The 142,544-nt window shown below is 50.7% G+C and overlaps 1 protein-coding gene across 1 annotated transcript; it reads left to right on the top strand.

The window, feature by feature from the left end:
• Window positions 1-71,826: 71,826 nt before the first annotated feature.
• Window positions 71,827-135,278, top strand: COL3A1 (collagen type III alpha 1 chain). Its single transcript, XM_029069102.2, has 51 exons — window positions 71,827-72,041; window positions 94,680-94,882; window positions 98,389-98,439; window positions 98,939-99,046; window positions 100,261-100,344; window positions 101,402-101,455; window positions 101,974-102,027; window positions 102,962-103,015; window positions 103,404-103,457; window positions 103,566-103,619; window positions 104,016-104,069; window positions 104,684-104,728; window positions 104,891-104,944; window positions 105,474-105,518; window positions 106,677-106,730; window positions 107,243-107,341; window positions 109,061-109,105; window positions 109,200-109,298; window positions 109,853-109,906; window positions 110,037-110,144; window positions 110,346-110,399; window positions 110,517-110,615; window positions 111,220-111,273; window positions 112,004-112,102; window positions 112,731-112,784; window positions 113,212-113,265; window positions 113,911-113,964; window positions 114,553-114,606; window positions 116,026-116,070; window positions 116,445-116,543; window positions 117,145-117,252; window positions 117,424-117,477; window positions 119,196-119,249; window positions 119,764-119,817; window positions 121,088-121,141; window positions 121,520-121,627; window positions 121,822-121,875; window positions 122,813-122,866; window positions 123,078-123,239; window positions 124,590-124,697; window positions 125,912-126,019; window positions 126,490-126,543; window positions 126,660-126,767; window positions 128,670-128,723; window positions 128,943-129,050; window positions 130,469-130,522; window positions 130,720-130,827; window positions 131,396-131,684; window positions 132,390-132,577; window positions 133,110-133,346; window positions 134,297-135,278. The coding sequence occupies exons 1-51, from the start codon at window positions 71,957-71,959 to the stop codon at window positions 134,441-134,443; spliced, it is 4,389 nt and encodes a 1,462-aa protein (XP_028924935.1). The 5' UTR covers window positions 71,827-71,956; the 3' UTR covers window positions 134,444-135,278.
• Window positions 135,279-142,544: the final 7,266 nt, after the last annotated feature.

The following is a 142,544-nucleotide window of genomic DNA, read 5'->3' as shown; positions in this document are numbered from 1 at the left end:
ATGAAAACAGAAGGTGGTGAACATATGGAATTTGTTCATAGGGTAGCTGTATAGCCAAAAATGGTCAGCAGGCTCGAGAAGATTTTGGATAGATTCACGGATGACTGGTCAGTCCTCCATGACTTAGTTGAGGAAAAGGTAAAGGGTGTGAGATGGTCCAGGGTGGGGTCATCCGGGAGAGCCAGGGAAAGAGAGGGGAAAGGTCAAGGATTGGGGATAATCCATGCTGGTCACTGGGGAGAGTAAGAGATGGAGAGAGGAGAGTCGGGGGGCAGGGGTGGGATATGTGCTGGGTCACTGTGAAGAGTCTGGGATGGAGAGGGGACAATCAGAGATGTAGTATGGTTTGTACTGGGTCATTAGAGGAGAGTCAGGGATGGAGAAGGGAGAGTCAGGGATATAGGATGGTCTGGGGTAGGGTCACCAGGGAGAGTCAGAAATAGAGAAGGAAGTGTTGGGTATGGTATGGTTCATGCACGTCACTGAGGAGAGTCAGGGATGGAGAGGAAAGCATCAGAGGGGTGGGATGGTCCATCCTGGTCACGGGGGAGAGTCAGAGATGGAGAGAGGGGGATCGGGGTGGAGGGAGTAGTGGTCTGTGCTGGGTCACTGGGAGAGCATTAGAGATGGAGAGGGGAGCAACAGAGATGTGGAATTGTCCATGCTGGGTCAATGGGAGAGTCAGCGATTGCGAGGGGGGGAGTCAGGTGTATTCGATGGTACGTGCTGGTTAACTGGTGGGGTTTGGGTTGGTCTGTGTTGCATCAGGGGTTTGGGATGGTCTGCACTGGCTCACTGGAGGAGAGTCAGGGATGGAGATGAAAGAGTCAGAGGTGTTGGGTGGTTCAGGCTGGGTCACTGGGGGGAGTCAGGGATCAAGAAGGGAGAGTAATGGGGGGGAGTCAGAAGTATTGGACAGTCTGTGCTGGGGCACTGGGAGGAAGAAAGTCCTTGTTGGATCACTCTGGGGAGGGTCCACCCCTAACCTTGAGGGTAGGTGTCCAAAAGGGTAACCAGCACATGGTTGCTCCCAGTGTCTTGTAAGCTCTTTGTATGAGGGGAACATGCCTACCAACTCTGTTGTATTGAACTCTCCCAAAGGCTTAATACAGTGGTCTGCATACAGTAAACTTCATTCATTCATTCAATAGTATTTATTGAGCACTTACTATGTGCAGAGCACTGTACTAAGCGCTTGGAATGAACAAGTCGGCAACAGATAGAGACAGTCCCTGCCGTTTGACGGGCTTACAGTCTAATCGGGGGAGACGGACAGACAAGAACAATGGCAATAAATAGAGTCAAGGGGAAGAACATCTCGTAAAAACAATGGCAACTAAATAGAATCAAGGCGATGTACATTTCATTAACAAAATAAATAGGGTAATGGAAATATATACAGTTGAGCGGACGAGTACAGTGCCGAGGGGATGGGAAGGGAGAGGGGGAGGAGCAGAGGGAAAGGGGGAAAAGAGGGTTTAGCTGCGGAGAGGTGAAGGGGGGGTGGTAGAGGGAGTATAGGAAGAAGAGGAGCTCAGTCTGGGAAGGCCTCTTGGAGGAGGTGAGTTTTAAGTAGGGTTTTGAAGAGGGGAAGAGAATCAGTTTGGCGGAGGTGAGGAGGGAGGGCGTTCCAGGACCGCGGGAGGACGTGGCCCAGGGATCGACGGCGGGATAGGCGAGACCGACGGATGGTGAGGAGGTGGGCGGCAGAGGAGCGGAGCGTGTGGGGTGGGTGGTAGAAAGAGAGAAGGGAGGAGAGGTAGGAAGGGGCAAGGTGATGTAGAGCCTTCACTCTGCTGCCCAGATCACTTTTCTAGAAAATCGTTCAGGCCATGTTTTCCCACTTCTCAAGAACTTCCAGAGGTTGCTCTTCTACTTCCATAACAAACAAAAACTCCTCAGCATTGGCTCTAAAGCACTCAGTCACCTTGCCCCTCCTACCTCACCTTACTATTCTCCCACTCCAACTCAGCCTGCACACTTCACTCTTCTAATGCTAACCTTCTCACTGTACCTTGATCTCATCTATTTCACCACTGACCTCTCGCCCATGTCCTCCCTCTGTCCCGGAACATCCTCCCTCCTCATATCGATAAACAATTTCCTTCCCCACCCTTCAAAGCCTTGCTAAAGGCACATCTCCTCCAAGAGGCCTTCTCTGACTAAGCCCTTTTTTCTTCTTCTCCTACTCCCTTCGGCATTGCCCTGACTTGCTCCCTTTGTTCATCCCTGCTCCCAGCCCCACAGCATTTACGTGCATTTATGTGCATATCCATCATTTATTTATTTCTATTAATGTCTGTCTCCCCCCCTAGACTGTATACTTACGGTGGGCATAGAAAGTGTCTATTATTACACTGTACTCTTCCAAGCGCTTAGTACGGTACTCTGTCAGTAAATATGATTGGCTGACTCAAAGCTCCAATAAATACCACTGATTGATTGACTGATTGATCCTAGGGCCCCTGTCAGAGTTCTGGGGGGGGGGTAGTGCCAAGGAGATGGTGCTTGGGGGTGGAGGAACTTAGTTTGGGAATGTCAGCCTGCCCTTCCCCTCCATTGCTTCTTTCCGAAGGACTGACACTCCCAGATGTTCCTTCTCTCCCTTTCTCTCCACACCCACACATACAATCACACATGCACACCCACACATGCACGCGTGCGCACACATATACACACACACACACGCAAACACACACAGCACTTGGGAAACCACCTTTCTATGGGGGAGGAAACCCCTGCTTAACCCTCCAGGACCATTTCCTCTGTCCTTTTCTGACATTTCTCCTCAAGGATTACTTCTACATAAATAAATGGTGGTATTTATTAAGCGTTTACTATGTGCAAAGCACTGTTCTAAGCACTGGGGGCTACAAGGTGATCAGGTTGTCCCACGTGGGGCTCACAGTTTTAATCTCCATTTTACAGATGAGGGAACTGAGGCACCGAGAAGTGACTTGCGCAAAGTCACACAGCTGGCAAGTGGCTGAGGCGGAATTAGAACCCGTGACCTCTGACTCCCAAGCCTGCGCTCTTTCCAATGAGCCACTCTGCTTCTCTAATTCAAGAAATTTGGGAATCCTGTTATTTGCTGATGCTTCCTCTAAATATCAACCCTAATATTTTAAATGCAACTTTCTTACAGACATTACTGTGATAAAATCCACGGGGAGCAGAGCTGGGGTCTGAGTCAGGCAGAAATCTTGTGTCAGAGATCCCACAGTCCAACAGAGGCAGCCCAGGGTGCGATGTCACAGAGAGGAATTCCAGACAGGCTGGAGGCGGGGCTGGTGGTGGTGGTGGATGGAGCCAGGCAACCAGGGCCCCCCTGGGAGTGAGGTTGTGCTCTGGTTGCTATGTGAGACCTGTATGGGACAGGGACTGTGTCTGTTTTGAGTGTACTGTGCCTCAGTGCTCAGCATAGCATTTGGCACTTAGAAAGAACTTAACACACCATTATTATTAATATTATCAAGAGCTGGGTTTGGATGAAGGCCAATTGTTTATCCTGCTGGGAACTGTCTGATCTAATAGACTGCAAATTCCTCATGGAATTTACTTCTCTGATGTGTTCCCCCACGCCTGTTTGAAGGCTCCCTTTATTCCTCTGTACCCAGAGATTGTCCAGTACAGCACGCTACACACAGATAACGGTGATGGTGTTGGCTGATGATGAAAAGAGGAAGCTCATGGTGACCTTATCACCACCGAACAAGGATGGAGCTCAGGAATCCACAAGGAATGGTTTCCTTCAGGTGCCGGTGTGAAAAGAACCTCATATTTCCAGGCCCAGGCCTTTTTTTTAATGGTATTTGTTTAGCACTTACTATATGCCAAACTGTACTAAGCGTTGGGGTAGCTACAAGCTAATAAGGTTGGACGCAGTCCCTGTCCTACACAGCGCTCACCATATTATTCCCCATTTTACAGATAAGGTAACTGAGGCAGAGAATTGAAGTGACTTGCCCAAGGTCATACAATAGACAACGTGTAGAGCTGGGATTAGAACTCAGGTCCTCTGACTCCCAGGCCCATGCTCTATCCACTAGGTCACACTGCTTGAAGAGTGTATTTGGATGCCACTCTGGGAAGCGGCAAGGCCTAGTGGCCTAGATGAAAGAGCATGGGCCTGGGAGTCAGAGGACCTGGCTTCTAAATCCTTGCTCCACCGCTTTCTTGCTGGGTGACCTTGGGCAAGTCACTTAACTTATCTGTAACCGTTTCCTCAACTGTAAAATGGGTAGTCAAGAACTGTTCTCCCTCCTACTTAGACTATGTGTCCTATGTCAGAGAGAGATTGTGTCCAATCTGATTAATTTGCATCTACCCCAGCACTTAGAACAGTTCTTGGACAGAAAGAAATCAATAAATACCATTTAAAAAAAGAAGGGTGCAGAATGGCTAAGCTCCTAGCACTGAACAGAGCTCAGAGGAAAATCTAGTTGTCTTAGAGAATAACTCAGTTACCAGTCATCTCATACTAGGAACTGAGAGTCTGTGGGGAGCAAGACACTGTATCAAGTGCTGGGGAGGGTACAGCAGACATAATCTTTGCTCTCTAGGAGCATACAATAGAATGGGGGAGATAGATGCAAAGTTATCTATTTATCTATTGTTCTATTTTTCAGATAAGAGGTAAAAGAGAACAGAGAGATGGATTGGTGAGTGAATAACTATATAAAAAGATATGGACAGATATGGTCCTAGGAGCCTTGAAGGGAAGTGATGACCAAGGCGGGCTGGGAGAACTGGAAGCTCCAAACTGTAAGTTTGTTGAGGGCAGAGAACGTCTACCAATTTTGTTATATTGGACCCTCCCATGTGCTTAGTCCAGTGTTCTGCACACAGTAAGTGCTCAGTAAATACTATTGATTGACTAGAAGAAATCCGGGGAGGAGGAACTGAGACAGGGAAGCTTACTGTGCTTACTGTGTACAGAACACTGTGCAGAACACTTGGGAGAGGACAATTAACCAGAGTTGATAGACACATTCCTTGACCACAAGGAGCTTCCAGTCTAGATGGGGAGACAGACATTAAAATGAATCAGTGCTGTGGGGCTGAGCGTGGGGTGAATATCAAGTGCTTAAAGGGAACAAATCTAACGTCACAATTATAGAATAACTAATGCAACTCCACGGAAACCCTGCGTAAGTTGGGCACACACTCTGCTCACATCACTGGTCAAGGAAACTCCAAACAAGGGCAAGTCAGTCAGTTGAGTGCTTACTGTGTGTAAAATACTATACTAAGCGCTTGAGAGAGTAGAAAAGAACATAAACAGATGCATCCCCTGCCCATAGTGAGCTTACAGTCTAGAGGGAGAGTCAGACATTAATATAAATAAATTACAGATATGAACATAGGTGCTGTGGGGCTGGGAGTGGTGGATGAATAAAAGGGCCAAGTCTGGGTGACACAGATGGGAGTGGGAGAATAGGGAAAGAGGGCTTAGTCAGGCAAGTCCCAGCCAGGGCAGGGGATTCTCTGAGTGTGGCCAGGGGGACGTTGAGAGGTGCCGTGACCACACGTGGCAGATGGGTGATATGTCTCTCAGTGTCTCCTCACTGTGGTCTTGGCCTCGGATCCCGACAGGTCACAGTGGGCATTTTACCAGGGTGTTCCCTCCCACCCCCACCCCAGCCAGCCCTACCGCCCGTGGTCTATTGCTTCCTGGAAAGTCCCTCTCCCTTGATCCCAGCTGTTTTTGTGCTGCACATTCCTTATCCAGAGTCTATCCCGCACACACCTGCTGACGCAAATACATCACTTTCCATGGAAAGCCTAGTGCGGCAGGGTCAAGGGGGACTTCAGGGGGCCAGAGGGGGTCGGACAGTGCCGGACTGGGCCGAGAGGGCCTACAGGGTCCGGGCAGGGCTGAGGGGGCCAGACAGAACCAGGCAGATCGGGTGGACCGGAGCAGGGCTCTCCCTGCCACGCACATGCTCCCATCGGCAGGATGTTTGCTTACCCCCAGAGACCAATTAAGGCCAGAATGATTCCGTCCATCTGGCTCCCTGAGTCCTCCAGAAGCAGAGAGCCGTGAGGGGCCAGCTGGATGCTGCAGGCAGCAGCTGGCCTGCCCTCCGGCAATCCAGGCCCGGCCTGGGGGAACGGCCCGCGGGAGCTGCGGCCAGCGTGTCAGTCCGTAGACCCACCCTTGCAGGGTCATGATTAGGTCGGGACCATCCGCCTTGTTCGGAGCCTTGGTCAATGCCGTCCGGGGGCGGGCCGACACCAAGGGCCCGGGGACCCACCTCTGAAGGACCGTTGGCCGGGAGCCCTGGAACCGTGGGGCCAGAAATGCCTGCGAGCTCATTCCTGTCTTCCCCAGGAGACCTTCCCCGACTAAGCCCTCATTTCTACTTCCCACCCTCTCCTCTGTGCCACCTAGTACATGGCTCTGTTCCCTTTAAGCACCACCCATTCTCAGCTCCACAGCACTTATGCCCACATCTGTAGTTTATTTGAATGTATGTCTCCCCCACTAGACTGTAAGTTCCTTGTGGGCAGGGGTCATATTTTATCAACTGTGGCATTGCACTCTTCCTAGGTCTTAGTCCACTGCTCTGCACACAGTAAGTGGCTCAATAAATACCTTTGAGTGATTGAGTAGCCTGGTCTCAAGAGGTACTTCTCTCACTTCTCTGGGCCTCTGTTCCCTCAGCTGTGAAATGGGGATTAAGACTGAGAGCTCCATATGGGATAGGGACTGTGGAGCTCCTCTCCTTTGCAGCCGAGCCTTGGACCGCCCGACCCCTATTCCTGGCAAGCCCTTCGCCTGCCGATCACCGACTCATCCACGCTGCCATCGCCTCTCCGGGGAAGCTGTGCCTTGGACCTCCCGGACCCGTGCCCGCCTCATCCTTTTGCACCCTGGACCTCCGCACCCCTGCTCAAGGACTCCGACACTAAGGATCTCCCCCCCAGCCCCTCCCCGCCCCCACAGACCTCCCCCAGCCACCAGCTACCATTCTGCTCCCCTGCTCGACCCTGGGGACATTGTGCTCCCCTGCTCGGCCCTGGGGACATTGTGCTCCCCTGCTCGGCCCTGGGGACATTGTGTCCCCCTGCTCGGGCCCGGGGACATTGTGCTCCCCAACCGCCCCCCCCCACTCCGCCTGAAGTGGCCATTTTGGGAAGCCCTCACCCCCTCTTCCCCCATGAGGTGATTCATCTCTCTCGCCCCAGGTGACGATGTCCTTGTTCTCACCAAGTTACCTTACCTTAGCCATCACCTATGCCGGCAACCCACCCCAGACAACCTCAGGGCCCCCGCCGCCGCCTCAGAGACATTTGGTCATGAGCTCCGGGACTTTCCTTGCCGCTAGCCTTTTGACTTTGAGTTTGATCAGGTTGACCCTTAGTCAAGTCGACCCCCGACCCTGGTCATCGCCCGCTTATTAACACTATTTTATTGTATCATACTGTATCATGTTACTATATTACCAATTTCGCTTGTTATTGTTTATTGTTGTCAGTGCTGCCACCTAACTCTCTGGCCTCACCATGTCCCTCCACCCCCCCTCCTCCCTCTCGCCCTTTCCAATCCTCCCCTTCCCCTTCCCCTCTCTTGCCCAGCTCTTTCCCACTCTCTCCTCTGCCTCCTTCCCCCCACCTCCCCGGCCTTGGAACCCCAATTTACCAGCGCCACCCCTCTTCCCCCTCCCCCTACTCTTCCCCCCACCAAACCCCCTCCTCACACCCTCCCCGCTTCCCTCTTCCCCACCCACGCCCTATCCCAGTCCTGTCCCACTGCCACCCCTCCTCCCCCTCTCCCCGTCCAAGGCCCCGCCACCTTGTTCCCATCCAAACCCTCCCCTCCCCCACCTCCTCCCTCTCCCCCCCTTACACCCACAGCTACTACTTTGGCCTCTGGAACCCCCACTCCATTACAGGTAAACTACCTTTCATCCATGACCTTTTCCTTTCCCGCTCTCTCCTCCTCCTCACCCTTTTGGAAACTTGGCTCACTCCCGAAGACACGGTCTCCGCCGCTGCTCTCTCCAGCAGTGGCCTCTTCTTCTCCCACTCCCCCAGACTCACCGGAAAGGGAGGAGGCGGCGGCTTCCTCCTCTCACCCCACTGCCACTTCCGCACTATCCCTCCTCCCCCTTCCCTCTCCTTCCCCTCCTTGGAAGCCCATATCATGCGCCTCTACCACCCCCTTCAGATAATTGTAGCTTTCATCTACCGCTTTCCTGGTCCCACTTCTGACTTCTTCAACCACCTAGACCCCTTTCTCACCTTCCTCCTCTCCTCTCTGCCCACTCTGATCCTCGGAGACTTCAACATCCACATGGATGTACCTGATGACTCCTCTGCCGCCCGCCTGCTATCCCTCCTCGACTCTGCCAACCTCCTGCTCCACCATACCTCGCCCACTCACCAATTCGGTCACACCCTCGATCTCGTCATCTCCTACCACTGCACTACCTCCTCCCTCACCAACTCTGAAATCCCTCTCTCTGACTATAACCTTCTCACCTGCCTCATCTCTCACACTCCCTCCCCCTGCAAATCTTTGCTACTCCCCCACAGAGACCTCCGCTCTCTTGATCCCATCCATCTTTCCAAAAGCATCTCTCCCCACCTTGCCCCCTGTCCTCTCTTCCCACTTTCGATGAACAGGTCACCTCTCTCAACTCCACCGTCTCTACTCATCTCAACTCTCTCGCCCCCCTTTCTCTCCGCCGCTCTCGCTCCACTAACCCACAGCCCTGGGTCACTGCCTCTGTCGCCTCCTACGCTCCTATGCTCGAGCTGCCAAACGCCGCTGGCGAAAGTCCAAGCACCAAGCCGACCTAATACATTTCAAATTTATCCTTTCCTGCCTTGACTCTGCCCTCTCCTCCACCAGGCAAAACTTCTTCTCCTCCCGCATCGACATCCATGCCCGTCACCCCTGCCAATTGTTCCGGACCTTTAACTCTCTCCTTAGGCCCCCTGTTCCTTCCCCTCTCCCATCCCTCACCCCCAATGATCTGGCCACCTACTTCATCACAAAAATTAACACAATCAGGTCTGACCTCCCCAAAGTCACCCCTCCCCCTTCTGCTTCCCCCCCAACCCTCTCCCCTACTTTCCCATCCTTCCCTGCAGTATCTTCAGAGGAGATCTCCTCCCTCCTTGCAAGTGCCACACCCTCCCCCTGTGCCTCGGACCCCAATCCAGCTCACCTTATAAAAACCATCACCCCTGCCCTCCTCCCCTCCTTAACTTCTATCTTTAACCACTCTCTCTCCAATGGCTTCTTCCCCTCTGCCTTCAAACATGCCCACGTCTCCCCCATCCTAAAAAAACTCTCGACCCCACTTCCCCTTCCAGTTATCGCCCTATCTCCCTACTACCCTTCCTTTCCAAGATCCTAGAACAAATCGTCTACACTCGCTGCTTAGACTTCCTTAACTCCCATTCTCTCCTGGACCCCCTCCAATCTGACTTCCGTCCCCTCCACTCTACCAAGGCTGCTCTCTCTAAGGTCACCCATGACCTCCTTCTTGCCAAATCCAAGGACTCCTACTCCATTCTAATCCTCCTTGACCTCTCTGCTGCCTTTGACACTGTCGACCATCCCCTTCTCCTCCACACCTTATCTCACTTTGGCTTCACGGACTCTGGCCTCTCCTAGTTCTCCTCTTATCTCTCTGGCCGGTCATTCTCGGTCTCTTTCGCAGGCTCCTCCCCCCCCCCCCCCCATCCTTTAACTGCTGGAGTTCCTCAAGGGTCAGTTCTTGGCCCTCTTCTGTTCTCCATTTATACTCACTCCCTTGATGAACTCATCCATTCTCACGGCTTCAACTACCATCTCTACGCAGATGACACACAGATCTACATCTCTGCCCCTGTCCTCTCCCCCTCCCTTCAGGCTCGTATCTCCTCCTGCCTCCAGGATGTCTTCACCTGGATGTCTGCCCACCACCTAAAACTCAACATGACCTAAACTGAGCTCCTCATCTTCCCTCCCAAGCCCAGTCCTCTCCCAGACTTCCCTATCATCGTGGATGGTACGACCATCCTTCCTGTCTCTCAGGCCCGCAACCTCGGTGTTATCTTTGACTCGGCTCTCTCGTTCACCCCACACATCCGATCCGTTACCAAGACCTGCCGGTCTCACCTTTATAATATCACCAAGATCCGCCCTTTCCTCTCCACCCAAACGGCTACCTTACTGCTACAGGCTCTCATAATATCCCGGCTAGACTACTGTGTCAGCCTTCTCTCTGATCTCCCTTCCTCCTCTCTCTCCCCGCTCCGGTCTATTCTTCACTCCGCTACCCGGCTCATCTTCCTGCAGAAATGCTCTGGGCCTGTCACTCCCCTTCTTAAAAACCTCCAGTGGTTGCATATCAACCTCCGCGCAAAACAAAAACTTCTCACTCTAGGCTTCAAGGCTCTCCATCACCTCGCCCCTTCCTACCTCTCCTCCCTTCTCTCTTTCTACTGCCCACCCCGCACGCTCTGCTCCTCTGTCGCCCACCTCCTCGCCGTCCCCTGTTCTCACCTATCCTGCCATCGACCCCCGGGCCATGTCCTCCCACAGTCCTGGAATGCCCTCCCTCCTCACCTCCACAAAACTAATTCTCTTCCCCTCTTCAAAACCTTACTTAGAGCTCACCTCCTCCAAGAGGCCTTCCCAGACTGAGCTCCCCTTTTCCCTCTGCTCCCTCTACCCACCCCCAACCTCTCTGAAGCTAAACCCTCTTCTCCCCCCTTTCCCTCTGCTCCTCCCCCTCTCCCGTCCCATCCCCTCAGCACTGTACTCATCCACTCAACTGTATATATCTTCATCACCCTATTCATTTTGTTTAATGAGATGTACATCACCTTGATTCTATTTATTTGCTATTGTTTTAATGAGATGTTCTTCCCCTTGACTCTATTTATTGCCATTGTTCTTGTCTGTCTCCCCCGATTAGACTGTAAGCCCGTCAAAGGGCAGGGACTGTCTCTATCTGTTGCCGATTTGTACATTCCAAGCACTAGAACAGTGCTCTGCACATAGTACTATTGTATGACTGAATACTATTGAATGAATGAATTAATTAATTAACTGTATCTACCCAGTGCTTAGTACGTAGTGCCTGGTACACAGAAAGCACTTAACAAATACCATCTAGAAGCAGTGCTAGGCAGAGCCCATTCCAATCTCAGCCAGTGCCCTGAAAGGGGCAGTGCCCAGTGTGTGGGGAGGGTCTAGACACCACCCCTCACTCACCTCAGAGCCCAACCAAGGCCTGGAACACCATGCTTCTACCCTGATGAACTGACTGGGCTTGACCTGTTCCTACCCACAGGTGGTCCCATCGCAGGGGTCCAGAGGACCTGTCGACCCGGTCCCCTGGTCTGTGGAGGGGGACATCCTCGATGAGGATCGAGCCACTGCTCACAGTAGAAGCTCAGGAAATATTACTGATTGGCTGTTCTCCCTCCTACTTAGACTGAGATCCCCAAATGGGACTGGGACTGTGTCCACCCTGATGAATCTCTATCTACCCCCAGTGCTCAGTTCAGTGCTTGTCACATAATAAGTGCTTACCATATACCACAGTGATGATGAGAAGCAGTGGAAAGAGTACAGGTCTGTGAATTGGAGGACCTAGATTCCAATTCCAGATCTGCCACTTGCCTGCTGTGTGACCTTGGGCAAGTTACTTCACTTCTCCCTTTCCTTTCTGCATTTCCTATGCACTTGAATGTATATCCTTTAAGTACATGATAGTCACCCCACCCTCAGGTCCACAGCAGCTATGTCAGTGCTTAGAACATTGCTTGGCACATAGTAAGTGCTTAACAAATACCGCCTTTGTTATTATTATTATTACATATCCATAATTAACTTCAATATGTGTCTCCCCCACTAGATTGTCATGGTCTAGTGGAAAGAGTTTAGGCCTGGGATCAAAGGACCCGAGTTCTAATCCCATTTCTCCTCTTGTCTGCTCTGTGACCTTGGGCAAGTCACTTCACTTCCCTGGGTCTCAGTTACCTCATCTATAAAATGGGAATCAAGACTGTGAGCCTCAAATGGGACATGGATTGTATCCAATCTGATTAGCTTGCATCTACCCCAGTGCCCAACTCATAGAAGGTGCTTACCAAATAGCATAAAAAAATAGTCCTTGTGGCCAGGGAATGTGTATACCAATTCTGTGGCACTGCAACCCTCCCAAGTGCTTAGTACGGTGACATGCTTAAAGCAAGCACTAAATAATTACTATGGATTGATTGATTCTCTGTGCCTCAGTTCCCTCAATGGTAAAATAGGAATTACATACCTGTTCTCCCTCCATCTTAGACTGTGAGACCCATGTGGGATCCGATTATCTTATAATAATAATAATGTTGGTATTTGTTAAGCGCTTACTGTGTGCCAAGCACTACTGTACCCTAGATCTTAGTACAGTTCTTGGCACATAGCAAGTGCTTAACAATTAACACAATTATTGTTATTATTAACAATAATGACAAAACAGTCTTGAAACCAAATTTCAAATGTAATTATCTCTCCAATATGAACTATGCATGCAGCATTGGTTATGGATAAATGTCCTTAGTGATGCATTTAAAACTGGCTCAATTTTCTTCTTATTCTGCCACTTAGACATGACTGAATGGCATAGCGGATAGAGCACAGGCCTGGCAGTCAGAAGGTGATGGGTTCTAATCCTAGCTCTGCCACTTTGTCTGTTGTATGACCCTGGGCAAGTCACTTCACATCTCTGTGACTCAGCTACCTCATCTATAAAATGGGGATTGAGACTGTGATCCCCACATGGGACAGGGACTGTGTCCAATTAGATTCGCTTGTATCCACCCCAGTGCTTAGTACAGTGTCTGGCACATAGTAAGCTCTTAACAAATACCATAATTATTACTATTATTATTACAGAGAAAATAATTCAGTTAATTCCTCTTTCTCTTTCTCTCTCTAGATGATATAAAGTGTTGTAAGCACAAGTGTTCCTGGATTTCCCCACAAATAGAGCTGGCATTCTCTGTAGCCCATTCCATATGTGGGGATACGTTCCAGGGACCTGTGTGGCCAACTTTTAACTTTGACACGAATGACCAAGCCTGGAGATCTGAAACTCCTCGTGACTTCACCATCCATATGGGCAGTAGAAAGCCTGGAGCAGAAGGAAGAGCTGGGACAGCAGGGATGGTGGATGGCCCCAAGGAGAGATCACACTGCAATCACATGTGTCCCATTATCACGTTGAAGCCAGAGGCCTGAGCTGGACAGAATTTGGGGCTGACTGCAGGAATGCGAACCGGGCAGAACTTGGGGCTGACCAGAGGGGTGAAAGTCCTGGGCTTGCTGGACTTGAGGGTGACCTGGGGGAGATAGGGTCCTGGGCTGAGTGGATTGGAGGGGCTGATTGAGGAAAGCAGGGTCTTTGGGTGGGCTGGGGCTGACCAGAGGGAAATGGAGTCCTGGGCTGGGTGGATTGGGAGACTGAACAGGGGTTGACAAAGCCCTGGGCTCAGTGGACTTGGGAGCTGACTGAAGTAGACAGAGGCCTGGGCTGGGTTGGACTAGGGCTGACCAGAGAATTAACTGATGCTCTTAGGCCCTAAAATGGATGACAGAGAGAGTGAAAACTAGGTAAGGATCCTGCTGCCTCAATCTCTCCATCCAGGCACTTATCTTCAAAGAGATATCTCTTCTCTTACTGCCCCTCCCCAACCCCTCTCTCTCTCTCTCTTTTTCTCTCCCTCTCTCTCCCCTGCAACTCTTTTCTCTGTCCCCCCTCTCTCTTATCTTCTCATTTCTCTCCTGTCTACCCATTTTATGTGAAGATACACTAAGGGGAAAATATGTCCATACATTTTCTATGGATTGGAAACGACAGGATTATATATGTGTATATATATATGGATAATTGTGTATATATATATACACCAAAGTCAGAAACAGGCCACCGAGAGAATACACATATTCTCGATCTACAACGTGGCCATAGATGTTGTAATTCAAATTCTGTTGGCTTTTCTCCTTCCCCTTGTTCCAATTAGCACCGCTCTCTAACCCCTAGAGCCTTACTACTTTCATTTCAATCCAGATAATGGCTTTATGGAGTCAGAATTCGTTTATTCAATCGTATTTATTGAGCACTTACTCTGTGCAAAGCACTGCATTCATCCCTGACCTTTGTCCTTTTCCACATCCCAATGATGTCTTTCCCAGATGGAATCCAGTAATGCTCACAGTTTCATATGTGGACTTCTGTGACTTCCAAAGTGGCTCTGAAAGAAGTTCCTCTCTAGTCTTATAAAATGAAGATGCCGTTTCATTTATAACATAATAATAATAATGTTGGTATTTGTTAAGTGCTTACTATGTGCAGAGCACTGTTCTAAGCGCTGGGGTAGACACAGGGGAATCAGGTTGTCCCACGTGGGGCTCACAGTCCTAATCCCCATTTTACAGATGAGGGAACTGAGGCACAGAGAAGTTAAGTGACTTGCCCACAGTCACACAGCTGACGAGTGGCAGAGCTGGGATTCGAACTCATGACCTCTGACTCCAAAGCCCGTGCTCTTTCCACTGCGCCATGCTGCTTCTTGTATGGGTTCATGCAAATGCTGTTCTTGTACGGGTTCATTATTGGGCTTTGAATCTCATTTTCTGCACTGCCTACCTCATATTGGATCCCCTTGGATAGTGAGTCTCATGTGAAACAGGGTCTGTGTCTGACTTGATTGTCTTGCATCTAATCCAGTGCTTAATAGAGTGCTTGGCACATAGTAAGCACTTAACAAATACCAGAATTCTTCTGCCATCAGCTCTAAAGCTCAACCCCTCCAACCTCACCTCGTTCCTTTCCTACTACAACCCGTCCTGCATACTTGGCTCCTCTAATGTCAATCTCCTTACTGTATGGTGATCTCGTCTCTCTCACAACTGACACCTTGCCAAGTCTTCCCTCTGGCCTGGATCTCCCCGCCACCCCCCTTATATCCGACAGATCACCACCCTCCCCACCTTCAAAGCCTAATTAAAGTCACATTTTCTCCAAAAGACCTTCTGCGATTAATTCCTCTTTACCCTCTACTTCCTCTCCCTACTGGGTCATCTCTTCACTTGGCTCTCTACCCTTTAAGCACTTGATATTCACCACTCCCTCAGTCCCACAGCACTTATGTCCATATCCATCATTTATTTATTCACATTACTGTCTGTCTACCCTTCTAGGGTGTGAGCTCCTTGTGGGCCGGGAACATGTCTACCAACTCCAAAGTGCTTAGTACAATGCTCTGCACTCAGTAAATACCACTGAGTGATTGATTATTATCCTCATGGAATTTTTCTGAGCAAGAAAGAAACTCGAGCTTTGAGGGAGATAGCCAGCAAGGGACTTTTCCCTGTTCTGTGTATTCCTGAGTTGGGGTAGTTAAGCTTGGGCCCCAAGAACTCAGGCTGTGCCTCCCTAAGCACACTGAGGAATTGGAAAGCAGGGTCCTGCAGACTAGCTGATCCTGTCTCCCTGCAGCCTGGAAGAACAGGCACAAATGCATTGGGAAATTGGAGACCCGGGACCCTGCAGACCAGCCAATCTTGTCTCTCCCTAGAAGGGGGGGACAAGCCGAGGGGCAGCGCTGGAGTGGGCAAGGAGAAAGAACTTTCTGAGCATATGTGATGTGGCTGCCAGAGTCGGGTAGGGGAGGACATTTCAGGAACTGGAGGGAGGACACTTGAGGGACTGGAGGAAGACCTCTTGCCTGGAGGCCTCCGTCAACAGAGCGAATCTCCTGTGGTCTGGCTGGGCTGGGGGTGTCCTGCCTCAGAGGAAACCAGCTAAGGGGAGCAGGAGGGACACCACCCCACACCCCAAGATGCCATGATTGGGGATTGGTGGCCCCAAACAGGGTTGTTTATACACACAGAACAGTTAGGGATCCAGAATAAAACTGATGTTTTTATTTTTACTGAAGTGATTTACCATCACAGTAAATATTTAGCAGATGTGAATGGAGAGCCATGCGATTCTAGGGGCAATAAAGGTCTTTATGAGTGATGAAGGTCCCGGTCACCTGGAGGCTGCGGGCATTTTTGTCTTTTTAGGGCACTCGATAAGTGCTTACTATGGGCCAAGCACTGTACTAAACAATGGGGTATTTATAAAACAGCCACTTTTGACACAGCCCCTGCCCCACAAGAGGCTCCCAGCCTAAGTAGGGGGGAGAAGTGTTTAATCCTCCTTGGACAGGTGTGGTAATTAAGGCACAGAGAAGTTAAATGACTCGCCCAAGGCCACAAAGCGAACAAGTGACATTGTCTCCTGGGAGCAGGAAAGGATACATCATAGGGAAGAGCCCTTATTTAGCTCCCCCAGGTGGGAAGGAAGTGAGAGGAAGACTTTTAGAAATCAGGCAGTGAGCCTAGACTGTAAGCTTGCTGTGGGCAGGGAACGTGCCTGCCAACTTTGTTGTATTGTACCCTCCAAATCGCTTAGTACAGTGCTCTGCATATAGTAAGTGCTCATGAAATACCACTGAATGAATGAATGAATGTTTGGAGAAGAGAGAGCAGCCAGTCTGACCTGTGTCAGCCAACTCCAGCTAAGCTCTGCCCAGAGAGCATGGGTGCCCCTTCCCTGGGCCACGGGCACTGCCTTCATCAGGGAGGGGTGGAACAGCTGGTGAAGGGGAGGGCCTGATGGTGGGTGTGGAGGCTGCTGGGCTTAGGGAGGAAAAGGGAAGCCCCTATCTCGGGGACCATGGGTCATGCCTGAAGCCAGTTGGGAAGTCTTGCCTAGATTCTTGCTATTGCCAGGAGCACCAGTGAGCATCATTCATTCATTCATTCATTCATTCAGTCGTATATATTGAGCGCTTACTGTGTGCAGAGCACTGTACTAAGAGCTTGGGAAGTACAATTCAGCAACAAATAGAGACAATCCCTTCCCACAACAGGCTCACAGTCTAGAAGGGGGGAGAAAGACATCAAAACAAGTAAACAAGTAGCATCATTATAAACAAATAGAATTATATTAAAAATAAATAGAATTCAGTCATATTTATTGAGTGCTAACTGTACGTAGTGCACTATACTAAGATCTTGAGAGAGTACAATATAACAATAAACAGACACATTCCCTGCCCACAGTGAGTTTACAGTCTAAAGGGGGAGATAGTCATTAATATGAAGAAATACATTACAGACATGTACATAAGTGCTCTGGGGCTTGGGTGTGGTGGGGGGGTGGGGATGAATAAAGGGAGCAAGTCAGGGTGATGCAGAAGGGAATAGGAGAAGAGGAAAGAAGGGCTTACTCAGAGACAGTCTCTTGGAGGAGATGTGCCTTCAATAAGACTTTGAAGGGTTGGAAAAGTAATTATCGGATATGAGGAAGGAGGCCTCTGGAAGGAGATGTGCCTTCAATATGACTTTGAAGGGGAGAGTTATTGACTATTGGAATGCATAGCTCACCCTTCCTTCTCCCTTTAGGTGCCTAGTTAACCTCTGAGGAGGTTTCACTGAGGAGTAGTGAAACAGAGCCATGTTAATCAATCAATCCATGGTATTTATTGAATGCTTACTGTGTGTGAAGGACCATATTAAGCACTTGGGAGAATACAATACAAACTCACTGTGGGCAGGGAAAATGTCTGTCAACTCTGTTACATTTTATTCAGTGTACAGTGTTCTATGCACAATAAGCACTCAATAAATATGATTAATTGAATAAAAACAGAGTTGAGAGACTGGAGGAGAATTTCCCTCTGTTGCACTCTGCACCTGCCCCTTCTCATGGAGGACTTTGTTCAGCTGTTGCAGACCGAGAAATCCCAGAGGGTTGGAGACTCGACTCCACTGACACCCAACAGCAGAGCTGGGAACCGGATGGCCCACGGTCAACCTCTTCCCTGACCTCCTCCTCCTCCTCCTCATAGCCCACTATATCCCAGGCCCAGAGACCCACTTTTCCAGCTTGCTAAACCTGCCTTCTCCAGACTGGCAAGATCCACTGTCCCCCCAGACTCACCTTTCCCTGGCCCATAACTGGGGGTGTTTAAATGGAAATCGTCTCCCTGGTTAGAGTTGAATCACCTGGTACGACCATCCTTCCCGTCTCTCAGGCCCACAACCTCGGTGTCATCTTTGACACGGCTCTCTCATTCACCCCACACATCCAATCCGTCACCAAAATCTGCCGGTCTTACCTTTATAATATCGCCAAGATCCGCCCTTTCCTCTCCACCCAAACGGCTACCTTACTGCTACAGGCTCTCGTAATATCCCGGCTAGACTACTGTGTCAGCCTTCTCTCTGATCTCCCTTCCTCCTCTCTCTCCCCGCTCCAGTCTATTCTTCACTCCGCTGCCCGGCTCATCTTCCTGCAGACACGCTCTAGGCCTGTCACTCCCCTTAGCATGGTTCAGTGGAAAGAGCACGGGCTTAGGAGTCAGAAGTCATGGGTTCTAATCCCTGCTCCGCCGCTTATCAGCTGTGTGACTTTGGGCAAGTCACTTAACTTCTCTGTGCCTCACTTACCTCATCTGGAAAATGGGGATTAAGACTGTGAGCCCCGCATGGGACCTGATTACCCTGTATCTACCCCAGTGCTTAGAAAGGTGCTCGGCACATAGTAAGTGCTTAACAAATACCAACATTATTATTATTATTATTATTGTTAATAAAAACCTCCAGTGGTTGCCTATCAACCTCCACATGAAACTAAAACTTCTCACTCTAGGCTTCAAGGCTCTCCATCACCTTGCCCCCTCCTACCTCTCCTCCCTTCTCTCTTTCTACTGCCCACCCCGCATGCTCCGCTCCTCTGCCGCCCACCTCATCGCCATCCCCCGTTCTCACCTATCCCGCCGTCGACCCCCGGGCCACGTCCTCCCACGGTCCTGGAATGCCCTCCCTCCTCACCTCCGTCAAACTAATTCTCTTCCCCTCTTCAAAACCCCACTTAGAACTCACCTCCTTCAAGAGGCCTTCCCAGACTGAGCTTCCCCTTTTCCCTCTGCTCCCTCTGCTCCCCTGCTACCCTCCCCCCTTCACCTCCCCTCAGCTAAGTCCTCTTTTCCCCTCTTTCCCTCTGCTCCTCCCCCTCTCCCCCTCCCCTCAGCACTGTACTCGTCCGCTCAACTGTATATATTTTCATTACCCTATTTATTTTGTTAATGAGATGTACATCAGCTTGATTCTATTTATTTGCTATTGTTTTAATGAGATGTTCATCCCCTTGATTCTATTTATTGCTATTGTTTTTGTCTGTCTCCCCCGATTAGACTGTTAAGCCCATCAAAGGGCAGGGACTGTCTCTATCTGTTACCGATTTGTACATTTCAAGCGCTTAGTACAGTGCTCTGCACATAGTAAGTGCTCAATAAATACTATTGAATGAATGAATGAATGAATAGTGATCAGGGAATCTGTCTCTTGTTATTCTGTATTTCCCAAGAAACTCATACAGTGCGCTGGACCCAGTGGGCTCTTAATAATGGGGTGATCCATTATGGGAACAGTCAGGATAACCTGCAGGTGGTTTAGATAGGCTGCAGAGAGCCTCTGAGTATTCTGGATAGCCTGAGAGTGTTCTGGAAAGGTGGTGGGTGTTCTGGATAGCCCATGAGTGTCCTGGATAGGCTGTGGGTGTTCTGGAGAGGTTATGGGTGTTCCACATAGCCTATTGGTACTCTGGGGTAGGCTATGGATATTTCACATAAGTTAAAGTTATTCTAGGTAGGCTGTGCGTGTTCCAGAGAGACTGCAGGTGTACCCGAGGGGCTGTGAATGTTCTAGATAGGCTGTGGATGCCTGGATAGGCTGTGGGTGATCTGGGTTGCCTTTTGTCCATCTATCCACTGCCAGCTAATAATAATAATAATTGTGGTATTTGTTAAGCACTTCCTATGTGCCAGGCACTGCATTAAGCGCTGGGATGGATACACGCAAATCAGGTTGGACACAGGTCCTGTCCCTCATGGGGCTCATAGTCTCAATTCCCATTTTACAGATGAGGTAACTGAGGCCCAAAGAAGTGAAGTGACTTGCACAAGGTCATTCAGCAGTCAGACAAGTGGCGGAGCTGGGACTAGATCTCAGGTCCTTCTGACTCCCAGGCCCATACTCTATCCACTAGACCATGCTGCTTCTCAAGCTAGCTTGACCCTGAGGCCCCTTACTCCTTGGCTTCTGCTGCTCTCTGCCCCCTACCCACCTGCCCCTCAAACCCCCTCCCACAAAACCTCCCTCCCACAACCAACCCCCGAGCCCCCAGCCCCTGCAGCCTGTGCTGCCCAGAGAGCTGCTAAATAGCATTTTGATGGGGACAGATGGAAAAGTTTCCTTATGTTGGAGGAGCAGCCTTAATCACCATGGCCCAACCTTGGGTTTGAGTCTGAACAGCCACAGTCGCCCTGCTTCCTAATTAATAATAATAATGGTATTTGTTAAGTGCTTACTATGCTTACCATATGCCAAGCACTGTACTAAACATTCATTCATTCAGTCAAACATATTTATTGAGTGCTTACTCTAGGCAGAGCACTGTGCTAAGCTCTTGGAAAGTACAATTCAGCACTAACAAGAGACAATCTCTGCCCACACTGTGCTTACAGAATGGAAGATAATAATAGTGGTATTTCCTAAGCCCTTACTATGTGCCAGGCACTCTACTAAGAGCTGGAGTAGATGCAAAGTAATTGGGTTGGACACAATGGGGTGGATACAAGCAAATCAGGTTGGGCATAGTCCCTGACCACTGTGGGGCTCACAGTCTCTATCCCCATTTTACAGATAAGGGAACTGAGGCCCAAAGAAGTGAAGTGACTTGCCCAAGGTCACACAGCAGACAGGTGGTGGAGTCGGGATTAGAACCCATGACCTTCTGACGCCCAGGCCGGTGCTTGATCCACTACACCATGCTGCTGCTTAAGTACCTTCACTGTCAGTAGTGCTGGTGGCATTTACTGAGCATCCTCTGGAGCAGTGCACTGCACTGTACTGGGCACTTAGGAGGAAAGAACAACCCTGAGAAGGAGCATGGCCCCTGCCTTCAAGGAGCTCACTGTACTGGGCCCTCAATGGATACATAGCACTGAACTGTTCACAACACTATACTGAGCACCTTCTGTGTACAGAGCACTGTACGGGGTGATGGTTGTTTGCAGAGTACTGTAGTAGGTGTGTGTTTAGAGCAGAGCACTGTACTGGGTGCCTAGAGCAGGCAGAACACTGAACTGGGTGCTGGCTGAATGCAAGGCACTGAGTGGCAGGCCTACCGTGGCCAAGAATTGGATCATGTGCCGGCTGTGTGCACAGTGTTGCAGTAGGTGCTTGGGAGTGTACAATAAAAGTAGATAGCACAGTCACTGCCCCTCAAGGAGTTTACAGGCAGGCACATGAAATGAGAACCAGAGGGAAGACAGATAGGTACAACGGGTGAGAACAAATGGAAGTTCAGTGACGTCTACTTAAGTGATTCCATCTGCTCGTTCTGTGAACGACCTCTCTATCTCCCTCCTTCCCTCCTTCTTCCCCTCCCTCCCACTCACTCTCCCCTCTTCTCTTGCCCGTCAGGCTGCCGGCCCAGCCGGGACAGAAGAAGGCCCGAAGAGCCAAAAATTGTGCAAAGACTCCAGGATGCCTGCAGTTGAGGAGACTGAAGAAGGAACACTCCCCTTCCAACTCTTTCCTTAGCAAGTTTGCAGGTTCGTGGGCCTTGCTGGGGCTGACTGGGGCCCAGAGGAGTTGGGTCAGAGCCGGACTGAGTGGGCCTTAGGGAGCTGAGTCAGTGCCACTGCACATCTCCTGCAAGAGGCATTCCCAGAGTAAGCCCCACTTTTCCTCATCTCCCTCTCGGTTCTGCGTCACCCTGACTTGCTCCCTTGGCTCTTCCTCCCCCAAACCCTCACCAGCCCCACAGCACTTATGTAGATATCTGTAATTTTATTTATTTGTATTGATGTTGTCTGTCTCCCCACCCCACTCCCCACCCCAGACCGTGAGCTCATTGTGGGCAGGTATTGTCTCTCTTTATTGCTGTACTCTAATTTCTCAAGTGCTTAGTTCAGTGCTCTGCACACAGTAAGCACTTAATAAATATGATTGAATGAATGAATGAATGATTGATTTACTTTTACGGTAGGCTCCCAAGTGCCTACTGCATACAGCTGACTTCCAGCACAGCACTCTGCACACAGGAAGCACCTGGCACAGTATTCTGCACACAGTAGGCACCCAATACAGAGCTCTTCACAGAGTAGGGACCCAATAAAGCACTCAGCACATGGTAAGCACCCAGCTCAGCACTCTGCACACAATATGCAGCCAATACAAAGCTCTACACATAGTAGGGCCCCAGGAAAGCACTCTGTACACAGTAAGCATCCAGCACAGAACTCTATACACATTAGACCCCCAGAATAGCTTTATGCACACAGAAGACATCCAGCAGAGTCCTCTGCACTTAGGAGGCAGCCAGAACAGTGCCTGGTGCCCACATCTCCTTGAGTTTAATTTTCACTATCTCTTTGGGTTTCCATTGTCAGAACCACAACCGGTTTAGGGTGGAAAATGGGCCCCATTGAGGTTGTGTTTTGTTTTTTTAAGAGCCTACTCTCAGTCAATCAATCAATGGTATTTATTGAGTGCTACTCTGTACAGAGCACTATTCTAAGCGCTTGGAAGAGTACAATACAAGAGAATTAGCAGAAACGCTCCCTGCCCATAATGAGTTTACAGTATAAAGGGAGAGCTTACTTTGTGTCAAACACTGTTCTAAACACTCAAATAGATTCAAGTTATTTAGGTCAGACACAGTTCCTATCCCACAAGAGTTCACAGTCTAAGTAGGAGGAGAAACAGGCATTTAATCCCCATTTTAGCGTCGAGGAAATTGAGGCACCGAGAAGAGAGGTGACTTGCCCAAGGTCACACAGCAAGCAATTGACAGAACCGAGATGAGAACCCAGGTCCTCTGACTCCCAGGCCTGGGCTCTTTCCACTAGGCCAAGCTGCTCCTCTGCAGGTTGCATATGAATCCTCTGGCCATCTTCAAACAGTGCCCATGGGCTGGGTTCCCAGGAGCAACAGAGTCTGCTCGGGCCCCAAAATGTTTGCCATTCCAGGGAGGCAAGCGTCCAGCCACAGCACCTCCACTGGGAGTGGCTATGGAATGGAGGCTGGGGGCAAAGTCAGGGACATTTCTCAGACCCATGTTTGTTGGGCTTCCGGTGCGGCAGAGAGGAGGGGCAGCCTGAGACTCACAGGGTCCGCCATGAGAGAGAGAGAAAGAGATAGCGATCCCCTCCCCAGATTTCCAGGCTGTGCCAACCCCAGCCCCAGCCCCAACTCCAGCCCCAGGCCCAGCCAAGATCCAGCCCCAGCCCCAGCTCCAGCTTCGGCTTCAGCTTCAGCCCCTATCCCCGCTCCAGCCCTAGCCCCAGATCCAGCCCCAGTTCCAGCTCCAACCCCAGGTTCCTCTGCCAAGAGGCTCCCAGAATGCTTTGTTCTGGGAGAGCGCTAACATTATGTCCGGGAGGGGACAGGCTCGGGAAACTTCCAGGTCCAGGAACAGGTCCAGAGGGCGGGGGCGGCTTTCCAGATGCCTCGGCCCTGCTCCCCATCCAACCCTCCCGCCCCCCATCCTGGCCCCTCCCCCTGATAGCTCTGTAGACGTGGCCTGTGAGCGTGTAGGCTGATTAACGATGCTTGGCTCTAGAGCTGACATTCCTCCCGGGGACGGCCAGGCTGTCAGAGAGAGGCTGGAACGCATGTCCGGTTCCAGGAAGGGTCTGCGAAGAAGACCTGGCCCATTCCCTGCAGGGCTGGACCACCGAGCAGGGCTCTACGAGAGCAGACGTAATGGGGCAGGGGGAGAATGGGAAATCTGCAGCCTGTTCTTCTAGGTACAAGTGTGTTCTGAGACTCTCAGGCAGTGGTCTGCGGTCCACCCTGGGAAAGAGCCAACAGACATATCGGGTGGTCTGCCCGCTTTGAGCTTGGCTTCCTCTGCCATCAGCCTAGCACAGTCCTGCTCTCTCCTGGTGGACACCATGAGTCTGGCACTGAACCCTGGCTTGGGCCACCCCTCCCCAGTTGGGGAAGGAGCACTATGGTAAAGGGAAACGAAGTTTGGTTGGGGAAGGAGAATTGTGGTATAGGGAAATGAAGCCAGGTTAAGCAAGGAGCACTGTGGTAATGGGAAATAAAGTTAGGATGGGGAAGAAGCACTATAATATAGGAAAATGATGCCTCATTGAGGAAGGAGCACTGTGTAATGGAAAAGAAAGATTGCTTGGGGAAGGAGCACTGGAATATAGGGAAATGAAAGCTGGTTAGGGAAGGAGCAGGGTAGCATGGGGAAATGAAGCTTGGTTGAGGAAGGAGCACTGTGGTAAAGGGAAATGAACCTAGTTGAGAAGCAGAATGGTGTTATGGATAGAGGCCGGGCCTGGGAATCAGTAGGACCTGGGTTCTAATCCAGGCTCCTCCACTTGTCTGCTGTGTGACAGTGGGCAGCTCACTTCACTTCTCTGTTCTCTCATCTGTAAAATGGGTATTAAGACTGTGAGTCCCATGTGGGACATGGACTGTGTCCATCCTAATTAGCTTGCACCTATCCCATTGTTTAGTATTAGTGCCTGGCACATAGTAAGCTCTAGACAAATAACATTAAAAAAAGAGCAATGTGGGACTGGGAAATGATGTTCGGTTGAGAAAGATGCACTGTGACAAAAGGAAATGAAGGCTTATCAAACCTCTCCCAAAGACTTTCTGGCTCCACAGCACCCAGGGCCCTGGAGATTTCAATACTTGGCTCTTTAACATTCACAGAGTCCCCAGGTCCCCACACACCTTCCATTGTCCACACCCAAGGCTGGAGTGGCTGGGGTGAGTGCCATAGCAGGGAGGAGGGAAGAAGGAGGAGGGACTCTGGTCTCCCCAAGTTGGAGGCAGAAGCTTTGATGGGCCCCAACAGTCAGTGCTGGGAGCCAAACATTTCTGGGACAAGATGTGAGAGAATGAAGTTTATTTCTCTCTCCTTATTGTTTCCCATGCCCATAGTCCTGATCAGTTGTTTGAGACATTTAACTCCCTCCTAAACCCTCTGCCCCTCTGCCCCCAACATCTCTTGCCCCTAATGACCTGGCCACATACTTAATAAAATTGAAACCAGCAGAAGTGATGTCCCTAAAAATCTCCCCTCCTCTTCTCCAGTCCCACCTTCCCCCTGTACTTTCTTCAACTCTCCCATCATTCCCAGCAGTATCTCAAGGGAAGATTCATTCAATTGTATTTATTGAGCACTTACTATGTGCAGAGCCCTGAAATGTACAAGATCTCCTACCTTCTCTCAAAACCCACTCCCTCCACCTGTGCCTCCAAACCCATTCCTTCACACTTTATCAAAATGCTTACCTTCTCCCTTCTTCCCTCCCTGACCACCATCTTGAATTGTTCACTCTCCACTGGCATCTTCCCCACTGCTTTCGAACATGCTCAGTCTCCCTATTCTAAAAAAACCCTGCCTTGACCCCACAGCTCCCTCCAGTTACTGCCCCATCCCCTTCCTGCCTGGGAGTCAATAGGTCATGAGTTCTCATCTTGGCTCCACCACTTGTCTGCTCTGTGACCTTGGGCTAATTGCTTCATTTCTCTGTGCTTTAGTTATCTCATCTGTAAAATGGGGATTGAGACTATGAGTCCCACATGGGACAGGGACTGTGTCCAACCTGATTTGTCTGACACATAGTAAGTGCTTAACAAACAACACAAGTATTATTAGTGTTATTATTCCTCTCCAAACCCCTTAGTGAGTTGTCTATACCTTCTGCTTCCACTTCTTCTCCTCCAGTTCTCTTCTTGACCCCCTCCAATCTGGCTTCACCCGTTTCACTCCATGGAAACTTCCCTCTCAGAAGTCACCAAAGATCTCCTTCTAGGCCAAATCCAAAGTCCTTTACTACATCCTAATCCTCCTTGACCTCTCAGCTACCTTCTCTTGGAAACATAATATCCAACATTGACTTCAGTGATATCATCCTCTCCAGCTTCTCCTCCTTTCTTTCTGGCCACTCATTCTCAGTCTCTTTTGCGGGCTCTTCCTCTGCCTAACACTCCTTGGAAGGAATCCCTTAATTTCCCCTACTCCCTCTCATTCTGCGGTGTCTTTCACTTGGATTTACACCCTTTATTCACCCTGTCCTCAGCCCACAGCACTTATGTACAGATCTATGATATATATGTGTACATACATATATATTAATGTCTTTCTCGCTTTCTAGACTGTAAGCGCCTTGTGGTTAGGGAATGTTATATTGTACTTGCCTAAGCATTAAGACAGTGCTTTGCACACAGTAAGTGCTCAATAAGTATGACAGGCTCTGGGTGCTGTAGTAGACTTTCTCAAGCACTTAGTACAGTGCTCTGCACACAGTAAACACTAATAGATACGAATGAATGAATGAATGAATGAATGAATGAATGAATGCTGAGTAATCCGGCCGCTGATGATCTTCTCTATGATCCACATTTTAGGGACAACTTGAAGGACCCCCTGAGGTTGCGTGTTCCTAGGCTCTCCGTGAACTCTCTCTATCAACTCTCTGAGTCCAACTCCCAAATCTCCCACTTCCAACACCTCACTCCCAACATTCCCCAAGCCTGGAACTCCCTCCTCACAATGTTCTTCCAGACGCAGCTCACCCCACATTTAAGGCCTCTTGGACTTCCACTTGCTCCCACAAGCCTTCCAATCAATCAATCAATCAATCAATCGTTTTTATTGAGTTCTTACTGTGTGCAGAGAATTGTACTAAGCACTTGGGAGAGTACAGTATACCAGACACATTCCCTGCCTTCAACAAGCTTATAGTCCCGAATAATTCCCAATTTTCCAAATTATATCAACTGTCCCAGCTCCCTCCTCAGCATTTAAATATTTCTCCTTATCCTCAGTCTTTGGATGTACAATAATAATTATAAATAATAATAATAATGATAATAACAATAATAATAGCATTATTATATATACAAAGACTGAGGTGAGGAGAAATATGTGATTATGTTATTATTTTCATTGCTATTATTATTCTCCGTTAAACACTTACTATGTGACAAGGATTGTTCCTAAGTGTTGGGGTAGATACAAGCTAATCAGGTTAGGCTCAGGTTTGGTCCTACATGGGGTTCATGATCTAAGTAAGAAGTCATAGGATTTAATCCCCATATTACAGATGAGGTAACTGAGGCCCAGAGAAATGGAGTGACTTGCCCAAGATCACACAGCAGATATGTGACATCCAAATTAGAACCCAGGTCCTCTGACTCCCAGCCTGTGTTCTCTCCCCAAGGCTGTGCCACTTCTCGATTAAAGTTATTGAAGTTATATGTAACTTGAATCATCCATTCACTTGACCTGCCATCAGGCTGTTGCTCACACTCGTTCTCCTGCTGGGTACTCCCTCCCACTACATTTCCAACAGTACGCTGCTCTTCCCATCTTCAAAGTCCTTCAGGAACCACATCTACTTCAGGAAGCCTGCCCTGACTAAATAGTTATTCCCCACCCCTCCAACTTATTTTCCTTCCCTTTTTCCTAACCTGTGCACTGAGACCCTCCCACCAAACACTTGGGTACTCACCCATCCAGCAGCACATGTATACATACCTTTATATGCAGCTACTTCTCCAATCTGTAATTCATTTCGATGTTCGTCCCTGCCATTAGACTGTAGACTCCTAAGGACAGAGAAATTGCATGGTATTGTACTCTCCCAAGTGTTTAGTAACAATAATAATAATAATAATTATGGTATTTGTTAAGTGCTTAGTATGCACCAAGCACTGTTCTAAGTGCTAGGGTAGATACAAGGTAATCAGGTTGTCCCACTTGGGGCTCACAGTCTTAATCCTCATTTTACAGATGAGGTAACTGAAGCACAGAGAAGTGAAGAGACTTGCCCAAGATCACACAGCAGACAAGTGGTGGAGCTGGGATTAGAACCTACATCCTCTGACTCCCAAGCCTGTCCTCTTGCCACTAGGCCATGCTGTCTAGTGCCTAGTAGAGACCAGTGCTTCTTCATACAGTAAGTGCTCAATATATACCACTGATTGATTGAGTGATTGATTACATTCAGTGATGTACTCTCATTCCACTAGTTGAAAATATCGTATGCTTGTCTCCCCTATTAGAGTGGAAGCTCCTTGTGGGCAGGGAAGGCATTTTTATGCTTCTGGTGAACTCTCCCAAGCACTCAGTTCTATGCATGGTATCCTACGGGCACCCAATAAATATAGCATGACTACTCCCGCCTCTGCTCCTCATCCATGCATGGAGACAGCTGGCCTAGCAGAAAGAACAGCCAGTCCACCCCCAGGGGCAAGAGGGCCGGACCTCGGTGCCGTTGGACCCGGGCAGCAGCGGAAGATTTGGATACCATTGATCGGTTGATCAAATAAAGCTATTCTGCCAACTTGGGAGGGGGCGTTCCTCAGGCGTGACGTCAGGCAAACTCGCCAGCACAGCGAGCTCTCTGGGCCTCCCCCCCCAGCCCCAACTGAGGCCAAAGCCCAAGCCTGGGCTCCATTTGTCCCGTGGTCACAAAATGCCCAGCACACACATCTGGAGTCATCCATATGTGATAGTGAAGTCAAGATGCCAGATATTTAAGGAAACAGAGAGATTGGGCAGTGTGCATGGACTAATTCCCACCCACCAATGGTCCCTTTCTCCTGGATCATCAGCCTGGGCCAGGGTGTGGTTCGGCATGTGGGACAAGCTTGTGTTCCCCAAAGAAAGGAAAAGACATGTAATGTCCTGATCTGAAGCAGATTTGAAGAGAGAATTTAATTCATTCCAGCTTGAGCCTGTCAAGGAAGGAAGGGGTGCTAATTAGGGAGCCTAGCATGGCCAAAGAGAGGACTGCACATTATTAAAAAGGAAGCATAGAATTCCTTCCCCAGAGGGAAGAGACATGCATCCAAGATTGACTGGGGCTCAGGGGTGGGGAGGGGCGGAGAGGGAGGGAGGAGAAAGAGGTGGAGGAAGTGAAGAGGCTGGGACTTCCCATGGTGGAGAAACTCGAACCCGGTGCCACCAACTTGAGGGGCCCCAGGCTCCATATCCCCACATCCAGGGCCGGAGGCTCTGGCTGAAGGCCCGGGACAGGAAGAGCATGAGCCGGCCACCCTCCAGGCCTGAAGGAAGCGGCTCGGTGGAGAAGAGAAGCAGTGTGGCTTTGTGGAAAAAGCATGGGCTTGGGAGTCAGAGGTGGTGGGTTCAAATCCCTGCTCTGCCACTTATCAGCTGTGTGACTTTGGACAATTCACTTAACTTCTCTGTGCCTCAGTTCCCTCCTGTGTAAAATTGAGATTAAGACTGTAAGCCCCACGTGGGACAACTTGATCAACTTGTATCACGCCAGCGCTTAGAACAGTGCTTTGCACATAGTAAGCACTTAACAGATACCATCATTATTATTAGCTATCCTCACTCGTTTCCCACTACACCCTAGCTCGCTCACTTCTCTCCTTTCAAGCCAACCTACTCATTGTGCCTTGATCTCATCTCTCTCATCATCACGCCCTTATTCACATCCTCTCTTCTGCCTGGAACTCCCTCCCTTCCACATCCAGCAGACCACCCCTCTCCCCATCTTCAAACCCCTTCTGAGAACTCATTTCCCCCAGGAGGTCTTCCCTGATTAATCTCTCATCTCCCCACCTTATACTTCCTCCAATGGCCTCTCCAACATTTCAACTGCACCTAAGCTTTAAGCCCAATGTATTGTACCTAGTTGCTTCTCCATAAACACCTTCATTATTACTACTACTACTACTGAAGTAACCCAAGCCTAGCTTGCCACCAACCTCCCACCCATGTCCTGCCTCTGGTCTGGACTGCCCTCCCTCTCATATCTGACAGACAATTATACTACCCTCTTCAAAGCCTTTTTGAATCCTCCAAGAGGCCTTTCCCAACTAAGATCTCCTCTTCTTTTCTCCCACTCCCTACTGCAATGCCTTGACTTGCTCCCTTTATTCATTCTCCCTCCCAGCCCCACAGCACTTACGTACATATCCTTAATTTATTCATTTATTTTAATGTCCGTCTCCCTCTCTAGACCTCAAGCTTGTTGTGGGCAGGGAATATGTCTCTTTAGTACAGTGCTCTGCACAAAATAAGCACTCAATAAATACAATTGACTGATTGACTGCCTGCCTCACCGGTATACACATCCTCCCCGTCCTCCTGTAGCAGTTATGCACGTCCCGGTATATTCTATTCTTTCCCTCTGTATCTGTAATTTATTTCAGGTCAGTCTTCCTTGCCCAGATGTAAGCTGCCTGAAGGGAGGGATTGGGCCTACTAACTCTATCGCCCTCTCCCAAGAATTTTCAGTGCTATTAGTACAGTTGCTCTGCACACAGTAAGTGCTCAATAAATACGATTGAATGAATGAATGAGTGAATGCTCTGCACACAATAGACTGGAAGCTTCATAAGGGCAGGGATTATGTCTTCTAACTCTATTGTCCACTCCCAAGCATACTGTGCGCCGAGCACTGCACTGAAAGTGCTCAGTAAATACAATTGAATGAACGTAGACTTGAAGCTCCATGAGGGCAGGGATTTTTCTAGTAACTCTACCGTAACTGTCCCAAGCACTTAGTACAATGCTCTGCACACAATAGGCACGCAGGAAATACTATCAATTGATTGATTGATTGAATGACTCCTTCAGAGGCCCAGTCGAGGGGGAAGTCGTCATTCCTTCCCAGACCCTGTGTTACCTTCCAACTGCTGCACTTCTGGGATTCACTTTCAGAGGCCTGCGTCTCCCTGAGATACACTATTTCAAGCTCCTGTGGTGCCTTATCAGTCATTGGTTATCTATGAATTCCAAAGACAAATGAGACTCTGGCAGGCTAACTGATTATTAATGAATTAATTAATGATGGTATTTGTTAAGCACTTAGTATGTGCTGAGCACTGTTCTAAGCCCTGGGGTAGATAAAAGGTAATCAGGTTGTCCCATGTGGGGCTCATAGTCTTAGTCCCCATTTTACAGATGAGGTAACTGAGGCACAGAGAAGTCAAGTGATTTACCCAAAGTCACACAGCTGATCAGTGGCAGAGTCAGGATTAGAACCCATGACCTCTGACTCCCAAGCCTGTGCTTTTTCCACTAAGCCATGCTACTTCTCAAATCCCCAAACATATAAATAATAAAATAATGATGGCATTTGTTAAGTGCTTACTATGTGCAAAACACTGTTCTAAGAGCTGGGGAGGATACAAGGTGATCAGGTTGTCCCACATGGGCTCACAGTCTTAATCCCCATTTTACACAGGCCCAGAGAGTGAAGTGACTTGCCCAAAGTCACACAGCTGACAAGTGGCAGAGCTGGGATTTAATAATAATAATAATAATAATAATGATTGCATTTGTTAAACTCTTACTATGTGTGAAGCATTGTTCTAAGCACTGGGAGATTACAAGGTGATCAGGTTGTCCCACGTGGGGCTCACGGTCTTAATTCCCATTTTACAGATGAGGTAACTGAGGCAGAGGGAAGTTAAGTGTCTTGCCCAAAGTCACAGAGCTGAGAAGCGGCGGAGCCGGGATTAGAACCCATGACCTCTGACTCCCAAGCCCTTGCTCTTTCCACTGAGCCACGCTGCTTCCTTAAATAATAATGTTGGTATTTGTTAAGTGCTTACTACGTGCCGAGCACTGTTCTAAGCACTGGGGGAGATACAGGCCAATCAGGTTGTGCCTTGTGAGGCTCACAGTCTTAATCCCCATTTTACGGATGAGGTAACTGAGGCCCAGAGAAGTTAAGCGACTTGCCCACTGTCACACAGCTAAGTGGCAGAGTTTGGATTCGAACCCATGACCTCTGACTCCCAAGCCCGGAATCTTTCCACTGAGCCACGCTGCTTCTCTTATCAACAGCCAGTTACTCTTCCCAAGTTCAAAGCCTTATTAAAGGCACAACTCCTCCAAAAGGCCTTCCCGGACTAAGCCCTCATTTCCTCTTTTATCACATCCTCTTTATTCACCAATTCCTCCCAGCCCCACAGCACTTATGTACATATCTGTAATAATTTACTTATATTAATGATTGTCTCCCCCCAGACTGTAAGCTTGTTGTGGGGAAGGAATGTGTGTGCTATATTGTTGTGTCGTACTCTCCCAAGTGCTTAGAATGGTGCTCTGCACACAGTGTGCACCCCATAAAAACAACTGATTGCCTTCTCTGCTGCTCAGTGCAAAGTACAGCAGTTAGCGGGGGGCTCAGTAAATTATGGGAAGCAGCGTGGCTCAGTGGAAAGAGCACGGGCTTGGGAGTCAGAGGTTATGGGTTCGAATCCTGAGTCTGCCACTCGTCAGCTGTGTGACTGTGAGCAAATCATTGAACTTCTCTGTGCCTCAGTTACCTCATCTGTAAAATGGGGATTAAGACTGCGAGCCTCACATGGGACAATCTGATTACCCTGTATCTACCCCAGTGCTTAGAACAGCACTCTGCACATAGTAAGCACCTAACAAATACCAACATTATTATTATTATTATTATTATTATTATTAAATGCCATTGCTGCTAAGGTGGCCAAGCTCAGCACAGTGCAATGCCCCAAGGGGGCGCTCAGTACCACTGCCACACAATCACCCAGGTGAGTACCTTGAACCCTCTGTGTGCACGCTCAGAAAATGCCCCCCCCCACTGCTTCAGCGCTCAGTAGACTGCCTTGCCCCCAGAAGTGCTCAGTAAGTGCTGTAATTACTATAGGATCAAAACGAAGGGACGAGTCTCCGCCTCTTCTTCCTCCTTCTCCTCCGCCACAACCCTACCTCCGTGAGTACTTCTCCTTCCCTGCCCCGAGGCCCCGCCGTGTTCTTGTCGGTGGCCAGTGTGAAGAAGGCTGGGGCCAGAGGTCCTGAGGGGCCTCCCTGTGCCCAGGCCCTCGGTGCTGACTCAAGGCTGATGGGAAATCCAGGCTGGTAATTGGAAACAGCAGTGCGAGGCTAGGAATGATCTCAGGAGGAAAGCAGCAGGGCCAGCCAGCTCCGGGCTGTTTCTCTCCACTCCTCTGTTCCGTTTCCTCATTGAATCAATCGACACATGAAACCCCCCGGGGATGCCATGTGTGAGCGGGGCTGGCACACGGGCGATCCACCCAAGCCCGGGACGGCGGTACTGGGGTCTCCTGGTTATCTGCTCCAGGGCCGGGCCCCATCCCGGTCCCGGTCCCATCTGGCCCGAACAATCCATACCCAGCATATTGGCCCGATTCCTGGCTGGAGCAGAAAGAGTCGCGGGCTGCGGCCAGAGCCCGGAGCCTGTGGATCCAAGAGCCAAGATCCCCAAAGCCTCAGGCAACCGCGCTCCCTCTGCCAACCAAAACCGCTCCTGATAGCCACCCCGGGCCTCTCTGTTCCTTGTTCAGGAGAGAAGTGGCTCCGCCATGGTGGCGGGAAGCCTCTCTCTCTCCCTCCCTGCCCCCAACACTTACCATGGGGCCCCCACTTCCATCCAACATCGAAAAGGTGGTCAGGGAGGGTGCACCTTTTATCCCCGGGTAGACGGGCAGGCTGTATGGCTTGGAGTTCTCATTCCAGGGTGGGCCAGAAGCCAGAGACCTGTGTGGAGGGAGAGTGACATCACCACATTAGAATTCCTAGGGAGAAATCCTGCTCGAAGATCCATCAAGTCGGAACCCAAAACTACTGGATTTCAGGGTCTCTCTCTGGCCCCTCCACTGCTTTTTCCCCACCAACCCCAGCCATCTTAGGTCCACTCAGCACTTCTGACTTGTTCTGGAGGTCCAGGATCCCCTGGGAATATTTCCCATTTCTCCTCGCTGACCCAGGCTAACCTGGGCTGACCCGAGTTGCATGGGGATGGAGACTTTGTGATAGTGGTCAGGCCAGACCAAAAGAGTCTACTTGTAACTAGTGACCCCTCCAGACTGCCTGGGCACCTGTAGGAGGCTGAAGGATGTTATAGGAGCTTGTTGTAGGTTACAGGAGCCTGCAGGGACCTGAAGGAGGCTGTGGGAAACTGCAGGAGCGAGCGTCAGAGTTACCCCAGACTCAAGGCTCTGCCCTTCTCCAGCCCCAGCCCACCATGAGGCGTCAACAACTGAAAATGAAGTTTCAGGCTCCTAGAGTGTGCAACCGCCCCCTTTTCCCATCCTGACAGCCCCCTCAGCTAGGCAGTGGCACTGTGTACTGAGGGGCTGTACTTAAGGGCTTGGGACAGTTCACTGGAAGCACAAGACATATTTATGGCCTGTAAAGAACTTTCACTTGAACTGGGGAGACGGAACCAGGAATAATGGGGGCCCCTTCACAGCAGCCGGCAGGAGAAGCCTCAGTGGATTTGGGGTTTCTCAAGTGTCGGCCAAGTTTCCCGCTCCTCTGTACAAGGCCTCAGGCATCTTGAGTTGAGACATTCTTCTTTTAGGGTTCGTATTCCTTTGGAAGATGTTCAACTTTCCAAGCTATTTTTACCAATCGCAGCCAAAGCTTAGAAAGACCGATGTTTATTAAAACATTTGCCACGTTTCCAAAATGGCTGGTTTCCTTCAACCTTGGGCCATTCCCATGGAAATCACGCGGCTGTCGGTGAAGTGCCGACACTGGTCAGCTGGCGAGCCGGATGGTTTGAAAATCACCTCCACTCTGCATCGAGGTCATGGTGGTTCAGTGGTTGGAGCACAGGACGATAGGAGACTGAGAACAGCTGTGGTCCAGTCTCAAGGCCAGAGGCCACAATGCTTGAGATTGGAGGCTTTATGGGGCCCTGGATTGGTTTCTCTGCCTTCCTGGCTTCACCAGGAGAGCCAAGTTCCAGTTCATTCAATTGTATTTATCGAGCACTTACTGTGTGCAGAGCACTATACTAAGAGCTTGGAAAGTACACTTCTGGCTCTGTTGGGGGCCTGCTGTGTGACCCTGGGCAAGCCACTTAACCTCTCTAGACCTCAGTTTCCTCCTCCATTTTACCCTCTTCTTGGACTGTAAGTCCCGTGTGGGGCGGACTGTCTCCAATCTGAAGATCATTTTTGATTGTGGGCCACTTGAGGGCCAAGAGCTGGGTTTCATTTCAACCCTGGGATTCTTTCCCAGCAATTAATGCCATGCTCCACATAAATTAAGCATTTAATAAATGCTATCATTACTATTTGAATCAGTGCCTGGCAGATTGCTTAACACATAGTAAACAATTAAAAGTGTCACAATGATCACCTTCCAGTTACCACTCAACTCTCCTGCTGGCATCCATTCTCCACACGGATCCTGCCCGGTGGGGCTGTGTTGCCCTGAGCCTTGCGGCCAAGGCAGAGAGCCCACCTCTGCTCCGGTATCTCATTCTGTTTTGTCATTTGACATTTGACGTTGAGGGTAATAATGTTGGTATTTGTTAAGCGCTTACTATGTGCAGAGCACTGTTCTAAGCGCTGGGGTAGATACAGGGTGATCAGATTGTCCCACGTGGGGCTCACAGTTTTAATCCTCATTTTACAGATGAGGGAACTGAGGGTCAGAGAAGTTAAGTGACTTGCCCACAGTCACACAGCTGACAAGTGGCGGATCCGGGATTCGAACCCCTGACCTCTGACTTCCAAGCCCGGGCTCTTTCCACTGAGCCACGCTGCTTCTCCGAGGGTGGTTCATGGGAATTGCTTGAGGAGTGAGGCATGTGTGTATGTGTAATTATTATATTAATATAGTATTAATAAAATATAATAAAATAATTGTGGTATTAGTTAAGTGCTTATTAGTGCCAGGTACCATACTAAGTACTGGGGGAGATAAGAGGTGATTAGGTGGTACAAAGTGTCTGCCCCACACTGGGCTCACAATCTTCATCCCCAATTTTCAGATGAGGTAATTGAGGCACAGAGAAGTAAAGTGACTTGCACAAGATCACAGAGCAGGCAGGTGGTGGAGCTGGGATTAGAACCCTTGCCCTCTAACTCCCAGGCCCGTGCTCTACCCACTAGACCATGCTGCTTCCACCAGAGAGAGGATTTACTCTCGGGCCCCGTCAGAGGTTCAAAGCAGGGCATAGCGGAGTCTCCAAACCGGCCTGCGGCTGGCTCGGGATCCCCGAGTTAGAGCCTTGGCCTCCATGGGGAGACCCAGGCATGGGGAGCAGCCCTATCTCAGATGAGGAGCAGACTGGGGAGGAGGCCTGTCCCAGAGCCTGGGCCAGCTCCTCTCCTTTGTCACTGCAATCTTTGTCACTCCACATCTGCTGATTCTTTCTTTCCCTCACTCCCTCCTCCCTATCCTCCTCAGGGCTGTAATGGAATAATTGAAGGTGGTTAGGGCTGACAACATCTTAACTTCGTTAAGGTTTTTCATCCCTTAACAATTACTGCAGGCAAGGATGAGAAGACCCAATTGGCTCAGAAGCCTGATGTGGAAACGGAGTTATAAACAACAAAAAGTAAAGACATCAAAACCAGCAGGCAAGCTGGGACACCACTGCAGACTTCGAGCAGGGAGAAAGGAGAACCCTGAGGGCTTCAGTCAGGGAAAAGGGAGAGCATAGCAAACTGCAGTCAGGGAAAGGGGAGAGCACTGCAAACTGCAGCCAGGGAAAAAGGAGAGTACTGCAGACCTGAGTCCCAAAGACAGCGATCTCAGTCCTTCATGCTTTTTAAAGCTGGGGCCCCAGAACATTTGGAGGACATTAGGTTAGACTGTGCAACATCTCTAACACCACTGATTCTCCACTCTCCATCCCTGACTCTCCCCAGTGACCCAGCACAGACCATCCTACACCTCTAACTCCTCTCTTCATCCTTGAGCCCCTCCACCAATCCACCATTGGAGTCTATGCATGGATCTGCCCAAATACCTCTGGACCCTGCTGGAATTTTTGGATATCCAGTTTCCTGTGAGAAACAAGTCCATGTACTAACCCTTTCTTGGGAGCAGAGCACTATATTGGATGTCTAATGTAGACAGAGCACTATACTGAGTATCAACCATATATAGGACATCAAATGTGGGCAGAGCACTAGATTAAGTAATAATAATAATAGCATTTGATAAACGCTTATAAGCACCAGACACAGGCACATAGAGCACGGACCTGGGAGTCAGAAGATCTCCCCACTTCAGATGGCCATTCTGCAGGGCTGGGGCTCCAGGTCTCCTTTCCCAAGCACCTAATCATGGCCTAATGGATAGAGTCCGGCCCTGAGAGTCAGAGGGACCTGGGTTCTAATTCCGGCTCTGCCACTCATCTGCTGGGTGACCTTGGCTAAGTCACTTCACTTCTCTGGGCCTCAGTTACCTCACCTGTAAAATGGGGATTAAGACTGTGAGCCCCACATGGGGCCTGTGTCCAACCCAATTTGCTAGTATCCATCCAGTGATTATTACAGTGTCTGGCACATCGTAAGTGCTTAAAAAATTCCACAGTTATTATTATTATTATTATTACTAAGTGCTGGGGTGGATACAGGCAAATTGGGTTGGGCATGGTCCCTGCCCCATGTGGGGCTCACAGTCTTAGTCCCCGTTTTACAGATGAGGTAACTGAGGCCCAGAGAACTGAAGTGATCTAGCCAAGGTCACCCAGCAGATGAGTGGCAGAGCCAGAATTAGAACCCAGGTCCCTCTGACTCTCAGGGCCGGACTCTATCCATTAGGCCACGATTAGGTGCTTAGGAAAGGAGGAGACCTGGAGCCCCGGCCCTGCAGAATGGCAATCTGAAGTTGGGAGACGGGAGTACTGGACCCAGAATTTATAGGCACAATAGGGAAAACAAATGAAGCGGTAAGAACAGAAGTCAGCCAAGCATAAATAAATGAGACAGTGTGATGTCAGTACCAAGAGGGGCTGATGGGAGTCCTGCCCAGGTAGGGGTCAGCTCACTGCTGCCCAGCATACCACTTTGCACTGTGACCAGCCGACGCAGGCGCAGCCAGCACCGCAGCCACCCAGCAGCACTGCCGCTGGCCCCTCTGCCAGCTCCACACACCCAGCCAGCACCGCCACCCCACCAGATGGGATCGGTCGCTAAGGCAAAAGGCACCGGGCTCCTCTCTTCCATGCCAATCCTCTGTTCAAGCGGGAAAGCCGATCTGAGCCTCTGGCCCACGGAGCGGGTTTTCCCGACTGGGAGGCCCGATGTCAAACCTGCATCGATTCCGGCCGCCCTGGCCCAGGAGGCAGAGGATGTGGCAAGAAGCCGGAGCTCATGGTTAAGTGATTTAACTGTGAGGTCAGCTGCAGGGAGTCCCAGAGGGTCTCCCTCCCCCCTCCCTTTCCCTTTCCCTCCCTTCTGCTTTCCTCCGTCCCTCCTTTCCTTTTCCCTCCCTCTCTCCCCTCCTCTCTCCTTCTCTCTCTCTCCTCCCACTCTCTTCACCCCATTTCCTTTCTTCCTCCTCCCTTCTGCCCCTCTCATTTCTTCTCTCCCCTCCTTTTTCTTTCCGCCATTCCTCTCTCAGTTTAGTGTCTCTCTCCGTCTCCTCTGCCCCCGTGTCTCTGCCACCCACCTCTGCCCTCGACCCACACAGTCTTCATCCCCACACCACCTGAGGGGCTATAGACCAGTAGTTGTTCCAACCAATGGCTTGGGGAAAACTGAGATCCATGAGAATGAGAGACATCAGGAACCTGCAGGTCAAGCAAGAGGCAAGTGAGAAACATCATAGTCTAGTGGATAGAGCACAGGACTGGAAATCAGAAGGACTTGGGTTCTGATCCAGACTCCGCCACTTGTCTGCTGTGTGACATTGGGCAAGTCATTTCAAGACTGTGAATCCCATGTGGGACAGGGACTGTGTCTAACCTGTTTTGCTTGTATTTCCCCCAGTGCTTAGTACAGTGCATGGCACATAGGAAGAGTTTAACATTCATAATAAAAATATTGATGGCATTTGTTAAGCACTTACTATGTGCAAAGCACTGTTCTAAGCACTGGAGGGGATACAAGGTGATCAGGTTGTCCCACATGGGGCTCACAGTCTTTATTCTTATTTTACAGATGAGGTAACTAAGGCACAGAGAAGTTAAGTGATTTGCCCCAAGTCACACAGCTGACAAGCGGCGGAGCTGAGATTAGAACCCACGACCTCTGACTCCCAAGCCCATGCTCTTTCCACTGAGCCTTGCTGCTTCACACTGCTTCTTCATTCAATCATATTTATTGAGCGCTTACTGTGTGCACAGCACTGTACTAAGTGTTTGGAAAGTACAATTCAGCAATAGAGACAATCCCTTCCCAACAATGAGCTCACAGTCTAGAAGGGGGAGACAGACAACAAAGCAAAACAAGTAAACAAGACCATCAAAATAGATAAATAGCATTATAGGTATATACATATCATTAATAAAATAAATAGAATAATAAATATGTACAAATATACACAAGTGCTGTGGGGCAGAGAAGGGGGTAGAACAGAGGGAGGGAGTAGGGCCGATGGGGAGGGAAGGAGGAGCAGAGGAAAGGGGGTTGCTCAGTCTGGGAAGGCCTCCTGAAGGAGGTGAGCTCTCACTAGGACTTTGAAGAGGGGAACAGAGCTAGTTTGGTAGATTCATTCATTCATTCATTCATTCATTCAATAGTATTTATTGAGTGCTTACTATGTGCAGAGCACTGTACTAAGCACTTGGAATATACAATTTGGGAACAGATAGAGACAATCCCTGCCCAATGACGGGCTCGCAGTCTAAAAGGGGGAGACTGACAGCAAAGCAAAACAGAGCAAAACAAAAACAAGACAACATCATCAAGATAAATAGAATCAAAGATATACACCTTATTAACAAAATAAATAGGGTAATAATATATACAAATGAGCACAGTGCTGAGAGGAGGGGAAGGGGGAAGAGCAGAGGGCTAGAGGGAAGGAAGGAAGGGAGCAGAGGGAAAGGGGGGCTCAGTCAGGGAAGGCCTCCTGGAGGAGGTGAGCTCTCAGTAGGGCTTTGAAGAGGGGAAGAGAGTTAATTTGGCAGAGGTGAGGAGGGAGGGCATTCCAGGACAGCAGTAGGACGTTGGCCAGGGGTCGACGGTGGGATAGGCGTGAACGGGGGACAGTGAGGAGGTGAGCGGCAGAGGAGCGGAGGGGAGCAGCAGAGGAGCGGAGATGTGAGGAGGAAGGGCATTCCAGGCCAGAGGTAGGATGACCCCAGAGCCAGGGGTCAACAGCGGGACAGGCGAGACCGAGGCACAGTGAAAAGGTTAACAGCACCAGAGGAGTGGAGTGTGCGGGCTGGGCTGTAGAAGGAGAGAATGGAAGTGAGGTAGGAGGGGGCAAGGTGATGGACAGCTTTGAAGCCAAGATTGAGGAGTTTTTTTTTCATGAGAAGGTTGATAGGCAACCACTGGAGATTTTTGAGGAGGGGAGTGACATGCTCAGAGCGTTTCTGTAGAAAGATAATCCAGGCAGCAGAGTAAAGTATAGACTGAAGCAGGGACAGACAGGAGGATGAGAGATCAGAAAGGAATTACTGATCCAGTAATTCAGTTGGGATATGATGAGCGATTATACCAACAAGGTAGCAGTTTGGATGGAGAGGAAAGGACAGATCTTGGTGATACTGTAAAGGTGAGACCGGCAGGTTTTGGTGACGGATTGGATGTGTGGGGTGAATGAGAGATCGGAGTCAAGGATGACACCAAGGTTGTGGGTTTGTGAGACAGTAGACGGTGGTTGCCTATCCACCTTGCTATCAAACAAAAACTCCTCACCAATGACTTTAAAGCACTCCACCCCTTTGCCCCCTCCTACTTTACCTCACTTCTCTCCTTCTAGAGAAGCAGCGTGGCGCAGTGGAAAGAGCACAGGCTTTGGAGTCAGGGCTCATGAGTTCGAATCCCAGCTCTGCCACTTGTCAGCTGTGTGACTGTGGGCAAGTCACTTAACTTCTCTGTGCCTCAGTTCCCTCATCTGTAAAATGGGGATTAAGACTGTGAGCCCCACGTGGGACAACCTGATTCCCCTGTGTTTACCCCAGCACTTAGAACAGTGCTCTGCACATAGTAAGCGCTTAGCAAATACCAACATTATTATTATTACAACCCAGCCCACACACTTTGCTCCTCTATTGCTAACCTTCTCATTGTGCCTCGATCTCACCGCCAACCCCTGGCCCATGTCCTAACTCTGGTCTGGTATGCCCTTCTTCTTCAAATCCACCAGACAATTTCTCTCCCCTCATCCAAAGCCTTACTGAAGGCACAACTCCTTTAAGAGGCCTTCCTAGACTAAGCCCCACTTTTCTTCATCTCCCACTCCCTTCTGCATTGCCCTGACTTGCTCTCTTTGCTCTACCCCCATCCCCATCCACAACACTTATGTATATATCTGTAATTTTATTTATTTATATTGATGTCTGTTTATTTGTATTGATGTCTGAAGGTTATGTAGGGGAGAGATTTCCAAACAGAAGAGAAGACCTGAGCAAGGGTGAGAGAGAGAAGATGGAGATTGAGTGAATAGGTTGGCATTAGAAGAGTGGAGTGAATGGACTGGTTGCAGTCGGAGATCCAAGAGGTAAATTGGGAGGGAGAGAGCTAATTGAAGACTTTAAAGCGGATGGTGAGGAGTTTCTGTTGAATGTGGAAGTGGGCGGGCAACTACTGGAGGGTCTTGAGGGGTGGGGAGATGTGTTTGGAATGAGAGTCTCCCCCCCAGAATCCAGGAGTTTGGGAGCAGCCACAGAAACTTCACCAACATGGGGAGGGAGAAGAAGGATGTGCACAGTAGGCCATAGGCGGGGGGATCAGGTGGGCTGAAGGGCCCAAATTAACAATGGCATGGTCCAATTATTAACCAAGAGAGATCCAGGGCAGAGGGATGTGTGCTTTCAGCTTTGGAGAATTGAGGGTAGTGAGGCCTGGCCAGGGTGATATCCACTAAGCAGTGTGGCTTAGTGGATAGAGCACAGGCTTGAGAGTCAGAAGGACCTGGGTTCTAATCCCAGCTCCACCACTTGTTCGCAGTGTGACCTAGAACAAGTCACTTAACTTCTCGGGGCCGCAGTTACCTCATCTATAAAATGGGGATTAAGAGTGTGAGCTCCACGAGTGACAGGGACTGTGTCCAACCTGATTAATTTGTATCTATCCCAGTGCTTAGAACAGTGCTGGACACATAGTAAGCGCTTAACAAGTAGCATTACTATTAATATTATTACATTTCTGACCCAACCACCTCAGGTCCCTCAAAGGTCACACAGGCCACAACAGGGGAAGCGAGAGGAAGACAGAGGAAGAAAAACACAGCCTAGTGAAAAGAGCACAGGCCTGGGAGTCAGAGAAGCTGGGTCCTAATCCTGGTCTGCCACTTGCCTGCTGTGCGACCTTAGGCAAGACTCTTCACTTCTTTGTGCTTGAGTTCCCTCATCTGCAAAATAGAGATTCTAATCCCTGTTCTCCTTCCTACTTAGACTGTGAGCCCCTTGTGGGACCTGATTATCTCGCATCTACCCCCAGTGCTTAGTACAGTGATTGATACATAGTAAGTGCTTAACAAATGCCACAAATTCTATCATTATTACCATTATTACCATTGTTATTATTATTATTAAGGATTTCAGAGCTGAACCCACTGCCTCCCTCCTTTCTGCTCCTAACAGCCCCACAGGCCGGCTCCTGGGCCAATTTATTAATAATAACAATAATAATAATATTTAATCAATCAATTGTATTTATTGATCGCTTACTAAAGCTAATGGTGGGCAGGGAATGTGTCTGCTTATTAATAATAATAATAATAATGTTGGTATTTGTTAAGCACTTACTATGTGCAGAGCACTGTTCTAAGCGCTGGGGTAGATACAGGGTGATCAGGTTGTCCCACGTGGGGCTCACAGTTTTAATCCCCATTTTACAGATGAGGTAACTGAGGCACAGGGAAGCAAAGTGACTTGCCCACAGTCACACAGCTGACAAGCTGAGCTGGGATTAGAACCCATGACCTCTGACTCTCAAGCCCATGCTCTTTCCACTGGGCCACGCTGCTTCCCCAGCGCTTAGTACGGTGCTCTGCACATAGTAAGCACTCATTATGATCAAATGAATGAATTAATGACTGTGCAGAGCACTGCACTAAGCGCTTGCGAGAGTAAAATACCACAGAATCAGCAGGCATTAAATGTTTAACAAATAACCTTCCAAACAACCCCGAGTGGAGGCCATGCAGAATCTCAGCTGTACGAATATCGCTAAGCTACTTCCCTTACAAAGAGGTTTTGTTAGAATTTCCCCTTTTAAAATATGCTCCGTGGTTGCTGCTCACAAAATGCTTCCCAAGAAGGCATCTGCACTAGGCGCAGGAGAGGACTTCTGCTGAAGGAGAAGGTGGCTCCAATCATTGCTCCCATCTCCCTCTGGCCTGGGGAGGAAGAAGCCTGGGCTAGGAAGAAACCGACAACCCTCCACCCCGGCTTCCATGCCATGGACTCTAAACTTACCCAAGTTCCCTTTCAGTGCCTTGAAGCCACATGTCAGCCTGGAGGGGGTTGGGAAGTCAGGAGACCTGGAAGGGGATGGGGAATCAGGGATAATAATAATGATATCTGTTAAGCGCTTACTTTGTGCCAAGCACTCTTCAAAGCCCTGGAGGTAGATACAAGATAATCAGGTTGTCCCACGTGGGGCTCACAGTCTTAATCCCCATTTTACACGAGAGAACTGAGGCACAGGGAAGTTTAGTGCCTTGCCCAAAGACACACAGCTGATAAGTGGCGGAAATGGGACTAGAGCCCACAGCCTCTGACTCCCAAGCCTGTGTTCTTTCCGCTAAGCCACGCTGCTTCTCAGTATCACCTACCTATTGCTCACACATTATCGATGCCTGCAGGAGGGATGACAAGCAAGTGTTTTCAAAAAAAAGTTTCTTTCCCTCTCTCCCTCCCTCCCTTCTATCCTTCCTATTGCTCAACCTTCTTCTTTTTCAGAAAGGAAGAAGAAAGGCCCCAAATCCTAGCAAAGCCCCCTCCAGAAGAGGAGAAAACATTTGCGTTTGAGAACCCCAGCAGATCCCCACTGGAGCAGCAGAGCATCAGGCCCTTGCAGGGGCTGGAGGAAGGGATGGGGTAGCCCTCGGAGTGGGGGCAGTGGAGGGGCTCACCCACCTGCACCCCCCCCCGGGTGGTCCCCCGACATCCAGAAGTCCTGCTTTTGGGTGACCAGCCTCCAGGAGACCTTCCCAGACTCAGCCCTCCCTTTCCCTCCACCTCTCCTCCCTTCCCCATTCCCCCTACTTCCTCCCTCTGCCCTACCCCCTTCCCCTCCCCACAGCACTATTGTATATTTGGGCTTCGGAGTCAGAGGTCATGAGTTTGACTCCCGGCTCTGCCACTTGTCAGCTGTGTGACCTTAGGCAAGTCACTTAACTTCTCTGTGCCTCCGTTACCTCATCTGTAAAATGGGGATTAACTGTGAACCTCAAGGGGACAACCTGATTACCCTGTATCTACCCCAGTGCTTAGAATAGTGCTCTGCACATAGTAAGCGCTTAACAAATACCAACATTTTTATCATATTATTTATTACTCTATTTTATTAATAATGTGTATATATCTATGATTCTATTCATCTTGATGATACTGATGCCTGACTACTTTTGTTTTGTTGTCTTCCCCCTTTAGAGCATGAGCCCATTGTTGAGCAGGGATTGTCTCCATCTGTTGCCGAATTGTACATTCCAAACGTTTAGTACAGTGCTCTGCACCCAGTAAGCACTCAATAACTAGATTGAATGAATGAATGAATTGAAAGCAGTGGGTTAGTATGCACTCCAGCTGGCAAGACTTCAAGCCTGGGCATCTCCAGGACTCGGAACCTGGACCATTTAGAATCAGTGATTCACGGCTCCCTTTTACCACTCCCTATTAACTAAATAATTATTTGTTAACCCTGTTTTGTTGCCCCTGACCTTGTATCTCCCCAGCGCTTAGAACGGTGCTCTGCACATAGTAAGCGCTTAACAAATACCAACATTATTAACCACTAAGTGCCAAGCACTCATTAGCCCTCATTTTCATTAGCCCTCATGTCCTCTTTTCCCACTCCTATCTGTGTGGGTTTTGCACTTGGATTTGCACCTTTTATTGACCCTTCCCTCAGCCCCACAGCCCTAATGTCCATATCCTTAATCGGTTCATTTATATTGATGTCTGTCTTCCACGTCTAAACCGCAAACTCATCATGGGCAGGGAACATGCCTATCAACTATGTTGTATTGTACTCTCCCAAGCACTCAGTACAGTGTTCAGCCCAGAGTGAGTGTTCAATAGATATGATTGATTAAGACACTGTGCTAAGCACTGGGTAGATACAAGATAATCAGGTTGGACAACAGTCTCTGTCCCTTATAGGGCTCACAGTCTAGATAAAAGAAGTAGGATTTAATCCCCATTAAACAGGAGAGGAAATTCAGGCCCAGAGAAGTGAAGTAACCTTCCCTAGGTCACACAGCAGACAAGTGGCAGAGCTGACATTAGAATCCAGGTCCTCTGACTCCCAGGCCTGGGCTCTTTCCATCAGACCACTCCTTTTACTGCATCTATCCCTTAAAGGTCCCAGCTTGGCCTCGATACAGCATTTAGGTCCATAACTGTAATATATTTATTTAGATTAATATCTGTCTCTCTCTGTAGACTGAAAGCTCATTGTGGGCAGGGAATGTGTCTGTTTATTGTTATATTGTACTTTCCCAAGCACTTATTATAGGGCTCTGCACACAGTAAGTACTCTATAAATGCAACTGAATGACTGACTGACTGACTGACTGACTGACTGACTGGATTCCCCCAGAGGTGATTAATTGTCCGGGCAGAGTCCCGACTCTCCATTTAGGGGAAATCCAGATGAGAGGACCCAGCCCATCTTCCCCACCAGCTTCAGGGTTGAGCTCGTTCTCCCAGATAGCAGCTCACGGGCCCTGTGTGACCCTGGCTTCCCCTTCCGGCTGATAGGACAGCAAAGGAGACCTCCAGCCCCTTCTCGGGAGGATCAGGCTGATCATCAGTGGTATTTATTGAGTGCGGCTTATCGTGTGCAGAGCACTGTACTAAGCACTTGTAAGAGTCCAATACAACAGAGTTGATAGACAAATTCCCTGTTTGCAGTGAGCTTCCAGCAGACGTAGAATAGTCCTTGGTGAATGGATCTGAACTGGAATGTATAAGGTGAGCAAGGCCAGCCAGATCAGACTTGATGGGGTCACACTTTCGATTGCATTTCAAAGTGGGGATCCCATTAAGTCAGTCAGTCCAGTTAGCCAGCCAGTCAGGCAGTCAATCTTGTTTACCGAGCCGGTACTGTGTGCAGAACACTCGAAGTGCTTAAGAGAGTGCAACATAAATTGAGGGCAGGGAATATGTTTAGTGTTATATTTTACTCTCCCAAGTGCTTAGTGCAGTGCTCTGCACAAAGTGCTCAATAAATACGATTGAATTAATTAATTAATATAGCAATAAAACAGACACATTCTCTTCCCACAGCGAGCTTAGAGTCTAGGGAAAGATTCTCTCCCATGATCCAAAACTGCATGCTTCCAATCCTGAATTTTTCTCTTCCATGGAACATGGTGGTGTGGATGCAGTGTTTTCAGTAACATGAGTTGGTAAAGGTTAGGTGAGGGACAAAGCCAGAGGGGTGGATTTCTGAAAGCCTGGGAAAGACCTCACTGCCTGAGCTCTCTTGGTGACCTGAACTGGCAGCAGTAACATACAATAACATAATGAGTGTTTATCCAAGATACTCTTCCTGAGAGCCTCCAAACCCAGAGCACACAGCTGAGGAGACTTAAACTTCCCTAGTCTTGATGCTTTATTTACGTGTCATGAATCTTTTATGGGATTTGGTGGGAAAACAAATCTAATAAAATAGCTGAGGAATGACTCCTAAAATACTGTAAAACATATTCTGTCACTGTCTTAAAGATTACCTGTACAGTTTGAGTCCTCACAACAATCAATCATATTTATTTATTCATTCATTCATTCAATAGTATTTATTGAGCACTTACTATGTGCAAAGCACTGTACTAAGCGCTTGGAATGAACAAGTCGGCAACAGATAGAGACAGTCCCTGCCATTTGACGGGCTTACGGTCTAATCAGGGGAGACGGACAGACAAGAACAATGGCAATAAATAGAGTCAAGGGGAAGAACATCTCGTAAAAACAATGGCAACTAAATAGAATCGAGGCGATGTACATTTCATTAACAAAATAAATAGAGTAATGAAAATATATACAGTTGAGCAGACGAGTACAGTATTGAGGGGATGGGAAGGGAGAGGGGGAGGAGCAGAGGGAAATGGGGGGAAAAGAAGGTTAAGCTGCGGAGAGGTGAAGGGGGGGGCGGTAGAGGGAGTAGAGGGAGAAGGGGAGGTCAGTCTGGGAAGGCCTCTTGGAGGAGGTGAGTTTTAAGTAGGGTTTTGAAGAGGGGAAGAGAATCAGTTTGGTGGAGGTGAGGAGGGAGGGCGTTCCGGGACCGCGGGAGGACGTGGCCCAGGGGTCGACAGCGGGATAGGCGAGGCCGAGGGACGGCGAGGAGGTGGGCGGCGGAGGAGCGGAGCATGCGGGGTGGGCGGTAGAAAGAGACAAGGGAGGAGAGGTAGGAAGGGGCGAGGTGATGGAGAGCTTTGAAGCCTAGAGTGAGGAGTTTTTGTTTGGAGTGGAGGTTGATAGGCAACCACTAGAGGTGTTTAAGAAGGGGAGTGACAGGCCCAGATCGTTTCTGCAGGAAGATGAGCCGGGTGAACACTTACTATGTGCAGAGCACTGTACTAAGCGCTTGAGAGAGTACGATACAACAGAATTAGCAGAAACGTTCCCTGCCCATAATGATCTTACAGTCCAGAGGGGGAGACAGACATTAATATGAATAAGTAATTTATAATATATAATTTAAAGATATAATAATAATAATAATGTTGGTATTTGTTAAGTGCTTACTATGTGCAGAGCACTGTTCTAAGCCCTGGGGTATACAGGGTAATCAGGTTGTCCCACATGAGGCTCAAAGTCATAGTCCCCATTTTACAGATGAGATAACTGAGGTACAGAGAAGTAAAGTGACTTGCCCACAGTCACATAGCTGACAAGTGGCAGAGCCAGTATTCAAACCCATGACCTCTGACTCTCAAGCCCGGGCTCTTTCCACCGAGCCATGTTGCTTCAGTTCTGTGGGGTTGAGGGTGGAGGGAATATCAAGTGTCCAAAGGTAACAGATCGAGGTGCATAGATGATGCAGAAGGGAGAGCGATAATGATAATAAGCTCGATGTTTGTTACATACTTACCCTGTGTCAAATGCTGGCTAAGTACTGATGTAGTTACAATACAATCAGATCAGACACAGTCCTTTTCCTACATGGGGTCACGGTTTAAGAGGGAGGGAGAGCAGGTATGGAATCCACCATTTTACAGATGAGGAAAATGAAGCCATAGTCACACAGCACGCAGACCTGGGATTAGATAGAGAAGCAGCGTGGCTCAATGGAAAGAACCCAGGCTTGGGAGTCAGAGGTCGTGGCTTTGAATCCCGGCTCTGCCACTTGTCAGCTGTGTGACCGTGGGCAAGTCACTTCCCTTCTCTGTGCCTCAGTTACCTCATCTGTAAAATGGGGATGAAGACTGTGAGTCTCATGTGGGACAACTTGTTTACCCTGTATCTGCCCCAGTGCTTAGAACAGTGCTCTGCACATAGTAAGCACTTAACAAATACAAAAAAAAAACCCCAAAAACCCTCAGGTCTCCTGGCTCTCAGACTTGTTTTCATGAAAAGAGAAGCAGTATGGCCTAGTGAAAAGAGCACAGGCCGGGAAGTCGGGGGACCTGGGTTTATAACCTGACTTTGCCACTTTTCTGCAGAGTGATCTTGGATAAGTCATTTAACTTTTCTGTGCCTCAGTTATCTCATCTGTAAAATGGGGATTCCATCTTCCTCACTCCTCCTTAGACTCTGAGCCCCTTGTGGAACAGGGACTGTTCCAACCTAATTGTCTTGTCTCTACCCCTACACTTAATGTACACATTGCAAGTACTTAATGCTTATTACTAGTATTATTATTATTATTATCATATTCTCCCAGCAGCCAAATCTGGATCAAAGTACACTAAATAGATTTTAAAATAATACCAATAACACAAGCTAGATACTACATCAAATAGCTATGTAAGCATTTACCAATTATAGAAGACTTTAAATTAGACAACAGGAATCATGTCTACCAATTGCATTGTATTGTGCTCTTCTAAGTAGTTAGCACAGTGCTTTGCACACAGTAAGAGTTCAGTAATAATGATTATTATGACAATAATGATCATGATATATGTTAAACACTTAGTGTGTTAAGCACCGTTCTAAGCATTGAAGTAGCTAGAACTTAATCAGGTTGCACACGAACCCTGTCCCAAATGGGGTTCACTGTTAAAGTTGGAGGGAGAACAGGTCTTGAATCCCCCATTTCAGAGATGAAGAAACTGATGTACAAAGAAATTCATGACTTGCCCAAGGTCACACAGCAAGCATGCAGTGGAGCTGCGATTAGAACTCAGGGCCTCTGACTCCCAGTCCCGTACTCTTTCCTCTAAATCACCAGTGACCTCATTCTTGCCAAATCCAACATCCTGTATTCCAGTCTACTCTTCCTTGACCTCTCAATTGCCTTTGAAGCTCTTGACCACCCCCTTCTCCTGGAAACTCTATCTAACCTTGACTTCAATGATGCTGTCCTCTCCTAGTTGTCCTCCTATCTCTCTGGCCATTCACTCTCAGTCTCTTTCCCCTGGTCAGAGGCTCTCCTCTGCCTCTCACCCTCTAACTGGGAGTTCCTCAAGGCTCAGTTCTGGGTCCCCTTCTACTCTCCATCTCACCCATTCCCTTGGAGAACTCTTTATCTCTCATGGCTTCAACTCCCATCTCTACATCGATGTAGATTCCCAAATCTACATCTCCAGCCCTGGCCTCTCTCCTACTCTGCAGCCCACCTTCCCCACCAGCTGCGGGGCTGAGCTCGGTTCTCCCTCCCGGATAGCAGCTACCTTGATATGGATCTGCAGTGTCTCATTTACTCCTGCTCTTTTCACTTGTTTGTTTTAGGTATTTGCTAAGCCCTTACTATGGGTCAGAGTCCTGGGGTCAGAGGTAATCAGATTGGATTCAGCCCCTGTCCCAATTGGGGCTCACAGTCTAAGTAAGAGGGAGAACAGGTATTTAATCCCCATTTTACAGATGAGTAAATTGAGGCAGAGTGTAGTTAAGTGAGTTGCCCAAGGTCACAAAACAGGTAATTGGAAGAGCCAGAATTAGAATCTGGGTCCTCTGACTCCCAGGCCCAGGCTCTATCCTCTAGGTCACACTGCTTCTCAACTTGGTTATCCTGCCAACACCCCCAAAAACATTATGTCTAAAATCAAACTTCTTACCTTCTTCCCCAAACCCTGTCCTCCCTAGACTTTCCCATTACTGTATACAACATTCCCATTCCCCAGCCCACAGGCCCATAACCTTGGCACTGTCCTCTACTCAGATCTTTCATTCAACACCATATTCAATCTGTCACCAAAACCAGTCCGTTCAACCTTCTTAGCATCTCCTGAATCCGCCCTTTCCTTTCCATCCAAACAGCTGCCAGGCTAATCCAAGCACTGGTCCTTACTGAAATCTACTACACGAATCATTTTTCTAAAAAAAAAAAAAAGTGTGCGCGCGCGCACACACACACACACACACACACATATGCACCCACATCCACATCCACACATGGCCTCAGAGGTCCCCTGAGATGCCCCATCCAGCCCTGTCCCTTCAGTGAAGTATGCAGCCACAACTTGCCCTGCCCAGCTATGGGCCCAGCAGATGAACATGGCATCGAGGCCCGGAGAGCTGGATTCTGGTCCCAGCTTCTACTGCAGGGGCAGGAGCATCAACTGGCTTCCCCGGAGCTTGGCTGTCCAAGTCCAGAGGTGGGTGCTTTTCCAAGCACTGCCCGCCACCCACAGATGGTCCTGCCAATGGTCGGGGGTTGGGACTCCGACCCTGCAGGCTTCAGACTTGGGTCATACCGGTAGCTGGACTCACCCAACTCAGAGCAGCTACCTGCCCCCTACTCCCCATCCCACACCCTACCCACACCCCAAATGATCAGTGCTTCCTGCCCCTGCACCACCCACCCCCGGATGAGCTCAAGCTCATCGTCTAGACTGTGAGCCGGTTGTAGGCAGGGATTGTCTCTCTTTATTGCTGTATTGTACTTTCCCAAGTGCTTACTACAGAGGTTTGCTCTCAGTAAGCCCTCAGTAAATATGATTGAATAAATGAATGAATGAATGAGTGTTCAGTACTCACTGCTTCTGGTTTCCCCCACCCCCTAAGTGTTCAGTGCTCCCTGCACTGCCTGTACCTTGGATGCTCTGTGCTTCCAGCCTCCAACCCCACCTTCATCCCGAGTGCTCGTTGCTTCTGGCCCCCTGCCCTGCCCACACCCCAGGGCTCAGTGTTTCTTCCCTCCTTCCCCTGCTGCTCCGCCTGCACCCCAAGTGCTCAGTTCTTCCAGTTCCCCACCCTGCTGTCCACAGTCCAAGTGCTCAGTAAGGGTTAGGTCAGGACTCTGGTCTGGTGTGGATGGAAAGTGCAGGGATCCTACGGGATCCTGGACAGACTGTGTAGAGTTTGGGTTGCTACAGGACACTGCTCCCCAGCATCAGAGGGTGGGAGGGAGCAGGTCAGGAAGGGGCAACTATCCCCAACATCAGAGGAGGGGACAAAGCAGGATAGGACAGGGGTGACATTCCCCAGCATCAGAATCCAGGGCTAGGCATTCAGGAAGCAGCACAGCAGAGTGGATAGGGCATAAGCATGGGAACCAGGAGGTCATGGATTCTAATCCTGGCTCCGCCACTTGTCTGCTGTGTGACCTTTGGCAAGACACTTCACTTCTCTGTGTCTCAGTTACCTCTTTTGTAAATAATAATAATAATGTTGGTATTTGTTAAGCGCTTACTATGTGCAGAGCACTGTTCTAAGTGCTGGGGTAGATACAGGGTAATCAGGTTGTCCCATGTGAGGCTCACAATTAATCCCCATTTGACAGATGAGGTAACTGAGGCACAGAAAAGTGAAGTGACTTGCCCACAGTCACACAGCTGACAAGTGGCAAAGCCGGGATTCAAACTCATGACCTCTGACTCCCAAGCCCGTGCTCTTTCCATGAGCCACGCTGCTTCCCTAAATGGGGATTAAATAGGGATTAAGACTCTGAGCCCCATGTGGGACAGGGACAGCTACAATTGTTTGTAGCTACCCCAGCGCTTAGTACAGTGTCTTGCATATAGTACACACTAAACAATACCATAATTATCATTATTATTATTACGAGGTAGCATTCCCCAAAGTCAGAGTCTGGGGCCGGGCAGATGGGACAATATTCCTCAATGTCAGAGACCGGGGCAGGATTTATGACGATCCTCGGCATCAGAGTCTGGGGCGAGGCAGATGGAGTGGCATTGCCTAATGTCAGAGTCCGGGGCAGGATGGGCAGCTTTCCCCAGTGTCAGAGTCCAGGGCCAGGCACACAGGATGGCATTCCCCACTGTCCGAGTCCGGGGCGGGACAGAGAGATAGTCCCTAGTGTCAGAGCCCGGGGCAGAGCAGATGGGAGGGTATGCCCCAACGTCAGAGTCCACAACAGGACACAACAGGCTCATGATATCTCTGACATCTGTGTCCAGGCCCAGGGTTTACAGGATCCCCATGACAGGCTGGGCTCCCCAGCTGTGAGGCGGGTGAACGGACGGGAGGACGGACAGGCAGCGGCAGGATGGACAGGGAGCAGGAGGCAGCAAGACTCTCTCCCCTGTCCTGAGAAGACTCTGCGCACGTGGCAGAAGTGGGGAAAATCTGGGCTCCAAACTGTTCCTGCGGGAAGAACATTTCTTCCCGCTTGGAAAAATCTCTCCAGCTCCCGGCAGCGGGCCAGAGCCTCTCCTGCTGGATCCCATCTGTTTCCCTGAGCTTGGAGCACAGTCAGCAGGCAGAGGTCCCCAGGATAGGCTTCCCGGGGTAGGCTGGGAAACACGGGCCCCTCCTCGATGGGGCAGACCCTTCAGATCAGACCATGCCTTCCCTCCCTCCCTCCCCAGTGCCCCCCGCCAATCCTCACCTGAGCCTGGGCCTGCCCAGAACCCAGCTTCACTGAGCTGTCCCCATCAACCCGGGTCCCGAGTCAACGGCCTCAGACGAGTCACAAACCTGCCCTGCTGTCGTACAAACCAGTCAGTCCACAGTGCTTATCGAGAGCACTCCTCACCTCTGTCAAACTAATTCTCTTCCCCTCTTCAAAACCCTACTTAAAACTCACCTCCTCCAAGAGGCCTTCCCAGACTGAGCTCCCCTTCTCCCTCTACTCCCTCTACGGCCCCCCCCTTCACCTTTCTGCAGCTTAACCCTCTTTTCCCCCCATTTCCCTCTGCTCCTCCCCCTCTCCCTTCCCATCCCCTCAGCACTGTACTCGTCTGCTCAACTGTATATATTTTCATCACTTTATTTATTTTATTAATGAAATGTACATCGCCTTGATTCTATTTAGTTGCCATTGTTTTTACGAGATGTTCTTCCCCTTGACTCTATTTATTGCCATTGTTCTTGTCTGTCTGTCTCCCCCGATTAGACTGTGCGCCCATCAAACGGCAGGGACTGTCTCTATCTGTTGCCGACTTGTTCATTCCAAGTGCTTAGTACAGTGCTCTGCACATAGTAAACGCTCAATAAATACTATTGAATGAATGAATGAATGAATGAGAGTTTACCGCATGCACAGCAGAGAAGCAGGGTAGCCTAGTGGCTAGAGCCCAGGCCTGGGAGTCAGAAGGACCTGGGTTCTAATCCCGGATCTGCCACTTGTCTGCTGAGTGACCTTGGACTTCGCTTCACTTCTCTGGGCCTCGGTTCCCTCATCTGCAAAAATGGGAGATTAAGAGTAGGATTCCCATGTAGGACAGGGACTGTGTCCAACCTGATTAGCTTGTAGCTACCCCAGTGCTTAATACAGTGCCTGACACATAGTAGGCACTTAACAAAGACCATTAAAAAAAGAATAGCACTGCCCTGGGCACCTACTGCTTGCAGAGTGCTGTGCTAGGTGCCTACTGTGAGCAGAACAGTAAACTCCTTCTGGATTGTAAGATAGCTGTGGACAGAGAAAGTTTCTACCAAGTCTGCTGTACTGGACTCTCCCAAGGATTTAGTTCAGTGCTCTGCACACAGTAAGCCCATTGATTGATTGGTTGATTGATTATGGGTCCAGAACAGGACACCAATTGCCTAATGTGTGCAGAGGGAGGAACTGGGCAACTAAACATGTCCTGTGCCTGTACTGGGATCTTACTGTATGGAGTGCACTGTACAGAGTACCTACTAAATGATGAGCACTGTTCTGGATCCCTTCTGGGTGTAGAGCATTACCCCAGACATCTACTGCCTGCAGAGCACTCTACAGAGAGCTTATTAAATGCAGAGCACTGTACCGGCTACCTGTAGACCTCCTGGAACCTAGAAGGTAGCATTTTCCCAACCATTATTATTTTCTCCTTTTTGGGTGGTAAAATGGGTTCACGATTAAAATCAACAATAGAGTCTTCCACAAGGCACTGATGTTGTTTTCAATTAATTTTTATTAAGATGGAAAACTATTTGAGGATTAATTTACTCATCTTAAATAAAACCAGTCACTGTTATAATGCATCAGGGAAATGGTATTTATAATCTAAGAGCTGAATCTTCCAATGATTAACAATGCATCTGACTAGATTCCTATAGGATGAAATAACATGGGTTTTGGAAAATGTGACAATTATCAATGGGTTGGTAAACTCATCCTCTAGACTGTAAGCTCACTGTGGGCAGGGAACATATCTACCAACTCTGCTGTATTGTACTTTCCCAAGCACTTAGTACAGGGCTTTGCACACAGTAAGTGCTCAATGAATTGACTGACTGATTAACATGGATCATCTATAGCCAACTGCTATCTGTCCATGTCACTATAGATATCCATAACATCTGTTGTCTGTCAATGAATAAATCAGTATTATTTAATCAATCAAAAAATCAATCAATTTCATTTATTGAGCACTTACGGTGTGCAGAGGACTGTACTAAGTGCTTGGGAGAGTACATCACAACAATATAACAGATACGTTCCCTACCCGCTTATTGATGACTGACTCAAGAGTTAGACTGTAAATTCGCTGTGGGCAGGGACTGTGTCTGTTACATTGTTCTCTCCCAAGCACTTAGCACAGTGCTCTGCACATGGTAAGCACTCAATAAATACAATTGATTGACTGATTGATTGTAGAACAGATGCTAGCCGTGAGGATTTTACAATCTAGCCAGGGAGACTGGCCCTAAATTAAATTACAGGGAGGGGGAAGTAGAGAGTGTAAAGATATGGATACGAGTGTTATAGGGTGGGGAGATTAGAGTGAGGACCCAGCTGCTTAAGTGACATGCATGTGCAGGAGTGGCAGTTGAAGAGATAATAGGATGCGGAGCTGAGAGAGTAATCGGGGAAGGCCTCCTAGAGGAGTCAAGGCTGATGAGGCTGGGAACCTGGAAGGAAGATGGCCAACCAGGAAGATGGAGGAGAAATGAATGGGCATGGACACCGAGGTCCGGCATGTGCCTGTGTATGTCTGAGGGGACGGAAGGTGCAGAAAATGCCACCTCCCCCACCCCTCCGCCCCCAGGGCTCAAACATTAGCCCAGGATTCCTTCTCCCAGGGCTAGAGGCACTGGCTGCCCCATGGGCAGTGCCTTGCCCCAAACCTGGCTCTATTCAGGTCTGACCCCAGTCAGGGAGAGACCGCATGGCTGCCTATGATCAGGGCCATTGACTACCCTGGGACCGACTTCCATCTGGCACCAGACAGTGGACACTCTCTCAATCCTGAACCCCAGGCGGGCAGCTCTGAGCTTAGGCCCCTGGGTCTCCCCCAGATCGGACAAGAGAAACAGCATGGCCTAGTGAATGAAGCATGGGCCGGGGAGTCAGAAGGACCTGAGTTCTAATCCCAGCTCTGCCACTTGTCTGCAGTGTGACCTTGGGCAAGTCACTTCACTTCTCTAACCTCAGTGACCTCATCTATAAAATGGGGATTGAGACTGTGAGCTCCATGTGGGACAAGGACTGTGTCCAACCCGATTTGCTTGTATCCACTCTAATGCTTAGTACAGGGCCTGGCACATAGTAAGCACTAACAAATACCATTATTATCATTATTATTATTATTATGAGGAAACCCAACCAAGCGGGAAGTCGGCCCTGCAGGCCTCCTCATGCCTGCAGCTTCTCCCTCCCCACTGCACCGCCTCCCGAAACAAGTAGAAACCCCTGAGGAGGTTAGAGGTCACTGAGAACTGGACAAATAAAACAGGGGAGCACGGAAGTAATTCTCCACAAAGTCCGTGCGTGATCAACAAGGCTGGGTCCAAAAATTTTGTACAGCACTCTGCTGACAACAAGTACCTCAATAAATACTATCAGTTGATTGATTGCCCCATTCAGACAAGAAGTCAGGCAAATCACTTGAGTTCCCGGGGCTCTTCTCTTCAAATTAAATGTTTAGTCTCTGGTAAGACATTAGTAATCACCCAGAGTCTGAAGAAAGAGACAAAAGGAAAGAACCCTGTACTGGGAGTCAGAGAATCTGGGTTCTAATCCCAGCTCTGCCACTTGCCCGCTGTGTGACCATGGGAAGTCACTTCACTTCTCAGTAACTCAGTGTCCTCATCTGTCAAATGGGGATTCAATACAAGTTCTCCCTCCTATTTTAACTGTGAGGCCCATGGGGGACAGGGACAGTGTCCGACATGATTATCTTGAATCTACCCCAGTGCTTAGGACACAGTTTTGCACATAGCAAGTGCTAAGTAAACACCACAATTATTATTATTATTACTGTTACAGAAGAACAGTCCTTTGGGTGCAGCCCCTGCTAGACTGTAATCTTCTTGATGCCAGAGATCATGTCTACTAACTTTGTTGGACTCTCCCAAACAGTACAGTGATCTGCACACAGTAGATTGTAAGTTTCTTCCAGGCAGGGATGTGTCTACAACTCTATTGTGTCTCCTAAGCGCTAAGTCCAGTGTTCTGCACACAGTAGACTGGAAGCTCCTCAAGGAAAGGGTCTGTGTTTACTAATCCTATTGGACTCTTCCAAGTGCTCAGTCCAGTGTTCTGCACACAGTAGACTAGAAGCTCCTCGAGGGCAGTGACTGTGTCTAGTAGCTCTTTTGAACTCTACCAAGCCCTTAGTACAGGGCTCTGCGCGCGCGCACACACACACACACACACGGTGCAATTCTTTGGCCAGGTTGATTAATCGACTCATTGCTGTCAGAAGAGCAAAAGGGTGATGGGGATTTGGGTTTCTTGGTGGACACCCTTTGGTTGTGAGCAGAGTGGGTCCTCTGGGGTCTGGGCTGATTCCGGGTCAAGTGGAGGGTGAGATCATTAAAGGCTGAGCTGTTTGGTGGGGAGGGACTGTGGGAAGCTCGGGCCTTGGGCCTTGCCTGACTCTCTCTGGGAGAGATGACTCACCCACCAGGCTGCCCCCCGATTGGCCCCGGTGCTGTGGAGTCAGAGAGTGAGGACTTGCATTTGCAGTTCTTTAGACAGCATCCAGCCCCCAGGGATGTGCAGCTGGACCGGTCTCTCGGATTCCAGGGCGGGAACTGAGCAGGGAGAGGGACACGTGGACAGCTGTGAGGAGGGAGGGGTTGGCCGCAGGAGGCCGCATGAGGTGGGAGGGGCTACAGGCTGGGGAGGAGGTGGGCCACGTGGAAGGGAGAGAGTGGGTCATGGGATAGGGAGAAAGAAGGATAGTATCGGGGGAGAAGGGGGTCACGGTCCCTGGAATCCCCACTTCTCTAGCCAAGCTTCTCTAGCCAAGCATCCACGGGCTCAGTTGGGCTAAGTGAATTGCAGACAAAACCCCAGAATCAAGCTTTTCATCCAGTCTATTAATAATAATAGCAATAATAATAATTATGGCATTTGTTAAGCACATACTATGTGCCAAGCACGTTTCTAAGCGCTGAGGCAGATACAAGGTAATCAGGTAGTCCCACATGGGGCTCACAGCCCCCAACTCTAAAACCTCTATTTTCCAGATGAGGTAACTGAGGCACAAAGAAGTTAAATGGCTTGTCCAAGGTCACACAGCAGACAAGTGGCAGAACAGGGATTAGGACTCATGACGTCTGACTCCCAAGCCCGTGCTCTTTCCACTAAACCATGCTGCTTCTCTTCTTTGCTGCTTCTTGTCTATTGTGTACAGGGCACTTTTAGGAAAGTCGCAGTAGAGTTAGAAAATATGATCTCTGCCCTCAAGGAGAATACAAAGCACTCTGTGCAAAGCACTGTTCGGTTTGCTTGAGAGAGTCCAATAGAGTTAGTAGACAAGATCCCTGCCCTCAAGAAGCTTACAGTCTACTGTGGGAAGAGCACTGTATTGAACACTTGCAAGAGTAGACTAGAGTTAGAAGACACAATCCCTGCCCTCAAGGAGTTTAGCGTATTGTTTGCAGAACACAGTACCGAGCCCTTGAGAAGGTCCTGTGATTAATAGACACGATCCCTGCTCTCAAATATCTCACATTCTGGTGGGGCACACATGCTAAAAGATTACAGGTAAGAGGAAATAATAGTAACTGATAGTATTTATTGAGGTACTTGTTGTCAGCAGAGTGCTGTACAAAATTTTTGGACCCAGCCTTGTTGATCACGCACGGACTTTGTGGAGAATTATTTCCGTGCTCCCCTGTTTTATTTGTCCAGTTCTCAGTGATCTCTAACCTCCTCAGGGGTTTCTACTTGTTTCGGGAGGCGGTGCAGTGGGAAGGGAGAAGCTGCAGGCATGAGGAGTAGTACAGAGAAGATGAGACGTAGTCTGGGAAAGCCTCCTGGAGGAGATGGGATTCCAGAAAGGCTATGAAAACAGGGAGGGTGGTGGACTGTCCAATACAAAGCGCGAGAGAGCTCCAGACCAGAGGCGGGAGTGGGTGCGGGGTCAACAGCGAGATAGATGGGATTGAGTCACAGAGAATGGGTTATTATTATTAATAATAATTAATATTATTATTATTATGGTATTTATTAAGCACTTACTATATGCTAGGCACTGTACTAAGTGCTGGGGTGGATATAAGCAAATCGGGTTGGCCAGCCCCAGTCTCACCTGGGACTCGCAGTCTTAATCCCCATTTTTCAAAGGAGGGAACTGAGGTCCCGAGAAGTGAAATGAATTGCCCAAGGTCACACAGCAGACAAGTGGTGGAGCTGGGATTAGAACCCATGACTTTCTGACACCCAGGTCCAGGCTTTATCCACAATGCCAAGCTACTTCTCAAGTGGGTTGATTCTAGAGAAGCCAAGTGAGCAGACTGAGTAGTAGTAGTAGCAAATCAGTCAAGTAAGGTTAAAAGGGAGAGAGCTAATTGAGAGTCTTAAAGCTGACAGAAAGGAGTTTCTGTTTGATGCAGAGGTGGATGGGCAGCCACTGGAGGGTCTTGAGGAGTGGGGAAACATGGACTGAATGGTTTTGAAGAAAAATGATCCAGGCAGCAGAGTGAAATATGAACTGGAGTAAAGAGAGGAAGGAGGCGGGGTGAGCAGCAAGGAGGCTGATGAAGTAGTCGTGGCAGGATACGTTATGTGTGTGCTTGGATAGGTATGGTAGCATGGTAACAGTTTGGATGGAGAGGAAGGGTGGATTTTACTAATGTTGTGAAAGTAAAATTGACAAGGAAGTGGTGACAGATTGAATATGCTCTCCTAAAATCACATTTCCAATAGACCTTCCTGATTAAGTCTTCACTTTCCCTACCCGCCCGCCCCTCTGGGTCACCAGTGCACTCAGATCTGTACACCTGAAGCCCGTGATAGTCACCCCAACCCCAGCCCCACAGCACTTATGTCCATACACTAATATTCTCCCATTTCCCCCATCTGTAGTGTCTTTGAATATTTGGCTCCCTATCTAATAATTATAGTATTTGTTAAGCGCTTACTATGTGCAGAGCACTGTTCTAAGCACTGGGGTAGATACATGATAATCAGATTGTCCCACGTGGGGCTCACATTTTTTAATCCCCATTTTTACAGATGAGGTAACTGAGGCACAGAGAAGTGAAGTGACTTGCCCAAAGTCACACAGCAGACAAGAGGCAGAGTGGGGATTAGAACCCTCGACCTCTGACTCCCAAGCCCGGGCTCCTACTGAGCCAAGCTTTTAGGTCCTTGTTGACAGGTATCCCAGGTCTGCCACTTGTCAGCTGTGTGACTTAACTTCTCTGTGCCTCAATTACCTCATCTGTAAAATGGGGATTAACTAAGAGCCTCACGTGGGACAACCTGATTACCCTGTATCTATCCCAGTGCTTAGAACAGTGCTCTGCACATAGTAAGTGCTTAACAAACACCATCGTGTCTACAAACTCTGTTGTATTGTACACTCCCAGAAACTTACTATAGCGCTCTGACTGCACTGAGTGCTCAATCCATACCACTGAATGACTGATTAATTGATTGATATGCAGGTTGAATGAAAGAGATGAGTCACAGATGATGCCAAGGGTACGGGCTTATGAGACAGGGAGGATGGTGGTGTTATTTACAGTGATGAGATGGGATGGGATCTTTTTATCCCAGAATAGATGGGCACTGGGAGAAGAATACTCCCCATTTCTTTGCTCGTGTTCGATCCGAATCGCATCACAAACACACAAGTCCTAGAGGAGCTGGCTGTGATGAAGGTCAGTATTCGATCAGTGCTCCTAGGTGAACGCTTTGTTTCTGCAAGGATGAGCACTGCTGCTTGCCTGATTTCTTCCTCGTCTCCACACTCACTGGGAATGGCTCAATCAACGGTATTTACTGAGCACTTGCTTTGTGCTGAGCACTGTTCTAAGGCAGTGTGTTCTCTGTCTCTCTTACACTAGGAATTGCACACTTTATTTCCCCCCCCCCCAGCACCACAGCACATCTGTCATTTATTTATTTATATTAATGTCTGTCTCCCCCTTTAGACTGTAAGCTTGTTGTGGGCAGGGAACATACCGACCAACTGTGTTACACTGTAGTCTAGCAAGTACTTAGTTTGGTGCTCTACACACCCTAAGTGCTCAATTAATATGACTGGTTGGTTAGTTGATTGACTGAAAAAAGATTGAATTGAATTGAATCATGCCAACTGGAATGTGTCTGAATATGAATAGTGCTCTAAGTTTGGGGAGTTTCAAGGGAGCACGCAAACAAAATCATACCAACTTATGGCATGAAAACATTCTCCAATTAGTATAGAAAAATGGAGTGCCTTTTCTGGATTTATTTCAGAAAATGTGGTATCCTGCTATGAATTACTATGGGGAAGTGTGAGATCCGATTCTGGATTTGTTTTAGAGGGTGTGGTGTCCTGTTCTGGGTTAGCCGAGGAAAATGTGATGTCCAGTTCTGGGTTAGTTTTTGAGAGTGTGATGTTCTGTTCTGGGTTAGTTTAGGAAAGTGTCAGATTCTGTTCTCGATTAGGTTTTAATCGATTTTTAGGATTAGTGTTTTGTTGAGGCCTTTTCTGGATTCCAATGGGAGGGTGTGCAGTTTGATTCTGGAAGTTGTTGCATGCTGGCCGGCGGCAGGGGACGGGAGTTGGAAGGGAGTTCCTTCACTCTGTCCCCCTCACCACCCCGAACAGAGGTCGGACTGGGGAGACAGGCCAAGGAGGTCCGACTAACACTGGGGGCTGGGCAGCACTGCCACAGGGAGGTCGCTGGGGTCTGAGCGAGGACTGGGCAGAGTGCCTGTCTTTGTCCCACACCGAAGCCCAGTCAAGCTGTCCAACTGCCACCCAAGACCACCCAAGACCGAGGGCCCAGAGTGCCCATCTGCAGCCCACGCCACTGCCCAGATGAGCTCCAGGGCCGCCCCAGGCCGAAGGCACAGGGTACCCGTCTGAGTCCCAAACCAATGCCAGTGACCATGAAAGAACCATGAGCTCAGCTGAGCTACAGTATCCGATGGAAATCACAAAAATGAAAGCTAAAATCTAACCCTGACTTTTGCCCCAAATTTGAAAAAATAGCAGTCCCCACAATCACACACTAACCACCCTCAAATTACGTATATTTTCCACCAAATGTCTGCTTCCACCTTCAGTGCTCAGCACAGCCAGGAAAAATAAGCATTTGTGGAGGCTGGGGGGTGGGTTGGGGGGATGACTAGTCCTGATCACAGGCCAGCTCCCCCCAGAACTCCATCTCCTCACCCATCAGCACCCCTGGGCTCCTACCACACTTCCTGTCAGGCCACCTGAACTCCCATTACCTTGCCTGTAAGCCCCCACCCCATTTGACCACCGCAGCATCTCCTGTCCCCCAGATATTGTACATTCAGTTAGCAGCCAATACAGCCCTTTGCATTCACTAAAATGCTTGGAACTTAGTAGGTACCAGGAAGAGTGTTCTGCACACAGCAGGTGGGCAGTACAGCTTTGTGCATTCATTAGGCATCCAGGACAGCAGTGATCATGGGGCAGGTATCCAGTACAGCACGATGCACTCAGAAGTTGGCAAGTTACATAATAGTAATGATTATATTTGCTAAGTACTTACTTTGTGCCATGCACTGTGCTAAACAGTGAAGTACATACAAAATAATCGCATCAGACCTAATCCCTATCCCACATGGGACTCACAGTAAGACGAAGAATGGCTATCAAATTCCCATTTTACAGGTAAGGCAGCTGAAGAACAGAGAAGTTAAGTGACTTTGCCAAAGTCACTCAACTGAAAATGGAGGAGCTGGGATTATCAATCAATGAATCCATCAGTGGTATTGATTGAATGCTTACTTTGAGCAGAGCATTGTACTAATTGCTTGGGAGAGTACATACAAGAAAGTTGATAGACACGTTCCCTGCCCGCAGGAAGCTTACAGTCCAGAGGGGGAGACAGACATGGCTATAAATAGATAAATTATGGTTATGCAAATAATAATAATAATAATTTATGGTATTTGTTAAACACTTACTATGTTCCTAGCACTATTCTAAGCATTGGGGTAGATACAAAGTAAATGCAAGGTAATCAGATTGTCCCACTTGGGGCTCACTATCTTTATCTCCATTTTACAGATGAGGTAACTGAGGCACAGAGATGTTAAGTGACTTGCCCAAGGTCACACAGATGACAAGTGGTGGAGTCAGGATTGAACCCATGTCCTCTGACTCCCAAGCCCGTGTTCTTTCCACAAATAAGAATAATAATTATCATGTTATTTGTCAAAGCTCTTACTATGTGCCAAGCACTGTTCTAAGCACTGGGGTAGATACAAGGTAATCAGGTTGTCCCACGTGGGACTCACAGTCTTAATCCCCACTTTACAGATGAGGTAACTGAGGCACAGAGAAGTTAAGTGGCTTGCCCAAGGACACACAGCAGACAGGTGGCGGAGCTGGGATTAGAACCCACCTCCTCTGACTCCCAAGCCCATGCACTTTCCACTAAGCCTCACTGCTTCTGCTGAGAATTGGGTGAATATCAAGTGCTGAAAGGGTCCAGATCCAAGGGCATAGGTCCCGCAGAAGAGAGACAGAAATGGGAAATGAGGGCTTAGTTGGGGAAGACCTCTTGGAGGAGATGTGATTTTATTAAGGCTTTGATGATGGAGAGAGTGGTGGTCTGTCAGTTATGAAAGGGGAGGGAGTTCCAGTCCAGTGGGAGGATGTACGCGAGGAGTCAGTGGTGAGATGGACAGAGCAACATGAAACAAGTAACTCCAGGGACCTATTATCTTGGTATGGAGCCACCTACCTGCTCTGGTTTGAAGGGATCATGATGAGAAAGTCTGTGTCACTCCACTAACCCACCTGGGCTTCGGACCTCATTCCCGCTCACCTTATAAAAACCATCGCCCCTTCCCTCCTTCCCTCTTTAACTTCTATCTTTAACCGCTCACTCTCCAATGGCTTCTTCCCATCTGCCTTCAAACATGCCCACATCTCCCCCCTCCTAAAAAATCCTCTCTCAACCCCACTTCCCCTTCCAGTTATCGCCCTATCTCCCTCCTACCTTTCCTTTCCAAACTCCTAGAACGAGTCATCTACACTCGCTGCCTAGAATTCCTTAACTCCCATTCTCTCCTGGACCCCCTCCAATCTGGCTTCCTTCCCCTCCACTCCCCCGAGACTGCTCTCTCAAAGGTCACCCATGACCTCCTTCTTGCCAAATCCAATGGCTCTTACTCTATCCTAATCCTCCTCGACCACTCAGCTGCCTTTGACACTGTAGACCGTTCCCTTCTCCTCCACACCTTATCTCACCTTGGCTTCACGGACTCGGTCGTCTCGGTTCTCCTCTTATCTTTCTGGCCATTCATTCTCGGTCTCCTTTGCAGTCTCCTCCTTCCCCTCCCATCCTCCCCTCCCCTTCCCCTCCCTATCGGGGGAGTGGGGGGAGGGGAGGGTTTGGATGGGAACGAGGTGGCGGGGCCCTGGACAGGGAAGGGAGAAGAGGGGTGGCGGTGGGACAGGAGGATTGGGATGGGGAAGAGGGAAGGGGGGAGGGTTATAGTAGGAAATCAGTGAGGTAAGGTATGCTGTAAACTCACTGTGGGCAGGGAACATGTCTACCAACTCTGTTGTATTATAATAATGTTGTTATTTGTTAAGCGCTTACTATGTGCAGAGCACTGTTCTAAGCGCTGGGGTAGATACAGGTAATCAGGTTGTCCCATGTGAGGCTCACAGTCTTCATCCCCATTTTACAGATGAGGTCACTGAGGCCCAGAGAAGTGAAGTGACTTGCCCACAGTCACACAGCTACCAAGTGGCAGAGCTGGGATTCAAACCTGTGACCTCTGACTCCCAAGCCTGGGCTCTTTCCACTGAACCACGCTGCTTCTCAAGTTCACGCTTATTCTTATTATACTCCCCCAAGGGCTTAAAACAATTCTTTGCACAGGTAAGTGCTCAGTAAAGTCCACCGATTGATTAATTGAGGGGGCTAGCTGACTGAATGCTTTCAAGCTGATGGTGAGGAGTCTCTACTTGGTGAGGGCGTTGATGGGCAACCCCTGGAAGTTCTTGAGGTGGCGGCTCAGTGGAAAGAGCACGGGCTGAGGAGTCAGAGGTCATGGGTTCAAGTACCAGCTCTGCTGCTTGTCAGCTGTGTGACTTTGGGCAAGTCACTTAACTTCTCTGTGCCTCAGTTACCCATCTATAAAATGGGCTTTAAGACTGTGAGTCCCACATGGGATAACCTGATCACCTTGTATCCTCCCCAGTGCTTAGAACAGTGCTTGGCACATAGTAAGCGATTAACAAATGCCATAATTATTATTGAGGATTTTTTTTAGAAAAATGATCTGAGCAGCAGAGTGAAGTATGGACTGGAGTGGGGAGAGACAGAAGGCAGAGAGGTCAGTGAGGAGGCTGATACAGTAGTCAAGGTGGGATAGGATAAGTGCTTGGATTGGCGTAGTAGCACCTTGGGTGGAAAGGAAAGGGCTTTTTTATGGTATTTCTTAAGTGCTTACTATGTGCCAGACACTGTTCTAAGTGCTGGCAGAGATACAAGGTAATTAGTTTGGACACAGTCTATGTCCCACATAGAGCTCACAGTTTAAATCCCCATTTTACAGATGAGATAACTGAGGCACAAAAAAGTAAAGTGACTCTCCCAAAATCACACAGCAGACAAATGGCAGAGCTGGAATTAGAGAGTCAGGTTCTTCTTACTCTCAGGCCTTTGCTCTATCCAGTAGGCCACGCTGCTTCTCTGGGTGTTGTGAAGGCAGAAATTATTATTTTTATTATTATTATATTTGTTATGCACTTACTATGTGTCAAGCACTGTTTTCAGCTCTGGGGTAGATACAAATTAATCAGGAAAAATTAATCGAAGTCCCTGTCCCCACCTGGGACTCGCAAAATAAATAGGATGGAGTACAGGTATTGAACCCCCACTTTAAGGATGAGGAAACTGAGGTCCAGAAAAGTTAAGTGACTTGCTCAAGGTCACACAGCAGGCAAGTGGCAGAGCCTGACAGGATTTGGTGACAGATTGATTATGTGGGTTGAATGAGAGGGATGGATTGAGGTCAATGCCAAGTTTATGAGATTGTGAGATAGTGGGGGGAGGGGCGGGGGTGGTAAAGTGATGGGAAAGTCAGAGGGAGGACAGGGTTTGAGTGAGAAGATGAGGAGTTCTCTTTTGGCTGTGTTAAGCCTGAAGTGTCACTAGGAACCCAACCAAGTGTTCTGCAGTCAGTAGGCAGCCACTACACTGCTCTGCAGTCAGCAGAGGCTCAATTACCTCTCTTCACGGATTGACTGATTGAATCTTGCTGGCTCTAGGCCTGTGGGGTCAGGCAGCGAATGTGGGGTAAATGTTCTCAGGACACTTCCCTGAGCCTCTGCCGGGACCGTGAGCAGTCAGGACTCTTCTCTACAACCCTGGGCCTGTGAGTGGTCAGAGCCTGTCTCTACCACCCTGGGCCCATAGGCGTTAAGAACCCATCTCTACCATCCCAGGGCCATGGGCAACCAGGACTTGTCTCTACCACCCTGGGCCCATAACCAGTCATGACATGTCTTTGTCATCCTAGGCCACAGGGAGTCAAAATGAGTCCCTGTCACACTGGACCCATGGACAGTCAGGACACATCTCTACCACCTTGGGCCCATGGATAGTCATTTGTTTATTCCATCATATTTATTGAGCACTTACCGTGTGCAGAGCACTCTACTAAGCACTTGGGAGAGTATGATACAACGATAAACACATCCCCTGCCCACAGCAAACTTACAGCCTAGAGAGACTTGTAGGGTCCGTCAGGACTTGTCTCTACCATCCCAGGGCCATGGGCAGCCAGGCCCATCCCAAACACCCTGAGAGGGAGTCAGGGCCCACCCTCCCCGCCGGGGCCAGATCCCTCGCAGAGCCACCAAGGGCCAGCAGCTGGACTGGGCAGCCCCCGGAAGGGCCGCTTTGGAGCTATTTCCCCCACGTGGGCCAGAGACTGTTGTCCAACCTGAATTGCTTCTATCTATTCCAGCGCTTAGTACAGTGCTTGGCATAGAGTAAGCATAGAGTAAGCATAGAGTAAACACCATAATTATTGTTTCCCCCTAGAAAGGGAGCAGATTCTTTCCTTTCCCTTGACTCCTGTGTTCTCTCCCGCAGGGGGCAGCTGCAAGGGTAGGACTTGTTAGGGAGACTAGGCATTGAGGTTGAGGGGTTCTATGTCCAGTATTGAGGTACTAAAACCGAAAGTATGGGGAACACTGGTAGAAGCCGGAGAATGGGGTAAGGCACGCAGTTCCTGCCAGTAACACAAACGGCAGGTTCCAGAAGCCCATCCTCTCCCTGAGTTTTCCGTCACTGTGGACGGCACTACCATCCTTCCTGTCTCACAGACCCACAACCTTGGTGTCATCCTTGACTCCTCTCTCTCATTCGCTTTGACTCCTCTCTCTCATTCAACCCACATATCCAATCCATCACCAAAACCTGCCGGTTTCACCTTCATAACATCACCAAGATCCACCCTTTCCTCTCCATCTAAACCGCTACCTCATTAGTACAATCACTCATCATATCCCCACTGGATTACTACATCAGCCTCCTATCTGATCTCCCAACCTCCTGTCTCTCCCCACTTCAGTCTATACTTCACACTGCTGCCCGGATTATCTCTCTACAGAAACATTCTGGGCATGTCACCCCCCTTCTCAAAAATCTCCATTGGTTGCCTATCAACCTCTGTATCAAGCAAAAACTCAGTACTGGCTTCAGAGCTGTCCATCATCTTGCCTCCTCCTACCTCAACTCTCTTCTCTCCTTCTACAGCCCAGCCCGCACACTCCGCTCCTCTGGTGCCACTAACCTTCTCTCTGTGCCTTGTTCTCTCCTGTCCTAGCATCAACCCCTGGCCCATGTCCTACCACTGGCCTGGAATGCCCTCCTTCCTCAAATCTAGTTTTACAGATTTTACTCTTCCCCCTTCAAAGCCCTACTGAAAGCTCACCTCCTCCAGGAGGCCTTCCCAGACTAAGCCCCCATTTTCCTCTGCTCCCCCTCCCCTCCCCATCACCACCACTCACTCCCTCTGCTCTATCCTCTCCCCGCCCCACAGCACTTGTGTGTATATATGTACATATTTATAATTCTATGTTATTAATGATGTGTATATATCTATAGTTCTATTTGTTTATATTGATGCCACTGATGCCTGTTTACTTGTTTTGATATCTGCCTCCCCCCTTCTAGACTGTGAGTCCATTGTGGGCAGGGTTGTCTCTATTTGTTACTGAATTGTAATAGTCGGTATTCGTTAAGCACTTACTACGTGCAGAGCACTGTTCTAAGCGCTGGGGTAGATACGGGGTAATCAGGTTGTCCCACGTGAGGCTCGTAGTTAATCCCCATTTTACAGATGAGGTAACTGAGGCACAGAGAAGTTAAGTGACTTTTCCCTAGTCACACAGCTGACAAGTGGCAGAGCTGGGATTTGAACACGTGACCTATGACTCCCAAGCCCAGGCTCTTTCCACTGAAACATGCTGCTTCCCTAATTGTACTTTCCAAGCGCTTAGTACAATGTTCTGCATACAGTAAACGCTCAATAAATATGACTGACTGACTGAATGAATGAATAGTAAACAGAACATAAAAGGAGGACGTTCTCAAGGCAGTAACAAGGGACAAAGGTGTTACAACAAATAATAGATAATCCCATCACCCCCAGGAAACCTACTGATATTGGCAGTGTTGATTGAAGGTGCTGGGAAGCTTCCCCCAGGCAGTCACCCAAGAAGGTAGCAGTAATAATAATAATAATAAGGTAGTATTTGTTAAGCTCTTACTAAGTGGCAAGCACTGTTCTAAGCACTGGGGTCGATAGAAGCTAATTAGGTTGGGCACAGTCCCTGTCCCACATGGGCCTCACACTCATCTAATCCTCCATTTTACAGATGAGGAAACTGAGGCCCAGGGAAGCTAAGTGACTTGCCCAAGTTCACATGGCAGGCAAGTGGCAGAGCCGGAATTAGAACCCAGATCTTTCTGACTCCCACGGCCGTGCTCTATCCACTAGACCATGATCCTAACTCACCTGATCATGACCCATTGACAAAAATGGCAAGCCCTTAGTACAGTGCTCTGCTCATAGTAAGCGCTCAATAAATACTAGTGATTGATTGACTGATTCCCAACCAGGGGACACCCCGAAATATGTGGACACACCTCAGAAACGTCCAGACCACCCACACTAATGTCAGAGGTGAGGATGCCCACATTCAGAGAAGCAGCGTGACTCAGTGGAAAGATCATGGGCTTGAGAGTCAGAGGTCATGGGTTTTAATCCCGGCTCCACCATCTGTTAGCTGTGTACTTTGGGCAAGTCACTTAATTTCTCTGTGCCTCAATTTCCTCAGCTGTAAAATGGAGATTAAGGCTGTGAGCCCCACATGGGACAACATGATTACTTTGTATCTCCCCCGGTGCTTAGAACAGTGCTCGGCACACAGTAAGTGCCTAACAAATACCACTATTATTATTATTAATCAGGGTGGAACCTGGGAAGGGTGAGGAATGTTGGGAGGTGTCAAAGGGGCCCATGGGACACTGAGCACAGAGTTCCCCACACCAGTGAACAGGTGGACCAGTAAACTGCATTGTTGCAGATCTTTTGTCATGCTGCCTCGTTCTTGGATTGGTAATTGTGCTGGGTGGACAGGTGGGCATTTTCCCTTTTTAAGAGGATTCCTTCATAGGAAGTCCTGGATGTTGCTGATGGGAGGTGATCATTGGCAAAGGGACTGGCCAGGATCCAGCCACCCCCACCCCTGTTGCCCCTAAAGTGAAAGTGTCCACACACCCTGCCCAGGACTCCCCACCCAGGACCTCCCACTGAGAACCTCCTACCCAGGACCTCCTGCCCAGGACAGCCTCTCTCAGCCCACAGCTGGGATCTCTGTGGTACCACCCGTCCCAGACAACGGTTCCGTGATAAGGAGGAGTACCCACAACAGGCAGCCCTGGGGTTCAAGGTTCAGTGCACCCCAGGCACGCACATACACACACACTCACCCCCCCACACACATTCACATGCAGCATTACTTGACCACACTGCACCATGCAGTGACATCACACCGCACAACCTCATAACCTCATGGCATGATGATGATAATGATGTTGGCATTTGTTAAGCGCTTATTAGGTGCAGAGCACTGTTCTAAGTGCTGGGGTAGATACAAGTTAATCAGGTTGTCCTGCGTGAGGCTCACAGTCTTCATCCCCATTTTACAGATGAGGTAACTGAGGCACCGTGACTTGCCCAAAGTCACACAGCTGACAGGTGGCAGAGTCGGGATTCAAACCCATGACCTCTGACTCCCAAGCCTGGGTTCTTTCCACTGAGCCACGCTGCTTCTCATAATAATAATGTTGGTATTTGTTAAGTGCTTACTATGTGCAGAGCACTGTTCTAAGTGCTGGGGTAGATACAGGGTAATCAGGTTGTACCACATGAGGCTCACAGTTAATCCCCATTTTACAGATGAGGTAACTGAGGCACAGAGAAGTCAAGTGACTTGCCCACAGTCACACAGCTGACAAATGGCAGAGCCGGCATTCGAACCCAAGACCCCTGACTCCCAAGCCCGAGCTCTTTCCATTGAGCCACGGGAAGGGCTTAGTCACGCAGTACTTACAGAACCACACAATTTATGGCCATACCGCACTGCACGGTCACACTCACTGCATGACTAAATACCACTGCACAACCACGCAGCACAGCCATGTCACACCGCATGGCCACATGGCACAATTAGACAGCACAGTCACACCACACTGCGCAGCCTACCCAGCCCTGCACAACCACGTGGCATAGCCACACAACAATCCAATCACACAACACTGGCCAGCCATACAGCACAGACATGCCACACTGCATGGCCACATGGCACCATGTAGCCACAAGGCACAGCTACACAGTCCAGCGACGCCATACTGCACAACTTACACAGCACTGCAAAACCACGTGGCATGGCCACTCAAGGCTGCACAGTCACACAGCACTATACAAACACACAGCACTGCACAGCCACACCCCCCCACATAGCCATACCACCTGGGGCTGTCACATGGTAGAGCCCACCCACACTGTATGGCCACACAGCCTGGCACAACCATATGGCACAGTCACACGGCATTGCACAACTCTTGGCATGGCCAAACAACACTGCACAGCCACATGGAAAAGCCAAAAAGTGAAAAAAACCCCCACAACGCTGCACAGCCACACAGCAACTAATGGCCAAACAGTGTCTCCCAGCCACACGGCAAAGCCACACAGAACAGGCACACGGCACGGCCACACGGCATGGCCCAGTCTCAGAGTATTGCTCAGCCACACGGCATGGCTACACAACACAGATCGGCCACACAGCACAGTTAAAAAACACAACGCTGCCCAGCCACACGGCTCGGGCCAGCGACACCGCACCGTCACCCAGCAGTGGCCCGCCATACGGACCGGCCGGACCCAGCCCCGGGGTACACAAGCAGGGTCGGCTTCACCGTGGCTCCAGATGCGCGGGGGCCTCCAGAGGGCCGTGGGCCCCCGGCACCGCCACGGCCGGCCTGGCCTCCCTCCTTCTCCGGCCTCCCTCTCGGGCCCAGAGCAATATTCATCATGTCTTTGGCTGGGAAGGGGCCGGGTGAGCTCTCAAATTTCAGAAGGGAAAAGGGGCTGGCGAAAAGGGGAGCCAAAGTGGTTCCTATTTAAGGCGGGAGCTGAGGCGGCTGAGCGGCTGTCTCACACGGGGCCCGACGAGGAGGGGCGGGAACCGCGGTTGATGGTGCTACTTGGACGGGACTTGAACTCCCGTTGTTTTTGCACAGAGAGTCTCATGTCTAATATTTAGACATGATGAGCTTTGTGCAAGGAGTGACTCTGGTCATTCTTGCTCTGTTTCACCCCTCACTGATTCGGGCACAGCAGAACCAGCAGGGTGAGTTACCCTCCATTCGGAATATGAGATTTTAAAAAGTTCAACTGTGCATCCTCTGGGACTGTGGGGATGGCGGGGTCTCTGGAGTGCGGTGAGGGGTGGGGGATGGTGGGGGGCACCGGGGGTGGCAGGGGCTGGGGAGGGTAGGGGGGTGGAGCGAGTGGGAAGCGGGGGTGGGGAATCCGAGGGGAATGGTGTGGGGACAGGCGGAGGCAGAGGGACGGGGGAGGCTGAACCCTGGACTGACTCATGCTGATGAAGAGAGGCCGGTCTCCAAGCCTCGGTTGGACCATGTCCAGAGGATGCGTCTCCAGGTGTGGGGCTGAGTGGGTTCCACGTTGGAGGTGGACACCCCGGGGTCCCCGCTTGGCCTCTCCTCTGAGTGGACGGTCTTGGAAGGACCCAGAGAGGGACGGGTTGGCCTCTAACCTCAGAGCCAGCTCCCAACTCCCTGGGCCAGGCTGCAAAGGTCGGGGGCTCCCCGGACCTGAGCCAACGGTGGTTTGCCAGATGCTGGGCTCCGGGGCGGAAGCCCGGGAGGGTTTTGGCCCCTGGAGTGAGGGTCCATGAACACTCCCTCTCCAACGGAGCCGTCGGATTGGTTCCGAAGCAGAACCGGAAGCATCTGCCTTGTCGGTGTGGGGATGCGGGGCGCCGGGCGAGTTTGGGGGGACTCACGTGGGATGGGGCCGGAGGCATCATCGGAGTCTGGCAGCCCCCACACGGGCAGCCCCGATGTGTGACCCTCTGGAAGGAACCCCATCAGGTGGGTCCTCCGGGCCGGGCAGCATTTGTGTGAAGGGGGACAGAGAGACAGATTCCTTTCAGACATGCAGGCCTCCCTCGGACAGGTGCCGGATCCGCCTTCAGGCAAGATGGGTGAACTGATGCTGACAGGTTGAGTTTTCTAGTGAAGTGATGCACCCCGCCCCCCACCCGCCCAGGTAATTTCCTGGAAAGTCGAGCCCAGAAAACTCCTGGGTCCTGGTTTCCACCTGTGAAATGGGTCTTTTGAAAACTTTTCCTGCCCTCACCTGCCAAGCCAAATGTTACAAATCAAGGAGTGGATCCGTCGGGAAGGGGTGGGGCCGAGAGTTGGGAGAATGGAGGGTCTGGGGGCGGGACTCTAGCAGTTGCTACAGTGAGAGAAGCCAGGGAGAAGTCAGGGTGGGAGAACCCCAGGAAAACTTGATCCAGAAGACCACAAACCTGGTCTATGCTCTGGGCTACTGCCCATCTGTCTGTCCGTCTGCCTGCCGAGTGAAGGCCATGAGAAAACACTTTTCTAAATGCAAACCTGAAGCTCGCCCTGCTCTCCCAGCCAGGTGTTCCCAGGGGCATGAGAAAGGTGGGACCGGCCCATCATCCCTCACCCGGCACCACCCACCCCACTGAGTGCTCATCCACTTGACAAGCTTTCAACCCCCAGAGTGAACTAAATCTTTGCAGTCGGTCCCGAGCCGCTCTTCCCCTCTTCCCCAACCCTTCTCCTTCTCCCCACTCCCTCTTCCCCACCCCCATCACCTTCTCCCTCATCTCCTTCCCTCTAATGATATTAAGAGTAATAAATGTGGTTTTTTGAAGTGCTCATTATGTGCTAAGTACTGTGCCACACACCGAGGTAGATAGGACATGATCGGGTCAGACAGAGTCCCTGGCAACAAGGGGCTCACAATCTAAGTAGCAGCTTTCTCCATCCATTAGGGTCCCAAGAAGAGGTGTGGCTCCATGGATAGATCACAGACCTGGGTGTCAGAGGACCTGGATTCTAAACCCAGCTCCACCACTTGTCTGCTGTGTGGCATTGGTCGAGTCACTTAACTTCTCTGTGTCTCAGTTACCTCATCTGTAAAAAGGGGATTGAGACTGTTAGCCCATGTGGGACAGGGACCACATCCAACCTGAATAGCTTGAATCTACCTCAGCACTTAGTACAGTGCCTGGAACATAGAATGCACTTAACAAATATCATAAATAAAGTTCCTCCTCCTTCGGCCCTCCCACCCTTCCCCCACCCCTCTCAGCCATCGTCTACTTCCATGTGCCCCTAACGAGGGAGACCCTTCCCTTTGGTGGACCGGCCCCCAGCCCCCCCCCCCCACCGGCCCCCACTGGCCTCCACCGGCCTCCACCCACCCCACTCGGATGTGGAGGCCAAAGCTGTCAAGGAGCTGGGGAGATGGGGCCGGCCGGCGCTCTCCTGTCTTCCTGTTGGCCCTCTGTGGCTCAGTTCTGGCTCCCCAGCAGGGCGGAGGTCGAGTGGCAGGGGGCGGGTGCTACGGGCCCCTGATGCTCCTCTCCTCCTCCCATTTTCCCCTCCCACGCCCCTCCTTCCACCTCACCCGACAGGAGCCCCGGGGGCCCCTGGGGCAGCACAACCCAGTGGCCAAATTAGTGGGAGTCCCAGGATTACTGGTGCTGGGTGTCCCTGCCTCCCTCAATCCCGCTCCCCTGTAACTTTGAATCCAGCAGCCCTGCATCTCTGAGCCATTGCAACCCTGCACCCACAAATCCCACAGCCCTGCACCTCTATGTCCCTGCACTCCTAAGTCTTTGGACCCTAGAATTCCTGAATCTCACCCCCATGTACTTCTGCCCCCCCCCCATCCAGTATCCCTGCACCTTTGGATTCCTGAATCCTGCACTCCAGCACCCCCGCATCGCTACACCTGCACCCTGCACCACATCAGTCTTGTATCCCAGCAGCCTTTCAGCTTGCATCCTTGCACCTCTGTACCCCTGCATCCCAGCATCTCTGCACCTCTATCCCCCCACACTCCTCACTCTATCCTCTGAACAATGTGCACCTTTGCCCTCTGCATTTCTACCTCCTGGTACCCCTACAACCTCACACCTCTGACTTTTGCGTTCCTGCCCTTTCGTACCCCTACATCTCCCACATCTATACTCGGAATACTGTTCCCCTCTGAACTTCATCACCCCTGCTTCCTGGCCCCCTTAAAGGCCCAGCCTCCCCTCACACCCCGCCCGCCACCCCCAGCACATTTGCATCAACTCATTACTCTCAAATTGCTCAAGAAACTCCTGGGAGAGCAATCCCATCCTCTTCCCCCTCCACATATGGGGCATATCTAGAGAACCGAAGTCCTCCTCAAACTCCTCCATGGGGGTTCTCCCTGTTTGGGAAAAATATCCTGAGTCCCAAGCACTCCATTCCCTTGGGAGGCAAGGTCTGGGATAAATTTCCTGCCATTCCAACCCAGCCAAGCCTGAGAGGCAATGCCACGCCCCCAAGAGGATGGAGACTGGCCCCCGCCCCCGCCTCCACCCCGAGCCAGAACCACCATATGGAATGGATTATAGCGGACCGCTTGGTAAACCAACAGACCAAGGGAGCCGAATGTTTGAATTGCAACTGCTACATGTTATGTTGCCACTAAAAAGAAGGGTCTCCTGCCATCATTCGGGAATGTGACACCGACAGTGGCACATAGGGCCAGATCCATTCCCCGGGGATTTCTGCCAAGCCATTGGCTCGGGGCTCTTCTGCCATTTTGGCTAGTAACTCTAATACAGTTCTAGCCCCGTGGTTCCTGCATGACCCAGAGGGCAGACTCTCCCATTCTCCTTCCATCTACCCAGGCTGGGGCAGCTGGGTAGTCTCCTTCCTGTGCACAGAAGGGGAAGGTACCGAGGGAAAACAAGGTCCATGGTGCCGTTTCGTGGCTTAAAGGCTCTGTCCCAAAAGGCTTTGGAGACTGCTGGGTTAGTCCATGAGCAGAAATGGATGGATTCGAAGCAGTAACAGTGGGAGTAGTAATAATTTCAGTTGAGCAATAGTACTTATTGAACACCTACAATGTGAGGGAGAGCATTATACTAAGGACTTGGGAGCTTGAAATAGAGAAAGTGGGAACAGCCTGGCCTAGTGGAAATAACACAGGTCTGGGAATTAGAGGACCAGGGTTCTAATCTCGGCTCCACTACTTTTCTGTTCTGTGACTTTGGGCAAGTCATTTAGCTTCTCTGTGCCTCAGTTTTCTCATCTAAAAAATGGGGATTAAATACCTGCTCTCCTTCCTACTTAGACTGTGAGCCCCATATGGGCTAGAAACTGTGTTTAACCTGATTATCTTGTATCTGTCACAGTGCTTAGTAAAGTGATTGGCACCTAGTAAGCACTTAATTTTTTTAATCATTATTATTATTATTGTTTAGACACAATCCCTGCCCTCAAGAAGAATAGAGTCAGCTGTGTGCAGAGCACTGTATTAAAAACTTGGAAGACTCAAAGAGAGTTAATAGACACTGATCTCTGCTCTCAAGGAGCTCTCAATCTAGAAGGGGACACAGAGACTAAAATCGATGGCAGGTAGGAGGAAACAGAGGAAAATAAAAATCTGTGCATAAGTGCTACAAGGGTCGTGAGCATTCAAGTATTTAGGTGGCACAGAAGTGCTGAAGGGCATTTGGGACCATGAGGCAGGAAGGTGAGCAATTCATTGGGGAAGGCCTCCTAGAGGAGGTGTGCTCTCAAAAAATCTCTGAAGATTGAGAGAGCCATGTTCTGCTGGATATGAAGTATTTTTGAGCACCTAGTGAGTGCAAGTAGCCAGCTATTGACTGGGGTAGCTATCATCTTCCATTAAAGGACCACGATTAGGGGAAAGGAAAATTTGAAATCACTGACACTTTATGTGGGATTTTCTTTCCCTGTGGCAACTTTGAGGAGATACAGAGGCAGGTACGATGGAGAGCTTCCTGCCTGTGTGACTGGGCTGTGTCTCCTACAGGGAAGGACCCTTGCCTTCTCCATCTGAGGAAATGACTCCTACCCTCTAGCGGGTGGATGGGCGGATGATGGATGGATGGATGGATGGATGGATGGATGGATGGATGGATGGATGGATGGATTGATGGATGACTGACTGTTAGAGAGCAATAATGAGACCTCCACCTTCCCCTGCAGCTGTAACACTCGGCAGTTTTCTAAGGAGGCAAAATTCAGGAGTTTTCATGTTCAATTATTGCATCATGAGTTCTGCCCGGATCTCGTGGTGTAGGGAAGCCACGGGGAAGATTTAAGGAAGGCATGGGAAAGGCATGGGGAAGTCATAAGGAAGGCATGGGGAAGATGTGTGGAGGACAAGTCGTGTGGCTTAGTCCCGAAAACTCATTGTGGGCAGGGAATGTGTCTGTGATGTGGTTATATCGTACTCTCTCAAGTGCTTAGTGCAGTGTTCTGCACACAGTAAGCACTCAATTAATATGATTGGTTGGTTGACTAATTGGAAAAAACACAGGCCTGGGAGTCAGAGGTCCTGGGTTCTGATCCTAGACCTGCCACTTGCCTGTTGTGTGACGATGGGCAAGTCACTTCTCCGTGCCTCAGTTCCTTCATCTGGAAAATGGGGATCAAATACCTGCTCTCCCAGCCCCTAAGATTTTGAACCCCATGTGGGACTGTAACTGTGTCTGACCTGATAATCATGTATCCACCCCAGTGCTTAGTACAGCATTTGGCATTTAGTAAGACTTAACAAATACCACTATTAATTATTATTATTAATAATAATATGTGTGGAAGGCGGGGGGCACGAAGGTGACAGAGCACTGTACTAGTCACTTGGAAGAGTATGATAGTTAGTAGATGGTACCTGCCTTGAAGGTGCTTCCGGTCCACTATGTGCAGAGCACTGTACTGAACACTTGGGAGAGGACAATAGAGTTAGTAGACCTGCTCCCTGCCCACAAGGAACTTCTAGTCTAGCAAAGGACAGTGACCCCGAGTCCTCCCTTCAAAGTGCTGGAGAGAGATTTCCGCTTTCCTTGATGCAAATCTCAGGGCCCTTTTCCTCCTTGTTCCTTCTTCATCTTTGTCATTCTCCTCCTTGTCGTCACCATTGTCATCTCTATCATTAGCATTAGCAATGATTGACTGATTAATTAGCATCTCCCTGCCCACATTTCCTTAGCTCCTCTTCTGCCCGGGGCACGTGCCCAGGGACTTCTCATTGGGAAGTCTTGGCCGTCCAGCCCGGCGGACCACCACACCAAGAGGAACGTGTGATTGAAACCAGATGTGAGAGTGCAGAGAGAAGCCTGGAGGTGAGGGGGTGGGCTGGCCAGGGTCGGCTCTTCCAGAACCTGGGATCTCCCTGGGTGCTTTGGCTGGAATGCTGTGGCAGAAATAGGGAGTGTTCTTTCCTTCCTGGGAAGGTGGAGGTGGGTGGTCAAGGTGAGTCCCGAAGAGACAGTTTCCTTCAGGTGGGTTCGGTGGGTACGTGGTCCCTGTCCTCTCTCCTGAGGACTTGAGGCTAGGGCCCAGGGCAGTGTGCCCGCTCAGCCCCCGCACCACCGAGAGGACACAGATCTCTGGGCCGAGGACAGCCGCCCCATGTACGGATTGGCTCCGGACTGGCCCGCTGAGACCTGCCCCTGATGGTAGCACCAAGTCACACAGGGGACCCGGCCCCCTGTTCCTAGGTGTGGCACGGTCCCTCCTGGGCCCTGCCGGGCTTGTTGGGGGGAGCGGACCCCTCCACCAACAGGCTCCGGAATGAGTCCCTCCCGGGAGAGACCTCACAAGCGGAGTCCCCAGCATCCTCCTGTGGGGAGTGGGGACCCAGTGGCCACCCCACCAGCCTGGCCCCCGACCCTGGCAGGGATTCCCACCCCAGGGTAGAGGCTGGCCTGTCAGAGATCCCTGCAGCCGTCTCTGGGGACGTGCAGCTCAGCTCAGCCTGTTGGAATAGCTGTCTACGGCCCCTCTGTTTTCCTGCTTTCTGTGTGACCTAAATCCAAAAAAGCTCACACACAGGATCCCATCCCCCCAAGAGAAAGTACCAGGGTGATGGCAGAAGATGCCACTTAATGGGCCTGGCAACTAAAATAGTCCAAGTGGGAATGGTGAACTGTAGAGACCCTGCACCAGCCCAGCTCAGAGAGGGCTAACGGCAGGAACAGTCGCTCGGCCATTAGAGTTTTTAAGACTGTGATGCCGCTGGATCTGAACCCAGCTAGCTGGGGGATTTCAGTTGCTAGAAACTTCTCCAGCCAAGTCCAAGTCAGAGAAACAGCTGAGGAATCATCCGCTGGCTATGTTTCTCCTTACCCCGGGCCCACCATCTCCCCGTCTCCATCCTCCGACCAGTACAACTCACCTTACGGGGTTAACCGAAGGAACGGAGAGTCTGCTGGGCAGGCCATGTCAGGGGTTGGAAACAGTGCCTGTTTCGTGTCAAGATGACAATGGAAAACATGATCTTACCTCTCACACAGAGCTCATTTGTTAATTCAAGTTTGGGGAGTTGCTGCCCCCTGGGACTTGTCTGTGTTTAGTGAAAGTGGAGAAGTGGATTCCTTTCAGATTACCTAATAGACCCTTTCCATTTTCCGCCGTTTCTGTCCAGAGCTGTATTTTACAGCTTCAACTTAATGCAAAGGAAGAATAGACCTGAGCCAATAAAATCTGCTTTTTCAACTTGATGGGGAGCAAAGTGAGGAAATGCAATGCTGTGGACAAAATTGGCTGACCTGCAGCTGTGACTTTTAAGTCATGAGAAATGATCTCCAGTTGAAAGGAGAAGCTGGCTTGGAAAGCCAGGTCTGGGGAGGTTTTATGTGAGGCACTTTGCCACTAGGGAAGAGAAGTGGAGAATCGGTGAATTACCCAGATCATTCAGCAGAGCTTCTCCCTGAAATACTCAGAAATCTGAAGAAAGCAGCTGACTTTGGTTTGCTTGGTCTGGATAATGACTTCAACCTTCCACATCACTTGGCAAGATCTGAGCGGACTCTCTTTTCATTAGATGCAGTTCATTTTGCCCTTTACAACCAGTTGCAGGGCAGCTGTTTGGGGGCAGAAATGGGAGAGGCTACAGCCAACGTGATTTCTTCAGAGTCTTGGGACCGTCAGAGGAACCATATCTCTTGAAGGCAGTGTGAGCAGAGTTGAAAAGTATTTTGGAGGAGGACACTGGGAGACAGGAACGTATTTGCATTGATGCCCAATTCTCGTCTGCCATGGGCAATGTCCTTCTCAGAGGCCCGCAGAAAGAATGGGCATGGGCTGTTTCATACCGAAGGTGGGGAAGACTGATCTGCAGAGAGTTTTGATGGGACAGCCCCCAAGTGGGAAGAGAACATACAGGACCACAGGGGGCTGCTGCCCACAGAAAACCCAGCCGAGTTGTTTGCTCAGGACAGGACTCTCCCGGTGGCCCAGTAATGGTCCAGCTGGCTAGAGAGTCTCAATTACATCCCTCCCTTCCCCGAAGACAGGAAGGACAGATCCGCCGCTCACAGTCCTGCTGCAGATTTTCTGGGCTCCAGATCTGGTAATGGAGACCCCAGCCCACTCTCCTCACCCTGGTGAGCAGAGCGAAGAGGCAGTATGTGGAAATAATAATAATTATGGTAATAATAATAATAATAATGTTGGTATTTGTTTAGCGCTTACTATGTGCAGAGCACTGTTCTAAGCGCTGGGGTAGATACAGGATAATCAGGTTGTCCCACATGAGGCTCACAGTTAATCCCCATTTTACAGATGAGGTAACTGAGGCACAGAGAAATTAAGTGACTTGCCCACAGTCACACAGCTGACAAGTGGCAGAGGCAGGAGTCGAACCCATGACCTCTGACTCCCAAGCCCAGGCTCTTTCCACTGAGCCACGTTAATTGCTTACTATGAGCCAAGCCTGTTCTAGACGCTGGGGTAGATATAAAATAATCAGGTCAGAGACGGTCCCTGTCCCACATAGAGCTCACAGTCTTCATGGAAGCAGCTTGGCTCAGTGGAAAGAACACGGGCTTGGGAGTCAGAGGTCATGGGTTCGAATCCCAGCTCTGCAACTTGTCAGCTGTGTGATTGTGGGCAAGTCACTTAACTTCTCTGTGCCTCAGTTACCTCATCTGTAAAATGGGGATTTAGACTGTGAGCCTCACGTGGGACAATGTGATTACCCTGTATCTACCCCAGTGCTTAGAACAGTGCTCTGCACATAGTAAGTGCTTAACAAATACCAACATTACATTGCTATTCATCCCCATTTTACAGTTGAGGTAACCAAGGCACAGAAAAGTGAAGTGACCTGCCGAAGGTCACACAACAGGCAAGTGGTGGAGCTGGGATTTGAACCCAGGCCCTCTGACTCTCAGGCCCGTGCTCTTTCCACTAGGCCATAAGGCTCCTAATAGGTGCTGGATGCCCGCTTCCACTGCCCTGCCCCAACCCATGGTCACTGAAGGTCCTGGCCCCAAGGAGGAAGCCAGAGCCAAAGAGAAATGGAAGCCCTGAATGGCTAGTGCTGGAGAGAGATCCTGCAGTTCACTAGTAAGAGGACATTCCACATTTGAAGGAAGCCACAACCAACTCTAAATAACACTCGCTGTCAGAGTAGCTGAACTGTTCTAGTCTCTCCAAACTTTTGGAACCCATCGTGAGAGAATGGAAATAGATTCTATGGATGGGAATTAATCCTGGCCAAAGGCTTCTGAAAGTGTCCTGCAAATCTTTCTTCCTCTGAGGTAACCTCCCTCAGAGGTTACCTGTGGGACCAGAGCAGTGGGCAGCCACCTTGTCTCGGCCAGGCCAAATGCTAGCTTGACTATACCACTTCGTGCAGTCTCACTGTCCTGCCCAAAATAGGAAGCCACGGCCCCAGCACCGCCAACTCCTCAGGATGCATTGCATCTGGGGAATTGAGAAGCTCTGCCCCGCCCACCCCCGCAAAAGTCCCCAAAATGTCCACCCCACTCAAGGTGAACTCTCCCCTGCAGGCAACCCAGAAGGCCACTTCCACTTTTCCATCGTCCATGGTCAGGAAAGGGAATCCATGTTCATGTTTGGAGTATATCCTAAAACTTCAGAATGAAAATGTTTCCTGTCAGATGGGTGCAGCCAAAGTCACTGCAGAAGGAAAAGGGAGTAAAGAAAAATTTCCTCCAACAATCATTTAAATGATGATATTGATTGAGTGGTTACTGTGGGCAGGACACTATATTGAGCACTTGGGAAGAGTACAACAGAGTTGGTAGATACGATTCCTGCCCTCAAGGTGGTTTGCAAGTGATTTTCCCTTTCCTCTCCTTCCAAACTGCTACCATGCTGATCCAAACACTTACCATATCCTGCCTTGACTCCTGCATAAGCCTCCTCGCCAACCTCCCCACCTCCTACCTCTTGGCTCTCCAGTCCTTATTTCACTCTGCAACCCAGATCATTTTTCTAAACACCATTCAATCAACATCTCCCCACTCCAGTACTCTGCACACAGTAAGCGCTCGATAAATACAATTGAATGAATGAATGATTAATCTCTCAATCACTTGTATTTATTGAGAGCTTGCTGTGTGCAGAGTAGTGTACTAAGCGTTTGATAACCTTTGATGGTTTCCCATCTACCGCCTTATTAAAAAAACTACTCAACATCGACTTCAACCCAGCTTGCACACTTCTCCACTTGTCTGCTGTGTGACCCTGGGCATGTCACTTCATTTCTTTGTGCCTTAGGCCCCTCATCTGTAAAATGGGAATTAAGACTGTGAGACCCCCCGTGAGGGACGAGGACTGTGTCCAACCCAATAACCTTGTATCTATTCCAGCGCGTACAACAGTTTTTGGCACATAGTAAGTGATTAACAAATACAATTATCATTGTCACTTCTCTAACGACAACCTATTCTTTTTTCCTCAATCTCATCTAGCTCACCACTGACCCCTTGCCCACATCCTGCCTGTGGCCTGGAGCTCCCTCCCCCTTAATATCTGGCAGAGCTACAGTCTCCCCACCTTTAAATCCTACCTAAAACCACATTTCCTCCCGGAGTCCTTCCCGGACTACTCCTTCATTTCCCCTACTGGTTATCCCATCTATGTGGGCTCTGCCCTTGGATCTGTCCTCTTAAAGCATTTGATATTCACCCCACATCGTCAAAGGGTTTGAAGGTGCAGGAGCGAGCAGTTTCGGTCAGGGTGTTGGCGTAACAATTCTGGTTTCGTCAGGAACTGTTTCATGATCTATAGCCAGCTGGCTCCCCCAGAACCCCACCTTCTCAGAATCCTTCCTGGCTGCTTCCCCTAATCTTGCCCCCCACCTCCAACCTCTCCCAACTCCTCACCAGCCGCCGACCTTCACACTGCCCCCTCTCCTCACCTCCCACCCCAACATTGTCCCATTTCTCCAGTTCCTCCTCTGCCGGCACACTCTCCCGTTCCTGCCCCAGCCCTCCCCCCACCGCCTACATTGCAGGCGGCTGGCAGGCGGGGAGATTCTGAGGGCAGAGAGGGAGGGGCTGACCTGGCTGACCTCGCAAGGACTTTCTCTCTATTGTTCCACGAGCATCCAGTGCACGAGGAATTTCACAGTAGTGAGAATGGGCCAAGTGTAGGGCCAGACTCCAGCCCCAGTGGTTCCCCCATCTATGAGGCGGAGAGGACAGGGGGCCTCTATCTGAGTTGGAATGGAGACCTTAAAAGGCAGAGGGCTTCTCGGATCAGCTCAGCGGGTGGGGTGTGTGAAAGCATTCCAAAGAAGGAGGGGGTAGGGACATATTCACTGAGGTCGCCTCAGGGGGAATTTCGACTGGTCTCTAATAGGCAGAAAACTGGAGTCTGTGAACCCTCTCTGGGAGGGAAGCACCCACAGTCCCACTACCAGGAGCAATCCACTAGGTAAGGTCGATGAAAACTCTGGGCCAGGAGAACCCTGAAATGTGTTTCTATTAGGTGCAGAGTACTGTATGTTGGGCCAAATGGGGGTTGAGCACTGTACTGAGAACCTACTGTGTGCAGACCACTGAACTGGGCATCTGTTGTGTGCAGAGCACTGTAATGGGTGCCTAATGTGGGCAGAGCACTGGGTTGAGCACTTGGGGGAGAATGATACAGGCAAAGAGCTTTCCATTTCCAGATCACATGGCCAATCCACACATTGCCCACTAATAGTCATTCTTTTGTTGGCTTTCAAAATCATCTCAATTTCATTTGTGTGACTGGATAGCCAACACTGGAAACAAACACTGCAAGCCAATATTAGTGGTCAGCATTGGGGGCCAACTTTGGGGGCCAATATTGGAAGCCAGCATTAGTGGCCAAAATCAGAGGCTTATATTAGAGGCCAGCATTGAAGGCTAACAGTGGGGCCCAACATTGGTGGCCAAGGCCAGAGTGGCAGTGCAGGGTGATAATAATAATGATGGTATTTGTTAAGCGCTTACTATGTGCCAAGCACTGTTCTAAGCACTGGGTGGGGTAGAAACAGGGTAATCAGGTTGTCCCACGTGGGGCTCACAGTTTTAATCCTCATTTTACAGATGAGGTAACTGAGGCACAGAGAAGTTAAGTGACTTGCCCAAAGTCACACAGCTGTTAAATGGCGGAGCCAGGATTAGAACCCAGACCTCTGACTCCCAAGCCTGTGCTCTTTCCACTAAGCCATGCTGCTTCCCTAGGGTGATGTGGGAACAGCCTTCGTTTCAGCCTGCGGTGTCTCTCAAGTGCTGGTTCAGGGTTATTTTCCAGTTCATTGAGCTAGAGAAGGCTTCTCTGGGGTTGGGGCCCAGCCCTTCGCTCATCCGGTGCCTCCCCTGGTGCCTGCCCAAAGTGGAGGAGCAGGTGTGACCCTGGCCAACCCTGAGCACTTTGATGGGGAAAGCTAGTGGACTGAGGCTGGGGACTCAGGTTTGGTCTCTTCCACCCACTGTCCAGGCCTGTGGTGACAGGCCCTCGGGGAGGGGGGGGCCTCTTCGCTTCCTGCACAAAGCCTCAACCGGAAGGTACAAAGCCGCATCCGGAAGGCATTGAGATTGGTGCGGTCTGGATTCCTCTTGTGGAGCCGCTGAGCCAGTGACCCATCTGCCCGGTGGCTGACCCTGTCTGGAGACAAGACCATTGGCCAGGCCCCCAACAGTTGGAAAATCCCTGGCCCCCTGACCCCTAGACCTCTGTTCCCCAGACCCCCAGCCCAAGCTGGGAAGCCTGGGAAATCATTTCTCCCCACCAGGGACAGGAAGGACCCTAGGGAGCTCAGACGGCGTCTGCTCCAACGCCAACATTTACAGCTGTTTCCCAGCGGGGGAGAGGGAGGGAACCAGAATAGCCTCTCAAATGAACAGATTCTTTCTCGCCTGCTCAGTTCATCATTTGTGACTCCCTTCTATTGAGTGCAGAGCAGAGCACTGCAGACAAAGAACAACAAAGAACAGTCTCACATTGAGCAGCTTGGGTTGGTGGTTACCGAGGCCATGTCCAAGACCTTCACCAACCCAACACAATTTGGCCATTTAAAGATCCCTGCAGAAGCCTTCGGGGAATTCTCCTGGAGGATTGGGGGTGGGGGGCGCTGCCTGGAACACAATTCCAGCTGAGGAAGAGCCCTGCCCCCCTCCATTCCAATAAGGAAAAACCCTTCATCCACAGAGAGACAATCCAAACTCCGGCCTTCCCTTGGCCACCAAGGTGTCTGCCCAGATCCTAGCAGTGAAGGTGGCCTCACTCTTCAGTGCTCTTGTACTCAATCAAATAATCAATCATATTTATTGAATACTACTTTTTATGGTATTTGCTCAGTGTTGAATATGTGCCAGGCACTGTACTGTACACGGACTCACAATCTTAATCCCCATTTCACAGATGAGGTAATTGAGGCACAGAGAAGTTAAGTGACTTGCCCAAGGATACATAGAGGACAAGGAGAAGAGCCAGGATTAGAACCCAGGTCCTCTGACTCCCAAGCCCGTGCTCTTTCCACTAGTCCACAATGCTTCCCGTGGCACACCTATTATGCGCAGAACATTCTCCTGAGCACTTGGGAGAGTACAATAGAGGGAACAGACAGGTACCCTGCCCTCAAGGAACTTACAGCCTACTGTGTGAAAAGTGCTGTACTAAGTGCCGGGGAGAATGCAGTTGTGTTTGAAGATCCAATCCCTGCCATCAAAGGAGCTGACAGTCAGGAACTAGAGATGTTGTCCCAGAAGAATAAGTATTTAAACAGTAGGATCTGTGTAAGGGATAAGTGCACAAGTGCCAAAGCGGTTGTGTGAGTGTTAATAGTGCCCAGCTGACACAAGGGTGCTGGCCTGGTTTTGTGTATGAGGCGGGGGAAGGGAGGATATGACCAGGGGAACAGAGAAATGAATCAGAAAAGACCTCTTGGAGGAGATATGACTTTGGTAGTGCTTTGAAGATGGGGCAACCGGTGGTATGTCAGAAATGAAGGGGAGGGAGTTCCAGGCAGGAGTGAGGATGTGGGGGAGGGGTGACAGGGAGAGAGAGATGAGAGCGAGGCACAGTGAGAAGGTCAGTATTAGAGGAACCAAGTGTGTGGGCTGGGTTGTTGTGAAAGAGGCAAGAAGATAGGGAAGAGGGAGCAAGCTGATTGAGTGCCTTAGGTGGAGGGTCAGGAGTTTCTCTTTGATGAAGTGGTGGGTGGGCAACCACTAGAGGTTGTTGAGGGGTGGGGTAGCAGGGTGAAGTGTGGCCTGGAGAGGGGAGGGGCTGGGAGCTGGAGGGGAGTGAGGAGGCTGAGGCGGCGGTCCAGTCTAGGTGTGACAAATGTCCGATCCAGCGTGGTGGTCCCCACTTTGAGCACAGCCCACGCTGGGCTTCGGCTGGGCATTCTGGTGCGGACTGAATTCTCACCAGTGGCTGAGGTCCATCCGCCATCTTCCTCAGAGCTGGCACCACTGAGGAAATGGTGGGATCATACAGCCACCATCCAAGGCTGGACAATAGGAAAATAAACAGTCAACAGAAACCATTGGCCGATTGCTTGATTGGTTAAGGACCCCTTCTCATCTCCGCCGACCTCCATCCATGGGAGCCCGAGGTTCTCTGACGAGGGGCAAGTCTGCTATTGCTCACAGGTTGGGGTGCACAGCCCACCCCTCTCTGTCATGCCCATCTGGCCAGGACCGGCCAGGACCAGCCAGGACCAGCCAGGACTGGCCGGGACTGGCTCAGGATCTGCCCTCCCCTTTCTGATCTGACCCAGAAGGAAAGACAGTTTTACTGTTTCTCATGAAACACAGGCATTAGGAACAGAACATTACTCCTCTCTTGCCAAGAGCAGTGCAGCTGCTCCACAGTCCAGCATGTATTTATTTCCCCGAACCCCAGTCCCGGGCCCCAACCTCCCCGATCCTCCGAATGGGGCCCGGCCTCCGGCCCGTGGCCCCAGCCCCGGCCCCCGGCCCCACGGAGCTGTGGCCACCAGGCTTGGCTCAGGTGAGCCTCAGCAGCGGTTCAGCCCCGACGTCTGCTGGGCCCGGAGGCTCCCCCGTGGGCCACGGAGCCGGAGCCAAACCCTGGCTGAGATCATTTTGGCCCTGAGATCCACAGATCGGCGAGTCAGCTCTCCTCGCTCCTCATTATCTGTGCACTTCCCTTTCCAAATTTTTAAAAGAAACCAGCTTTCTGGAGTGGTTTTAAGGCTTTAAAAACAGCCCATATGGGTAACACATGATCCATTATGTCATTCTCTTTGACCCACTGGTACTCATCAAAGCCAAGGGGGCCGGGGGAAGGGGGAGTGAGGGCGGGGGGGAGGGGAGATGTACTCAATGGATTACATTCGCTTAGCTCAAGTTTTCCCAGGAAAACCTAGCTAGCGTTTTCCTACTGCCAAGGGCAGCAAAAGTTTTCCTTCCAGGCGTCCACCGAGTTAATCAAATCCACATCGTCTTTCCAGCTGGAGGCGGCAGCCGGGCTCCACTGCTCCGTCCTGCTCTCTGCCGGTTAGACGGAGGATGCCGCCAGAGGAGCGACTTCTCCCGCGTGGAAGGAGGCAAAGTCCTCTGTGGCTGGGGGACATAATTAGTAATAATAATATTATTATTAATAATTAAAACTGTGAGCCCTACGTGGGACAATCTGTTTACCTTGTATCTACCCAGCACTTAGAACAGTGCTTGACACATAGTAAGCGCTTAACAAATACCAAAATTATTATTATCATTATTATTAGAGGTGTCTGCTTTCCTCCAGTTTCTAAACAGAAATTGTAGTTATCAATAATAATAATAGTTATTGTTATTATTATGGTATTTGTTAAGTGCTTACAATGTTCCAAGCATTGTTCTAAACACTGAGGTAGATAGAGGGTAATCAGGTTGTCCCACGTGGGGCTGATTGTTCTAATCCCCATTTTACAGATAAGGGAACTGAGGCACTGAGAAGTGAAGTGGCTTGCCCACAGCAGACAACTGGCTGAGCCAGCATTAGAACCCACATCTTATGACTCCCGAGCCCGGGCTCCTTCCACTAAACCATGCTGCTCCCACGCTATGTGACTTTTGTTGGCAAAGTGGAACTGGGGCTGGAAATGTAACTACAATTTCTGTTTAGAAACTGGAGGAAAGCAGACACTTCTAATAATAATGATAATAATAATTTTAGTATTTGTTAAGTGCTATGTGCCAAGCACTTTTCTAATCGCTGGGTAGGTACAAGGTAAACAGGTTGTCCCACGTAGGGCTCACAGTTTTAATCCCCATTTTACAGACGAGGTACATGAGGCTCAGAGAAGTTAAGTGACTTACCCAAGGTCATACAGCAGATAAGTGGAGGAGCCGGGATTAGAATTTAAGACCTCAAACTCCCAAATCCATGTTCTTTCCACAGAGCCACGCTGCTTCTCTAACAGGAAACTATTTGTGGGCAGGGAATGTGTCTACTGTTACATTGTACTCTCTCAAGTGCTTAGTACAGTGCTCCGCACACAGTAAGCACTCAATAAATACGAATGACTGACTGTTCTGTCATTCTGGGGCAGCTTAGCCAAGTCCCCGAGACTCCAGGGGGATTACAGGCAGCGACTCAGGGGCTCACCAATCATGAGGTTTTGGAGGATCGACCGGGAAAAGAGGAATATTTTGTAAACACTGCTGGGATGAAAAAAGAGGGTGGAGTTTGTCCCATCAACACTTCTAGGGTATCTACTCTGAACCGAGTTCTATACAGGGCACCTACTGTGTTCAGAGATTTGTACTGTATGCCTGTAGTGGGCAGAGCTCTGTACAGGGTTCTTACTGGGCTCAGGATGCTGTTCTGAGTGCCTCCTGAGTGCAGGGGGCCGTACTGAGCTCCTACTCTACTGGGCACCAGATACAATAGCCAAAGCACTTTCCTGGGGCTTACAGTGGATAGAGCACTGTACTGGGTGCCTACAGTGGACAGAGCCCTGTACTGGGCACTTAGCATGACCAGAGTGCTGTTCTGGACCCCTTCGGGTTGCAGAGTGCTTAATTGGACACCTAGCCCGGGTAGTACATTCAGTACTTGGGAACATACAATATCGGTAAAACTCCATGGCTTCTGCTCTCGAGGAGCTGCCAATCCAATAAAAATGAAAAACAAATGATTTCCAGCTGCAGATCCTCTAGATGGATATTCTGCTTTTCCCAATCCAAGACAATCCTAAGAGATGCTTCTGGGAGTGGATACCTGGAGCTTGAAGGAACAAGAGGGGTGGGAACATTCCTGCGGATTCCTTCCCGCAAACATTGATCCAGGCCCGGAGGAGTAGGAATCCTGGCCTGGAGAAGCAGGCAGCAGGAGTTGTTCTTTTCTCTAAAGCCTCTTTAATCAGAGAAGTTTCCTGGGCCAATTGCCGCCATCGCTGAGCATTAAAAATTAAAAACAGACACTCCAGGGTTTTCCAAACGGAGTGTATTGTGGGTGCAGGCGTGGGCTGGGGAAGTGGGGAGTTAGAAATCCAGGCAGAGAGTGGAGCCATGGAGAGGCTGAAGGGGAGGGAGGGAAGTCCAGGCCCCCGCCCAGAGGTTGAGTAGGGACCCCATCTCTCCCAGACACATCTGACCAGAAGAATCCTGGCACCACCCCAGGACCCCTAGAGATGACAAGACTGTCCTCGATGCCCCTCGGGCTGAGGATGGGGGGCTAGAACTGCCTCTGTGGTGCCATTGGGTGTGACACTCCGAGAACAGATGATGGAGAGATGGCAAGGATGGACCACTGCGGCCGAGGGTAGGAGGGGCCAGGTTTGGTCTGGAGACAATGTTTCAGGCTGGAATTCCTCCTCCAGAAGATGGTCTCAACTGTCTTCCAGCGTCAGCCAGCTTCTGCACTTACTGACTGATCAACTAATTGATTATAGGTTTAAGGGCACACTCCATTTGGTGATTGATTAATCAATCTTTTGCTTACCATTGTGGTTGACAGTTGCAGCTGCATTTTTTCTCATTCCATGTGTGAGTCCATTTGTCCGTTCATTTTCTGGATCTGCCTGCCCTGCCCTCCCCCATTCATTCATTCAATAGTATTTATTGAGCGCTTACTATGTGCAGAGCACTGTACTAAGCGCTTGGGATGAACAAGTTGGCCACAGATAGAGACAGTCCCTGCCGTTTGACGGGCTTACAGTCTAATCGTTGTAACATAATCCCTTTGAGGTCATCTAGGGAGCCAATCTTTCCCCTTACAGAACACCCAAAACAGGGTTCTTCACTGAACTGGCACCCAATACTGAACTCAGCCCAGAGGAGCAGCCCAGTGTAGTGCTCTGCACGCTCTAGGAATCTGGTACAGTGCTCTGCACCAAGCCAACATCCAATGAAGAGTTCTGCACAATGTAGGAGCCTTCTACATTGCTCTGAATCCTGTAGGAGCTCAGTACAGTGCACTGCACAGTGTAAGAGCCTAGAAGAGTGTTCTGAAAAAGGGTCTTGTGTTGGGTGGGGTCTCATTGTACTGGCTTGCCTTGAAAGCAACAGAAGGAGAAGCAGTTTCCTAGGATGTAGAAGAGCCAAGTCTGAAGAATAGATTGATCTGGAGAATGATGGGAAACACCAGGAAGGCTTTGATTGGGGGCGGGGAGCTTAGGGAGCAGATTATAGAGCCGAAGCCGGGGTAGTATGGGATCAGGGTCAATCAGAAGCCTTCATGGGGTACGTGCACCGTGCTAGGTCTCGTGTGAAACATTGTGCTAAGCACACGAGAATATGCAACTAAAGAGAGACATGTTTTCCCTGCCCACAAAGTGCTCCTAGCCTACTGGGGGAGGAGGCTTGAAAGAATGAGGACCCAGTGGGAAGAGGAGGCTGAGGCCCAGGAGAAGAGAAACTCTTTGTGGGCCAGGGTCCGGGGATAAAGGGCTCCCAGGCCTCTCTCCCTAGGTTGGCACCATTCCTGGTGCAACAGGGGAACCGAGAAAACACTGTCTGGGCCCTTGTTCATCCGCACCACTTCTACAGCTTTTGCTGGGGGCCAGCCCCACCAACAGTCAATCAGTCCAAGGTGTTTACTTACTCTTTTATGGTTTTTAAGTGCTTGCTAATGTGCCAGGCACTGTAGGAGATGCTGGGGTAGATACTAACTACTCAGGTTGGACACAGTCCCTGGCCCACTTGGGGCTCACAGTCTTCATCTCCATTTCACAGATGAGTTAACTGAAGTACAGAGAAGTGAATAGACTTGCCCAAAGTCACACAACAGACAAGAGGCAGAGCTGGAATTAGAACGCAGTTCCTTCTGATTCCCAGGCCCGTGCTCTATTCGTTAGGCCAAGTTGCCTACTAAGTGCGAAGCACTGAACCAAGTGCTTCGGAGAGTATGGTACAACAGAGTTGATAGATGTGATCCGTGCCCAGAAACAACTCACATTGTGGAGGGGAGACAGACATAGAGGACCTAGATTCTAATCCTGGGTCCACCACCTGCCTGCTGTGTGACCTTGGTCAAGTCACTTAATTTCTCTGTGCCTCAGTTACCTCACCTATAAAATGGGATTTAAGACTGTGAACCCCAGGTGGGTCAAGGACTGTGTCCAACCTGATTATCTTGTATCTACCCTGGCTCTTAGAACAGTGCTGTGCACATAGTAAGCCCTTAACAAATACCATTTAAAAAAAGAAGTAGTAGAGTATAAAAATGTTATAAAAATGTTATGTATAAAAAACGTGCTTAAGGGGTACACAGCCAAGTCCATAGTCAATGCAAAGGGGTCAGCGCTCCCAGAGACCAGGGCCTGGGGCCTGGAATGTAACTCGTTGAGCTCTCCAAACCGCGTGGGATTATTTGCCCTCAGAAGGCTTCAGATGGTTGTGATAAGTCCCGTCAGGCTGCCTCACCGAGACCACGAGTGCCCACCGAGCGGGGAGGCAGAGGGTCCCTTCAGAGCTCAGTTGGTTGTTGTGGTATTTTCTGAGTGGCTCCTGGGAGCTGGGCATAGTATTAAGATGTGGAATGGCCAGGTGGGAGGAGGGCAGGGGCCATCTGAAATCTCTCAAAATCACCTCTAGGAAAGCCGGGAGTGAGACAGGAAGAGCCGGGCCTCAGTACCTGGAGGAGGAGGAGGAGGCAGGAGGGGCAGTAGGGAGGGGCAGCGGGGACATTTCTCCCGCCACCCATAGAGGGGAAGCTCTCACCTGGGCAGCCAGAGACTGTATTCTGAGCCCCTCCCATGGTCCCAGCTCCTCTCAGAGCTTCAGAAACAGCAAAAGCTGAGCTATCGGGAGGCCGCCGGGATGAAGCTGAGCCATCAGTCACCCTGTTGGGCTGAACAGAGCTGAAAGCTCCCATCCAGAAGATGCAAACAGTTGTGTGGATACAGCTCCATGGTTACAATTGCATGGATACAATTGTGTGGTTTGGTTCTGGGAGAAGTAGCAAAATTGCATGGATCTCAGGCGGCAAAAAGCCTCAATTACAAAGACGAAGGGACGTATTCTGATTTTACCTTTACTGTCCCTGTGACTTTCTTTGTAATAGTTAATATTCCCTTTTATTCTCCTTACATGGTACCTCCTGCTTGTAAGACATTTCCGCCTCTTTCTTGTGGCCTGGTTTCCCTTAGTCCCTCCCTTTGGGCCCCCTCCCCCAGGCCACCGGGGCCATCCATCTCTCTAACGGCTGGAGAGTTCAGCCTTCAACTCGTCCCGCTTTGCTCCCTGCTGGTGGCCTTGGGAAACACCAGCAAATCACAAAACTATTTGCTTCAACCTGAAAAACAATAGATGAATCAATGGAGAAGTAGAATTGCCTAGTGGAAAGAGCCTAGGCCTGGGAGTCAGAGGACCTGCGTTCTAATCCCAGCTCCATCAGTTGTTTTCTGTGTGACTTTAGGCAAGTCGCTTCACTTCTCTGTGTCTCGGTTTCCCTTAACTGTAAAATGAGGATTCAATGACTGTTCTCCCTCCTACTTAGACTGTGGAACAGGGACTGGGTCTGACCTAATTAACTTGTATCGACCCAATCGATCAATCAATTATATTTACTGAGCGCTTACTGCATTCAGGGCACTGTATTCAGCGCTTGGAAGAGTACAACACAGCCATATAACAGACACATTTCCTAACCACAGCAAGCTTACAGTCTAGCAGTAAGCTCTTAGGACCATGCTTAGAATAGTGCTTGATGTAATAACCCCAGTGCTTGACACACAATAAGTACTTAACAAATACCATTTTAAAAAATAGTATTCATTTGAGTGTCAGAGAATGACCAGAAGAGCTTGTCTGAACCAGAGAGCCTGTACTGGGTGTCCACTGGGTGGAAAGTTCTGTATTAGGCACACAGCACTGCACTGAGCTACTTCTGTGTGCAAAGTGCTCTCCTGGATACCCACTGGGTACATAGGGCTGTATTAGGTGCCTCTGGATGTAAAGTGCTGTAGTTGGTGTCCTCTGGGTGCAGAGTGTTGTACTGGGTACCCTGTTGGTGCAGATTCCCAGTCCTCATTACACAGGAGATGTAGGAGACATGATTCCTGCTCGCAAGGAGTTTACAATCAAATGGGAAGGAATGTGTCCGTTAATATATCATACTCTCCCAAGCACTTAGGACAGTGCTTTGCAAACAGTAAGCCTCAATAAATGCAAATGAATGAATGAAATCTAGCCCAAATAAAATAAACATGAAGTCATGCAAATCTAAGAGAGCTAACAGGGAAATATTATTCTTGTGTATTCTTTCATGTAATTGTTCCCATTTTTTAATGTTTAAATGGAAACATATTTCCCCATAGCCTTTTAAAGCATTGTAAAAGTTTTATCTAGTGGACCATCAGAGTTTCATTAGAAGAATTCCTTAAAATCTGAAAATCCTTTTTATCAGTGCCTATTATCATGTCATTGATTGTAAGGACTTTTAACCAGTCCTTTGATCCAAGGACATTTTTATGAAGTCAAAGATGGGTTGGGGGAGGGAGGGAGAGCTGAAGGTCCCTTGATCATTTACAGTTCAAAGAAAACTCAAGATTCAAGTTTTGGAGAAATAGTTTTTCTCTAATCCTGACAACAGAGTTTTCTGGGCACAGGGCAGCCCAAGAGAATATGCTCCGTGTATCCATGGTGCTTTCATTCACTGTCGGGAGAAAATGCAGCCAAGTTGAAAGGGCACTCAAGGCTCCCAAGTGGGAACTGAGATTTCAGGTTCCTTGTTTTGCAAACCTACCGTTGTCCCCGGGGCCATGGCTCTTTCCCCCACCAGAGGAACCAATCTGCATGAGGGTTCCAATGTCAGTTATGGGCTAGAACCGGGGTCCCAGCTATGGAAAACCACTTTTCCCCCAGTGCTTTTCCAACAGAGGGGATCTCTGGTTCTGGGTTGATTGGCTCAAACTGAGGGAGCGCCTGCAGGGGGAGTCTGGATCTGGGGCCCGGGAGTCTGGGGTCCAGCGGACAGCTCACCCTCCGTGCTCCTTGTCTCCACAGCTATCGAAGGAGGATGCTCTCACCTGGGGCAGGTCTACGCCGACAGGGACGTATGGAAGCCGGAGCCGTGCCAGATCTGCGTGTGTGACTCCGGGTCCGTCCTCTGCGATGACATAATCTGTGACGAGCAGGAGCTGGACTGCCCCAACCCAGAGATCCCATTTGGAGAGTGCTGCCCTGTCTGCCCTCAGGCACCGCCCACAGTGAGTCAGGAGGCTGAATTGGGCACCACAGGGACTGGGGTGGCGGAGCCTGAGGGCAGGGCTGGGGTCCCCAGCCACCACTCTATGGAGGGGACCAAGGGCAGGATTTGGGGGGAAGGCGTGAATTGTGGTCAATCACCATATTGGCACGTGGGCCATATGCCAGCTGACTGAGGGCACGAGCAAGGGCTGGGGAGAAGAATCAAGGCGATCTCTGTGTCCTCCAAAACAAAATCCATTATCATGATCCCTCAGCTAATGTTTCTGAACCCTCACCTGGGTTTCCTCTGGCTATGCGCCAACTAGGAGAAGTTATGTTTCCTTGGCATGTTGGGAGCAGCACCTAGCAGAAGACCCTGTGCTTTTGTAAACAAGAAAACACCAAGGAGCATTAGCCATGGGCATGAATGATTCAGAAGATCTGACTCATTGAGAGAAGGTTCTCGAGCAGACTTCCAGATTAGTCAGATTTGGTTTGGAAATGGGAAAAAGGAATGAGAAATAAAGTCACCCTGGTGAATCTGTTCGATTTTGAGTTCAGAATTCCAACTCCAAATTGGAGTTCTATCACTGAGTCCCTGCAGTTGCCCAGAGAGAGGGTCAATCAATTAATTACTCAATCAGTGGTACTTATTGAGCACTTGCTATGTGCAGAGCACTATACTAAGTGCTTGAGGGAGCACAATGCAACAGAGTGAGGAGACATGTTCCCTCCCTGCAACAAGCTTAAGTCCACCTTCAATTGCTGACATGCACTTAGTGTCTACTGTGTGCAGCGCACTGTACTGAAAAGTTGGGAGAGTACAATCCCTCAAGAAGGCTACAGTTTACTGTGTGCAGAGCACTTTACTGAGCACTTGGAAGAGTACAGTGTTTAGTAGACCTGATCCCTGCCCTCAAGGAGCTTACAGTCTACTGTGTGCAGAGCACTGTATTGAGTGCTTGAGAGAATACAATAGTAGACATGATTCTTGCCCTCAAGGAGCTCACAAACTACTGTTTGCAAAGCACTGTGCTAAATGGTTGGAAGATTACAATAGAGTTATACAGCAAGATCCCTGACCTCACAAAGTTTCCTGAACAATAAAATAAATTGCAGGCAGAAGAGTAATGAAATAGAAATATATGTTCATAAATGTTACAGGGTTGGGTGGCAGGGCGGGGAGTGAACTACTTAAGTACTTAGTTGGCAAGGACCAAAGTGACATTGGGGGATATAAGATGGGAGGGCTAGAAATTAGTCAGGGAAGGCCACCTGGAGGTCATGTGATCTCAGAAGGGTTCTAAAGTGGAAAGAACAGTGATCTACCAGATGAGAATCAATTAATCAATTAATGGTATTCACTGAGCACTTACTATGTGCAGAGCACTGTGACTATGTGCTTGGGAGAGTACAATACAATAGATTTAGCAGACATGTTCCCTTGCGCACAATGAGTTTACAGTCTAGACACCACACCTCTGTCCTCTCAAACTGGTAAACTCAGCTCCATCATTTAATCCCCTCATTTAACCTGTCACCAAACCCTGTCGGTGATAGATGGGAAAGGGGAAAGAGTTCCAGGAGGGAGGGATGGTGGGAGAAAGGGGTCAGCAGCAGAGGGAGAGACAAGAGCAAGGCTCAAGTGAGTAGGTTGGCTTGGGAGAAACAAAGAGGATGAATTGGGGTGTCATGAGAGAAGTGCACAGGTCAGTAGGAGGAAGAAAGCAGACTGAGCGTCATAAAGCCAATGGTCAAAAGTTTCTGCTAGATACGAAGAGCAATAGGTAACCACTGGAGTTTTATGAGGAGTGAGAAGACGTGTTGCAGAACAGTCTTTCAAAAAAATGATCCAAGCTACATCGTGAAGTATGGACTGGGAAGAGATTGGAAGTGGGAAGACCAGTGAAGGTGCTGAGGCAATAATCATGACATGATATGATGTACAACTGCGCCCATGTGATAGCCATTTGGATAGACAGGAAGCAGAGGATCTAGGAAATTGTTTTGTTTTTAGATGTTATTTGTTAAGCACTTACTATATGTCAAAGACTGTTCTAAGCACTGGAGTAGATACAAGCCAATCAGGTCAGACATAGTCTCTGTCCAAGAAGGGACTCACGGTCTAAATAGGAAAGAAAACAGGTATTTCATTCCCAATTTACAGTTGAGGAAACTGAGGCACAGAGAAGTGAAGTGACTTGTCCAAACATACATAGCAAGCAAGTGGCAAAACTAGGATTAGAATCCAAGTCCTCTGACTCCCAAGCCCATGCTCTAGCTACTAGATGGCGTTGCTGGTGTGGAGGGTGAACTGACAGGGTGACACGTTGAATAAGGGGACTGAAGGATGGAGGTGAACTGACTGGCCTGAGAGAAGAGTGGTGTGGTCAACTGCAGAAGTTAGGTGAAGGCTGGGGTTTGGGAGACAAGACGGAGCCCTAACAGATACCCTGATCATTGAGTCTTGCTGGACAGAGACCCCACAGGAGTTGACCACAGTTTGGACGATGGAGATTAAACTCCATGATATGCTCCCAAGTGCTTAGTATGGTGTTCTGCACCCAGTAAGCACTCAAGAAATGTCAAACTTCATTGACTTACTAAGCAGTGGAGGTCTTGTCATCTTAGAAGGTCTCTGAAAGGGGGAAGAACAGTGGTCCACCAGATGGGATCAATCAATCAATCAATGGCATTCACTGAGCGCTTACTATGTGCAAAGTACTGTACTAGGTGCTTGGGAGAGTACGATACAACAGGGTTAACAGACATGTTCCCTTCCCACAGTGAGTTTACAGTCTAGAGACTACACCACTCTCCTCTCAAGCCAGTAAGCTCAGCTCCATCCTTCAATCCACTCATTCAGCTTGTCACCAAACCCAGTCGTCGGTGGCAAGTGGGGGAGGGGACGGAGCGGCATGAAAGGGGGTGGGGAAATGGGAAGGAAGGTGTGGGGCAGGACATTAGTATACACTGGGCGAAGCTTGAATGGAGGTGGGCTCCAGGGTAGGAACATGACATTTCACTGTTCGCCCTCTTCCCACCATGGCAGAGGTGATGGAAACCTTGCCCGTTTCCATTTGATGGTTTCTCAGTCCTTGGTTTCTTGCCTTGTCTCCAAGACACAGAGTTTGGGATGTGATGTCTGAGCCTCATTGTTCAGGGGAGCAATGTCAAAGGCATGGTGTTCGAGGCATGGTGTTTGGGACACAGTGTATGAGGCGTGGTGTTTGGGGTGCAGAATCCAAGGCACGGTGTTCAGAACACAGGGTTTGGGGTGTGGTGTCCGAGGCGCAGTGTGCAGGCCACTGTCCAAAGTGCAATGTTTGGAGTACAGTGACTGAAGTGCAGAGTTTGAGGCACGATGTTCAGGGTGCAGTGTCCGAGGTGCAGTGTTTGGAGCATGGTGTTCATCAGGAGGCAGTGTCCAAGTGCGGTGGGGTGCGGTGTCTGAGGCACGGTGTTTCGGGTGGGTGTTTTGTGCCCGTGGCCTGATGGCTGTTTCTCTGTCCTTGTCTTTGTCCAGCCGACACGGTACCCAAACGGCGGGGCCTCCCAAGGCCCCAAGGGAGATCCGGTAAGTAGCCTGGTCCTGGGGGTCGGCCCGGCCCGGGGAGGGTCTCTGATGTCTCCCTGCCTGACGCAGCCTGGTCCATTGTCAGGGCCCAGCCCCACTCGCTCTCCCAACTCCCACCTGCCAAGGGGCTGGCCCAACCCCCGGGAGCCAGCCCCTCCTCACTCCCCACTATTGACCCTTAGGAGACTGCCCCTGCCACTCCCACCACCCCCTTGCTCCCCCATCCCTTGGGACACAGTGACACCCTCTCCCCAAATCCCACTCCCCCTTTCCCCAGGAGACAGATCCTCAAGCCCATCACACACCCCCATCTCCATCTCTCTCCTGGTAGGCAGCCCCTCCCCCTCAAGAGGCAGCCCACGGAAAGGCCCTTCCTGTCCCCTGCCATCCTTCAGGAGGCAAACCTGCCCCCCTTCTCCTTCCTGACCTCACAAAGCCCCCCACAGTGCTTTTGGTGTGGCATACTGGACAGTCACTGTGATGGCATTGTCCTTCATAGGGTCCACCGGGCACTCCAGGGAGGAACGGCGATCCTGGACACCCTGGCAGCCCCGGGAGCCCAGGGAGCCCCGGCCCACCCGGCGTCTGTCAATCCTGCCCTACTGGGGTAAGTCATGGGGTAGGGAAGCCCTCAGAAAGGAAGGCACCACCCCCTGCCTCCGGGCAGCGCCACTCCTAGGCTGGGAAGAACCAGTGGAATTTTACGGGCTCTAGTCCACGATTGCCCGGTGCCCCACCCTGACCTGCAGTGGGTGGGTCCACGGTCTCCCGGGCACAGACTGCCACCCTCATGCTCTCTGATGCCCCAGGCCTCCCCCTAGACTGCTTCCCCTTGCCTGCTCCTTCCTGGGGCCGGCTGATGGTGGGGCACTGGGGCACTGCTCTCACCTCTGTGTCCTTTCCTTCCACTCCATAAACCAATCTGTGAGCTTTATGCCATGATATTTTGCCCACAGTCGACAGCTGGCACAATGCTTTACACACAATAGGCATCCATTACGGTGGTCTGCACCCAGCAGTTGTCCAATAAAGTGCTCTGCACTCAGTGGGTGCCCAGTACAGAGGTCTGTTCTCAACGGAATCCCAGTGAAGTGCTATTGATGATGCTCACGATGACCTTTGCCCTCCAAGTACTGATCAGGGAAGTCTAGCATGGTGGCCTGTATCCACCAATTCAGAGCCTAGGATGAGTGGGGAAAGACCCCCCAAAAATGTAATAAGCTGGTTCTCTCCCATCAGTAACATTGATGGACTGATCCGAGCCCCCCAAAGGACAAGAACGGGGTCTAATCCCCACAAATGGCTTCTTTCCTGGTGCTTGGTACAATTCTCCACACCCAGTAGGCGCTTAATCAATTAATCAGTCAACCGATGGTATTTACCAAGTGCATATATGTGCAAAGCACTGTACTAGTCACTTGGGAGAGTACAATACTACGGAGTTGGTAGATGTCTTCCCTAACCACAGTGGACTTGCAGTCTAAAGTGGAGATAGACATTAATAGAAGTAAATAATTTATAATATATAATTTAAATTTCATTAAATACCATTACTGCTATTCTTCTTCCTCCTCCTCTTCCTCCATGTGGCCCTAGTGACCCAAGGGAATGGAGCAATTGAGTTTGTCACCTGCTGCCCCTCAACCCTAAGACATCCTCTCAGGCAGGCCCTGAGATGACCAAGTCCCCTCTCATTTGGGACCGGGGTGACCTTGGGCCAGGAGGGGTGCAAGGCCCAGAGGCAGAGGGTCGGACGGGAGGTCAGGACTTGAACTCTTGCCACTGACAGTGGTCCCAGCAGCTCCAACGTCTCTGTTCCAGGGCTTCTCTCCTCAGTTTGATTCTTATGACGTCAAGGCTGGTGGAGGAGGAATGATCGCTGGAGGTGGTGCACAAGGACCTCAGGTTGTACCACGGTGACTCGGTTGCTCCCTTTTCACCCCAACATGGGTCTGGCACCTTTGGGTTGAGAAAAGGCTGGTCTCTCAGCTGATCAGTGAGGTCATTCAATAGGGCAGGTCTGGGGATGACCGAGAAGGACTTACTGGTCTCTCAGCGGGTCACTGATGCAGCACTGGGGACAGTCCACACTCCTTAGAATGGGACGGCGGCTTTCTCTGTAGGCTGTCTCAGTCCACTCCTCTTCTCCCTGGCCTTCCCAGGCCCTGCTGCGGGACTTTGACATCTGGCGGGAAGTGTGATTTTGCTTTGTCTCTTCACATCCCGACTCTGTAAAGTCATTCCTCAGCTCTGCGCCATAGACACCTTGAGTGGCAGTGGTGTTCCCTAGCCAACATGGCCAACCCCAACACCAGTCCCATCATTTCCACGCCTGGAAGTTGGAGGGACCCAAGATGAGCTAAAAAATGACAACTGAAAAGTTGAGAGAATTGGTTCGCTTCAAAGCTACAGCCCCAAAGTGGATGCAGGGGCATGTTCCCAGGGATTCCAAGGACAGAATAAATTGAACAGTTGTCCATAGATGCCCAGGCATAGAGTGCATGTCCATATGTGCCCGGACACAGAGCTTGTGTCCATATGTCCCTGGATGCAGAGTGTGTATCTATACATGCCTGGGAAGAGACACAGCTCTTCAAGGAAAGACAGCATTGAGAGAAAATCCAATAACACTGGGCAAAAAAATCCACTGAGCATTCCCTGGTCTTCCCAACCCTCTTCTGAGCTAGAGGTTCATACTCCTCATAGACAGGGGACCCCCAATTTCAAATCCTGAGTGCTAGTTTCATGGGGCAATAGGGGTGGTGTCCCCAGGTTCAAGCTGTTAGGATAATAGGTCCAGTTCCCAGTGGCTCAAGTTGTGGGGGTGATGGGACCAATGTCCTTGGATTCAAGCTGTGGGGGATGATGGGGATCTCATTTCTTTCCTGGACAGTGTCCCCTTAAACTACAAGGGGGCAGGCCAATGAGGGTAGTGTGTAACGCATTCTGTCTCCCATTCTAGGGTCTCCCCGGAATTCCCGGCCCGCCCGGCCCGGTTGGCCATCCAGGCTCCCCAGTAAGTGAGGCCGTTCCTGGCTTTCCCTTGGATTTAGCGGCACTTCTGGGGTCACCACAGCTTCTCGCCAACCCTGCCCCTCCAGGCTTTGGAGACCCAGGCCTGTGGGGTGCTCCCCACTCCCTACTCCCCACACCAGCCTCCCTCCCAGTGGTTTCACAGAGGAGGATTTTTCCAGGACTTGTGAACTGCCCTCACTTTGTTCCTCCAGGACTGCCTCGCTCCCTCTGATTCGCATTAGAGAAACAAAGTCCTGCTTTAAACTTAAACTGGCTGTTGAGGGACATTTCTGATTCAACTGAAAATTCCAAAAGGAATATGTCAGGCAGCTCCCAGAGGCTCCCACTGCTCTCTGACGGATTGCAGTGTGTCATCTGTCGGGAGCCTGGGGAGGGGCTGAGGTTCCACGTCCCAGCTATAGTGTGCCAACAGTCACCTGGCCCGTCCCATGCCGGGACCATTTCGGAACGGGAGAGCCAACCATCGGTGACATCACCACATGTTTTGCTGTGTCCTAGGGTAGCCCTGGATATCAAGGATCTCCCGGGGAGCCCGGACAAGCCGGACCTGCTGTAAGTTGTGATTACTGATGCTTTCCCTACACATTCATGACTTGTTCCTAACACATTCCCAGCTCAACCCAGAGAGAGTACCTGGGCCCCTCCCCAACCCCAGCCGCCCCTTCCAATGATCATGGGAGTGCCGGAGGGTCCAAAGAAATCTTTTCTGGAGCAGATTCCTCTGATTTCCACCAGAGCACCGGAGCTCACTGGGCAGGTCAAGCCATCGATCCCCAGTGCTGCCTGGGTCTGTTTCCTGTTTTCCTCCAGGGAGGGCTGCTAGCCAGACCACTGGGGTGAGGATGTGGCCCCAGTGGCTCAGAGACCCCCAGGAGGTCAGGTCATTAGGGCAACTGTCTGAGGACATTCAGCAGGGACCCACCAGGGGGCTCACTGAGGGTACCCCATGGGGCCAGCATTGGGCACAGAAAGGTGTGTCCCTGCCCCACTCAGCGGCCACCACTGGCACAGAGGCTCCAAAATTCTCCAACCTCAAGTAGACTGTAGGTACCCCGGGTGCTCTGGGTTGCAGCTGGGCTCACCTTTGGGACTCGTGGTGCTCAGGCCTGTCTGGAGAGACACTGTTATGCAAGGTCTGAGAATCAGGCCAGGATTCTGTACTTGGCTACTTATCTTATACCCTAGCCAGTGAGATCCCGGCCAGCGGGGATCCTAGCCAGCACAGGACCCTGGACACTGTTACCTCAGCCAGCAGTACCCCAGGCCAGCAAGGCCCTGGCCAGCGAGACCCTGGCCGGCAGAACCCCAGCCAGAAGGATCCCAGGCCAGAGGGACCCTTAACCAGTGATACCCTGTAGAGTTAGACACCACCACCCCTCCCGCCCCCGCCCCCACCCTATTTTGCTTGCAATGTTTGGCAACGATGAACGGACAACTGGAAGTTTCTCTGATGACCCTCTATCTACTTCTGATTTCTTCCTTCCAGGGACCCCCAGGGCCCCCTGGTGCTTTGGGTCCGAGTGGTCCAGCCGGTAAAGATGTGAGTAATAATCCTTGTATACAATAATGGGAGTGGGAAAACAGATTATGTTTGATGGGAGCCATGCCAGCTGATTCCTGCCAATCCCAGCCAATCTCAGTTACTTTTAGGCAAGTCCAGCCAAGCTCTGTCAATCCCAACTATTCTTTGCCCATTCCCAACAGTCCCAAGTATTCTTGACCAATTTCAGCCAGTTCTAGCCAATCCCATCCAGTCTTTGCCAGGGATAGTGGCAGCTCATTCTAGCTGCCAGTGTAGGAAATAGGGGCATACTGGGGGAATCTGCCACCTGATAGCAAATCTTGGAGCATGGAGGCATTTCAGGTGCAAAGTACCTCCCAGCTGCCCCATCTTCTGCTCTCAATAACCCAAATGTTCCTTCCTGCAGGGAGAATCTGGAAGACCAGGACGGCCTGGCGAACGGGGATTGCCTGGAGTTCCAGTAAGGAGAATTTAAATAGCCTCATTCGTGTCCACTGTGTCTGCTTCTCTTGCACTAGCCCCAGAACCAGAGTTCCTGGGAATCATACTGAATGCTTTTCCTTTACAGGGTGCCAAAGGGCCTCCTGGAAACCCTGGATTCCCTGGGATGAAAGGACACCGAGTAAGTCTGGGTGGTGGTGGGAGGGCAGGTGACCCTTGAAAGCCCACTTCTCAGTTTCCTCTCTGAGGCCCTGAGGTCGACAGGGGCCACTCGGGGAAAGTCCTGCAATTTTTCTCTCCTACTATCGGTCCTGAAAAAATGACCAAATTAGTAGCCTACTGTAAATGCACCTGGATTCTTAGTGGTGGCTCAAGGGTGGCCTGGGAGGGTGGCTCCACCCTAGTGACAACATCACAACAGGGAGACCCAAGGAGCCTGGCATGAGCCTCCCACTCACTGTGGGCCACAGTGCAGCCCTTCTAGCTCGCTCCAGCCCAGGGAAGAGGACCTCGCCCCCCTCCCCATTTGGGCACTGGGACAGAGAGATCCCCTGTCATCATTCTCCCTATTCCACAGGGCTTTGATGGACGAGATGGAGCCAAGGGTGAAACTGGCGCACCGGGACTGAAGGTGAGGCTGCACCTTGGATCCTTCACCCAGAAATCCCAGCATCTCCTTTTCTGCTTGGGAAGCTTCCTCTCGGTTGTCCCTAAGAAAGCAATCATCAGCATGGGGCACATCCCCTGGTCCTTCTAGAAGCTTGTCCGGTTGAACAACCAGGATCTGTCAGCCAGGCTTGTCTTCCGATACCTTTTCCCATCTGCCCTCTAACGGCTCACTTCCGCAGAGTGGAAGAGATGCACCTTCACTGCCAAGCCACTTTCACTGAAAAACACATCGGATGGACAAAACATCTCCCTGGTAGCATGAAAGGCTCAAATGTCTTCCCCAGGGCTACCGCTGACTCTATTATGAAAAGATTAAACATCTTCCCTGGCACCATGAATAGTTCCTTTACTGAAAGATTCAAATTTCTGGTGCCAGGATGGTGACAATACCAAAAGGTTTAAGCGTTTCCCTGGCCCCATAAATAGTGCCATTACTGAAAGGCTAAAGAGTCTTCCCAGCACCGTCCTTGACACCATTACAGAAAGGCTCAGATGTCTTCCTGGCACCATGGGTGGCACCAGAGCAAGAATGCACTGTGAAACCAATGTGGGGTTCTTTTCTTTTTCCCCAAACAGGGTGAAAACGGACTTCCTGGTGACAACGGGATCCCTGGGCCCATGGTAATTTTTTCTTATAGTCTCTGCTGAAGCTCCTGAAGCCAAGATTCCACTGTCCCCCTTAGTGGAAGGGCAGATGTTTCCATTCTTTCTAGGAACCACTGGTTAGGGTGGCGGTTGGGTGTCTGTTGCTTCCATGGCCATTCACGGTCTCGTGTTCCACAGGGTCCAAGAGGCACCCCAGGCGAGAGGGGGCGGCCCGGACTCCCAGGGTCTGCGGTGAGTCAGAGGACCGACCTTGCATGATCATGATTACGGTCGGGTGGCGAAGCCACTGCCAGGTTGGAGGGAAGACCACCCTCTCACTGCTGGAGGGCCCGGGTCATTAATTTGAGTCATCTCAGCTTGGAACACCAGCCACTCGCTCCTGGTGTCAGGCACAGGAGTTTGCCAAGATGGGCTTTGGCAGTGGGGCTTGGGGAAGACTTGGGGACTGAGGGAGAGGGAAAGGGTCCAGGGACCCAGTGGCTGTGACTGGAGGGACTCTAGAACAGTCCTGGCATTGGGGAGGGTGGTCCATTCATCCAAAAGCCCAAAAAACACAGCCAAGGGATGGGCTTCTCTGCTCTCCCTGTCCCAGGTGGTAGGGGTGGGGGGGAAGAGGCAGGGGTGTTGTAGCTGCCGGCCAAGAAAGGATTGCCCAAGGCCCCGCCACCACCATGGGCCTGACTCACACTGTCCTCCCGCGCTTACTGGGGTCTGAACCAGGTGAGGGCAAATGTTGACGGGTGTCATTCTCCCTTACCAGGGTGCACGTGGTAACGATGGATCTCCAGGTGCCTCCGGCCAACCGGTGAGAACTTTTCCCCTTGTCCTCTTGCTCTGCTTCTGGCCAGTGAAGTGCTGGACCCCGGTGTGATCTCTCCCTGCGAGTCTCTCTACAAGTCTTTCTGACAGTCTCTCTGAGACTCTCTGGCTCCCTGAATTCTGTGCTATGCCTGGGTGAAAAATTTCCTTTTGGGAGGCTGCAGCCTCAGAGAGTTGTGGTAGGACTGTCAACATTCTACCCCGAACTACGAGGATTACAGTCTTGCCAACTCCTTGGGAAGGACATCAATAATAATAGTTGTATTTGTAAGTGCATACTATGTGCCATACACTGTACTAAGCACTGGGGTAGATATCAAATAATCAAGTTGGACACAGTCTGTCCCACATGGGACTCAATCTATGGAGGGAGGGAGAACAGGTATTGAATCCCCATTTTACAGATGAGGAAACAGGCCCAGAGATGTTAAGTGACTTATGTAAGGTCACACAGCAGACGAGTGGCAGAGTCAGGATTAGAACCCAGGTCTTCTTACTCCCAGGCCTGAGATCTTTCCCTTAGGCCACACTGATTCTCACTGGGGCATGTTGATGCTAGCTAACACTGCTGAGTTGCTGTGATCTCTCTACAAAGCCATGATGCTCAGTAGGGTGGAGGTGCGAGCCCTAACAATATCTACTGGGCCCCCCAGTCAGCCGGGAGGGTGGGCTTGAGGAGCCAGGTCTTGGCTCTGGGTGAAGATGACTGGCTAGGGGCAGGAATGTCCTGTAAAGAGACATCCCTCCCTGCAGCTCCCCCACTCACCCCCCACCCCGGTAAATGCATTAACGGAGTCAGTATCAGACCATGGGAGGAGGCACATGGGAACTCCGCTGCTCTGAACACTAGACCACCTAAGAAACTTTAGCTGTTCTCTGGGCTATGCAGAGCAGTAGTGCTGGGGGTAGCCGAGCACCCACTGAGCGCAGGGCACTGGACTGAACACTTGGGAAGTACAAAGCAAGCATGTGACACACTTCTCGCCCACAAGGAGCTTCCACTATGACGGGGGGTTCACTGGAGGCTTCCCATTAGGTTCATGGACAGAGTCTTGGGGAGATATCGGACATTCTGAGGTTTAGTTTAGGAATCAATGACCTCTGACCCCATAGGGGATCCATGACCTCTGATCTCTGTCCATAGGGCCCTCCTGGTCCACCTGGAACTGCAGGATTTCCTGGATCTCCCGGCGCTAAGGTATTTGAAGATAGTTTTCTGAAGGGGGGTGCTGGTCCCTGAGCAAGGACTAGGGCCTCTTAAATGTTTGCAAAAAGATGCTTCTCTGGCCCAATCGTTTTACCCTGTGGCCTGGGCTGCTTTGTCCTTTCCTCCTGATTGGCGGAAGGTCCGGAGGATGAAGGGGCGTTTGGTGTGGTGTCCCTGAAAAAGACAGCCATGGTAGCCCCCAGATTGGGTGGTGGAAAAGAGCCATGGTGCTGCTTTGTCTGTTAATGCTGCCGGACCTGCAGCCTGCTCCTGACTCATTAGCCTTCCCCTGGGCCCTGATCTCCCAGCTTCTGGCCCTTGGGGCCACGAGTGTGAGCTCCCCATTCTGGGTCCATGGGTCCAGGGGCCGGAGTGGTGGGGGGGACCTGCTCCATTCCTGAAGGTTACATCCCCTGCGAGGCTAAGGCCCGGCCCCCTCAGGGGAAGGCTCCATCTGTGGACAGCTGAGTCAGATGCACGGTTGTGAACGATTCTTCTTTTAGGGTGAAATCGGCCCCCCTGGCACCAGCGGCTCCAACGGCTCCCCGGGTCAGAGAGGAGAGCCCGGACCCCAGGGTCACGCAGGCGCACAAGGCCCTCCCGTACGTAGTCACGGCTGGTACCCAAGGATGGGGCGTGGGGCGAGCAAAGCCATGATCCTCGTGGCAATGGTCAGCAGGGCTAGAGGGGAAGGAGACGTCCCTCTTTTATTGTGGAACCATGCCTGACCTGCTGGTCTGGCTAGCTCAAGGAGATGGCTGATGGCAGGGACCATCCACCCTAGCCGGGGTCTGATGCAGGTCCTCTGATGGTGACCGGGTCAGGCTGGGGGAGGGGGCACAGGGGAGAGAGCGGGAGTTGGCCGCCTTTTCTTTCTCTGAGAAGCAAATCCAACAGGAGCCCTTCCCAGCAGAAAGCAGGGAACCAATTAATAATTAGCTGCAGAATCTGGGTGGAAACACTACCCAGTGTAGCTGCAGGTACAGAATTAAGGCCAATGAACTCAATGTTTCCTTAACTGACTAGACAAGCTGCAGAAACACAAGTCCACACCCCCACAGAATGATTCAGAAATCAGGGCTTCTGGTTTCCATCCATCTGGTTTCAGTGTCTCAGGATTCACCCAAGGAGCCATCCGGTCCATGTGGAAGCCCCCCGCATCTCTTTCATTCATTCATTCATTCATTCATTCATTCATTCAATAGTATTTATTGAGCGCTTACTATGTGCAGAGCACTGTACTAAGCGCTTGGGATGAACAAGTCGGCAACAGATAGAGACAGTCCCTGCCGTTTGACGGGCTTACAGTCTAATCGGGGGAGACGGACAGACAAGAACAATGGCACTAAACAGCGTCAAGGGGAAGAACATCTCGTAAAAACAATGGCAACTAAATAGAATCAAGGCGATGTACAATTCATTAACAAAATAAATAGGGTAACGAAAATATATACAGTTGAGCGGACGGGTACAGTGCTGTGGGGATGGGAAGGGAGAGGTGGAGGAGCAGAGGGAAAAGGGGAAAATGAGACTTTAGCTGCGGAGAGGTAAAGGGGGGATGGCAGAGGGAGTAGAGGGGGAAGAGGAGCTCAGTCTGGGAAGGCCTCTTGGAGGAGGTGATTTTTAAGTAAGGTTTTGAAGAGGGAAAGAGAATCAGTTTGGCGGAGGTGAGGAGGGAGGGCGTTCCAGGACCGCGGGAGGACGTGACCCAGGGGTCGACGGCGGGATAGGCGAGACCGAGGGACGGCGAGGAGGTGGGCGGCAGAGGAGCGGAGCGTGCGGGGTGGGCGGTAGAAAGAGAGAAGGGAGGAGAGGTAGGAAGGGGCAAGGTGATGGAGAGCCTCGAAGCCTAGAGTGAGGAGTTTTTGTTTGGAGCGGAGGTCGATAGGCAACCACTGGAGTTGTTTAAGAAGGGGAGTGACATGCCCAGATCGTTTCTGCAGGAAGATGAGCCGGGCAGCGGAGTGAAGAATAGACCGGAGCGGGGCAAGAGAGGAGGAAGGGAGGTCAGAGAGAAGGCTGACACAGTAGTCTAGCCGGGATATAACGAGAGCCCGTAATAGTAAGGTAGCCGTTTGGGTGGAGAGGAAAGGGCGGATCTTGGCGATATTGTAGAGGTGAAACCGGCAGGTCTTGGTAACGGATAGGATGTGTGGGGTGAACGAGAGGGACGAGTCAAGGATGACACCGAGATTGCTCATGAGATTACCCTCAAGAGGGTATCTCTTGAGATACCCTCAGAAGCAGCTCAGGGGTGACATTTCTAGAGAGGAAATGTCTTGCCCTTCTTAGCCCTGACTTTCATTCCTTTCCAATTCCAGGGTCCTCCTGGAACCGCCGGCAGCCCTGGTGGCAAAGGAGAAGTGGTAAGTGCCCAGCCATTGGGATCTTGCTGGGCTGATGGAGCAGGACATGGCCACCATCTCTGTGGTGCTGACAACTTCCCCTCTCTCTGGGCAGGGCCAAGCTGGCATCCCCGGAGCTCCAGGTCTGATGGGCGCTCGTGGTCCTCCTGGCTCACAGGGAGCCATTGGTGCTCCCGGACAGAGAGGAGTCCCGGTGAGTTAGCTGGATCAGTCCCTTCCACCATCTTCCCGTTGCAGGGAAGACTAGCTGAGGCCACAGGCTGAAGTGCTAGGCACTTCTGAGTGTTCCTCTTTATGTTTGTCGTGGGCCCTCTGTCTGGATGGCCTGAAGGGTCAGTGCAGTTGGAAAGAGTGAGCCCGGGATCAGGGGAGGTCGGGAAAGCAGGCTGGCAATGGCAGGGAGCCAGAAGGGCCAGGAATGAGGGCGGGAAGAAACTTTCTGAGAGCTGCGGAGATCCCCGGGTGTCACTGAGAGGTCCCAACAAATCCTGTGACCTGTGTTTTGCCCCGCACATCTGGAATTGTTGCCACTCTATAACAGAGCCCCGTGAATGAGCATCACATTTAGGCTGAGGAGAAGGGGAAGCCAGGGAACCAGCCTGTCTCCTCCTAGCCCAGGATCAGATGGCTTGAATGGCTTGGATGGCGTAGACCTCTTCCACCTCCACGGGAGCATGACTGTCCTAGAAGGGCTGGCTCCAGGCCAAGAGGTGTCTCGGTGTCTGGTGACTCTTATCTTTCCTCCAGGGCGAGCCTGGCAAGAATGGCGCCAAGGGAGAGCCGGGCCTGAGGGGTGAGCGAGTGAGTATTCCTCTCGGTTGGATCGTCCACAGTGGCAGGGGAAGGACTGCATGTGGTCAGAGGCTGGGGATGTTCCGAGGCAAGTGGACGGTGGGCTGACCGGTGGTTCTTGTCCCCGGCCCCTGCCCAGGGTGAAGCTGGAACTCCAGGGGCTCCAGGGTCCAATGGCGAAGAAGGAAAGAAGGGAGCTCCAGGAGAACCAGGAGTCAATGGTGTCCCTGGCACACCAGGAGACAGGGTATGTCTGTTCTGCTTTCCTGCCAGTCCCAGTCACCTTCCAGAATCAAGTTTAACTTTGGCATATGTCGGTCTGAACTTGGCATGGCCTGTGCAGATCCAGTATTCTTGGGGCTTGGCCCCTTCTGATCCTGGCATTCCTTGGGTGTTGTACCGGGTATGGTCTTGTTTGGTCTGATGCATTCGATTTTCCTCTCCACAGGGAGCTCCAGGTTTCCGTGGGTTACCAGGCAGCAACGGCATCCCCGGGGAGAAGGTGAGCAAATCCTGCTCCGGCCGTCTAGGATTTCCCACTTTGTCACTGCCTTAGGGCACATGGGGTGCAGTCGCTCCTCAGGCATTCCCACTCAGTATATCCCCCAAACACTTCTAGGGCCCAGCCGGCGAACGTGGTAGCCCTGGAGCTACAGGCCCGAGAGGACTTGCTGGTGAACCTGGACGGGACGGGAACCCTGGTACTCCGGGACAGAGGGTAAGCAGGACCACGGATAGGTGACAGGATATCACGCAAGTAGGAGCAAGTGGGTCAGGGATGCTGGATACCCTGTAAGTGGTAGGGCGTGGGACGCCTTCCAGGTGGCAGGAGTTGGGTGGCAAGCAGCAGTGCTGCACTTAAACCAGAGCCAGCAGGGAAGGAGGGATTCTGAGCCTCCCAGTTCCGTTAGCACCCGGAATCAGAAACTTCTGAACGTGAGCATTTCTTCCCCCTTTGAGCATCACGAAGGGCGGGGAACCCGACACAGGGCCTCCCAGGGGCCTGAGTGCAGTTCAGTCAGTCAGTCAGCCAGAACTTACCATGTGCAGAGTACTGTACTCAGCACTTGGGAAAGAACAATATAACAGACACTACCTGCCCAAAATGAGCTTACAGTCTAGAGCCCAAGCGTTTTCTGTCATGAAGCATTGAGGTTCCCAGGAGGGAAATCCCCACCCTCACAAGGGCCTGAATCTGCCTAATGGGGCTGTGTGGAGCGGGTTCCATCTGAGCAATGGGAGGTCCTCCTGGAGCCCTTGGACCAGCCCCTGGAACGGGGCATCTGCCATCCCCCCTTAACAGCCATGTTTCTTCCACACAGGGCATGCCGGGCAGTCCGGGAGGTCCAGGATCGGATGGCAAACCAGGACCTCCAGTACGTACACAGAACTGCTATTGCATTCTTTCCAAACAGGACAAGTTGCTGGGGTGCCCCATGTCCCGTCTGACCAGCTGCATGCATTTGTGTGCATTTAAAAGTCATCCACGATGCACAGTTTGCCTGGAGTCAGGCAATGGGCAATGAGTTTGTCCTGGGGGCATTTGGGCAGAGTTGGAGTTGGAGGTGGGCTAGGGCAAGGAGGCACAAAGAGTTCCCACAGGACACTGCAAAACAATCGAATAAGGCTCTGCCCTCCCCACCTCCTCTGATCATGGCGGGCCGGAGATGCCCAGGAGCAGGGATGGGCTCCAAGTTCCCTCAGGCAAGAGTGGTCAAGACGTTTCAGGGAAAAAAATAGAAACCTACCCCAGTTCCTGGGATTCTTGGGGTAGGGGGCAGCTGGCTCGACCACATTAAGTTGGGACCAGACCAGAAGACTTCCTTTAGGAGCCATGAAGGGAGAGGCGGGTGCTGACCACAGAGCTCAGAAAGAGTGAGTCCAGGAGAGGGGAGACAGCCCAGGACAGGAAGGCTGTAATTGGATGTAGAGTTTGGGGTGCAGGGTGTAATTGGAGACCCCCTGAGGGAGGCGGCCGGACATGAGCCGGCATGTGGGGAGGTGGAGGTTCAGTGCCCACTGGGGAAAGAGAATCTGTGTTCCTGGGATTTTGATGAAGGTTGTGCTTGGTCCACCACTTACTCACCCTTTCACTTCTTCCCACAGGGAAGTCAAGGCGAACTAGGACGGCCTGGACCCCCTGGTTCCCAGGGCCCCCGAGGGCAGCCTGGTGTCATGGGATTCCCTGGACCCAAAGGCAACGATGTGAGGCTCTGCGAGATCCAGCTTCTCCCTGGGTTCCCCACTCCCTGCTCTCCCTCAGACATACATCATTAGCAAACAATTAATTGAGACCTGAGTGTTCCCAGCTTCTTTCCCCACCAGGGTGGGACCCCGGTCCGGGAAGTCATTCCTCTACTACCTCAGTGTCCCCTTGCACTCCTGGGGACATTCATTGTGCACAGGGTCCCCAACTTGTTTTACCCCTGGGGTGAGTCCCCAAGCAGGGAAGTCATTAGTGTCCCCACGCAGTGACCCCCGCATCCCTGAGAACATATGTTGTACACACCATTTGTCTGCTGTGTGACCTTGGGCAAGTCACAACTTCTATGTGCCTCAGTTACCTCAACTGCGAAATGGGGTTTAAGGCTGTGTTAGCCCCATGAGGTACAGGGACTGTGTCCAACCCAATTTGCTTGCATTCATTCATTCATTCAATCATATTTATTAACAGTGCAGAGCACTGTACTAAGAGCACTGAACTTGCAGCCACCCCAGCTCTTAGTACAGGGCCTGGCACATAGTAAGCGCCTAACAGATACTATCATCATCATTATTATTATTGCTATTATTATTATTATTCCTGAGTGTCCATGGCTTGTTTCCCCTTCAGGGTGCACCTGGCAAGAACGGAGAGCGTGGCGGCCCTGGGGCTCCCGGAGGCCCAGTACGTGGCATTCACCCCTCATCTCTTCGGCTCTGACCCGCAACCCTGGTTACAGCAGGCTCCCCATGATATTCCCATCCCTCTTCCTGCCCCAAGTCTGGATCAAGAAGGGATCCCCTCCAGTCCCCCGAGGGAGACTGTTGGGGTCGTAGCTGCGGACTCAAAGCCGAAGACCTTTGGCCTATAGAAGACTGGCCACTCCCACCTCATTTCCCCACTTTCCCCCTCACTCCCTTCCCCCAGTTGGGAGAGCCTTTACTCCATGAGCTTTGGACCCAGTGGGTGTGGTTAGACACCCAGAGCCACTACCCTGGTAAGGGCCTGAAAGCTGTCCTTATGGACCTCATATGGACCCCATTTGAGCTCCCATAAGGACTGTAAAGAGGCCACTGCATACCCCCACTGACTGCCTGTCTTCCTTCCCCAGGGCCCCGCCGGAAAGAACGGAGAACCTGGAGCCCAAGGGCCTCCCGGATCCTCGGTTAGTAGTCTGGGGCTGTGGGCCCGACCTGCAGCCAAACCCCACAACAAAGTCCATGGCCAAGTCTCACAGCCTCACTCTTGCCAGTCCTGCTGGACCTCCTCATTCAGAGCAACCCAGAGTTGAACCGGGCAGCCATGGGAATTGGAAGGTGGAAACCAGCATGAAGCCCAACTAAGCCACTACCCTTGGCATGGGCAGGTTGCAATGGGGAGTACAGTATGCACACAGCAGGTGCTACAGGCACTGTCTGCTGTGGGACAGTTCTGTCTCATTCCCTGCCGCTCATTTCCCTTGCCCCTTCTCAGTCTGCCCATTTCCTTCCGGTCCCTCACCCTACCTCCGCCTGCCCCACATGAGTGTCGTTAGCCGAGTCCCCACTGGGCCCAGGCCAGGCTTGGGATTGCGGCAGCATCGGAGTTGGGCCAGGCCTCGATGCTCAAAATGGGTGACCCCCAACAGAGACCAGAGAGAGCCCCACTTTCCCTGATAGCCTGGCCATGTGGTTAAGGGGAGGACAGGAGGTTGAGATGGGAATGTTGGAGGATTTCTGTCTGGGGCAGGACCAGAGGCGGGATCAGACAGCTGAATTTTCTTGGGGTCTCAGCTCAACGGGGAGTGATCGTCTCTCTGTTTCCTCTCCAGGGACCCCCCGGGGAAAGGGGAGAACCAGGAGCTGCTGGTCCAACTGGTTTCCAGGTGTGTGCTCTAGCCCGCTGCATCCACAACTTCTCCCACCCAGCTCCTAAATCCTCCCCCCACCCCACCCAGTCCCTCCTGCTGAAAGCCCAAAGGAATCACCAGTCACCATTCATTTCCTTGTCACGTTGCAGGCTGGGCTGCCTCTGTCCAAGAGCCTGGGTTAAGGCCACTGTGGGGATTCAGATGGCATAAAGCCGAGACAAAGAGCTCTGGCCTCTCATACTTAGATAAATTGGATTTGTATCTGAATCAATTAATCAGTATTATTATTGAGCACTTACTGTGTGCAGATCACTGTACTAAGTGCTTGGGAGAGTACAATACAACCGAATTAGCAGACACATTCCTTCTCCATAGCAAGCTCACAGTCTGAAGTGATGATAATGATCTCAACCCAGCCTCAACTGACCCCAGCCTGATGTCAAGTGACCCTAACCCAGCCCCAAGTGACCCCGGCTTCCATTCCCTATTGGGTTAAAGAATGCGTTCAATCTGCAAATGACCTAGCTCTGAGCCTGATCTGGAGACTGCTGAGTCCCAAGAAGCAAATGTTGACTACTGAAAGACGATGTCGCCTATTTCTAGGGTTTGCCTGGTCCCCCTGGTCCTTCTGGAGAAAACGGAAAGCCTGGAGAAGCTGTGAGTTGTATTTTACTTTTTGTAATCCCGCGGTCAGAGGCAAAGGACTCTTTGCAACTTGGACATTTCTTCCCTCACCATTAGAGAGGGGAGCGTATGCTGACTAGAGCCCCTGGAATAGTGAAAAGTCGGCAGCCATCTTTCCATGAGATAGAAGGACAAAATTAAAAGGGGGAGGAAAGAAATATGAAATTTCAAAAGTCAGATTTTAGCAAAATATCTCTCTGGCCCTCAGTTCCCTAAGGCCCCCGGGACAAATTCATGGAAGCAATTGCTATCTCCATTCCACCCACCCTCTCCTCCTCCTCCACTATCTTTCCTCCCTCTGCTTCCTCCACTCTCTCCTCTCAGTCAATCAATCAGAGGTACTTACTGGGTTCTTGTCGTGTACTAAGCATTGAACTGGGTGCTCAGGAGAGACCAATACAGTAATGATGATAGACACATTACTAGACCACAAGATGCTTACAGTCTAGAGGAGGAGAAAGACATTATTGCTCCCTCTACACCCTGTTTTTCCTTTTCTTTTTAAATGACACTATGTGCCAGGCACTGTACTAAGCGCTGGGGTAGATACACGCTACTCAGGTGGGATGTGGCCCCTATCCCACAAGGAGCTCACAGACTTTACCCCCACTTTACAGATAAGATAACTGAGGCCCAGATAAGTTAAGCCCAGATAAGTTAAGTGACTTGCCCAAGGTCACACAGGAGACAAGCGGTGGAGCAGGGATTAGAACCCAGTTCCTCTGATTCCCAGGACTGTGTTCTTTCCACTAGGTCCCTCTGCTTCTCTACTTCCTCCTCTCCCGCCACTCTCTCCTCTCCCTCTCTTCACTCCCCCTGCTCTCTCCACTCCTTCCATACCCTCCGCTCTGATTCTTTGGCCCTCTTCAGAGATCAGCTATTGTATTGCTGGGCCCTGTCCTCCATCCTCCATCTTTTGTCCTCCATCCCCTGTCCTCCATCCTCTGTCCTCCACCTTCCATCCTCTGTCCTCCACTCTCTATCCTCCACTCCCATCCTCCATCCTCTAGCCTCCATCCTCGATCCTCTAGCCTCCATCCTTCATCCTCTGTCCTCCATCCTCTATTCTCCTCCTCCATCCTCTGTCCTCTGCCCTCTGTCCCCCACTGCAGCAGAACCCATCAGTGCAGCCATCTCTCCACCCCAGTCCCCCTGCCCTAAATGTCCTGGCCCCCTGCATCCACTGCTATATTGGAGCCGGGGTATCAATCAAGCAGTGGTATTCACTGAGCACTTAGTGTATAGAGCACTGTACTAGGTGCTTGGGAGAGTCCAGTAGAAGGGAGCTGATAAGAGAGGACGCTCCCCGCGCTCCGGGAATCTACTCATCTGCAATGTGGCTTCCGCGCTGAAGGGCCAAGTGCTGAATGTCCCCTTCATTTCACATCCAAGGGTCCGAGAGGCGAGAATGGCTTACCTGGAAGCCCAGGAGGCAAGGTAGGAGCCAGAGTGGGGTGGGGATGAACAGGGCTGGGTGGGACCGGAGGGGCTCGGAAAGGGATCGTGGGGCAGAGTGGGGGGCTGGCAGAACGGAGACAGGAAAGTGGTTTCTCTTTGGCCACTTTTTCCAGCTGGCCATAGATGCAGCCAGGTAGGACTTACTGTCTGGGCTCTGCAAGTCTGTCCTTGGCTGTCCTTCCAAAGTGTCATTTACGTGGCATGCGAAGAGGTCAGTCATGGGGCTCAGGCCTGAGTCTGGGGTAGCAGGGGCGTGATGGGATCAGCAGTTGGCGGGGGGTGGGGAGGAACAGGAACCAGCCAGACAGTGTCAGGAAGGAGGCAGCCAGCCCAACAGACAATTCTTACCGCAGGGTGAAAACGGCCTCCCTGGTGAACGAGGACCTGCAGGGCCCCCTGGAAACGCTGGGCCGAGAGGAAGCCCAGGCACCGCTGGGCCAGAAGGTGGGAAGGTAATGTCATTCGTCTGATTCTCCCCTGCTTTCCATCCCACAGAGCTCAACTCTCCCCCAACCCCTTCCCCACAGAGTCTAACTCTTCCCTCAGCCTCAACCTTACAGAGCCTGACTCTCCCGCCAACCCCCCACCTCACAGATAAAATAAAATGGTGGTATTTATTAAGCACTTACTATGTGTAAAGCACAGTTCTAAGCGCTGGGGGAAACAAGGTGATCAGGTTGTCCCACATGGGGCTCACAGTTTTAATCCCCATTTTACAGATGAGGTAACTGAGGCACAGAGAAGTTAAGTGATTTGCTCAAAGTCACACAGCGGGCAAGCGGTGGAGCCGGGCTTCGAACCCATGAACTCTGACTCCCAAGCCCGGGCTCTTTCCACTGTGCCACACTGCGGCTCTCCCCCAGCCCCCAGCCCACCAAGCCCGACTCTTGCCCCAACCACCTCACAGAGCCTGACTCTTCCCCCGATCCCTAGTCCACAGAGCCCAACTCTCCCATCTCTCCCCATCAAACACCAAGGATCACTGAAAGTGTTGGCCTTCCTGCTACCGGCTTAATGATTCCTCCATCTTCTTCTCCTCCCATAATGCTCCAGGGTGCCGCTGGTCCCCCTGGTCCTCCTGGTGCATCCGGATCCCCAGGTCTGCAGGGAATGCCTGGAGAGAGAGGTGGTCCTGGAGGTGCAGGTCCCAAGGGCGACAAGGTACTGATCTTTACTCTGATTTGCCTGCGCACCACAGCGGCAACCCACCGGCCCCTGGCCTCAGAGCTCTGTTATTTGCAACACCTTCTGGCACCCCCACAGCCCAGAGCACTGGGCCCTCGGTATTTTCCACATCTGACCCAGGTAATGATTTTCAGCCTTTGTTGACAGGGAGAACCTGGTGGTCGTGGTGGCGATGGTCTGCCCGGAAAAGATGGTTCAAGAGTGAGTATCTGAAAGCATGGCTCAGATTCTGTGAGTTAAGTATCCACCACCAACCTCCCCAAGAGTTCCCACAGGGTGCACTGCACAAGCCAACACTTGAGTCTTTTCCCACTTACCTGCCAATATGCACACCCACATGCAGAGAGAACAGACAGAGAGAGAGACAGAGAGAGAACCAACCATCCTTTGTATTGAACACAGCACTGACAGAAAAGTTCCCCTTCAGGTGTGTGTGTGGCTGAAATGTCCAATGAGGGACCCACTGTTCCAGTCACACTCTTCTCTCGCTCTCTTATGAGCATGTGCACACACACACACTTCTGTGTCCGCTTTTTAGTAGTGTCATTGATTAAGCACTGATTAACCAACAAGTATTCTGCCAAGCACTGGGGTAAAAACCTGACCTTCAGATCCCATCTTGTCATTTCTGAATGTCCTGGGAGGGTGTCCCATGTGCTGTGGCCAGCTGTGCCACCTAACTATTTCTCTTGTCAACAGGGTCCCGATGAAATGCTTGAGGTAGACTGTAAGCTCACTATGGGCAAGGAATATGTCCACCAACTCTCTAGTGTACTCTCCAAGTGCTTAGTACAGTGCTAAGCACACAGTAAGCACTGAACATTGAATAAATACCACTGATTGATCAAATGACACATCTGGATACTGGTTTAGAGAGTGCTACCATCTTGCCTGTTGCTCAATGCCATGAAAGATTCCTCAGGGTCTCCACTATGATGCTCAGCACAGAGAAGGAACTCAAGAAACCCCAGTAACAGATGGCCCACCAGATCTTGGGCCAGGGAAGCTACAGCTGGAAGGCTCTGCAGGAGGTTGAGGAAAGGCAGCATAGTCCTGCTTCCATCCTCACTCACCTCACCAGCTCAATGCTGCTCTTCCGTGGCCCTGGGCAGCTCCTTGAGGGCTCCAAGCTCCGAGTCAGGAGTGGCCAGTGTGGCCCCAACAGGCCCCATCCTTCTGGAGCATCCCCATCTCAGGTGGATCGATCTCTTGAATGAATCATCACCTGAGGAGTGGTCAGTAGATTCCCCACTTCAGAAGGCCCCCTGAAACGAAATTTCAAAGGGGACATTAGGGTGCAAGCTGGCGACCAGCTCACCTGAAGTTAACATCAGGGAACGCCACCGAGTTTTGCCTCTCTCCACTATTCCTCTATCACCCGAGACGAAGCCCACTAGGTCTTCCGCGGAACCCATATCAAACATTTTCCTGTTGGCCTCTGGACTTGTCTAGTCTTGAGGTGACAAGACTAGTGAATGAATCACATTGCAAATCTTCTTTTGACCAGATAACCTATCTCCCAAAATAATTCTGGCATTTGTTAACCACTTACTCTGGGCCAAGCTGGGGTAGATCTAAGATAATCAGGTCAGACACAGTCTCTGTTCCATAAGGGGCCCACTGTTTAAGTAGGAGGGAGAATGGGCCTTGAATCCCCTTTTTACTGATGAGGAAACTAAGGGCCAGGGAAGTTCCATGGCTTTCCCAAGGTCACATAGCAGGTCAGGATTAGAACCCAGGCCCTTTGACTCCCAGGCCTGTGCTCTTTTCACTAGGCCTACTGCTTTTCTGCCCAAAGCCAGGTTCAGTCTGCTTTTCCATTCCTCAGTTCCAATGCTGCCCCTGAAACAGTGTCACAACACCCCTTGCTCGCCCCTTTGTGCCTTCAGTAATGACAGTGGTCTTTCTGTCCTACTTAGGGTCCAACCGGTCCCATTGGACCTCCCGGCCCAGCTGGCCCTGCTGGAGATAAGGTAAAAACAAGAAAAGATGGAAATGAAGGTGAAATTTGAAATCCTCTGTGTGGAGCCCATTGTCCATAAATCCCATTGTCTGGAAATTCCATAGTCCTATTGTCCATAAATCCCATGATCCCATTGTCCACAAATTCCACTGCTCCATTGTTTATAAATCCTAAAGTCTGGGAATTCCATGGTCCCATTGTAAATCCCCTTATCCCAATGTCCATGAATCCCATTATTCCACTGTCCACGAATCCAGTGTTCCATTGTCCATGAATCCCATGGAACAGTGGTCCATGAATTGCAAAGTCCATAAATCCTATTATCCCACTGTCTATAAATCCTCTTGTTCCATTATCCATGAATTCCCTGGTCCCACTGTCCATCAATAACAACATCTCATTGTCCATGAATCCCATTGTCCCATTGTTTCATTTTCCATAAATTTCCTGATCCCACTGTCCAAAAATATCATTTTCTCAATGTCCATGAAACCCACTGTCCCACTGTCCATCTTTCCTTCCAGGGTGACGGTGGTCCTGCAGGAGCTCCTGGTATTGCTGGTCCTCGTGGTGGTCCTGTAAGTTCCCTTTCCAAGTTCCTTGCTCACTGGCTGTTTGGGCTAGTCACAGTTCACAGACTGTCCATCCACAAACCATCCACTGACTCTAGACTGCCTCTACACAGCCTCTAGACTGTAAACTCACTGTGAGTAGGGAATCTGTCCATTATATTGTATTCTCCCAAGCACTTAGCACAGTGCTCTGCACACACTAAGCACTCAAGAAATGTGATTGACTGACTGACATATACACAGCTACTCGGCAGACCATTCAGAGGCTGCAGACTGTAGACTGTGGGTTCACTGTTTGCATACATTTTGTCCACCGCTCGTGAACTGTCCACAAACTGGATGCTGTAGGTTGTTCATACTTCTCAGACTGCCCACTCTCAGCATGCTGCTTGTAGTCCTCCACAGACTGCACAGTTTCTCACAACATGGCTTTGTAAATTCTGAGATTGACTGATTAACCTGAAGCTCAAAATGTGTGAGGGCAGGAGGGGTGGTAGGTGAGGAGGAGGTGGGAGTCAATGAGAAAACGGCAAATCCATGGATGGAAATGGCCATCTGTATAACTTCTCATCTGGAAAAATGGACTTCCTTCGGTTCCAGCTACTCCAGTTGCCAGTACAAGACTTTATGCTAAACCCAGACAGGATGAAAGTGGAGCTCCCAAAACAGCAGGTTTCACTGTACAAGGCTGGACTCTTGGGTCATTATAGTTTTCTATGCTCTACATCAGTGATATTTGCCCAGTCCAGCAGGCATTTTGGCAGCTCAACGTTCAAAAAGCAATTTCATGTCGGTGTTTCCCATCATATTTATAGAAACCAGCTCCTGATTGACTTACCGAACGCCCCCATACTCGTTCCAGCCTGGGCTTCTGAAAAACTGTTTCTGGCAAAACAATTTAAAGATTTATAATTGGACGTTTACCAAATCTGGATTTTGAGAAGATATTGAAATAACAAAAACCTTGATATTGTAAAAATAAATTGGCATTCACAAAATTGGACAATCCAGGGCCCCAGTAATTTGTCTGTCAGACGGATGAATAGATGAAATAAAGGCTGACACTAGTCCTACGGGACTCTCTTCTTGGACTCTGGCCTTTACCGGGAAATTTTTAGGACCAGGATATCTACCCCTTTCGATATCTACCCCTTCCCTAGGTGGACACATCTGTAGCTCGACTGTTCCTTGGTTCCAGCACCAAGGGAGCTGCTGAGCCAGGGTCTCCACAGGTCACACATCTCTGCTCATCTCACCCTTCCATTTTTCCCCATAGGGAGAGCGAGGAGAACACGGTCCTCCGGGGCCTGCTGGTTTCCCAGGAGCTCCGGTAAGTGTGCCCAGAAAGATCACAAAACACCCAGGTCAAATTTCCCAAGACAAGATTCCCCAGCCTCCACCCATACCCTTCTTGCCCCTCAACACCCAGGTACAACCTGAAATTCTCATTTTGTAACTCCTGGGTCCCCTGGAAAATCTTCCCCAGGCCTGCAGGCCCGGCTTCCTGATCTCCCTGACCCTCTCTCCCCTTCTTGAGAATAGGGTTTGCTGGGTCTCACTCTACTACCCTGTTTTCTCCTGTGGTCCAGTCCAGGAGTTTCTGAAGTCAAGTGTATTACCAGAGAGTATAAGTGATGTTTTATGTTTTATGCCCCCTCCTTCAAAATTTGTGAATTTGCCTCCCAAAATGACATTTTTTTCAACTCAGGGACAAAATGGCGAACCAGGTGCCAAAGGTGAGCGTGGAGTTCCTGGCGAGAGAGGTGAGGGTGGCCCCCCCGGCGTTGCTGGACCCCAAGGAGGCCCTGGTGCCACTGTGAGTATTGATGGTCCCTCCCCACCAAGTCCTTCCAGGACCCGCCCAGGCCCATTACTCCTTCCCCTTCCTCTTAAGCGGAAACAGCAGCATTGCGGTCCCAACATGGTGGATCCTCCAGAGTTCCTCAGTCAGACTGTTTTCCCTGAGGCAGTTTCTTCTCCACGCTTCAAGATGGTTTCTGTTTTCTCTAGGGCCCACCCGGACCACAAGGAGTCAAAGGAGAGCGTGGCAGTCCTGGTGGTCCTGTGAGTATCAACCAGGTGTTCACTGGGTCATTCCAGGGGGCCAGAGAGACAGTGGGGGCATCTCTCTCACCCAAAGGAGTGGGGCTTGGATCCCTCTGTCTCTGGACTGCCACCCACCCCCTTGCAATCCCATAGCCAACCCCGATCCCCTCAGGTGAGACCATAAACCAGTGAGGTTCATGCCTCTTTGGGCAACAGCTGCAGTTACGTAACAAGCAGCAGGAATGTGGGGTGCCTCATGATGGGCCCACCCTAATCTTGGGGTTCAGGGGGTTGAAAAGCCAACTGGGGGAGGAATCAATCAGGGTGCCCAGAAGTAACCCTCACTTCAAAACAGCCAAAGCCTATATACTTGTACGAGTGAAGCATTGCCCCTCCAATGGAACCAGTCTCTCCAGTGTTCCGCCTGACTCGGGAGCCAGAATTCAGTTCCCCATACAGTGGCTTAGACATTGGTCACCATCGCATTCCCAGCAGATATGCTGGGAATGGCAGGTAGGAAACCAAGAGCCTATAAACCAGGTGCCATACCCACCATTTTACTGAGTGTGGTGGCACCCAAACCATGCCATGGATCCTGAGTCCACATAAATATTCCCTGCTTGGTGACATACTTCCCCAGGAACGAGAGCTCCATTCCCAGGTGGGAGCTGGGCCTCCTAGGTCAACCTATGGCCAGTTTGTGGCTGCAGTTTCCCAGATGGAAGCCTCAGTGGGTTCCATTTCTGTCTTTTGGTCCGTATGGTTCAAGCAAGGCACAAGGGGACCAACCGCAGAAACTTTTTTTCCTGCAAAGGGGACTCCTCTAGCTCCCCACAACATAGGCTCCCCCAAACCACGATTATGTCCAGCACCCGAAGTCTGATTCTGGGAGCAGGCCATGAAGACAGCTGTGTCTGTATGTCTTTTGAGACTGACCGGAGTTGCTGTTCCCTAGGGCACCACTGGATTCCCTGGCGCCCGTGGCCTTCCCGGCCCCCCCGGCAGCAACGTGAGTATCACCTGCTTCGACTCAGGCCTCATTCCCAGAGGGTGGAGCCATGGGGGCAATCAGAAATAAATGGGAGGTCCCAAAAGAGCTCCCCCCTTTCCCTTTTCCCTGCACCTCTAGGGCCACGTCCAAAAGAAAGCCCCAGGCGGAAAGGGTCTCCTCCATGTCCCATGCTCTGACCCTGGTTTCTACCCTCAACCATTGCTTCCAGGGTAACCCAGGGCCTCCCGGCAGCGCAGGACCTTCAGGCAAAGATGGACCCCCCGGGCCGGCGGGTAACACTGGTCCTCCCGGTGGGCCCGGAGGCGTGGGTCCCAAGGGTGAAGCTGGCCAACCTGGAGAAAAAGGCTCCCCAGGCGATCGAGGAGAACCGGTCAGTGACCCGTCTGCGACCCCCAATTGCAACCTCAACTATGTTTTCTCCTGAGCCATTACAACTGAACCGAAAGGTCAAAGAGAAAGTCCCCCTTCCTTCATTCTGCTGTTTCAAGGTTTTATTCCAAATTCTGGGAAGCCCTCCATTTTCATTGCCATCGGCATCAGCCAATAATAACAATAATAATGTTGGTATTTGTTAAGCGCTTACTATGTGCAGAGCACTGTTCTAAGAGCTGGGGTAGATACAGGGTAATCAGGTTGTCCCACGTGAGGCTCACAGTTAATCCCCATTTTACAGATGAGGTAACTGAGGCTCAGAGAAGTTAAGTGACTTGCCCACAGTCACACAGCTGACAAGTGGCAGAGCTGGGATTCGAACTCATGACCTCTGACTCCCAAGCCCATGCTCTTTCCACTGAGCCACGATATAACTAATATATAACTAATAAATTATATATAAAATATAATATATAACTAATATATAACTGATATAACTAAGCAGCATTTAACAAAGGCCTTCTGGGTGCAGAGCACTGTACTCAGTGCCTATTGTGTGCAGAGTGCTGTAATTTGCCCCATGGTCAGCAGAGTTCTGTACTGGGTGCCTGTTTTTTGCAGAGTTCGGAACTGGATGCCTGTTGTATGGAGAATGTTGTCCTCGGTGCCAGTGGTGTGCAGAGCACTGTACTGGATATCTGTAGGGTGTAGAGCATTGTACTGGACATCTACTGTCTGCAGAGCACTTTAATATGCACCACATAAAGCAGGTACTCTGTCCAGGTGATCTACTGTCTGTGAAACACCGTGGTGGAGGCTTGGGAAAATACAATAGAGTGAACAGTCCTGTTCCTGTCCCCAAGGGGTTTGCAATATATCAAGGGAGGCAAGGAGGCACTGAATGCCAGATTTAAGAATGAGAACAGGGGAACAATAGCAAAAAACCAAAGTAAGCAATGGAATCTAAGGATCATAAGTAGGCAGCAAATGGGAACACTTGACTGGAATGATGGAGATTGACAGGATGGCTCTTCAGGAGGCCTAAAGCTGGGGGCAGACATGATCTGGAGGGTTTGAAGGCACAGAGGGAAGGATCTGAGCAGTAGGATGGAGATAGGGGAATGGCCAATGAGGCATAAGGGTAGTGGTGTAGACTGTAAGCTTGTAGTGAGCAGGGAATGTATCAGTTTATATTGATATACTGTACTCTCCCAAGTGCTTATTGCAGCGCTCTGCACACAGTAAGTACTCAATAAATACGATCAACTGGCTGACTCACTGATCTTGGGAGTGGCCAACCTTCTGAAGCCGGTCACAAAGCTCAATATCCCTTTGGTTCTCTCCACAGGGCTCCCCTGGACCATCTGGCGTTGTTGGCATTCCTGGTGTTCGCGGCATGGTCGGGCTGCCGGGGCTGCAAGGACGACAGGGCACCCCAGGACAGCCGGGCGCCAGGGTGAGGACTTGGTGCTGCAGGGGGTCAGTGGACTCCCTGGTTTGACTGGCACGCAGTCTCGGCAGTGAGGCAGGGAAGTCCCTCTCTGGAAGAAAGCCAGTTGGAGGGGTTACTGATGCTCTCAGACTCCTGCCCACAATGATCCATCTCCCAAGCTCTTTCCCAGCTGGCTCTGTGGGTTACTATACAGACCTTTTGCCCAAGAGGAGGAGGAGCAGCGAGGAGGAGGAGGAGGAGGGGGAGAGCGGAGAAGGAGGAGGAAGGCAGAGAAGGAGAGCACTGTTGGCCTTTCCCCTTGTCTGGGCTCTCCAGGGAGTCCACTCACTCCCCACCATGCACACCCACACTGCGGTAGCTCCCAGTGCCACCCTCTGACACTCTGATCCCATGTAGCTGTCACTGTGTTCATTCTGGTCAATCAGTCCCACCATTTGCCTGAGGCCAGGATCATGACGCTGGTCCAGTGGTTCTCCCACTGTGCTGGCCCAGCTGATTGGACTCAAACCTTTTAGGGAAAGCACCTTACTTTTACAGGATCTTTGCTTCTGGCTTGTCTCCCCTCTTTCCCCCCAACCCCTGCCAATAGAGGGCCTGAATAATAATAATAATAATAATGGTGGTATTTGTTAAGCGCTTACTATGTGCAAAGCACTGTTCTAAGCACTGGGGGGATACAGGGTGATCAGATTGTCCCACGTGGGGCTCACAGTTTTAATCCCCATTTTACAGATGAGGTATCTGAGGCACAGATACCTGTGTGACTTGCCCAAAGTCACACAGCTAGCAAGCGGCAGAGCCAGGCTTCTAACCCATGACCTCTGACTCCCAAGCCCAGGCTCTTTCCACTGAGCCACGCTGCTTCCCAATGACCTGAATGACCTGAGATTTCAGACCCCTGAAACACTCGGCCATGCTGGGGTTGTCCGCAGAGTAATTTATGCATGCCTGACTGTGAACTCAAAAGCCCAGTTGCCAAGTGAACAGAAGCAATGGGCTGGGCATTCAAAATGGTGGTTGAAGGGGCCAAGGGAGAAACAGGTCAGGATTGGCCTGAAGGCAAGGGATTGGCTTCTTTGAGTTCGAGCCATTCCTGGTGCTGGGCATAGAGGAAGAGGGCAGTGAGGCAGGGGGGCTCTGCTGGAGGTGAGTGGAGGGAAGGAGCAGATCCTCTCATGAAAAATGCCAGAAAAAAACGGTTATCCTATTTTCCACAGGGAGAAGATGGGAAACCAGGAGTAAATGGCTCCCCAGGGGAACGCGGCCCTGTTGGCCCACCTGGCCCCGTTGGTCTGAGTGGAACTGCTGGAGAACCTGGCAGAGATGTAAGTCCTGACCAAGCCCGGCCAGATCGAACCGGCCCAGACTGAAGCAGGCTGAGCCGGTCCAAGCCGGTCCTTACCGAGCTGAGCCAGACTGAACCAGGCCAACATGATCCCCGAGTTTTCTTGACCATGTGAGCACATGCTTTGGCCAACTCTGGATTAGATCTTTACCAGGCAAAGATCCAGGCTCAGCCCACTCTGGGGAAGTGGGAGCGCCAGCTATGGAGTTGGGGGAGAAGTATGATCTTCAGAAGGCTTTTCCAGGTCAACCTCCTGAAGCAGCCAGGGAGGAGAAAGGGATCCTCTTGAGACAGGAAGAGGACTTGGGAAGGAAAGGATACGGAGGGAGGCCGGGATTCTCCCAGTTCTTCCAAACATGTCCCAAAGACTAGACACCTACTACTCACTTGTGCTGGCTGTGCTCCTTTGGCTGTGCAGCCTGGGAGCACCCAACTCTCTCCTTTGCACAGGGAAATCCTGGATCGGACGGTCAGCCAGGCCGGGATGGATCCCCAGGTGGCAAGGTGGGTCTCTGAGCACTCTGAGAGGTGACGGATTGGCCGGGAGGGGGGGTGGTGAGGCCAGAAAGGAGCCACCCATCCCTCCTGGCTCACCCTTCCTGTTGCCCTCCTGCCCACAGGGAGATCGTGGTGAAAATGGCTCTCCAGGTGCTCCTGGTTCTCCTGGCCACCCTGGCCCCCAGGGTCCCGTAGGTCCAGCTGGAAAGTCCGGAGAGAGAGGAGAATCAGTGAGTACAAATGGGGACTCGTCCACCTCTCTGAGGGTCCCTACAAGGCCAGTGGCTCCCTTCCCCCTCCTCTTCCCTACCCTGGCCTCACCTCTCGGACAACAGTCCCTTTCCACTGGGGTTTTGGGAAAAATTGTTTGCCCCCATGCTACTTCTCTTAGGCTCCTCTCTACCCCCATCCATCCCCAACTCTGCTTCCCTCTCTGCCCCAACTCCATCCTCCATCCTTCTTCATCCCCCTGTCCTTCTCAAGCTTGGCTCCTTCCTCCCACCCCTCCTCATCCCCCCGCTCCATCCCCCATTCCACCTCCCACTCTGAGTCCCCTGTTCTGCGTTCCCAGCTCCATCCCCTGCTCTGACCCCAGCTCTGCCAATTCAAAAACCCAGAACTGCCATGCTCTCCCTGCTGTTCTTGGGAATGGGATGACTCCAGATCCCGCTGCCAATGGGAGTGACTGGCAAGGGAGCCCTGACTCACTTTGGGTCATTGTGGGGAGTGGGGACAGAGCTGCACGGTTCTCCCAGCCTGGGGGAATCAGGAAAAACAGTTAGAGGAAACCTTGCTTTTACCAATTCTTTAATTTTTCATTTAAACCCAAATCTTACCCAAGATAAGACCAAATCTAATCACCCAAGCTAGAGGTTTTTTATGATAGCTGACCCACCACCACTCATGGGTCACATAAGTAACTCAGCCTAGAGGTCAGAGGTCAGGCCACAACTAGAACTCAGCCCTGGCAGCAGGGACTTAGAGGGAAGGCTGAGTCCACTTATTTTGACTCATGTTTGTGTTCCACAGAGCAGGCCCACCCCTCCACAGCAAGCCTTTGTCAAGGCTGTGGGCACTAATCGGAAACATTTGTTGAGCTCTACTGTGTGTACAGCACTAAACTGGGCACCTCCTTAGTTCAAAACGTTGTACTTTGTGCACACAACTGTACTGGGCACTCCCTCAATGCAGAGTACAGTCTGTGTGCACAGCACTGTGCTGGAAGCCTCCTCAGTGCTGACCACTGTACCATGTGCCCAGAGCCATATTGGTTATCTCCTTGGTGCAGAGCACTGTAGTGTGGGCCTCCTCAGTTCAGAGGACTGCTCTGTGTGTTCAGTACTGTACTGGGTACCTCTTCAGTGTAGAGGATTGTACTGAGTGCTCAGAGCTGTACCTGACTCTCTTGTACTTTGATCCTCTCTTGTACTTTGAGCTCATCTATCCCCATCTCTTGACGCACAAACTCCCTCAGGCTTGGAACTCCTTCCCCCCTTCATATTCTACAGACCACTGCTCACCCTACCCTCAAAGCCCTGCTAAAATCACATCTCCTCCAGAGGTCTTCTCTGACTATGCCCTCATTTTCCCTGTGCACCTCCCCCTCTGCATTGGTTATGCACTTAGCTGTGTTCTCCTTCAGCACTTTGATTCCTACATCACACCATCAGCACTCAGTACTTTGACACCTTCCTCACCCGCACATCACTTAAATGCACATCCTTATACTCTACTATTTCCTCTTTTCTGTAATCTATTTTAACATCTGCTTCCCTAAAGCCTGCAAAGTCCTTGCAGTCAAGAGTTGCACCTACCCACTGTATTATACTTTCTTAAGCATTTAATACTTAAGTGCTCTGCGCACAGTAAAGGCTCAATAACTACCATGGGTTGATTGACTGAGTGGTCCATTCTCAAAGCAGAGCACTGTTTCATATGCCCAGAGCTGTACTGGATGCCTCTTCAGTGCAGAGCACTGTACTGGATGCAGAGCCCCATTCTAAGCCCTTGAAGTAAAATAGAAGAGTTGCGGGGGTGAGAGGTGGCGCAGCCTTGGGGAAGCTCACTCTCCGCTCCAAAGGACCTCAGTGGGAACATGTGGATGAAGAGAGATGCTGTCTGTTCCTCCCCAGGGTCCTGCTGGTCCCTCTGGCCCACCTGGTCCTGCTGGCATACGAGGAGCTCCTGTAAGTGACCTCTCAAACCGGAGTGTGGGGGTCCCCGGGGGTGTCTGGGGTGGTTTCTCATCCCAGTCAGGATGGGTGTTCTGGTGGGGTCTCACCCTGGTGGGGGGAGTGTTCTGTGTCACCGGTAGAGCCTGGAGGATGGAGGGAGGAGGACATTCTGTGTCACTGATGGGGTCCATGTCGAGGAGAAACCGTGATTTTCTTAATGTGGTTTTCCAGGGTCTTCAAGGAGCTCGTGGAGACAAAGGAGAAACTGGTGAGCGTGGTGCTAATGGCATGAAGGGTCACCGAGGCTTCCCCGGAAACCCTGGAGCCCCCGGCTCCCCGGTGAGTACTGGGGCCATCTGGGGAGGGAAGATCATTCCACGCATTTGGGGGGATCCAGCATGCGGGCTCGGAGTGAGCACCGGATGTGGGCTGTGCCTCCCCTTGGACAGGCAGAGGTGGACCGTCCTCAGAAATAGTGGAGACCACGGATGAGGCCACAGGCCACCTGAATGACTGGCAGATCACTGACATTTTCCGGTAAAGGTGGCTCAGACAAGGAAGCACCTCATTATGGGTGCCAGGGTGAGCCAGGCAAGCCAAATCCCCCAGAGCTCACTGGCTGCCCCAAACCCAGCTCCCTGCTGTATGCATTAGTGTAGAGTGTGAGGATGCTGTGAGATTCCAGATGAAGGGAAACTACTTTACCAGTGGGTGGCAAAGCTGTGGAGTTCATGCTCACTGGAAGTCCTGCAGGTGAAAAAATATCAGTAGGTTAAAGACAAGTGTGGATAAATTCATAAGTCTCTGAGGGAGAGTCAGGAATGGACAGGGGAAAATCAGGGGTCTTGGATGGTCCATGCAGGGTTGCTGGGAGAAAGTCAGGGTTGGAGAGGGGAGAGTCATCGGTTTTGGATGGTCCAAAATGGCCACTGAGGGAGAGTCAGGGATGGATAGGGGAAAATCAGGGAAGTTGGATAGTCCCTACTGGGTCACGGGGAGAAATTCAGGGATGGAGAAGGGAGAGTCAGGGCTGTTAGATGGTCCATGTGTAGCCATAAGGGTAGGTATTTATGAGGGCAGCCAGGACATGATTCCTACAAGCATTCTGATGCCTCTGATAGAGGCGGAATTCTGGGTTAGAGAACTTCCATCCAGGACAAGATCCTGAAAGAAAGAATACACCGCCTCGCTCAGACGTGGGCTCTTCTGGTGAATGAGTAATTGTCATCGAATTATTCTTGGACGAAGGGAAAGTTATAATGGGCTTCAGCATTTTTTTCTTTTATGGTATTTGTTGAGCATTGACTAGGTGCGGGAATAGATACCAGCTAATTAAGTTGAATACAGTCCCTGTTCCACATGGGGCTCACAGTCTTAATTCCCATTTGACAGATGAGATAACTGAGGCCCAGAGAAGAGAAAATGCTTACCCAAGGTCACAGAGCAGGCAAGTGGTGGAGCCAGAATTAGAACCCAGGTCCTTCTGACTCCCAGGCCCATGTTCTATCAGCTAGGCTACATTGCTTCTAAAAGCACTGGCCTTTATAGGCCAGCGCCACCCCTCTGACTACCATCGGGGGTTTGACAAAGGACTTCAGTCTGCAGTGATGAAGAAACGGAGGGAGAACCCCTCTCCAGCTTCCCATTTTGTGTGGCCCCAACCCAGGCCTGCAGGGGCAGCCTGCTTCTCTCAACTGTTATTTCGGGAACTGACCAAACTTTCCTGATGCTCCTTGCTTTCCTTCCTCTTTCCCCAGGGTCAAGCTGGCCAACAAGGAGCCGTCGGCAGCCCGGGACCCTCGGGCCCAAGGGTAAGGGGCAGGTCGGACATTCCCGTAGTGGGGCAGGTTTGTAGGGGTTTGGAACCGAGATGCAGCAGTCCTGCCCTGCGAGACCTCTGAGGAACCACTGAGCCTGTCAGGATCTGTTCCTTAACATGAACATCTCTCACTGGGCGGCAGCATGGACAAGGCCGTGGCTCGTAATGGTTATTTTCACCTTGCCGTAGGGTCCCCTTGGTCCTCATGGTCCCCCTGGAAAAGATGGCGTGAGCGGACATCCTGGCCCCATTGGTCCACCCGGCCCCCGTGGGAACAGAGGTGAAAGAGGATCAGAGGTAAACGTGGCACCATTTACATGGACATGACCTTAGCAATCTGACTTGCTTTTGTGCAGCCCCACCTAGTTTAAAAGTCTGGATTGGAACCAGTTTTTTCCAACATCCTGGAAGACCCACAAGGACTTGAAGAGAGAGACCAAAGCCCAGCTGGTCCCAAACTTGCTAGGAAATGGAAGACAGGGTCAGCATCCCATGGAATCAGCTTAGTAATGAGAGGGAGGAAGTGGTGCCTGTCTGGAGGCAGAAACCCCAGTTCTATTCATTCATTCAAGTCATATTTATTGAGCGTTTACTGTGTGCAAGGCACTGTACTTGGTGCTTGGAATAATATGATATAACAATAAACAGGCACATTGCCGGCCCATAACAAGCTTGCGGAGGACAGTGGAAAGGGGGCATTGGAATGGCTTTGGGAAGGCCACGTATGTCATTGGAACATTCAGGTGGTCTCACTGGATCTCTTAGCTCAGGGAAATAATGAGTCACCCCGTCAGTGGTCTGTCCTGGGTGGCCCGGGCGGGGGAGAGGTCCTGGGATCCAGGGCTGAGTGTCTCCCTTTCTCCAGGGCTCCCCCGGCCACCCAGGAAACCCAGGCCCCCCAGGCCCACCAGGAGCTCCTGGGCCTTGCTGCGGCAATGGCGGCGGTGGGGCAGCCTTCTTAGGTGGCGGAGAGAAAGCATCCCCCTACTATGGAGACGAGGCGGTTGACGCCAAAGTGAACACTGAGGAGATCCTGTCTTCCCTGAAATCGGTCAGCGGGCAGATAGAAGGCATCATCAGCCCAGACGGGTCCCGAAAGAATCCTGCCCGCAACTGCCGAGACCTGAAGTTCTGCCATTCTGACCTCAAGAGCGGTATGGGGCATGCAGGCACCCTGGGCACCCCGGGCACCCTGGGCACCGCTGGCAAAGGTGTGGGGACACCCTGGAGTTCAGCGGCCAGGAGAGTCACGGTCCTGCCAGCTCGAGCTTCCCATGGGGCCATACAACCACATATCCAAAGAGATTCCCTCAGGGCAGGGTAGATGTTGGAGCCAGTGAGGTCCCACATGACCATATAGGGGCTGGAAAGAGCCTGGTTCCTACTGGGCCAAGTAGATGCTAGAGCCAATGAGGTTCCCTTGAGGTTGTGTAGACGCTGGAGGCAACAAGGTTCTCATGGGGTACGTAGACACCAGGGAAAGTGAGGATCCCACAGGGCCAAGTAGACGTTGGAGACAGTGAGTTTCCCAAGGAGCTGTGTAGACACCGGAGGCAGCAGAGTTCTCCTGTGGCTGGGTACATGCCAGAGACAGCAAGGTTCCCATAGTCGGTCAGTCAATCATATTTTTTGAGTCCTTAATGTGTGCAGAGCACTGTGCGAAGCACTTGGGAAAGTAATGTAGATGTTGGAGGCAACAAATTTTGCAAGGGGCCATGTAGGTACCACAGCCCTTGAGGTTCCCCTGGGACCAGGTCAACATGGGAGACAGTGAGATGCCCACCTGGCCATGTAGACACTGGAGTAAGCGAAATCCCTATGGGACTGTAGACACTGCATGTGTTGTTGGCTTTCTCCAGGAGAGTACTGGATTGACCCGAACCAAGGCTGCAAGATGGATGCCATCAAGGTGTACTGCAACATGGAGACCGGGGAGACCTGTGTGAGCCCCAGCCCTGCCAGAGTCCCCAACAAGAACTGGTGGACCAACCCCAGTGCGGAAAAGAAACACGTTTGGTTCGGAGAGTCCATGGATGGCGGCTTCCAGGTGATAGGGAAACCCTTTCCTTTCCCCTGACCCTAAATACTCTCTGGGCCCTGTAGGAGCCTAGCTGGGTCAGACCCACCACTATTACAGCTGGGACACCAGTGTTTCAATCCTGAGAGGCCTGGTGCTGATGATAGTGGTCCTGGTGGGGAAGTTGGTGCTGGTTGTGGTGATGATAGTGGAGTTGATGCTGGTGGTGCTGGTGGTGCTGCTGCTGGTGGAACAAGTGTTAGTTGGGGGAAGGGAGAAGGGGTGGGGAGGGGCTATTATGCTGGTGCTACTGTGGTGGTGGTATCTATCAAGCCATTACTGGGCCTCACCAGGGGCAGTGCCCCTCCAGTTCTGATGCCAGCCTCCCATCTGACAGCATATTATGCCACCACAAAAACACTTCCGTGGCAATGGAAGCAATGGCCACCCCATGTCCACGGAGAGGCCGGGCAGTCCATGGCGTAGAATCTGATGAAACGCCATGAGACTGAGCCTTGAGGACTGAAAGTCTTGGCTATGTCACCTGTGACCACTCCCACAGTTCAGCTACGGCAATCCCGAGCTTCCTGAAGACGTGACTGAGGTCCAGATGGCATTCCTGAGGCTCCTTTCCAGCCGGGCATCCCAGAACATCACATATCACTGCAAGAACAGCATCGCCTACATGGACCAGGACAGCGGCAACGTCAAGAAGGCTCTGAAACTGATGAACTCGAACGATGGAGAATTCCGGGCCGAAGGGAAGCTCACTTACAACGTTCTGGAGGATGGTTGCACTGTAAGTACCTGATCCCCAGGGGTGTAGGTTACCCCCAACTGATGGAGAGCCCCGGGGCTCACAGCAAAAACTATCTCAAAAGGAGAAGCTAGGAAATCACTGGGCAGGAAGCCAAAAGTGGCCTTCGGATATTGGAGTTGACTTTGGGTGGGGTGGGGTGGGGTGGGGTGGGGTGGGGTGGGAGTGGATCAAACTGGAATTGTGGTTGGGATGAGGGATGGGATTGGGTGTTGGAGTTAGAGTTGGTGTTGGGGTTGGAGTTGGGGTTAGGGATTTGGCTGGGGAGGGAGTTAGGGGTAGGGTTAGAATTAGGGTTTGGGTTGGGGTGAGGGATGGGATGGAGTGGGAGCTAGAGGTGGGGTGAGAGTTCAAGATCGGGCTGGGGTTATGGATGGGGTTGGGGTTTGGGATGGGGTTGGGGTGGGAGTTAGAGTTGGGATTGGAGTTTTCTAATTCCGCCTTGACCTCCAGCTATTGAACTTCCTCATTATGTGGGGCTTAGGGGGTAGATGGGCCCCTGCGTTCCCTGTCCCGCCTCCCTTCAGCCTGCCTCTCCTCATCCTGATGATCCACCCATTTACGGTCAACCTGGAAATTCAGGGTTGGGCTAAAGGCAGGTACTACCCTGTACACAGTGGCTGCCTCCCCCGCCCCAACACCTGACAACAATATGTGGTAAAAGGAAACATTTCCCAGCCATGGGGCCATGGGACCGAGGGAGATGATCTGTGGGGTAGTAAATAGGCACTAAAAACCCGACGGGCAATCGGGGAGGAGGGTGACCCAGGGAAAGTCCCTTCCTTTGAGCCCCACTCCCCCGCAGCTCTGGCCTGGCACCACCCAGAGGGCGATGGTGCTATTTTGATGCCCTGGTCTGGGAGCTGCCAGGAATTGTTTCCTCCAGTGAGGTCCCGGCAGCAGCAGAGGCAACAATCTCTATTTTCCTACAGAAACACACCGGGGAGTGGGGGAAGACCGTCTTCGAGTATCGGACGCGCAAGGCCATGAGGCTGCCCGTGGTGGACATCGCACCCTTTGACATCGGGGGCCCCGACCAGGAGTTCGGTGTGGACATTGGCCCCGTCTGCTTCTTGTAAACGAAGGGAACGGCTCTCTCTGAATCCCCAGCCAAGAAATTCACCTCCATCTGTGCTCCTCTGTTCTGGTCTCATCCGCCAGTTCAGGTGACCGACACCTTCCAGTTATTTATTGCCAAAATTTCTGGAAAACACATCATTCGACCTAAAGGGATCAGTCTTGTTTCGCTCTCACACGAAATACGATGCAGATGCTTTTTTGCTCTATTTTTTTACCAGTTCCATCTTCACAATGTCTCAGTGGTGCTATAATAAACGTCAACACTCTTCCAACAACCCTGTGTTCCATTCTTTGAGCGCTAGGCCGTTTGCAGAGCCCCGAAGAGATCACCTTTCTCACCTCGATGGTAATGCGGGGTAACAGGAAGGTTTTTTTTCCCCGTTTCAACTACCTCACCTTGGACAGAAACTGGGATGGATTGAACAAGCCGGCCCCCAGACTCAAAGTCGAGCGGAGAAAACGGTCTGAATTCCACCGCTGCTCTGGAGTAAGCCGGTGGGGCCTTCCGGTCAGTAGCGGACGAAGGCAGGCTCGTGTCAGAATCGAAGCTCCTGATCCCAGCTCAAACAGCTGCTTTCTTTCACTCTCGGATTCGGTTCCATTTCCAAAGGTGCTTTTGTCCTTTCTTGGCGTCGCTGGTTCCGCCCGCTCAATCGGAACATGTAAAGGGCAGACATAACGGTGCTAACCTACGTGGAAACTGCAGGTCCAGCCGGGCAGCTCGTGTTCGCAAAGATTCCCGGAGCGCGAGGATGTTCTCGATGGCCGCGGTTTAAGGATTTCTCCCTGCACTCTGTAAAAGTCAATAAAGATGCTACTTTGTCACATGGAAAACTTGTGTGCAAGGCGAGCCCTCTTTTTGAGCCGGTTGGTGGTCGGTGGTTGATTGGTTGGTTGGTTGGTTGGTTGGTTGGTTGGTTGGTTGGTTGGTTGGTTGTCCTAGCGGGGCCCCACCTTCCCTTCCTCCCTCCTCTCTCCTCCCTCCTTTTTTCTCCCTCCTCTTTCCTCCCTCCTCTTTCCTACCTCCTCCCAGTCCCCTTTCCTCTCTCCTCTCTCCTCCCAGGCCTCCTTCCTAGAGCACGCATCTGGGAGTTAGAGGACCTGAGTTCTAATCCCGGCTCTGCCACTTGTCTGCTCTGTGACCTTGGGCAAGTCGCTTCACTTCTCAGTTACCTCATCTGTAAAATGGGTATTGAGACTGTGAGCCCTAGGTAGAACAGGGATTGTGGCCAACTCAATTATCTTGTATCTACACCAAGGCTTAATATAATGCCTAGCACATAGTAAGTGTTTATTAAGTACTACAATTATGATGATGATTTTTATTAATCAATCCATTTCCCTCCTCTCTTTCCTCTCTCCCCATTTCTTCTACTTCCACTCTCCTCCCTCCCCTTCCCACTCTGCCCTCCTCCTCCCTCCTCCCAGCCCTGACTTCCCCTCTTCAGAACTCCACTTCTCTTACTCAGCTGCTCTCTCTGGTGGTTACAGCGGCTCTCGAGATGTGAGCAATTTTCCAGACACTTTGGCCTGCTCAACACCTTGCTGGAGAACTCATGTTCTTTGGAACATAGAATTTGCCTGGGTTTTTATCCAGCAAAACTTTCTCAGGGAGCCTTCTCTGGGATCTTGGGAAAGTGTCCCAAAGTGGATTCTGGGGATGAGATCAGATCACCTATTCTCCAGGACCTATATGGGCCCCCTCCCACACTGCACTCTCGCCACAGTGGGTGCTCACTGTCTTCGGATGTCTGGGGAGGGAGAAGGAGGCCTCCCTGTGTGAAGTGAGAATGTATGAAGGTGGGGGTTGTCAGTAGAGAAGCAGCGTGGCTCAGTGGAAAGAGCACGGGTTTTGGAGTCAGAGGTCATGAGTTTGAATCCCAGCTCTGCCACTTGTCAGCTGTGTGACTGTGGGCAAGTCACTTCACTTCTCTGGGCCTCAGTTCCCACATCTGTAAAATGGGGATGAAGACTGTGAGCCCCACGTGGGACAACTTGATTCCCCTGTGTCTACCCCAGCACTTAGAACAGTGCTCTGCACATAGTAAGCGCTTAACAAATAGCAACATTATTATTAGAGAGGACTCTGAGCATGCCAGGCACATGGGCAGGTTGTACTCTGAAGCAGGGGTGTCCAGGGTCACCCACCTTGGGATCTCCCTTGGCTCCTTGCCTAAGGAGGTGGCCACTGGCTGCTGCGGCAAACAACCCTTCTATATGCCAAGCACTGTGCTTTGCACTGAGGCATTCATTCATTCAATCATATTTACTGAGGGCTTAATGAGTGCAAAGCACTGTACTAAGTGCTTAGGAAAGTACGCTATTACAATAAGCAGACACATTCCCTGCTCACAAGTAGCTTAGAGTCTAGAAAGAGATATGAGGAAGAGTGATCAGATCCTGTCTCTGTCCCACGTGGGGCTCCCAAGTTTAGGAGGCCGTTGCTTGGGCTGGAGTCAACCGCATACTGGATCTTGGAACACCTCATGCCTGGGAACCCGCATTGAGGTCGGGATGGCTACCTCATTCCATGCCTCTGGAGTTGGCCTCAGTGCTTAGAACAGTGTCTGGCACATAGTAAGCACTTTACAAATACCATTGAAAAAAAGAGAGCTCATTTCTCCAGCTCACCCCCTCCCTCCTCCAAGAAGGGCACAGTGTGCCAACTCAGTCAGGAGGAAAGCAGGCTGTGGGAGGGAGACCACAGCAGGTCCCAGCTGAGACATCATCCCCATCACCCCACCCATCGAAACATCAAGATGATGATGGTGGTGGTATTTGTTAAGCACTTACTATGTGCCAAGCACTGTTCTAAACGCTGGGGTAGATACAAGGCAATCAGGTTGTCCCACATGGGGCTCACAGTCTTAATCCTCATTTTACAGATGAGGTAACTGAGGCACAGAGAAGTTAAGTGGTTTGCCCAAGGTCACACAGCAGACAAGTGGCAGAGCCAGGATTAGAACCCACATCCTCTGACTCCCAAACCCGTGCCCTTTCCACTAAGCCATGCTGCTTCTCCAGCTACAATGCTTCTCCATGAATGCTCACTGCCGACTGCAACTGTAAGAGGGGTTGGTCACAACCAAGAGTAGCCAAAGCATGACTGGTCAACCCTGAGCACAGCCATAAGTGGGATTAGTCAACCCACTTTAGCTAGAGAACCCACTTTACTAGAACCCACTAGTCAACCCACTTTAGCTTTAGCTAGAGCTTTAGATTAGCTAGAGAAGCAGCATGGCTCAGTGGAAAGAGCATGGGCTTTGGAGTCAGGGCTCATGAGTTCGAATCCCAGCTCTGCCACTTGTCAGCTGTGTGACTGTGGGCAAGTCACTTCACTTCTCTGGGCCTCAGTTCCCTCATCTGTAAAATGGGGATTAATGAGCCCCACGTGGGACAACCTGATTCCCCTGTGTCTACCCCAGCGCTTAGAACAGTGCTCAGCACATAGTAAGTGCTTAACAAATACCAACATTATTATTATTATTAACCCTAAGTGCAGCTGAAAGTGACTGGTCACCCTTAAACAAAGCCATAGGGGATTTGTCCCCTATGTAACATGCCAGGTCAACCCCACTCTCCACTATAGCAGGACTGGTCAATGCCAAACACAGCTGTGGTGCAACTGGTCATGTCTGAGAACAGTTGTAGGTAAATGGTCAACCCAAACACAGCAGTAACAGGACTGCTCACTGCCAAGCACAGCTGAGGTGTGACTGGTCACCCCTGATAACAGCTGTATGTAACTGGTCAACACCAAACACAGCCCTAGCAGGACAGATCACTTCCAACCACAGCCATGGCATAAGTGGTCACCCCTGAACTCAGCTGTAGATGAGTCATCAACACCCATTACAGCCAAAGCAGGACTGGTCACCACCAAGTATAGCCACAGCATGACTGGTCAACCCTGAGCATAGCAGAGGTGACCAGCCAATGCTGAACACAGGCTCAGCGTAACTGGCCAACCCCAAGTGCAAGTGTAGGTGGGACCGTTCAACCTCAAGTGCAACTGAAGGTGACTGGTCACCCTTGAACACAACCATAGGGAACTGGTTCCTGCTGGTCCCAACTGTAACATGCCAGGTCAACTCCAGGGAGAGCTACAGGGACCAGGGGGAGCCAGGGGGACTGGGGGACTGGGGACCAGGGATGTTGGAGGGATTTGGAGCTTGGGGAGCTGGAGGACCAGAGGGACTGGAGTCCGGGGGCCTGGGGGGCCTGGGGGCCTGGAAGAGTGGGGAGGCAGGGGAAGAGGGGGACCGGGGGAGCAGGGGAGACAGGGGATTGGGGGATTGGAGAAACTAGGGGCTAGGGGAGCCATGGGGACCAACAGGGGGTCTGGAGGCCAGGTACCCAGGGGGAACCAGGAGGACTGAGGGTTGTGAATTGGAGGATTTGGGGGCCTGGGGAGGCAGGGAGACCAGGGGGCCTGGGAGCCCGAGAAGCCAGGGGGACCCAGGGATCCAGAAGAGCTGGAGACTTGGGACCCAGAGGAGACCAAGGGGATTGTGGTGTTGGGGGCTCAGGGATCCAGGGAGGCCTGAGAGACTGGAGGGCTGGGGACCTTGGGAACTGGAGTGGTTGAGGGCCAAGGGGACTCTCGGACAATTACTCCTCCCCAGGCACACCCATCAAAGCCTTACTGAAGACACATCTCCAAGAGGCCTTCTCAGACTAAGTCCCACTTTTCCTCATCTCCCATGCCCTTCTGCATCATCCTGACTTGCTCTCTTTGCCCTTCCCCAGCCTCACAGCACTTATGCATATATCTGCAATTTTATCTATTTGTATTGATGTCTGTCTCCCCCTCTCTAGACTGTGAGCTCATTGTGGTCAGGGAATGTCACTATTTACTGTTGCATTATAATTTCCCAAGCACTTAGTACAGTGCTCTGCACACAGTAAGTGCTTAGTAAATGTGATTGAATGAATGAATGAATGAGGGACTAGGGAGCCAGGAGGCCTGGAGATCCAGGAGAACAGGGGGATAGAGGTTGGGAGGATTGGGGGCCTGAAAAGCCAAGGGGGCAGAGGGAGAACTATGGGGGCTAATAAGAGCAAAGGGATCCAGGGGTGCCAGAGAATTTAGGAGGGCTGGGGGGGACTGTGGAGCCAGGGGACTGTGGAGGTTGTGGGGAATGAGTGAAAACCACAAATACAGAGCATGGGATCCGTAGGGAAACCCATTCTAAAGATGTGATTGGGTTGAGAGGCAGAGTTTAAGAAAAATGGGGAGCCAAGCAGGAGAGTCTGGGTAGTGGCAGTGGGGGGAGTGAGAGGGGGTGTTGGTTAGTCATTCATTTCATTCATTCATTCAATAGTATTTACTGAGCACTTACTATGTGCAGAGTACTGTACTGTACTAAGTGCTTAGAATATAGTCAATCACCAAGCAGAGAGTACAACTAATCTATCCCTGAGTTGAGCCCTTCTGTCCTGATGTATAAACAAAGCAGCATGGACTTGTGGCAAGAGCCCAGGCCTGGCAGTCAGAGGACCTGGATTCTAATTCTGGCTCCATCACTTATCTCCTGTGTGACCTTCGGCAAGTCACTTCATGTCTGTGGGCCTCAGTTACCCCATCTGTAAATTGGGGATTAATGTGAGCCCTATGTGGGACAAGGACTATGTCCAGCCCAATTATCTTTCATTTACCCAGGCATTTAGTACAATGCCTGGTACGTATTAAGCACTTAACAAATACCATGAAACCCCCCCCCCCCCCAAGAAACAGAAGTGGCATGATCTCCTGGAAAGAACCTGGGCCTGGGTGTCAGGGGTCTTTTAACCTGTAGACTATAAGGCTCAATTTTTGTTTTTTGTTTTAATGGTATTTGTTATTCAATCGTATTTATTGAGAGCTTACTGCATGCAGAGCACTGTACTAAGCATTTGGAATGTACAATTTGGCAACAGATAGAGACAATCCCTGCCAACAATGGGCTCACGGTCTAAAAAGGGGAGACAGACAGCAAAACAAAACAAGTAGACAGACAAGGGACTGTTAGTAGACATTTGTTATGCACTTACTATGTGCCAGGCACTGTACTGAGCCCTGGGGTAGATAAAAGCTAATGATGTTGGACACAGGCCCTGTCCCCCATGGGGCTCACAGTTTTAGTCATCATTCATTCATTGTCATATTTATTGAGCGCTTACTATGTGCAGAGCACTGTACTAAGTGCTTGGGAGAGTAGAATATAACAATTAACAGATGCATTCCCTGCCCACAACAAGCTTACAGTCTAGAGAGGGAGACAGACAGTAATATAAATAAATTCATTAAATTAAATCTGTAAAATCATAGTTGAGGTAACTGAGCCACAGAGAAGTGAAGTGACTTGCCCAAGCTCATACAGCAGACAAGTGGTGGAGCCGGGATTACAACTCAGGTCCTCTAAGTCCCTAGCCACTAAGCCACTCTGCTTCCCTAGGTAGCAGGGAATGTGTCTACCAACTCTATTGTATTGAAAAGCAGCATGGCTGAGTGGAAAGAGCACGGACTTGGGAGTCAGAGGTCTTGGGCTCTAATCGTGGCTCCATCACTTGTCAGCTGTGTGACAAGCAAATCAGGTGGGACACAGTCCCTATCCCACATAGGGATCACACTCTTAATCCCCATTTTACAGATGAGGTGACTGAGGCCCAGAGAAGTGAAGTGAATTGCCCAGAGTCCCACAGCAGACAAGTGATGGAGTCAGGATTAGAACCCATGACCTCTGACTCCTAGGCCTGTGCTCAATCCACTATGCCATGTGACTTCTCCCTCTCTCATACGAAGCTCACAGTCTAAATGGGAGAACAGGTATGGAATCCCCATTTCACAAATGAGGAAACTGAGGCACAGAGGAGTGACTTGGTCAAGGGCACACAGCAGGCAAGTGACAGAGCTGTAATTAGAACCCAGGTCAATCAGTCAATAAATGGTATTTACTGAGTGCTTACTATGTGCAGAGCACTGTACTAAGTGTCTGGGAGAGTACAATAATAATAATAATAACGATGGTATTTGTTACTATGTGCCAAGCACTGTTCTAAGAGCTCGGGGAGGATACAAGGTGATCAGGTTGTCTCACGTGGGGCTCACAGTGTTAATGCCCATTTTACAGTTGAGGTAACTGAGGCACAGAGAAGTTAAGTGACTTACCCAAAGTCACACAGCTGACAAGCAGCGGGGCTGGGATTTGAACCCATGACCTCTGACTCCCCAGTCTGTGCTCTTTTCACTGAGCCACACTGCACCCACTTGGAAGAGAACAATAACGTTAGTATGCATGATCCCTGCCCCCATGATTTCCCAGGGCACAGCATTGTACTAAATAATTAGAACAGTACAACAGAGTTAATAGACACGATCTCTGCCCTCAAGGAGTTTACAGTCTATACCTCTCAAATCTATCCAAATCTCCATCTCCAGCTCTGATCTCTCTCCTCCTCTGCAGTCTAGCATTTTCTCCTGCCTTCAAGACATCTCTACTTTGATGTCCTTCTGTCACCTAAAACTTAGTATGTCTCAAACTGAATTTCTTATCTTCCCACCCAAACCCTGTCCTCCCCCTAACTTTCCCATTACTGTAGACAGCACCACTGTCCTTCCTGTCTCACAAACCCCTAACTTTGGCATTTTCCTTGACTCCTTTCTCTCATTCAATCCATATATTCAATCTAACACTAAATTCTGTCAATTCCACCTTCACAACATCTCTATATTCTGCCCTTTCCTCTCCATCCACACTGCTACCACTTTAATCCAATCATTTATCCTACCCCACCTTGATTACTGTATCAGCCTCCTTGCTGATATCCCTGCCTCTTGTATCTCCCCATCCCAGTCTACACTTAATTCTGCTGTCCAGATCATTTTTCTACAAAAACATTCAGGCTGTGTTTCCCCACTCCTCAAGAAACTCCAATGGCTGCCCATCCTTCTCCACATCAAACAAAAACTCTTCATCACTGTAAAGCAGTCAGTCACCTTGCCTCCTCCTACCTCACCTCACTACTCCCTACTACAACACAGCCCGCACACTTCAGTCCTCTAATGCTAACCTTCTCAGTGTGCCTCGATCTTGCCTGTCTTGCCACCAATCTCTTGCC

This window comes from Ornithorhynchus anatinus, chromosome 7 (assembly GCF_004115215.2).
Source record: "Ornithorhynchus anatinus isolate Pmale09 chromosome 7, mOrnAna1.pri.v4, whole genome shotgun sequence".
Lineage (NCBI taxonomy): Eukaryota > Metazoa > Chordata > Mammalia > Monotremata > Ornithorhynchidae > Ornithorhynchus > Ornithorhynchus anatinus.
This window is presented reverse-complemented; position numbering and strand designations above follow the sequence as displayed.

Coding starts and splice junctions, on each gene's coding strand:
- COL3A1 (XM_029069102.2), top strand. CDS start 71,957: ATGATGAGCTTTGTGCAAGGAGTGACTCTGGTCATTCTTGCTCTGTTT. Junction 103,016..103,403: donor GTGGTCCAGCCGGTAAAGAT/GTGAGTAATAAT, acceptor TCCTTCCTGCAG/GGAGAATCTGGAAGACCAGG. Junction 121,628..121,821: donor AAGGAGGCCCTGGTGCCACT/GTGAGTATTGAT, acceptor TGTTTTCTCTAG/GGCCCACCCGGACCACAAGG.